Source organism: Solanum dulcamara, chromosome 10 (genome assembly GCF_947179165.1).
Source record: "Solanum dulcamara chromosome 10, daSolDulc1.2, whole genome shotgun sequence".
NCBI classification, from domain to species: Eukaryota; Viridiplantae; Streptophyta; class Magnoliopsida; order Solanales; family Solanaceae; genus Solanum; species Solanum dulcamara.
The window spans coordinates 3,283,149-3,394,610 of record NC_077246.1 but is presented as its reverse complement, the minus strand read 5'-3'; the positions used below and the strand labels follow the sequence as shown (position 1 = coordinate 3,394,610).

The 111,462-nt window shown below is 33.5% G+C and overlaps 11 protein-coding genes, 1 long non-coding RNA gene and 1 pseudogene across 20 annotated transcripts; 8 read left to right on the top strand and 5 right to left on the bottom strand.

Annotated features, from left to right (window-relative positions):
• The first annotated feature begins 7,834 nt into the window (after positions 1–7,834).
• On the top strand, positions 7,835–9,012 carry LOC129871178 (sesquiterpene synthase 16-like). The gene is made up of 2 exons (XM_055946059.1): positions 7,835–8,559; positions 8,634–9,012. Exons 1-2 carry the CDS (start codon positions 8,311–8,313, stop codon positions 8,928–8,930), a joined length of 546 nt encoding a protein of 181 aa, XP_055802034.1. The 5' UTR covers positions 7,835–8,310; the 3' UTR covers positions 8,931–9,012.
• Positions 9,013–9,131: 119 nt separating this feature from the next.
• On the bottom strand, positions 9,132–11,679 carry LOC129871708 (pentatricopeptide repeat-containing protein At1g08070, chloroplastic). The gene has a single exon (XM_055946674.1). The coding sequence runs from the start codon at positions 11,528–11,530 to the stop codon at positions 9,335–9,337; it is 2,196 nt and encodes a 731-aa protein (XP_055802649.1). The 5' UTR covers positions 11,531–11,679; the 3' UTR covers positions 9,132–9,334.
• Positions 11,680–13,313: 1,634 nt separating this feature from the next.
• On the bottom strand, positions 13,314–16,348 carry LOC129871727 (uncharacterized). 2 transcript variants are annotated; one of them, XR_008762301.1, is made up of 4 exons: positions 16,262–16,348; positions 15,899–16,100; positions 15,104–15,188; positions 13,314–14,059 (listed from the first exon to the last, which is right to left on the bottom strand). It is a non-coding gene; the product is annotated as an uncharacterized LOC129871727 (long non-coding RNA). The 2 variants fall into 2 exon arrangements; XR_008762300.1 differs by having other exon boundaries at positions 15,899–16,103; positions 16,262–16,346.
• A 33-nt stretch (positions 16,349–16,381) lies between these two features.
• Positions 16,382–17,811, top strand: LOC129871726 (uncharacterized). Of its 3 annotated transcripts, none has more exons than XM_055946699.1 (4): positions 16,382–16,532; positions 16,890–17,227; positions 17,416–17,486; positions 17,591–17,811. In XM_055946699.1, exons 2-4 carry the CDS (start codon positions 16,893–16,895, stop codon positions 17,620–17,622), a joined length of 438 nt encoding a protein of 145 aa, XP_055802674.1. In that variant the 5' UTR covers positions 16,382–16,532; positions 16,890–16,892; the 3' UTR covers positions 17,623–17,811. The 3 variants fall into 3 exon arrangements, with proteins under 3 accessions (XP_055802674.1, XP_055802673.1, XP_055802675.1); XM_055946698.1 differs by having other exon boundaries at positions 16,878–17,227; XM_055946700.1 differs by having other exon boundaries at positions 16,878–17,227; positions 17,416–17,511.
• Positions 17,812–22,445: 4,634 nt separating this feature from the next.
• Positions 22,446–23,729, top strand: LOC129870910 (uncharacterized). 3 transcript variants are annotated; one of them, XM_055945786.1, is made up of 4 exons: positions 22,446–22,532; positions 22,812–23,164; positions 23,329–23,399; positions 23,502–23,729. In XM_055945786.1, exons 2-4 carry the CDS (start codon positions 22,830–22,832, stop codon positions 23,531–23,533), a joined length of 438 nt encoding a protein of 145 aa, XP_055801761.1. In that variant the 5' UTR covers positions 22,446–22,532; positions 22,812–22,829; the 3' UTR covers positions 23,534–23,729. The 3 variants fall into 3 exon arrangements, with proteins under 3 accessions (XP_055801761.1, XP_055801763.1, XP_055801762.1); XM_055945788.1 differs by having other exon boundaries at positions 23,329–23,424; XM_055945787.1 differs by having other exon boundaries at positions 22,447–22,690.
• Positions 23,730–32,186: 8,457 nt separating this feature from the next.
• LOC129871220 (uncharacterized) lies at positions 32,187–33,580 on the top strand. 3 transcript variants are annotated; one of them, XM_055946109.1, is made up of 4 exons: positions 32,187–32,263; positions 32,493–32,843; positions 33,250–33,320; positions 33,426–33,580. In XM_055946109.1, the coding sequence occupies exons 2-4, from the start codon at positions 32,509–32,511 to the stop codon at positions 33,455–33,457; spliced, it is 438 nt and encodes a 145-aa protein (XP_055802084.1). In that variant the 5' UTR covers positions 32,187–32,263; positions 32,493–32,508; the 3' UTR covers positions 33,458–33,580. The 3 variants fall into 3 exon arrangements, with proteins under 3 accessions (XP_055802084.1, XP_055802085.1, XP_055802086.1); XM_055946110.1 differs by having other exon boundaries at positions 33,250–33,345; XM_055946111.1 differs by lacking the exons at positions 33,250–33,320; positions 33,426–33,580 and adding an exon at positions 33,015–33,229.
• Positions 33,581–38,184: 4,604 nt separating this feature from the next.
• LOC129871497 (zinc finger CCCH domain-containing protein 32-like) lies at positions 38,185–42,795 on the top strand. The gene is made up of 3 exons (XM_055946423.1): positions 38,185–38,401; positions 39,585–39,695; positions 41,058–42,795. The coding sequence occupies exons 1-3, from the start codon at positions 38,330–38,332 to the stop codon at positions 42,555–42,557; spliced, it is 1,683 nt and encodes a 560-aa protein (XP_055802398.1). The 5' UTR covers positions 38,185–38,329; the 3' UTR covers positions 42,558–42,795.
• Positions 42,796–54,070: 11,275 nt separating this feature from the next.
• LOC129870530 (uncharacterized) lies at positions 54,071–57,167 on the bottom strand. The gene is made up of 2 exons (XM_055945342.1): positions 56,572–57,167; positions 54,071–54,396 (listed from the first exon to the last, which is right to left on the bottom strand). Exons 1-2 carry the CDS (start codon positions 57,094–57,096, stop codon positions 54,238–54,240), a joined length of 684 nt encoding a protein of 227 aa, XP_055801317.1. The 5' UTR covers positions 57,097–57,167; the 3' UTR covers positions 54,071–54,237.
• Positions 57,168–63,484: 6,317 nt separating this feature from the next.
• Positions 63,485–65,320, bottom strand: LOC129870879 (glyoxylase I 4-like). The gene is made up of 3 exons (XM_055945761.1): positions 65,081–65,320; positions 64,878–64,983; positions 63,485–63,735 (listed from the first exon to the last, which is right to left on the bottom strand). The coding sequence occupies exons 1-3, from the start codon at positions 65,221–65,223 to the stop codon at positions 63,487–63,489; spliced, it is 498 nt and encodes a 165-aa protein (XP_055801736.1). The 5' UTR covers positions 65,224–65,320; the 3' UTR covers positions 63,485–63,486.
• Positions 65,321–74,514: 9,194 nt separating this feature from the next.
• Positions 74,515–80,652, top strand: LOC129870711 (mediator of RNA polymerase II transcription subunit 17). The gene is made up of 8 exons (XM_055945557.1): positions 74,515–74,663; positions 74,759–74,978; positions 77,519–77,632; positions 77,823–77,908; positions 78,040–78,424; positions 78,534–78,995; positions 79,079–79,390; positions 80,180–80,652. Exons 1-8 carry the CDS (start codon positions 74,575–74,577, stop codon positions 80,501–80,503), a joined length of 1,992 nt encoding a protein of 663 aa, XP_055801532.1. The 5' UTR covers positions 74,515–74,574; the 3' UTR covers positions 80,504–80,652.
• Positions 80,653–82,634: 1,982 nt separating this feature from the next.
• On the top strand, positions 82,635–87,062 carry LOC129871423 (uncharacterized). The gene is made up of 4 exons (XM_055946332.1): positions 82,635–83,708; positions 85,562–85,726; positions 85,851–85,902; positions 86,681–87,062. Exons 1-4 carry the CDS (start codon positions 83,449–83,451, stop codon positions 86,768–86,770), a joined length of 567 nt encoding a protein of 188 aa, XP_055802307.1. The 5' UTR covers positions 82,635–83,448; the 3' UTR covers positions 86,771–87,062.
• A 795-nt stretch (positions 87,063–87,857) lies between these two features.
• LOC129871404 (uncharacterized) lies at positions 87,858–95,427 on the top strand. 2 transcript variants are annotated; one of them, XM_055946313.1, is made up of 10 exons: positions 87,858–87,935; positions 88,540–88,652; positions 88,745–88,873; positions 89,653–89,768; positions 90,190–90,271; positions 92,776–92,835; positions 92,920–93,027; positions 93,312–93,357; positions 94,064–94,324; positions 95,090–95,427. In XM_055946313.1, the coding sequence occupies exons 2-9, from the start codon at positions 88,551–88,553 to the stop codon at positions 94,270–94,272; spliced, it is 852 nt and encodes a 283-aa protein (XP_055802288.1). In that variant the 5' UTR covers positions 87,858–87,935; positions 88,540–88,550; the 3' UTR covers positions 94,273–94,324; positions 95,090–95,427. The 2 variants fall into 2 exon arrangements, with proteins under 2 accessions (XP_055802288.1, XP_055802289.1); XM_055946314.1 differs by lacking the exon at positions 87,858–87,935 and adding an exon at positions 88,050–88,068.
• Positions 95,428–97,513: 2,086 nt separating this feature from the next.
• LOC129871514 (terpene synthase 17-like) lies at positions 97,514–101,150 on the bottom strand (annotated as a pseudogene).
• Between the last annotated feature and the right edge of the window lie 10,312 nt (positions 101,151–111,462).

Sequence of the window (111,462 nt, the reverse complement as noted above, 5' to 3'; positions counted from 1 at the left end):
ATTAAAGTAACAAATAAAAATCCACTAGAGTCTATTGTATATCGTTTCCCAAAATCTGAAAGTTATCAAATCAAGGACATCTAATACCAAAATATCAAGTCTAAGAGTATCAAATATCAGAATAGATAAATAACATAATTTGTGTCCGAAACTACAAAACATTGTGCCATGACTAAAGGAATCCAACACGATTTAGGAGGTTAGCTTACCCTTGAATATGATATACTAGAGACTGCCTAGAGCTGAAAACGAGTCGAAGTCGATGGTACACTCGTTGCACTCCACAAAATAAAATAAAGAAAAAAATACAAGTAGGGATCAGTACATGACAACATGTACTGAGTAAGTGTCATCGACAGACCCGATATAGAAATCAATATGCATAAAGTAATAGTAGAAAATCAACTATAATACTTAACAGGTGGCAAAAACAAGATCAAGATCAAATGACAACACAATAAAACAATTACGTAATCAGTCAACAATATCAAAAGTATATATGAGGACTCAGGCCTCCATACCACGTTCTTTTGGAAAATGAGTTATTTGAGATTGGGTAGCATTAAATCATTTAATTTATTTTTCTTTAATATTAATGTGCCGGAACGTGACACCCGATCCAATAAATATCGTGTCAGCTCGTGACACCCAATCCAAATATATCGTGTCGGCTTGTAGCACCCGATCCAATTGTATCATATCAGCTCGTGACATCCGATCCAAATATAATTAATTCATCATTCTTTATTATCACTTTCCACTTCATTAATAATATTTTATTAAACCTTCTTTATTCAAGACATCACTTTTGATAGGGTAAGTTCAAGATTATGGATTTCACGGTCTTGGGATTGCAGACCAATCACAACAACATATCAATCATGTAAACCACAACAATTAAATGCATAGTAAATTTCACACATTACTCAATGACTATCAATCATTATAAGAGTCTATCTATGATATAGTATAAACCATAACCTACCTCAACTGAAGAATCAAAGTCAAGCAAGCTAATTCATCAATGCTTTTCCTTTCTTAAAGCCTCACGTTTTCAATCTATCAAATATACAATATTCTTAAGCAAACGAATCTATAACATTAACATTATATATATATATATATATATATTTAATCTAGATCCAACAACTCAGTATTATTACTTCGAGAATAATACTGTATATAAACCACCAAGAAGCCAACCAAATCAACACACTAATCTGTCAATGATTTAACATGATTGTCACAATCACCTTATTGCTCCCACTACATATTACAACTTAACCTACCACTAGATGGCCCCAAGTTGGCAGAAACCCTTTCCAATATTCAAAAGTCACCCACCAAACCACTAATAATTACCAATGTTACTAATATATACTACCTTATTATCAACCAAGTAATATCAACCAAGTAAAATGGTTGTCCACTTAAAATGGTGGATAGTCCATTTACTTTTTAAGTGGGTAAAATGCCCATTAATATTTTCCTCCACTTGTAAATATGGCTATAAATATAGCCTTAAACTTCAATGTAAAAATACACAAACACATAACAAAAGAATTACTATTACTCTCTCTATATTACTACTCTCTCTATTAATACTTTCTATATACATATTCTCTTGTTCTTCTTCCTTTATAAAATTGTCAAGTTAGTTAATTTATAACACGTTATCAGCACGAAGCTTTAATTTTTCAGAAAATTAACTTCTATATCAGGTATATCTACTAAAGAAATTTAATTTTTAAGTTATCTTTGTTACTTTCAAATTAATTTTCATCATGTCAAACTTGTCAAAATTGGAATTTGTGGCACTTGATATTTCTGGTAAAAATTATTTGTCATGGGTACTTGATGCTGAAATTCACCTTACCGCTAAGGGTCTTGGTGATGCTATAATTGAAGGAAATACAGCATCAAGTCAGGATAAAGCAAAGGCTATGATTTTCCTTCGTCATCATCTAGATGAAAGCCTAAAAATGGAATACTTGACAGTGAAAGATCCACTTGAATTGTGGAAAGACTTAAAAGGGAGGTATGACCACCTCAGGGCAACGGTATTGCCAAGGGCTCGTTATGAGTGGATGCACTTACGGTTTCAAGATTTTAAAACCGTAATTGAGTATAATTCTGCTGTATTTAGAATAACTTCCCAATTAAAATTATGTGGGGAAAATATAAATGATGAGGACATGTTAGAAAAGACACTAACTACTTTTCATGTCTCTAATGTAATATTACAGCAGCAATACCGTGAAAAGGGTTTTAAAAAATACTCTGAATTGATATCATGCCTTCTGGTGGCTGAACAACATAGTGCCCTTTTAATGAAAAATCATGAAGCCCGTCCCACTGGAACTGCTCCGTTACCGGAGGCAAATATGGTAAAAGCACATGGCCAGTCTGAAAGAAGACATAATAAATATCAAGGTCATAATAATGTGCGTGGGCGTGGCAATGGCAGAGGACGATATAATAATCGTCGTGGTGGTGGTCAACATAAAAGGGAGAACAATATCAGTTCTCAAAATGGCCCTTCAAAAAGTAACTGTCATCGTTGTGGCATGAAAGGCCACTGGAAAAATGAATGTCGGACGCCTGAGCATTTTGTAAGACTTTATCAAAATTCTTTTAAAAGAAAGGCAAATAGAGGTGGTGCCTCTTCTTCTAATGCTCGGATAGAGTCACACTTGGCGTTCGAAAATAATGTTGAGGCAAGGCCTTTGAATAATGATAATATTGAAGCAAATATGGCCTTAAGGGATGATGATTTTAATGACCTCAATGATATTACTCATTTGGAGGTTGAAGATTTTTTTAAGGATCTTAATTGATGTTTAATTTCATGTTTTTCAATATGTTATCATGTACTTTGAATTATTGTGTTTTTACGTTTATGTATTTGAAGAAAAAAATAATAATAATCAAGGTTACATTTTTATGATAATTGTATATTATTTATTACATTGTGCTATTTTACAATATTGTAATTAATTACTATTAGTGTGCTATTATTTAATCTTAATATCATATTGTTACTAAAAATAATATTCGCCTTATTTAATGTCATTATAATAACTATTTATTCTTGTTAATGTTTTAGACATTAATAATATATAATGATTGTATTATTTTTGTCAATAAACAAATTATCTATACATGATGAATAATATTATATTAATGTTTTATAATATTTTATATTTGTTTTTAATACTTGTGTATAATATTTATTTAAGGTTAATAAGTATACAATTCCATAAACTAAATTATTGTAACATTCATCATAATTGAATCATATAATTTTTTTTTAATTATAAATTACCATAATTTAACTTTTAAAAAAAAAGGACTTATGTTTTTCTAGCAAAATTGTTACTTATTTTATTTCTTACAATGCATTTTTATTTTATGAAGATAAATAAATTTATCAGTCTTCAATTGGATTCAAGATGAATAATGAAGATATGTGCATTTTGGATAGTGCCACAACTCATACGATATTAAAAGAAAAGAAATATTTTTGTCATTTGATTATGAAAAAGGACTATGTCAATACAATATCTGGTAGTACAAAATTAATTGAAGGCTAAAGCAACCTTATTACTACCTGGAGGAACGATATTGGTAATTGATAATGCATTATATTGTAGTAAGTCTCAAAGAAACTTATTAAGTTTCAAGGTTATTCGCCAAAATGGCTATCATATTGAGACTGCAAATGAAGGAAAGGTTGAATACCTTTATATTACTACAATAAATATGGAGAAGAAAATTGTGCACGAAAAATTACTTGCACTTTCTTCTGGGTTGTACCATACAAATATTGGTACTGTTGAATCACATGCCATTGTAAACAAAAGGTTTACTGATTCTGATGATTTTATCATTTGGCATGACCGGTTGGGCCATCCCGGTTATAATATGATGCGCAGAATTATTGAGAATTCACATGGGCACACTTTGAAGAATCAGAAAATTCTTCAATCTAAGGAATTCTATTGTGTTGCTTGTTCCCAAGGAAAACTGATTATCAAATCATCAGCAACTAAGGTTGGGATTGAATCCCCTGCGTTTCTGGAACGTATACAGGGTGATATATGTGGGCCAATTCATCCTTCATGTGGACCATTTAAATATTATATGGTCTTGATAGATGCATCTACAAGATGGTCACATGTGTGCTTATTATCAACTCGCAACATGGCTTTTGCGAGATTGTTAGCTCAAATTATAAGGTTAAGAGCACAATTTCCAGATTATGCAATAAAGACAATTCGTCTTGATAATGCTGGTGAGTTCACATCTCAATCATTTAATGATTATTGTATGTCGATTGGAATAAAAGTTGAGCATCCGGTCGCTCATGTACATACACAAAATGGTCTAGCGGAATCATTGATTAAACGCCTCCAATGGATAGCTAGACCATTGCTAATGAGGACAAAACTTCCTATTTCAGTGTGGGGGCATGCTATTTTGCATGCAGCAGCACTTGTGCGCGTAAGGCCAACAAATTATCATGAATTTTCCCCATTACAGTTGGCGTTTGGAAGGGAGCCAAATATATCCCATCTTAGAATATTTGGGTGTGCGGTATATGTCCCAATTGCTCCACCACATCGCACAAAGATGGGTCCCCAAAGAAGGTTGGGAATATATGTTGGGTATGAATCTCCTTCTATTATAAAATATCTGGAACCTATGACTGAAGATTTATTTACGGCAAGATTTGCTGATTGTCATTTTGATGAATCAGTATACCCAACATTAGGGGGAGAACATAAGCAGATGAAAAATGAGATAGATTGGAATTCATTGTCACTATCTCATTTAGATCCTCGAACAAATCAATGTGAGCAAGAAGTTCAAAAGATGATTTATTTGCAGAATATTGCAAATCAACTGCCGAATGCATTTACTAACCTTCCACGGGTTACTAAATCGCATATCCCAGCTGCTAATGCTCAAGTTCGAGTTGATGTCCCGGTAGGACAACTTATTCAGGCAAATGAATCTAGACCACGCTTAAAACGTGGAAGACCATTTGGTTCCAAAGATAAAAATCCTCGAAAAAGGAAAGGAATGAATGATCAAGATGATCATAATTTGGAGGCGAGTGCTCAAGAAGAGCCCAGAGACACAACAAATGGTGATACCACCGAGGAAGTCCAAGTACTTGAAAATAATGAGAATGAAGAAATCTCAATAAGTTATGTCTCGACAGGAAAACGGTGGAACCGAAATAATATTGTGGTCGATAATATTTTTGCTTATAATGTTGCCATTGAAATAATGCAACAAGATAAGGATCTTGAACCAAAATCTGTCGATGAATGCAGACAGAGAAATGATTGGCCAAGATGGAAGGATGCAATTCAAGCAGAGTTAACTTCACTTGAAAAACGTGAAGTTTTCGGATCAATAATTTGAACACCTGAAGGTGTCAAGCCAGTAGGGCACAAATGGGTTTTTGTGCGTAAACGAAATGAAAAGGGTGAAGTCGTAAGATATAAAGCACGACTTGTAGCCCAAGGTTTTTCGCAAAGACCTGGCATTGACTATATGGAAACATATTCCCCTGTGGTGGATGCAATTACTTTCAGGTATCTAATGAATTTGGCAGTTCATGAAAAGCTTGAAATGCAGTTAATGGACGTGGTCACTGCCTATTTATATGGCTCATTGGACCACGACATTTTTATGAAAATTCCCGAAGGGTTCAAAGTGCCTGAAGCATACAAGGATTCTCGAGAAAATTGCTCAATAAAACTTCAAAAATCCTTGTACGGGTTGAAACAATCAGGGCGAATGTGGTACAATCGTCTTAGCGAATATTTGCTAAAAGAAGGATATAAAAATGATCCAATTTGCCCTTGTGTCTTTATGAGAAGGTCTGGATCTGAATTTGTCATAATAGCAGTATATGTTGATGATTTAAATATTATTGGAACTCCAGAAGAACTTTCAAAGGCAGTAAAATGCCTGAAAAAGGAGTTTGAAATGAAAGATCTTGGAAAGACAAAATTTTGTCTTGGTCTACAAATTGAACATTTTACAAATGGGATATTTGTCCATCAGTCAACATATACTGAAAATATTTTAAAGAGATTTTATATGGATAAAGCACACCCATTGAGTACTCCAATGGTTGTGAGATCTCTTGATATTAATACAGATCCATTTCGGCCTTATGAAAATGATGAAGAACTTATTGGTGCTGAAATACCATACCTTAGTGCAATTGGTGCATTAATGTATCTTGCCAATAATTCTAGACCAGATATAGCTTTCTCAGTAAACTTGTTAGCAAGATTTAGTTCTTCACCAACACGCAGACACTGGAATGGAATTAAGCATATATTCAGATACCTTCGAGGTACCATTGATATGGGATTGTTTTACTCAAATGATTCCACGTCACAATTGATTGGTTATGCAGATGCGGGATATTTATCTGATCCCCATAAAGGTCGATCGCAAACAGGCTATTTATTTACATGTGGTGGTACAGCTATATCATGGCGTTCAACAAAGCAAACTATGGTTGCCACTTCCTCAAATCATGCAGAGATAATAGCCATTCATGAAGCAAGTCGAGAATGTGTTTGGTTAAGATCAATAACTGAACACATTCAAGAAACATGTGGTCTTTCTTTGACAAAAGACGCTCCAACAATATTGTATGAAGACAATGCTGCATGTATAGCTCAACTGAAGGGAGGATACATCAAAGGAGACAGAACAAAACATATTTCACCAAAATTCTTTTTCACTCATGATCTTCAAAAGAAGGGTGAAATAGATGTCCAACAAATTCGTTCAAGTGACAATTTGGCGGATATGTTCACCAAAGCATTGCCAACATCAACCTTTGAGAAAATGAGATACAAAATTGGAATGCGTCGTCTTCAAGATATTAAGTGATATTTTCATCAGGGGGAGCAAAATACGCGCTGTACTCTTTTTCCCTTAGTCAAGGTTTTGTCCCACTGGGTTTTCCTGATAAGGTTTTTAATGAGGCAGCACTCAAGGCGTATTATCAGATATGTGTACTCTTTTTCCTTCATTAGGCTTTTTCCCACTGGGTTTTTCCTAATAAGGTTTTAACGAGACACATTTCTCGTGGACATCCAAGGGGGAGTATTATCAACCAAGTAATATCAACCAAGTAAAATGGTTGTCCACTTAAAATGGTGGATAGTCCATTTACTTTTTAAGTGGGTAAAATGCCCATTAATATTTTCCTCCACTTGTAAATATGGCTATAAATATAGCCTTAAACTTCAATGTAAAAATACACAAACACATAACAAAAGAATTACTATTACTCTCTCTATATTACTACTCTCTCTATTAATACTTTCTATATACATATTCTCTTGTTCTTCTTCCTTTATAAAATTGTCAAGTTAGTTAATTTATAACATACCTTTCATAACAACAAATATGCAGAACAAACAAAAGGAGTTTAGTCGTTATCTGGAGAGACTCAATCAAGGTTTAATAAGTCTAAAGTAAGAATACAGTTTAGACAGAGACCAATCATATACAATCCAATCCAATCATGTACAATCCAATCCAATCCAATCATTTACAATTCGATCCAATCCAATCATATACAATCAGATCCAATCCAATCCAATCACATACCATCCAATCCAATCCAATCCAATCGTATACAATCCAATCACATACCATCCAATCCAATCCAATCCAATCATGTACAACTCAATTCAATCCAATCATTTACAATTCGATTCAATCCAATCATATACAATCCGATCCAATCCAATCATATACAATCTAATCCAATCCAATCCAATCACATACCATCCAATCCAGTCATATACAATCAACTCAACAATAAAGTCAAAGGACTCAACTCAATAGATATGCAAATTAGAATTTAGCAACTTATAGATATAGTAGCAAACAATCCTATGAAGATTTGATATATTCACTACTAAAAATAATGCAAAAATTGACGGATAGAGTGATAGAGTCGGTCCAAAAAAATTGAGGAAAAATCAATTCAGTCCGTCGGTTTTTTTTAATTAAAAAAATTAATAGAAAACAGATCGACTTTATGAAAATCGATCAATGTCTGGCGTTTTTTTATTCGCAATTAAAGAGCAAAAATTATAAAAAAAAATAATTGTTTTTTATATTTTCTTTAAAGAAAACCGATGTAGTCCCTCTATTTTTTTGTTATCCAAAATCATAGAAAAAAACACGAATTTTAATAAATTTGAAAACCCACCCTTTCCATTGGTTTGTAACGTTTTACTAATTTATTTAATTTTTCAGATGAAAAAGGTGTTGAGGGCTTACTTTCAAGAGGCAAAATGGTATAATGAGAAGCAAGTACCAAGAATGGAGCAATATATGAAGAATGGAATTTCATCAGGTGCTTACCTATTGCTAGCAACTACTTCTTGGTTAGGAATGGGAAAGATAGCAACTAAAGATGCATTTGATTGGATAGTAACTCAACCTCCAATACTTGTTGCTTCTTCTATCATTACAATATTGCTCAATGATCTTTCATCACATGAGGTATATATACATATAATTTTTAAACACATTTTAGTTTATTTGATTGATTTTGTTTGTTTTGTTCATATTATTAGGAAGAACAAAAAAGAGGAGATGCAACTTCAAGTATCGAATGTTACATGAAGGAATATGGTGTTAAGAAGGAAGAAGCACACATACAAATAAGAAATATAATAGAAAATTATTGGAAGGATTTAGATGAAGAATACTTCAAAGTGGATGTGGCTATTATACCAAAGGTTTTGCTCATGTGTATAATTAATCTTACAAGAGTTGCTGAGTTCTTGTATAAAGATGAAGATGCTTATACTTTTTCCAAAAATAACTTGAAAGGTGTCATCTCTGCAATGGTAATTGATCCTATTATATAGTCCGGGGCTGGTTTTTCCATTCTATAAAAATATGGGATAAGTTAATTAAGGGTTGTTTAGTTACCCTGTATTACCAATAAATAAATAAATAAATATTTCAATGTTAAAGTTTGTATCAATAGACTATTATTTTCATTTCATCTACAAACTCAAAGTTGAGTGACGACTTTCTGAGATAAAAGTATGTTAGTTGAGTGAGAATATGAGAAATTAACTTGCTTTTCTCAAACAGTGCATTAGTTTCATGACCATTTCAAGACTACAATATCTTTACAGAAGAAGTATGTGCAAAATTTAATGTCTATCTTAATGATCAACATATTGGATAACCATAAATACTGATAGTACCATGGGAGCATTCTGGCTATAAACTGAGCCATCCACTCTGTTTGATCTTTATCAGCTCACCAATAGTCCAAGCACGAGCAAGAACCGTTTTTGAAATGGTGAAATCGATTCCTGTCTCTTGCGATGATCTCCCTATTAAATATCTTGGATATCACCTTCGTGGCTTCGTGACAATTGCCACACACCCTAAGATTCTTAACAATCCTGAGAGTTGTCCCTGGATTTGTACTGATCAATCCAAAGGCTATTGCTAACTTCTCGCTATGTTGATTTAGTTTTTCTTCTTTCCACTCCTCATCCATTTCATAATGTACCTCTGATGTATCTGGAACATGGCCAGCCATTTCCAATAGCCTATCGACTTCATCCAACATTTTATAAATCTCAGTGCTTTGCGGATGTGTTCTATCACTAACAAGAAAATCATGGACTACTCTATCAATCTCAATGGAGGTACAACCAGGAACTTTCTTCATTCCTTGATCATTTAAAAAAGTTCTTATCAATGCTACTTTGTCCCAATTTCCAGAACCAGCATAGATGTTGGATAAGAGTACATAAGCACCAGGATTTTCGGGTTCTAGTTCAAATAAGTTCTTGGCAGCATATTCACCCAATTCAAGATTCTTGTGGATTCTACAAGACCCTAGCAAGGAACCCCATATTGCACCATCGGGTTTTATCTCCATGCTTTCGATCATGGCCATTGCTTCATCGAATTTTCCTGCTCGTCCTAGAAGGTCAATCATACATCCATAATGCTGCAACTTTGGTGTGTACTTGTAGCTTTGGGTCATGGTATTGAAGTATTCTCGACCAAGATCCACTAAACCAGCATGATTACACGCTGATAAAACACTAACGAATGTTATATCATCCGGCTTCATTCCTTCCTCTGTCATTTTTTGGAAAAGCTCCAGAGCTTCATATGCATCCCCATGCATTGCTAGCCCTGAGATCATCACATTATAAGAAGCTAAAGTTTTCGTTTTCATTCCATGAAAGATTTGTTTTGCCGCTGCTATGGATCCACATTTTGCATACATATTTATCAGGCTAGTCCATAGAGAATTGTTTTGCAAGTGTTGATAATGCTTGTCAACATAGACATGTATCCACTTGCCAAGATCTAGAGCACCTAAATATGCACAAGCCGGAAGGATGCTCAGCAAAGTAACATCATTAGGATCGATATTTACTTGCTGCATCCGATGAAAAACAGCCAATGCATCTTTATAATTGCCCATATGTGTATAGCCCCCAATCATAACATTCCACGATACGAGATCTTTCTCCTGTAAACCCTCGAACAAGTTCCTTGCTGTATCAAGATCACCACATTTTGCGTACATATCAATAAGTGCATTAACAAGACGAATATTCAAACCAAGCCCATGATCTTCAATCCATGATCTCACCCAACTCCCCAATTTGAGTTCACCTACACGAGCACAAACAGAGAGAACACTCAACAACGTGCTCACCGAAGGTGTCACATTCACATTTCTCATCTCCTCAAACAACACCAACGCCTCCTCAAACCGACCCACCTGAGCATATCCCGAAATCATGGCATTCCACGAAACAACATCTCTCACAGGCATTTCATCAAACAGTTCACGAGCATCACTGAGACGTCCCTTCAACGAGTACCCATTAATCAACGCCGTGAAGGACACAGCATCTCTCTCAGAACTTTTATCAAACACCAATCGAGCATCATCCATTTCACCATTTTGAGCATACATATTGAGAAGTGAAGCATGTACGTAAACATCAGTCATTAACCCAAGCTTAAAAACATGCCCATGAATCATTTTCCCCATCTGGGTATCCATTATTTTCGCACAAGATTTAAGAACAAACGGAAACGTATAAGAATTCGGTCGATTACCAGAAAAAAGCATTTTTTCGTAGAAATCAATGGCTAAATTAGGTGATGAACTCAATGAGTATCCTCTAATTATCATGTTATACATAACGTGATTAGGGTCATCAGTAGTGTTAAAGATTGATAAAGCATATGAAAAGTCACCATATGGATTAGTGGCACAAAATTCAAGTAATTTGCTTAGTGCAAATTGGGTATTGTGTAAACCAAATTTGATGAAATGGGAATGTACTTTCTTGAGGTCTTCCATGTTTTTGCATTTGGATAAAAGGGAAAAAGATGGGTGTGTTTGGAGGAGTTTGTAAGGGGGATTTGAGCTGGGAGGAAAGTGGAGGATAGTGATTGGGGAAGAGAGTGTCATTTGGGAATATGAGGATAAAGGTCAAATCTTGAAATTTGGCCCCCCAAAAAACTTACTCGTTATGATGCGATTTGTAAGGTATGGGACTTGAGTCCCACCTCGGGTTAAATGGAGGTTGATCTTGGGGTCAACCACATCAATAGCTAGCTTTTGAGATATGGTTCTCCCTGGGTTGTTTGTATGAATGGTACTCCCTTTGTGCTCGTCGTCACGCCTTGGATGGTGCACATCCTACTACAAGGTATGGGATTTGAGTTTCACATTTGTTAAATTGGGAGCAGATGTGGGGCCGTGCCTTGGATGACGCAGATCCTACTGCAATGTATGAGACTTGAGTCTCACATCGATGTGGGGCTTATATAGCCTTTGGGCTCTCCCATCTCAGTAACTAGCTTTTGGGGCCTGGATTGTATCATTACCCGCACCCTGTGCAAATACATGTCTATGTTTTCATTAGTTTGGTGTAAATACAGGGTGCGGATAATCCTCAGCGTGACAGCTTAGGCGGGAAGTTTGGCTTCCATTTCAGATGTTATACGTCCTTTGGTAATAAGATCTAACTGTGGGGGGATGAGGATCTATATCTTACATGTTAAAAAGTCAACAATCTTTTTTCCCGAGTGAAATCCTAGAATAAAAGATGCAAAGGTATCTTAATGCTCTATCAGTGAGAACAATCGAATTGAGGGTGTAACAGACGATTCGGAAGAAAAAGCATCTACAGTATAGACGAGATAAGTTCTCAAACGTTGAAGACTAGAGGGTTGGTAGAGGTCTAACAACTTGTGTTTAATCCATTGTCCCAAAAAATGGATGTTTTTTCTCAAGTATACAACCTATGCATGAACATTATGGGAGTTTGTTCAGTATGCTCAGAAAGAATATAGATGTAGGTGTCTTTAAGAATATATTCTGGTTTTGTCAAGCGGCAGCCTTTTGCAATTGGCTCAAAAGTAGTTCTGCTACACGATGTTTGTTCTGTTACAAAGTAATTGACTAAACATTTGTTATATTGTTCCAGATTCTGTATGGGAAGTGGAGGTATAACTAACATTAGAACTATATATCCAACAGCGTGAGGTAACCTTTTCTCTTGTGAGACAATTTGGTTTGGCTTTTGCTACAAGAATTATTTGGACAAAAATAAAAGTATTTGTCACAGAGGTGTTGCAATTTTTTAAGTTGAATTATGAAAAGAGTGATTTTTTTTTAAAAAAATACTTCTGAACTTTTTTGTTCGTTTTACACCCTAACTATCAGTTTTGAGACGTAGATGGTGATAGTTCAGATAAGGAAAGGGAACAACTGATAATTGGGGTGTGAAACTCGCGAAAAAATGATAGTCCAGGTGTGTTTTGGACCATTATTCTTATGAAAACCAAGAAAATTAATGGATTATTAATTCCTTTGTTTATGTATTCTAGAGATCCTTGTTTATCATTCATCAAATGAAGTTTTCAAGTCCTAATTTGTAGAGCGAAAAAAACCCTAAAAGCCTTTTCAAAAGGATTACTCTTACATGCTAAGAACTTTGATCAGAGGCGGATTCAGAATTTTAATGTGACAGGTTTAGCCTTTAAGGTTCTTAGCACCTAACTCATTATACTTTCGATATTATAGGTTGTAGTGATTTTTCTCATATATACTTGTGCTCCTTGTCGAAAATATTAGGTTCAGATGAGTCCTTTGTCCAAAGGCTGCATCCGCCTCTTAAGATGATAGAAGGACATTCAAAGAAATATATTAGTTGGATTCTGATATAAATGAGGTAATAATTAGCAGTTGAAAATGTTCAAAAGAATAACTATCTGGGAGTTGCTTGCCACTTATAACCAAGATTGTGGAGCATCTGTGAGAAGTCAAAAGACAAAAGCCCGTGGCACCAGAGGCAGATGAAGTATTTAGTCAAGGCATAGTACATAAACATACATCCAAACTTGGCCTCATTTGGCAAGTAATCACTCAAACTTCGAGTATGCACATGTAGACATCTTAACTCATCCCCACTGTATCAGTTGATCACTCCAGTTAACAAAATGATCATCTACACACCTCCAAAATGTATGTGTCAGTCAGCAACGGGTGTCCACGAGACACAATGGGGATGAGTTGGAGTGTTCAGTTGTTAGTTGAAATCAAGTTGAGGTGTCTAGATGTGCACTCTCAAAGTTTGAGTGCTTACTTGCCAATTGAGGTCACGTTTGAGTGTCTGTTTATGTAGTGTGTCTTTAGTCAATATAGCAACTTAACTGACAAGTATCACCATCATTTCAACAGATTTTAAGTTGAACTCGTAATTTCAAAAGTGTAATGGGTTCAACAGCAAGCATCTAAAAGTTAAAACCGTCCAAGTTAGAATCCTGTATTCGCCTCTGACGACTTGACTCTCTAATTTTCCTGCAGTTGTGGCTACTTGATGCTGCATTGCTTGAGAGTTGATCAGTGAGTTACTTTTTTGAAATAGTGCTCTGGTCCAGCGACTCGACCAAAAATATCCAAGTGAACTCATTCCTATATGGTTATTTGATGCTGAAGACCAATAAGAAAACAAGTTATAGTGGGCAATACAAAGGGCTTAGCCAAAATGATATTTCTTTCTGTGATTCTTTTTTTACCACTACTAATCGATCTTTAGGACCTTTATTCTGATGAGATTTAAGAGAGTGTCAACTCATTTTTTTCAAATAGAGATCATGTTAAAGTAGTGGAGAACCTCAGCTAAAACCATGCTATGTATTCTTTTGGCTATAATGAAAACATCCAGAGAGGGACAGGGCATCTATAATCATTCTTCTTGGTTTTATCGCCACTATCATCAATATCATTATTACTCGATGAGTTGTTTCCTTTTTCAAATTAACTAATTGAGTAAAGATAAGAAGAATATATCTTAATTAATCACTATTAGCTTAAACTTACCTTCTGACAGCACAATAGGAATTTGCAAAATTCAAAAGCAACGGCTATATTTATCATTGCCGTTAGGATGTAGATTCTGGTAAGTATTATTGAGGAGTATTGGCCCCCTTTACAGAATGGTCACATATAAAGAATAAAGTATGAAGCTTTGTCTGAGGTTTTCTTATCCAGAATATTCATGCTGTCTGGTTAAAAATAGTGATTAGGATTCCTCCTTATCAAATCCTATTTCAACACACAAGCTTCTGTGCTTAGTTGGAATCAGCTGTGGTTTCCATGTCAGCTTTTGTGGACTCGATAATTTGTCAAAAGATTTCAACTCATTGTCAATCTTGATTACTCTTGATTTGCTCCAATTTGAAAACCATAGTTTGTGTTTGCATAAAAGGCCTGTTTTGTTTTTGTTACTCCTTCCATTTCAATTTGTTTGTCTGATTTTGACTTGACTTGTAGTTTAAGAAAGTTAAACTAAAGATATTCATAGTGTACCAAAATGTCACGTAGAAAGTTAGAAATAAAGAGCTGTCAAAAAGGGAGATGGACTTTCTTTTTTAAACGGACTAAAAAGGAAAGTAAGACAAACTAATTGAAACAGAGGGAGTATTCTTTTATGTTGCACACATCAAGAACAGCAAATTGTCTATTTTTACTCACTTCTTTCCACTTATAACTAAGTGGGAGCTTACTGCCTCGGGCTGCCCTTTTTCTTCCTTCTGCTTGGTTTTATATCTGTAAAGTTCTGAAGGAAAGATATTAGCATTCTACCGTTAAGGCATCGGAGCCAAGTCAAAAGTTATAGAATAACCTTACACTATATTGATTATGGTCAAAGATGGTTAACCTTTTCACTTCTCATCTGCAACTACAGGGCATCAAATTCATATAATTCGAGTCTCGTACAATGCATCACTTTCAGAATCTTCAGAGAATATTGATGATTTCTTTACTAATGAAAAATGAAGATAAACTCCATGTGATGATCATTTAAATTACATTGTCTTAGGTACCTTTCATGAAAGAGGTATTTCTCTTCAAGTTGATATATTCAATACTGTCAGGAATAATGTAACTCTGGTGTTTTGTTCCGACTTCAAATATCACCTGTTTGCTCTGATAAATTGTATCATAGGAATAATGTAACTCTCATGTTTTGTTCCGAATTCATGTATCATTTGTATACGTCGATAAAAATGCTTTTTATATTCCTAGCAATCTACTAACCAAGATATTGTGCTTTTCATATAGAGATAAAGGGCGAAATGTGTGATTAAAAGCTCTAAAAACTGGTTATGTCAAAATAGACACTTAAACGCGGACCTGACTAAAAAGGAGATGAAAAGAAGTTCACTTTTGAATTATTAAGAAGAATATAACACAAAAGAAGAATAGAACTCAAATTATGCATTATGAGGGAATTGATTCCCTGGTAGTAATTGTTACAGTGTTTACCCTTTGGAACCTGGACCATTTTCCACCTGAACGACATAAGCCTTCGTGTCAGGCAGTTGCTTGCATCCGTGATGTGGATTACACATGTTAATCTATTGTGTAAGCGTGGTAAATCCATATCATCTCGAGGGCCATTCGATCTTAGCAAGAGCAAATGGTGAAATAACCCCACCTTTCACATAACATCTTCCCCTCATAACACCTACTAGAAATGGATACAGAACAAAGAATAATATTTTGAGAAACACTTTTTAGTAGAATAATGGTCCAAGAACGGGCAAGGAGGAGAATTATTTTGTTTTTTCAAGAAAATACTGCTTCACATGCATGAATTTGACAGTTGAGAACTTTTGTGAACCATACCTCTAAACTCGAGAAGGAAGGAAAGTAGGAGGTTTATCCAATTCCTTTTTGGAAAATTTGCGATATCTTGTGGATCCCATTTAAGGAAACCGTCTTGTGCTCACAACAGATCAAAAAGAAAACCCTTGGGGCCCCAATAGTGAGTTCTTCCAACTATATAAACCTCCTCAAACCATTCATCAAACTTACCAACTCCAGCAAGCCATTTCTTGAGCTTCAAGCTTACGTGTTGTCGAGAAGCTCAGTTCTTCAAATCCTTCGATTCTTTTAGGTGAGGCATTCATTATGTTTTTCTTATGTAGTTCATTTTGTTATCTCATATTGAAAGTAAATGCAAAAAAAAACTGCAATTTTGAATGCAAGTTCTTTAAAAAATTGGGCCTTCTATACAATATTAACGTGCCACGGAATTTCTTCCTAGAATGAAATAACTGTTCCAAGTGTAAGCAATGCAGTTCTTGGCTTCCTTCTTATATACAGTATTTTCAAATGCCTCAAAGGTTGATAAAAAATAAGATGTCTCCATTATATTGTTTTTTCATGCCTCTTAAGATGGCGTATTTTACTTCCCATATGCAAATTTGTTCTCATAATCTTTTCATGTTTACTAATTCAGATTTCAAGACAGAAAATGAGCAGGGATGGAGACTGGATGTGTGCTGCATGCCAACACCTAAATTTCAAGAAACGGGATGCATGCCAACGATGTAGCTGCCCAAAATATGCAACACCGTCTGATGTTGCCATGTATGGACTAAACAAAACTGAAGTCTTGGCTGGTGACTGGTATTGCAGCGGTTTGAACTGTGGTTCTCACAACTACGCAAGCAGAACAAGCTGCTATCGATGTGGTGCCTCAAAAAGTGATTATTATGGTATTGGGGCCGGAATGATGGCACCGGCAGGTTATGGATATGATTCAAGTGCTCTTCCTGGTTGGAAGAGTGGTGATTGGATTTGCAGCAGGTTAGTTCATTTTTACTTCAATAACAACAATTACGGCTCAATTCCAATCAAATAGGGACGGCTATATGAATCCTCACTGTTTATGTCCCGGTCCAATATTAGATGAACAAACTAAAGATAATTTTTTACTACTGGCATATGCAAGTGACTTGCTCTATAACTGACACAACTTCCTTCTTGATCGACAGATTAGGATGTGGTATGCACAACTACGCCAGTAGAGCAGAATGTTATAAGTGCAAGACACCTAGGGAATTCGGTGAGCCATCTTCCTTCTGATTCTGGTACTGCATCATCGACATTTTTCTTTCCAACGCCATTTATCATTTACTAACATCCTGTTCATTTATCTGTTTTTTTCAGGAGGTGACATGAGAGAAAGTGAATTATATTGAGGGACGCTGTGACATTAAGTTCCTATTGAAGATTCAACCTTCAAACAACCCTTCTTCGTCTTTTCTCCCTTGCTTTTAGTTTTTCTTTTCTTCTTTCTTTAGATTAGTTTCTTGAAGAAGGGTTTAATTTCTAACTGCATTGTAACTGTGCAAGTGTTCTAATGAAGAAGTTCCTTCAGATTTTCCGTTCTTTCCGTCTTTCGTTTTAAGGATTACAGCAAGAAAAAATAGGAGCAATAACATAAGGATCAGATATTAGATTCATAGAATCTTTGGGTGGTTTCATTCTAAAGGAACAAAATTAGTTCCTTTAAGCATCAACTCTCAATTATTACACAGATAAGAACCTGATGCTTTAATTTTATAATTGAGCCAATTTCACCTTTTCTCTTTCCTTTGCTCCCTCAAGTTTCCAATTCGTTTCAATTCGATGCTAATATGAAGCATTTTCAAGATAGTCATTCTATCTTTGTTGAGATAAGTACATATAATTTCAATGCAACTAATTATTCAAAATCCCATTTGAGGGTTCTTATGTTCAATGCAACTTAAGAGACAAGAATGAGCCAAGAATTTCTAAATCACACTAATAAGGCTACATCAAAGTTCGAATGGAAGGGCCTGTGTACATTCTTTAAGGGTAAGAGAAATAGTAGGAGTTGTTGAAGATATAATTAAGTTATTAAACTCTAACAACTTAAGCTTTTAGATAAGATGGTCACACATTTCGACATGGTATCAAAACAAATAATGGTAGTGAGTTCAAGTCTCACCACCACCCATTATCAAGAAAAAATTGCACGTGATTAGCCCATGCAAAAGAATCAAACCCGTACGTGAGAAGGTGTGTTGAAGACATAATAAAGTAAATAAAAGTGTGTTTCTCTAGTAGTTTAAGGTTTTTGAAGAAATGGTCACACACTTCAATAGCAGTAATCATATCCATATATTTGAAGCTCAATAAGAAATTGTATTATGATGCAAGGCTCATTCAGACAAGAAAAAACTTCAATGATTGCTCATATTTGAGTTGTTGAGTAGACTTAATAGGAATATTTGAGTTACACTTTCAATTTCTAAAAAAATATCTTAGGAATTGGAGGGTAGGGGTGAAAGGAGCAGTGGCGCATTCAACCACGAACAAGGATGAATGTGTGTGTGTGCGCGCGTGCATAAAATAAGTACATCTAGAGTTACATATACATCTTAATACTCCCTATCTTAGTTTAGGACCTACAACGTCTAAATTTTAGATCCACAACTCAAACTGAGAGCTGAAGTGCATTGCATGGCAGGGGTAGAAAGACCTATCTTTGTCCCTCCACCTTACAACAATTCTACACATTCTTCATCCACCAACGTCTAGATTTTATATTCCTTCTTTTATCGAGACAAGTGTCTTAGTTCTTGTGAAGAAGTTTCAACTCCTTGAAATATTCTCTTGTGGTCCAGACAGCCAGAACCAATTCATATTAGTCATGTCTTTTATTTTCTCTTCTATAAAACTAGTGGCCTTTCATTTCAAATATCTCTCTCAATAAAAGGTCATTTTCTTGCTTAAAAATCGATATTTTGGGATTTTATTCCCTAAGTTTTCTCTATTTTTTTCCAATCGAGAAAGAAAGTTCAAATTATTGAAGAATATTTAGGAAAAGAGGGATGTTAGCATCATATCCATTTGTCAAACCATACCTCTATACCAAACTTGTCCTTTAAATACATGAATTTAACAGTTGACAACTTTTAAAAACTTGTGCTATCTTGTGGATCCCATTTAAGGAAACTGTCTAAAGCTGACAACAGATCAACAAGGAAACTTTTCAGCTTCAACAGTGAGATCTTCCAACTATATAAACCTCCCTAAACCATTCATAAAAATTATCAGTACAAACAAACCATTTCTTGAGCTTCAAGTTTTATGTCTAGCCGAGAAACTCAGTTCCTCATTTTTTATTTTTTTTTTAAGGTGAGGCGTCGATAAAGTCCTTTCCTTGTGTAGTTAATTTCATTATCTTATATTGGAACTAAATTTCCTATTTTTCCAACTTCTAGACAAAAAAAACTGCTGTCTTTAATTCAAGTTTCAATACAAGATTAATGTGCCGCGAAATTTCTTTCAAGAATGAAATAGCTGTTCATATAATGCAAAGTATGTTTGATTCACCTTCTTAACTATAACAATTTAAAGAATCATTTAACGGTTGTTTCCATGTCCCTTACAATGGTCTATTTTACTTCTCATATGAAAATTTGTTCACATAATCTTTTCATGTCACTTTCAGATTTCCAGACAGAAAATGAGCAGGGAAGGAGATTGGATGTGTGCTGCATGCCAACACCTATATTTCAAGTAACGGGATGCATGCCAACGATGTAGTTGCCCTAAATTTGCAGCACCGGCTGATTTCTCGCATGACATGTTTAAGACCACAAGTTTAAAGAACATTAATTTTGGTATATTCTACGTATCTTTAGTTTAAGACCACAAGTTTAAAGAACATTAATTTTGGTATATTCTACGTATCTTTAGTTTAAGACCACAAGATTAAAAATCTTCCTTACTTTCTTAAACTTCGTGCCAAGTCAAAACCAAACAAATAAATGCTTTAATAAATGCAAAGGCTTATGTGTCACTTATGAACAGAAGGATCAGATATTAGATTCACAGAACTAAATTAGTTCCTTTAAGCATCAACTCTCAATTATTACACAGATAAGAACCTGATACTTTACTTTTATAAGTGAGCCAATGAAGTAACTTAATTCCACCTTTTCTCTTTTTTTTTTTTCTTCAAGTCTCAAACTCATTTCTATTTCCAATTAAGCTGCAACATTTCCAAGCTAGACATTCCATCACTGTTGAGCTAAGTTTATATACAAAAGTTCAACGCAACTTAAGAGACAAGAATGAGCCAAGAACTTCTAAGGATTGGCTCTTGGCCGATAATCGATCTAGCAATAAGCAAAGTGCAAACAAAAGGTCCTTTATACATACGTAATTATAGGGCACCGTTTGACTAGCTACAAAGTTTAGAAGAAAAGACGACTTTTGAAATTTGTGGTCTAAAACAAACGTTAGATACTTGTGTGACTATAAATCATTTCATAGGGTAAAAGGGGAATTTTAAAGTTAAGTTATTTATGATTATAGAAAGGTGACGTTCTTTTTGGAACATTACTAAAAAGGAAAGTGTGTCACATAAATTGGGACAGAAGTGAGTACTTAAAATTCTGCTTTGTGCTACAACTTAAGCTTTTAAATAAGTGAATCACACATTTCAACATTATATCATTAGCAGACAAAGATCGTGATTTCAAGTCTCACCGCTACCCATTATCAAGAAGAATTTCCATGTGTTTAGTCCATGAAAAGGAATCAAGCTATGTGTGAGGGGTGTGTTGAAGACATCAACAAAAACAACAACAACAAAACCAGTGTAATTCCACGAGTGGAATCTAGGGAGGGTAGGATGTATGTAGACATTATCCCTACCATTGTGTAGGAAGGTTGTTTTTGTGTGTTGAAGACATAAAAAAGTTATTAAAAGTTTGCTCTTTCTAACGGTTTAAGTGTTCATATAAGATGGTCACACACTTCAACAAGAGTAATCTTATATTTGGAGCTCAATAAGAATTCATAATTTAATGATCCAAATATGCATTTTAAAGTTTCTCACTCCAACTTGTCTTTATAAGTATCATGTCTATGAGGATGTATATAATCATGGGAGGTTTTGGACCTGGTCATGGAAAAAATGATGTCCTATCCTTCATTTAAGACAACCTCACAAAGCCCCTTAGGAGAAGGCGATGTGGATCTATGTAACTACGTTTTGCTCAAATTATATAGAAAAGAATGAATATATATGTGTGTGTGTACATATACTAAACGATACTCTTTCTGAATCCATGTCGATTTTGGGGAGAAAGGCGAGCACTTGATTTCCATCCCTGGGTTGTAGAAGCAACCCCAACCAGAGGTGAACAAACCATACATTAATCATTTTCAAGACGAATCATAGATATACAAGTGAAAAGGCATTAACATGTCAACAAATATAACACTTTAAACCAACAGTTCCAAAAATGCAATGGATTCAGCGATAAGGACCTTAAAGATTAAATTACTTGCTACTACATGACCAGGAGGTCACGGGTTCAAGCTTTGAAAACAGCCTCTGGCAGAAATACAAGGTAAGGCTGCATACAATAGACCCTTGTGGTCGGGCCCTTCCCCGGACCCTGCGCATAGCAGAAGCTTAGTGCACCGGGCTGCCCTTTTATCAAGTTTAAATCATGAATCTGCCTGTGGCTCGATCATATCTCCATGCAGGAATAATCCATCATTTCGGAAAGGTTCACATTCCATGCACAATTAATTAGACAGGTGTTTCAGTTCATGTGAAGTAATTTCAATTCCATAGCATATCTCCTGTGGTCCAGACAGCCAGAACCAATTCATATTAATCATTTCTTCCTTTCAAATATCTTTGTCAATAGAAAGTCAATTTTCGTTTAGTCTGTCTAATTAGGATTCTATTCCCTAAATTTTCTCTATTTGTTTCCAATCGCAAAAAAAAGTTCAAATTATTGAAGAATATTTAGGAAAAGTTAGATGTTAGCATCAAATGCATGATTTTAACAGTTGACAACTTTTGAAAGCCATATAACTGTACACTTAAGAAGGAAGGTTTATCCAATTATTTTTTATGCTATCTTGTGGATCCCATTTAAGGAAACTGTCTAAAGATCAAATAGGAAACTTTGAGCCCCAATTGTTAGATCTTCCAACTATATAAACCTCTCAAACCATTCATCAAAATCTACCATCTTCAGCAAATCATTTCTTAAGCTTCACATTTATGTATAGTCGAGTAGCTCAACTCATTCAAATCCTTCATTTGTTTTAGGTGAAGTTCATTTCTTTATCCTAGATTGGAACTAAATATTTCCAGCTTCTGTACACAAAAAAAGAAAAGAAAAAGTTGATGCCTTCAATCAAAGTTTTTCAAAATAATTAGGCCTTCGATACAAGATTCATATGCCAATAAATTTTGTATAGAGTGAAGTGAGTACTGTTCATGTTAAGAAATGCAGTTCTAATGATTGTTGCACGTGCCTCTTACGATCTTCTATATTGCTTCCCGTATGAAGAAAACTTCTCATAACCTTTTCATTTTCACTTTCAGATTTCAAGACAGGAAATCATGAGCAGGGAAGGAGATTGGATGTGTTCTGCATGCCAGCACCTAAATTTCAAGAAACCTGATGCATGCCAACGATGTAGCTGCCCTAAATATGCAACACCGGCTGATGTTGCCATGTATGGACTAAACAAAACTGAAGTATTGGCTGGTGACTGGTATTGCAGCGGTATGAACTGTGGTTCTCACAACTACGCAAGCAGAACAAGCTGCTATCGATGTGGTGCCTCAAAAAGTGATTATTATGGTATTGGGGACGGAATGATGGCACCGGCAGGTTATGGATATGATTCAAGTGCTCTTCCTGGTTGGAAGAGTGGTGATTGGATTTGCAGCGGGTTAGTTATATTTAACTTCATTGATAAAACTTATGCCTCAATCCCCAACAAGTAGTGGACGGCTATATGAATCCTTACTATTCATGTCCTTCCATTTAAGTTCATCCCGGTCCAATATTATAAAAAAGTTTACCACAAGTGACTTGTTCCTTCTTGATCTACAGAATAGGATGTGGTATGCACAACTATGCCAGTAGAGCTGAATGTTATAAATGCAAGACACCTAGAGATTTTGGTGAGCCATCTGCCATGTGATTCTGGTACTGCATAGTCGACGTTTTACTTTCCAACATCGTTTTTCATTTACTAACATCTTATTCATTTCTCTGTTTTTCAGGAGGTGACTTGAGAGAAAGTGAGTTATATTGAGGGCCGCGGCAATATGAAGTTTTTCTTTTTTTAATCTTCCTGTAGATTAGTTTTCAAAGAAGGGTTCTAACTGCATTGTAACTGTGCAAGTGTTCTAATGAATGAAATCCCTTCAGATTTTGTATTCTGTCTTTCAACAACTGCTTTTTGTCGGGTGCTCCAACGAATAATATTATGTAAACTTAGCACCCCTATATAGGCCTATGGACTTAATTTACAACAAGAAAAAAGGAAGTTGAACTTACATAAGGATCAGATATTAGATTCATAGAATATTTGAGTGGTTTCATTCTAAAGGAATCAAGTTAGTTCCTTTAAGCATCAACTCTCTATTATTACACAAATAAGAACCAGATGCTTTACTTTCATTAGTGAGCCAATTTCACCTTTTTTCTCTTTTCTTTCTTTCCTTCAAGTCTCAAACTCATTTTCATTTCCATACTAATCTGCAACATTTTCAAGTTAGTCATCTCAGTATTGTTGAGCTAAGCCCATATAATTTTAATGCAACTACAACAACATACGCAGTGTAGTCTCACGAAGTGGGGTCTAGAAAGGGTAGAGTGTATCCAGACCTTACCCCTAACTTAGAGGCAGAGACGTTTCCAATAGACCCTCGGCTCAAGGAAAAGTAATGCAAAGCAGTTCAGAAAAAGAAGTAACTGAAGTACAAGAAACAACATATAATAACAATAATTTCCATGCAATTAATTAGTGGAAACCCCATTTGAGGGTTCGTAAACTCGTTGCAACTTAAGAGACAAGAATGAGCCAAGAACTTGTAGATCACACTAATAAGGCAACTAGAAGTGGAGAGCAGCCGTGGTCAAAGCTTGGATTTTGATCAATAAGCTAGTAGTAAGCTTGGTTACATCGAAGATCAAATAAATGGGCCATGGCTCATGTACATTCTTTTAGGGAGAGATAACTATTACAACAATATTTGTATCCTTATATTTAGAGCTCAATATAAAATTGTATTTTAATGCAAGACTCATTCAAATAAGGAAAAACTCGAGAGATTGCTTCTATTAGAGTTATTGAGTTATTCAATAAGAATATGGAATTGATTCTTGTTACATTATTTCTGAAACATTATCTATCTTAGGGAAATTGGGGGAGGGGCGTAAAAGGAGCATTGGCGAACTCAACCACAAACAAGGGATGAGGGGTTGGAGGTGACCTGAGCAATGACAAATTCAACCACAGATTAGCATTTTCAATAGAACCTGGTGCTATGGTGTCGAGTTTATACATATGTGTGCGTTTGTGGGCACATAAAACAAGTATGTCTAGAGTTAGATATACATTTTAGAACTCACTATCCACAATTAGGACCTACAATATCTAAATTTCAGATCCACCACCACCACACTATGACAGAGAAGCTTGCATTATGATGGCAATTTTACATATACATTTTAAAGTTTCTCATTTCAACTGGTCACAAATTAAAGGCCATTAGGAGAAGGCAACATGAATCTATTACTACAGTCACACACATGATTTCCACATCCCTTGGTGGTAGAAGCAACCCCAACCAAAGGCGAACGTACCATACATTTAACCAATTCAACTGTAACCATCATTTTCAAGATGCACCATAAATATACATGTGAAAAATCATGAAGAACGTCAACAAACATTATATTTCAGGCCAATAATTACAAAAATGCAATGTGCTTAGCGATAAGTACCTTAAAGATAAAACTTATCAAGTTTAAATCTTGAATCCGCCTGTAGCTCCAACAAAGTCTACTGCTAGATTTCCATGTAGGAATAATGGAAAGGTTCACATTCCACGCAAAATTAATTATATTCCCTTTTTAATGGTAGACAAGTGTCTTAGTTCATTTGAAGTAGTTTCAATTCCATGGCATATCTCCTGGTGTCCAAACAGCCAGAACCTATTCTTAATTAATCTCTCTGTCAATAAAAAGTCAATTTTTTGTTTAAAAATCAATGTTTAAGTCTGTTTTAGGATTCAATTCCCTAAGTTTTCTCTATTTTTTTCCGATACAGAAAGAAAGTTCAAATTATTGAAGAATATTTAGGAAAAAAGAGATGTTAGCATCATATGTTGTCACTCCCCGGGAGGGTATCCTAGACGTGGCCGGCACTCAGAAACCATTACTGGCTCCCAAGCGAACCACTTGGCCTGATCACACATCCGTTCGTTCATTCAATCAGCGGAAGACTTAAAATAAAGAGATAATTAGGTGGACAATTCCAATCAACAATCTATCTCAAGGAAGAAAGGCCATGGGCCAACAAATCGAACTCCAATCTATGTCGTTAAATAGTTTGACAAGAACAATTCAAGAAAATAAAATACTCAATCGACCGATCACTATCTAGTCTATGAAGCTTAATCACTACTATCTAATTGGTGCCAATGATAGATTCATGGCTACCTTAAATCAGAATGAAAAGACTAAACTCAATGCAAGAATAAGTGGTATCCTCCGAATGTAGGAGAGGACTCACCAATAAGCTGAGTGTGAACAAATCTTCAACGGTGCGCCTATTGATGATCTCTTAAACCTGTCTCTCCATTATGAAACGATGCAGGTCCAAATGAACGTCAGTACGTAGAATATACGAGTATGTAATATGGCAATATGAAATATGCGTCAAGATAGAATAATATCGGTTCAAATATCTCATGTCAGAAAGATAAGAGAGACTCAATCAAGGTGTCATAAGTCTAAAGTAAGAATATAGTTTAGACAGAGACCAATCATATACAATCCAATCCAATTATGTACAATCCAATTCAATCAAATCATTTACAATTTGATCCAATCCAATCATATACAATCCGATCCAATCCAGTCATAGATAATTTGATCCAATCCAGTCATATACAATTCGACTGTCATGCTCCGAGAGGGTACCCTAGACGTGACCGGCACTTGGAAACCATTTCTGACTCCCAAGCGAACCACATAGCCTAATCACACATCCGTTCATTCATTCAATCAACAGAAGACTTATAATAAAGAGAATATTTGGTGGGCAAATCCTAAATCAACAATCTAACTTAAGAAAGAAAGGCCATGGGCCAACAAATCAAACTTCAATCTTTGTCATTAAAATAGTTTGACAAGAATAATTTCGAGGAAGTAAAATATTCAATCGACCCATTACTATCTAGTCTATGAAGCCTCTATCACTACTATCTAATTGGTGCCAATGACATGTTCATGGCTACCTCAAATCAAAATGAAAAGGGCTAACTCGATGCAAGAATGATATAAGCGGTGTCCTCCGGATGTAGGGGAGGACTCACCAATACGATGAGTGTGAATAGATCCTCAATGGTGCTCCTATTGACGATCTCTTAAACCTGTCTCTGCATCATGAAATGATGCAGGTCCAAATAGACGTCAGTACGTGGAATGTACGGGTATGTAATATGGCAGAATGAAACGTACCTCAAGGAAAAATAACGCCGGTTCAAATATCTCAAATTAGAAAGATAAGAGAGACTCAATCAAAGTATCATAAGTCTAAAGTAAGAATACATTTTAGACAAAGACCAATCATAAACCATCCAATCCAGTCTGATCATGTACGATACAATTCAATTAAATCATTCAATCCAATCCAATCATATATCATTCTATTCAACCCAATCACATATCACCTAATCCAATCCATCACACATCATCTAACCCGATCCAATCGTACACAATCCAATTACATATCATCAAATCCAATCCGATCATATACAATCAACTCAACAATCAACTCAAAGAACTCAACTCAATAAATATGCAAATTAAATCATGCAATGTATTCAACTCAATTATCTACAATCACAATCAAACCAATCATATCAAGCACAATCCATTCAATTGGGAGTTTCTCTAACCGACAACTATCACCATATGAGCGAGTGATAGTACAACAATCCGACGTTATTACCACATCCGTCCATACTTTGCCAGGGTATGAACGATCAACCAATCATGGATCCAATTCAACCAAGTCCTATCATGTCAGGACAATAAAATGGGAAACATCCAACTTTAATGGTTCGATCCCATGGGAAGCATCCGACTTTAACGGTTCAATCCCCTCCTACATTTGGCGACATAGTTTATTGATTCGAGTATGGACTATACTCTTACCCAATTCGGTGCTCGATACTCCTCCCAAGACTCAATATGCTCATATCTATAAAGTGAGTAAAATACTCAAAATACTCATTTTCAAAACTAATTAAAGGACTTCTCAAACTCAACTCATGCTTAAACTCTTTTTTTTAAATCATAGATGGAAATAATCATTCTTTAAAACTCAAAATAGCGTATAAATAGTTTATGTAAAAATGCTCACAATCATTTATTTAAAACTCCTTCTCAAGAGATCATTTATTTTCAAAATGTTCATAAGACTCCAATCAACTCAAATTATGAAAATCACATGTCACATAATCACGTTAGACTCCAATCTACTTCATCATACAACATCCTCATCAACATAGCCTCTTCATTCACATCATCGTCAAATATCATCATTCACATCATCATCAAACATCATCATCACATCATCATCAAACATCTACTCCAAAATCCTTATTTAATTCTACATTTCATTTATAGAAACAAAAGTGACATTCTAGCTCTACCAATGTTTTAATTTTTTTATGCCATTCACATTCATAACTATTCCAATTCATTCATCTCATTCCAATCGACACATACCCAAACCATCCATCTCAAACTCAAGACAAATTATGACCAAAAAGAAATCTCATCTTGGGTTCATGTGAATGAATACATGAATTCATACTCTTAACAAAACTCAACTCAAGAACACTATCAATGCATATGAATTTATATACAAAACTTCATTTGTGGTCAATGATATGAAATATAACTATTCAAGAATTTAAGTCATGAAAATCGCCAATCAATTTCTAGTACATAAAAATACTCTAGAGTTTAGGAAAAATTCAAAGAAAATCTTTATAAAAGGTTTGAATCTTTCACAACTTCTACCTAACACATCTATGGGCATATGAAAGAACTCAATCCATATTTTAGGTTAGCCTTACATACCTTGCTTGAAGATCATCTCACCGGAGACCAAGACTTGACTTGAAGATCTTGAATCCTTGAGCTTTTGAGAGTATCTCTTGTTGGAGATGGATTTGAAGGAGAAGAGAAGGGGTTTCTAGGGTTTTTAGAGAGAGAGATGGACTGAAATAATGGTCCAAAACGTCCCAAGGCAGATGTATATATAATTTGGGAAAATACCCAAATTGCCCTTTCTCCAAAAATCTGGAAAACAGGCTAAAACGCTCTTGGCATGATAGTGGCGCATCGCGCCACTGCGGCGCCAAGTCGAATTTAGGCTTAAAACCTGCACATCTGATAGTGGCGCATCGCGCCAAGGACCAAACTACTGAGGCTGTTTTATGGCGCGATAGTGGCGCGTCGCGCCCTTACAGCGCCAAGCCTATATTTTCTAAGTTCTGGAAAATAGGCTTAAAAACCCTGCACATCTCCTAGTGGCACACCGCGCCAGGGACCAAACTACTGAGGCTTATTCCTGGCGCGATAGTGGCGCATCGCGCCACTGCAACGCCAAGCCCAGGCTTCCTGCAGTCACAACCTAGGCCTGAAATTCTGGCAGTACCAGTCCGTCTTAGGATGGTCATAACATTTGACTCCGAACTCCAAAATTTTCAATCTTGGTGGCGTTGGAAAGAAGACTCAAAGACCTTTAATTTGATAGGTCATGGTCCACCCAATTCATCATATTTTAGGAGACATGATCGTTAGAAGTCGACCCCTTATACGAACTCATCCGAAAACTTAATCGATTGGGATTCTTTGGACTCGAATTGGTGTTAGAGATCTCTTATGACCCCTAAACACATCTAACACACTTCAATTACTTAGAAATTAATCCTAACTTATGTGTAAGATTATAAGTCCTCCGGTCCGAGTCTACACACATATGAAGAAATGTTTGAGTCTTTGCGAAAACTTTTTTGAGGTGTTACATCGACCCAATCCAATCCAATCATATACAATCCAATTCAATCCAATCACATACAATCCAATCATATACAATCAAATCAACAATAAAGTCAAAGGACTCAACTCAATAGATATGCAAATTAGAATTTAGCAATGTTTTATAATTTGACTCAATCATCTATAATCTCAATCAAACCAATCATATCATGCACAATCCACTCAATTTGGGAGTTTTTCTAATCGACAACTATCACTTATGAGCCAGTGATGTGCAACAATCCGACGTTGTTTCCACGTCCGTTCAATACTTTGCCAGGGTATGAACGAATCAACCAATCATGGATCCATCAATCAATCAAGTCCTATCATTTCACGACAATGAAATAGGGAAACATCCAACTTTAATGGTCCAATCCCTTCCTACGTTGGCTACATAGTTCATGTGATTCGAGTATGGATTATACTCTTACCCAATTCGGTGATCAATACTCCTCCAAGACTCAATGTGCTCATATCTATCAGGTGAGTAAAATACTCATTTAGTCTCTTTTGGACTTAGTTCAAATCAACTCAGTTAGTCTCATTTGACTCTTTTCAAAACTCAATTAATCTGGTCTCATTGGACTTTTTTTCAAAACTCAATTTATCTCAATCATCACTTCTTTTAAGACATCCAAAATCATGCTTTCAAACCCAATCAATGCAGTAAATATTAAATGCATTCAAAATATAATTTTAACTCCTCAACTCAATCTCAAAATAGATGTTTTAATGTAAAAAAAAGTTCAACGCGTTTATACAACAAAACTCATGCTCAAAATAATAATTAAGAGACTTCGCAAACTTAACTCATGCTTAAACTCTTTCTAAATCAAAGGTGAAAATAATCATTCTTTAAACTCAAAATAATGCATAAATAATTTATTCAAAAACGTTCACAAATCATTTTTAGAACTCCTTCTCAAACAATCATTTATACTCAAAATCTTCATAAGACTCCAATCAAATCGAATTATGCAAATTATATCATAAAGTCACATTAGACTCCAATCCACTCCATCTCAAAACATCACACCAACATTACCTCTTCATCAATTATTTTACTTAAAATAAATAAATATCATTTACATCATCATCAAACATCTTGCTCCAAAATCCTCATTTAACTCTATGTTCAATTTCATCAATTTCATTAAAATATGCATCATCGCACTTTGAAAGCAATATTTTTATTTATACATGAAAATCATCAATCTCAACCTCAAGACAAATTGTGACAAAATGAAATCTCATCTTAGGTTCATTTGAATGAATACATGAATCCATACACTCAACAAAACTCAACTCAAGAACATTATTAATACATATGAAGTTATAGATAACTCAAGAACAATATAAGTGGTATGGATTTATGATAACAATTAATCCTATCCAATCATTTCTCCATTCATTTAGCCAATCTTTTGCGGCTAAATCATGACTCATCAATACTCCAAATCAACAATTAAGGATACTCAAAATATTTAAGTTTATAACAAAAATATGTATAACAACTCATACCAATCAACTCTTAGACCCAACCATAGTATAAGAATATTGTAATATAGGAATCAATTCGGGTTCATGGGGATGAAGACATGAAGCACTTATCAATTTCTCAACTCATCAACATCAACATAACAAAATCAAGTTAGTAGATGTAAAAACTCATCAGGGCATAGATCTATCAAGAAAACTCAATTCCTATGAACATTCAACTCAAAGAAGATGTAGGGCACATGGGTGAATTCAATCCATGTTATGAGCAGTCTTACATACCTGGAATGAAAATTATCTCACCAAAAATCAAAGACCCAGCTTGAAGATCTTGAATCCTAACTCTTCTTCTCCCTCCACATCTCTTCTCTCAAAAGCTCTAGGGATGAATGAGAAGAAAACACCCCTAGGATACTGATAAGGGGCGGATTTTATCCCTAAAACGTAGTGGGGAAAGGTGGAGAAAAGACCAAAAATCCCCTCCCCAAAATATGAAAACTTACAGAAGTGAAGCAAAAACTGATCGCGGACTTGGCGTGTACCTCTCTGGTTAACTAGACATAACGTTTTACTCCAAACTCTACAAAATGCAATTTTAGTGGCGTTGGAAAGAAGACTCAAAGAAATTTAATTTGATAGGTCATGGACCACCCAATTCGTTATATTCTAGGAGATATGGTCGTTTGAAGTTGACCATTATACGAACTCATTCGAAAACTTAGCCAATAGAAATTCTTTGGACTTGGCTTGGTATTAGAGATCCTTTATGACCCTAAACCACATCTAATACTCTTAAAATACTTAGGAATTGATTCTAACTCATATATACAATTAGAAGTCATTTCGTTCGAGTCTATATGCATGTAAAGAATGATTCGAGTCTTGGCGAAAAAAAAATTGGGGTGTTACATACGCATTTGTCAAACCATATCTCTATACTCAAGAAGGAAGGTTTATCTAATTATTTTCTTGAAAATTTATGCTATCATGTGATTGTGGACCCCGTATAAGGAAACTGTCTAAATTCAACACAGATAAAAAAGGAAACTTTTGGGCCCCAATAATGAGATCTTGCAACTATATAAACCTCCCCAAACCATTCATCAAAATTACCAACTTCAGCAAACCATTTATTGAGCTTCAAGTTTTACGTCTAGTCGAGAAGCTCAGTTCTTCAAATCCTCTAACCTTTTTTAAGGTGAGGCATTCATAATGTTTTTTTCCTTGTGTAGTTCATTTTATTTCATTCCAGCTTCTACATAAATAAAAAAGCTTCTTTCATGAAAAATTTTCAAAAAATATTAGGCCTTAAATACAAGATTCATGTGACAAAGAAATATATGCAACTATATTTTTTTAATAACAAGATTGATTTGTTTTTGTAAGCAAATTTATACTCAAAATCTTTTCATGTTTACTAAATTTAGGTTTCAAGGACAGAAAATGAACAGGGAAGGAGATTGGATGTGTGCTGCATGCCAGCACCTAAATTTCAAGAAACGGGATGCATGCCAACGATGCAGCTGTCCTAAATATGCAACATCGGCTGACGTTGCTATGTATGGACTAAACAAAACAGATGTTCTTGCTGGAGACTGGTATTGCAGTGCTATGAACTGTGGTTCTCACAACTATGCAAGCAGAACAAGCTGCTATCGATGTGGTTCCGTAAAAAGTGATTATTATGGTATTGGGGCAGGAATGATGGCACCAGATGGTTATGGATACGATTCAAGTGTTCTTCCTGGTTGGAAGAGTGGTGATTGGATTTGCAGCAGGTTAGTTCGCAATTTCATATTTACTTTGATTTCCATGCAAAGTACTACGCCTAAAACCCCAGAAAGATTGGTCGGCTATATGAATCCTCATTGTCCATATCGCTCCATTTAAGCTCATTTTAATACAATATTATAGGTTAGTCATGTGACCTAAGCTCACGATACATGTAGGATCTGGGAAATGGCCAGACCAAGTACCTTGCATTTCCGCAAGAGATTGTTTCCGTGGCTTGAACTTATAACGTCCTGGTGACATGACATCAATTTTTACTGTTGCGCTAAGGCTCCCCTTCCCATCTCAGTCCAATATTATATAAAATGAAAATAAAAAGTACCAGAAGTCCCTTTAAATTTATTAGTTCCTACCGGCATATTTAACTTACACAAATTCCTTCTTGATCTACAGAATAGGATGTGGTATGCATAACTATGCCAGTAGAGATGAATGCTATAAGTGCAAGACACCTAGGAATTTGAGTGAGCCATCTGCCATATGATTCTGGTACTACATAGTCGACGTTTTTCTTTCCAACATCATTTTTCATTTACTAACATCTTGTTCGTTTCTCTGTTTCTTTTCAGGAGGTGACCTGAGAGAAAGTAAGTTATATTAAAGGACGCGGCAACATTAAGTTTTTCTTGAAGTTTTACCTTTAGATTAATTTCTCAAAGAAGGGTTAATTCCTAGCTAACATTGTAATTGTGGTACTGTGCAAGTGTTCTAATGAATGAAATGCCTTCAGATTTTGCTTTCTTTCTGTCTTTCAACAACTGCTTTTGACAATCAAGCAATGCTGTTTAGGCCTACAGAGAAATGCAAAAGTTAATGTATCACTTAGGACCACTATTTCGGTCTATGTACTTAATTTAAAAAAACAACATCATAGCCAATGTAGTCCAATAAAGCGGGATTTGGAGAGGGTAGAGTGTATACAGACCTTACATTCCGCTTAAGAAAAAACAGTCCAAAAAGAGAATAAACGAGAGTGAAAGCATAACAAAGCATTTTGAATAGTTACTACATCAAAATAATACGATAATCGAAGTAGAAGAAATAACAGATAGTAACAAAATTTAATTAGGGAAATAACACTTAAGGATCAGATATTAGATTCATAGAATCTTTATGAGTAGTTTTATTCTAAGGGAACAAAATTAGTTCCTTTGAGAATCAAGTCTCAATTATTACACAGATAAGAACCAGATACTTTGCTTTTATGAGCACATATGAAGTGAGTCAATTCTGCCTTTTCTCTTTCATTTTCTTTCAAGTCTCAGGGTGTGTTCGGTATGAAGCTTTCCCATGTTCGGTTGGTTAAATATATTGGAGAACATTTTCTCTAAGAAAACAAACTCCTTAAAAATGAGGAAAACAAGCTTTACTAGTGACATTCCACGTTGATTATGTCTTCCCAGGAAACTTACGGGTTTATACAGTGTGGAAGAAAATCTGCAACAACCACGACTCGTGTCATTAGTCATCGGAATCCTCACAAAGCAATGAACTCCCTTTGTCCACAACCTAGATAACTTTAGGAAATGCAGAGTGTTTTCTCTATTGTAAACAGTAGATGTCAACTAATCAAATATTTTTGGGTATTTATACACTAAGAGTTACAGTTAAGGAGGACGACAAGACAATAGGCTAGATATTTAAAGTGAACTAATGCTAATCAAGACATTATCTTTAATCCTAAGTACTCGAAAATTTCATCAAAATACTCTCCGATTTGCAAATATTATCATTAATCATTAACATATTATTTCCAAGAAACAATTCCCGATCGAATACAAACCAAACATTCAGAAAGATATTTACCATGTAAAATGACTTATGTCATACCAGACAGGGAAAAGGACTAAAAACATTCTCGCAAGATGAGAGCAAGCATTAGATGAAGCCGACTTTGTCCATCTCGCATATCAACTTCCTCTATCGATAGCGTAAAGCCGCCAAACATACTCTTAGTCATAAAAATATCATTTGGAACTCAATATGAAATTGTATACTCATGCATATAAGAGGACAAACCATTTGATGAGTTCGGCTGAACCCATTAATTTTTAGACAAACCATAGATATACACACTAAAATGTCAACAAGTACTAAATTTTAACCAAATAATTCCAAAAAAAATGCATTGATTTTAGTGATAAGAATCTTGAAAATTGAACTCGTCAAATTTAAATTACAGGTTCATTTACGGCCCCAACATAGTCTTCCTTTTTTGAAAAAATAAATAAATTTCACCCCGATACTACCATTGAGGTCCGCAGCTAATCCATACTAGCACATGCCACGTAAGGGCCATTAGGTGGAAGCGCTCCTTAATTATTAGGATTTTGTCCATACTCGAAGCGCAAATTTTTAAGACTTCTATAGTAAATAATGAAGAATTTCTATTCATATCATCACAACCTTCGATTGTACAGTCTAGTAATACATTTCCATGTAGGAATAATTAAATTATTTGGATAGGGCTCTTTATAGTAGACAAGTGTCTTAGTTCATGTGAAGTATATATATAGTTCAAATTCCATGGAATCTCTCTTGGGGTCAAGACAACAAGAACCAATTCTTATTAATCATATCCATTTATTTTTTATTTGTTTTGAATAAAATTAGTGGGCCCTTCTTTCAAATATCTGTCAATAAAAAGGTTTTTTTTTTCAAAAAAAAAAAAAAGTTCACTGTTTTTATTATTCCTATATCTAAAAAGTTGTAGAATAGAATGAGATTATCAAATAATATTCATGATACTACAAAAGTACCCTCATTAGTCATAAGAATGAAAGAATATTTGGATTAAAATGGAATTAATTGTTCCATTTTAATTGAGTAAACAATTCTTGGGGAACATCAAAGGCCTATGCCCTTCCACCCGTATATAGATAAAGTGAATTTTTTTGATTTTTTTAATAACTAGTTATGAAAATTTCGTGCTATACGAGCTCAAAATTTATTTAAAAAATTATTTTTTTAAGCAGTGTTAATTAATATTTTTAAATTATCTCATTAAGTGTAAAATAAATATTGGATAAATAGTATTAATATTGATAAATTTTAGATGATATTGATCAAATGATTCTAAATTTTGCTCTAAAATAAATTATATATGTATTTATGTGATAGTAAATCATCTCATTCTAAATCATCTCTTTTTTTTTCTCGCAAATATAATGTAAAATGACCTATTGAGATGTCCATAATTAAAATATTTTTTTTCCATCGATCGTTAATATTTTACTTGAAGTAGTTACAAAATATTAGCGGCATTCAAAGTAATAAAGTTATAACTAAAGGATATGAATTTAAAATTAAAATAGGTCCCATATTTTTTAAAAAATTGTACACTAACTAAATTAAAGAAAAACAAAAAAAAAATTAAAATGTTGTTGCTGAAGCAGGCACGTCGACGGATACGTGCATGCTTCAACCTCAACTCTCTCTCTCTTATATAATAAAAAATATGTTGCTTGAACTTTTTGAAAATACAGGTATACCTATGTTAAAGGATTCAATATGCACCCCTTGATATTTTTGGAATTCGATAAATATAGTTTTAATCTTTTTGGAAAGTCTTCACTGTTTTGCAAGTTTCTCAAAATAAATTCTTAAATTTAAGAATGTCATCTTTCGCAAATTTCTAAGATGGGGGGCAAAATTTAAATATCGATACAAAATTGTCATATTTGCAAATTTTCCGCCAATTTAATTTTTAATCAATATCTAAAACGATTTTTGAATGTTTTCAATCTAACCATTGGGTACGATAAGCACGCAAAATGGTCCATGTTTACGTATGGGGCAATCTTAACATCTTTTAATTAAAGAAAAATGAATAATGGCTACATATTTCTGATATCAGCTTACATCAGTAGAGATTTCTCGATTATGAAATATATTGAACCCTAGATTGAAAAAAAAAATCATAAAATGAAATGTTGCATTTTTAAGTTTGAAATTGTTAGTAATAATTTTGTACATTTTGTATACCTTTTTCACAAAGAAGAATTTGAAGAAGATCACCACCAAAAAGTTATCCCTTCATTAAGAAATAAATTTTTATTTTATGAGTTAAATATTTTTAATTTTATGTATTTAAGAAGAGAGAAGGATAAGAAGAAACCTATTTTTTTCTATTTTGTGCGTTCTCATTCTTTTGTTCAATAAAAAAAATGTGAACTTCTTTTCAAAGAAGGTAACCACCTCAACAGAAAACAATTAATTGAAACTTTTCAAATTTTTCTTTGTTTAATTGGTCGAACATTGAATCAGGTCACTACGAATTCAGATTAATTGAATCGATTGATTTATAGATGATTAATTTTTTTAAAAGTAAAAAGAACGGAAATATGACTGAAAAGCACAAACCATAACTCAAAAATCATAAAATTTATTATGTCGCACATAATTTGCAATTATAGTATAATTAATTAATTGATGGATTGATTGTCGAATAATTTCTTGTTTGTCCATAGTGTTAGAAGTTGAAATTTGAAACTCGAAAAAAATAAAAGAATTTTTGAAGTTATAATTTTGAAACTTAAAATTTTACTTGGATATACATTTTACTTGAAAAAAGATTTAAAATTCTATCGGTAGAAATTTAAAAAAAAATAATTGAAAATGGTTAGGGAAATTACAAGTTAAGGATCGAACCCCTCACCAACAAAGGTGAAAGTTCATATAACCAACCAACTGACCTACTAATATTTCCTGAAATGAAGTTCAAAAACTTTAAAACTAGTAACTTGAAATATTTTTTAAAGTTAGATTTTCATAACATGATCCAAAATCTATAGTCAAAATATATTTAAAAATAAATTTTCAAAATTTGATTCAAAATATATAGTCAAAAATACATTCAAGGATAAAATTTTAAAATGTGATCCAAAATTTTTAGTCAAAAATACATTTAAGGATAAAATTTTAAAATGTGATCCAAAATTTTTAATCAACAATACATTTAAAGTTTAATTTTAAAACGCAATCAAAAATTTATAGTCAAAAATACATTTAAAGATAGATTTTCAAATTTTAATCTAAAATCCATGGTCAAACCTAACTAAGTTTATTTACTTACAAGTACCTTTAATATAAAAGCTATACTCTTAACCCTAATATTTAAGTCGGGACAAATTTGAACTAATCAAATCAGTAGTTTCTCAAAGATAGGTTAAGCAAAAAAAGAATTTAGGGGGAAGTAATGTAACATGTCCAAATCTACAAGGACCTATGACGCAAAAAATCCAAAACTTACAAAAAAAACCAGAAAGCGTTAGCTTCTATAAAACTTTGAACACCATAATCACCCTCATACCCTACCCCCACCCCCACACCACCCCCACCCCTACCCCACCCCCACCATATACAGGTGTTGTATGTATATGTGTATGTATAGATATATATTCATTGTTGAGGGTTTGGTATTTGATCGAGTTATTGAACCTCAATGCTTTGAGAATTTTGAACATTTTGATCAATGGAGGAAGAATTTCGGAAGCGGTTTACTGATTGTGTATATTTTTTAGCATCTCCCCTTACTTGCAAGAAGGTATATCTCTCCTTCTTCTTTTTTCATTTGTATTTTCGTCGAATTTCTGATTTTTTGGTGAAAAAAATGGTGGATGAATGCATTTTTCGTATGAATTTCTATATGGGTATTTGTTAAACTCGTTGATTATCTACATTGTTAATCTGGGTTTCAATTATTATTTTTTGCTGTATGTAACTGTTCATGAATTGGTGGAAAAAATGGTGGATGAATGCATTTTTCATATTAATTTCTATTTGGGTGTTTGTTTAACTTGTTGATTATCTGCAATTCTAATCTGGGTTTCAATTTATATGGTGTGTTTTTGTTCTCATTTTGAAACATTCTAAAAACAAGTTTAAGTAGGATATGTTAGTAGTTCAGTGTAGTATTAGCTTGTTAGTGAGGGTTAGATTCCTCACCTTGTAATCCCTTGCCCCATTTTTCCCGTTGCCTATACACAATTTATTCTGAAAAAAATATGTACTTTTTGTGGAATTTCTACTTTATTTTTTCTATTTTATGTAATTTTCTTGCTATTTATGTTAGTCCTGATATAATTTATATGTTAAATTAATATCTTAAACTTTGTGTTTAGTAAACAAGTTGTATGAAATTGAATTAGTGTTTGTGTGTGTGCGCGCCTTGTTAGATGTGTTTTTTTCAGGATTAGGGTGCATTGGTTTGTTGGATTTTATGTGGAATGGTTAAATGGTGAGATTATGCAAGGGGAACTCAATGGATTGAGGATTTGGGTGTTATGTTAAGTTTTTTAGTGAATTGAGTCAATGATCCTGGTGTGGTTTGCTGAATTCGTGAATTCAGTTAGTCGTCTTCATTTAGTTTGCTGTATTGGCACTTTTTCTTTGTTTAAGTTATTATTGTCTTTGGTTGTTTCTGTATTTATAGTTTTAGTTTTCCAGGTCAAGTCTAATAAATTATGCCTTAGAGATGATGGAATCACAACAATCGGAGTAGTAGGTCTCAATACAATGAACATTTATCATTGTTGTTTAACTTATGCCACCAGTATCTGTAATCTTAGATGTTTTTGTTAGCTGTGCATTCGTGATTCATCATTTCAAGTATTGTACCTGACTCTGGGTTTTCCTGACATGGATAGTTTTGTTTGTGTGCGTCTTGTCTCATTATTTGTAGTATTGTATCTAAGAATCTGGTTTTGTGATATGGATTTCTGTTCCAGGGTATGGAATGTGAATATCGACATAGTGAGATAGCAAGGCTCAATCCCAGGGATTGCTGGTACTGGCTGGCTGGAAGTTGTCTTAATCCAACATGTGCTTTTCGACATCCGGTAAGTACAAACCTGTCATAGTTTGAAATTGAAAGTTGTGCTGATTTTGACATATTATTATTACTGCGAAAATGCAACAAAATGAGATATGCTTTTGCTTTGGCTTGAATTATGTCTCTCAACTTAAAAGTTTGAGTTCAGACATGTTTAAACTGTTTCATATATCGAAATTTAAGAATATTAGTGTTAGTCTATAGGGTAGGGTGACTACAACTTGTCTGCAGTCTGCCTAAGCTCTAGAATAGTAGAACCACTACGACCTAAGAAGTAGGAAAGTGCTTCTTCAATGGGTAGATAATGCATTAGTCTTTATCTCCTGTTTCGATCATCCTATCGAAGAAGCACTTTTCCTACCATCATGAGTCAAGAAATATAGATCTCCACTAAAAATTACTGACTCCTCAAGGTCTTTTTCAGCCAAGAAAACGAGATACCTTCTTGTTAAAGCACTTTTCTTAATGACCTGAAGTCCAAAAATATAGATCTCCCCTAAAATTTACTGGCCACTCGAGACTTGTTTGTGTCAGCCAAATCCATAGCAACCATTTCTCGGGGAAATTTTAAGTTTTAACAACCCTAGAGCACAATTTCCAAATTCTTTTCCTGAAAAGTGTACAGTGCAACACCCTTTAGGAGCTCGAAATGTGCAAATTACTGATTTGACTAACAATCGGTGCAATTATTTGAAGGTGTATGTGTTCAACATCTCTTGTTTTATTTACTAATAAGGGCTCATGTTAATTCTTCTGGTGGAACTGAAAAGAGGCTTTTGGGGGGGTATAAATGAGTTAAGTACCTTGAGACTAGTTAATGAGGAGGGATAGCTTAGTTGAAACGACCACCCACCTCCAACCATGAGGTTGGGAATTCAAGTCACCAAGGGAGCTAAGTGGATGAAGTTCAGTGTTGGGCAGGGTGGTTTGGGAGGTGGATTTACGATACTCCAAGAAAAAAATGAAAAGTACTTGGAAACTGATTGTTAGATCTTCCACGGTCTGAAGGTTTTTGTGACTTAATGTTATGGATTACTTGAGGATCTAGTAAAGAAGAAATTAGATGCTTTTAAGCAAATATTTGGCCTTGGAATAACTGGTAAAGTTGTTGCCATGTGACTAGGATGTCACAGGTTCAAGCCTTGGAAACAGCCTCTGGCAGAAATGCAAGGTAAGGCTGCGTACAATAGACCCTTGTGGCCAGGCCCTTCCCCGGACCCCGCGCATAGCAGGAGCTTTAGTGCACCGGGCTGCCCTTTAATTTGTCTGACCTTTCATTTCCTAGTTTCTGAATTGACTTAAATTGCTTCTTGAACTTGTTATTTTAAAGTCTTTGGACGTGCTAATTTTTCTGTGTCCGTTTTTTCAGCCATTAGAGAGCCATGCTGAGACATCATCTGAATTGGCTCCTCCACCCAACAAATCTGCAGTGCCTGTTAATAAGACAAATACGCCCTGTTACTTCTATTTCAATGGCTATTGCAATAAAGGTGAAAGATGCTCGTATCTGCATGGACCTGATGATGGTACAATTGCATGGAAATCCTCAAAAGTAGCTTCTGAAGTCCCTGATGAACCAATAGCTGAGAAGAAGACTACTGCAGGAAGTGAACCTGGTCCTTCAGCAGGCGAAAAACATCCCGATTCTTCTGAAATGGGGCCCAAGGCAGCAGCAGATGAATATATCAAGTCAAAAGTGGATCTCCATTTGATGACTAATAATGTTAGTGAGCAGAGTGCTTCTCATGAGACTTCAGGATCTCCTTCTGAAGAAGCTACTGCAGTCGGGTTAGATTCTTTAGTCCCTGCTGAAGGCTTTACCCAGGGAGGATCCTATTTGTCCCCCAACCAGAGCTCAGACGAAGAAGTGGAGGAGAACGTGGAGAGAGAGGAGTGGCTGGAATCATCTCCAGGTTTTGATGTTCTTGTTGATGATAGAGTAGAAGGTTTGAGTCATGATTATGAACGTAATTATCTGATGCATCATGATATGGAAGACAGGGAGCTTGATGAACGGTTTGCTGGATATGATTTTGAGAAAAACCTCGAGTATGATCCTGCATATCCAGATACCGGAATTGTGTCCGACAAAGAACAAGACGCTTCTTATTATAACTTTGAGAATCATGAAATGAATGAACATGTCGGAGTCATCCCTATCCCTGCTCTTGGAAGACAAAGTGTATCACGTAAAAGAGAGTTGCCTAGAGAACTGGCTTTTCGTGGCAGAGGCAATGTTGACCTCCGGGACCTTCTGAAGAAGCGACGAGCCAATGAAAGTGATTCTCCAGATCACTTGTCTAGAAGGCTTGACCTGTCTAGGTCGAATGTCCATGAGCAAGTCAGAGACAGGCATTATCCACAGCATTCCCAGTGGATGCCTCAAAGACGGGCTTCAAAAGTGGAAAGCAACGTTTCTTTCTCCCCCGGCTTTTTGGACCGCACTCGTCTGGAGGGTGCCAATCGGCTGAAAAGGTTGAGACAGTCTCAAGGAAGCAGTTACAGACAGCAGCATTTCAAGGACAGGAGACGGGACCAGTCACGGCCTTTTGCAAATGAATCCCCTAGGAGGAGGATGGCTTCTAGGAAGAGATTGACTGAAGAATTTCCAAAGATGTTTGCAAATGAACCCCCTAAGAGGAGGATGGCTTCTAGGAAGAGATTGACTGAAGAAGTTCCAAAGATGTTTAGTGCACCCAAGACTCTAGCTCAGATTAGAGAAGAAAAGAGGAGAGGAAAAGAAGATGGAAATTCTCTTGAGGGAACAGGTCCATCTGGAGGAAGTAAAAGAGTAGATTTTTCAGGTCCAAAACCCCTCAGTGAAATTCTCAAAGACAAAAGAAGGCTGAGCTCAGTAGTGAGCAATTAGTAGAATTTAAAGGTTTTGATAAAAACTTAGTTTTGGAAAAGCTTTACTGTAGCTTGGTGCAAAGTTTTGTACAATTTTCTGGATTAGCATTTGAAACTTTACAACTTTTTTGAAATAGCTAAATCATGGATTAGTAGTAGAAGAAGAAATTGTGGAATTGAATATTACAGGTATATTGGAAAATAGCCTTTTTCCTATGAAAAGGCATATTGCATATTCTGATTAATCTCTTTCAGTAGATAGACACTGCTGCTTGAGCCGAGTATCTATCTTAAACAACCTCTCCACCTCCTTAGGTAAGGGTGCAAGATTTGCGTATACACTATGTACCCTTTGAAGATTCCACTTGTGGAATTATACTGGGTATATTGATTACTATGGGGTGGTTAAGAATCTTTTGGTAAGATTACATGTGTTTCTATATTTACTTGCATTATTAGTTTGGTTGAATTAGTCAAACTCATTATTAGTTAAATTCAGAAAAATATACTTCAACAAATAATATGTTAAAGAAGATATATGAGATTTGTAGGTTATACATTATATTATTTTGAAGAATTGGCATAGTTACGTAATATTAGAGACTTCCCAAAATAATAAAATCAATCACTTCGAAATGATCTGAAAGATTCAAAATAAATAATCATTGTATTTGCTAGCGACATTTTATTGCTTAATAATTTTTTTCATGAATGCTAATTTTGTATTCAAAGATGGCTGCTACTTTTACACTCTAATTTTGACTGTCCTCAAATTAACTTTTATTTCCTCAAAATTGGTTTACTATCTTCATATCCAACATATTGTCCTTTTTGAGGTAGGGGTTTTCATTTTGTGTTCAATATTTGTATTGGACATGATTAAATATGAATTTCTGTATTATAGGGCTTATTTTTGATAGTAGCACTTTCAATTAAAATTTTATCATTTCTAGAAGCTTAAACTCAAGATATCTGATTAAAAATTAAGGGATCCAACTGCAATCAGTATCTAACATATTAATCACAAGTTGAAATTAGATTATCTAATTTATAATGATGAATTACTAAATCCAAACTTTGACTCTGCAAGTGTATGTTAACAATAAGGTATTAGTGAAAATGATGTATGTATTATTTTTGGTTAATAATTCTTTGCTTGGTACATTTATTTGGTAGTTGATTAGAGTTATGCAGATATTAGTAATATAGGAATATAGTTATGAGAAAATTTATTTATTATTTTATGCAGGTTTTAGTTATTCATGTAATAATTAGTCTACCTTTTATCCTGTATAAAATAATATATGGTTTCCTCATAACGTACACATGTATTAGTTGTGCGGGTTTCTAAATTGCAAAACAAATATCGTATTAAATTTACTCTTTATATATGAATAATTTACCTCCTAACTAAATACCAAACATAGCTCACCTCCAAACTATCATTTGGTAGTTGATTAGGAGGTGATTTATGCATGAATAAAATTTTACGCTCTCAAATTACCCTTAATTACAAATAATTGTTCATAAAAATAAAAGTTTAGATTTTCAAATGAACTATTAAGAATTCTCGATCATAATATACTAATAATCTAAAAATTATATCCAATTTTAGTGTATATTAGTTAAACATTAAAACTTTTCCTCATGACCAAATTTATAACCTTACTAACAATTTCACTTTCTATATTTCTCCCTGAAATATTTTTACAATATCGATATATATATAACTTATATCGAACAATTTTTTCGAGCATACGCAATAATTTTGGTGTATAACTTATATCGAATAATTTTTCGAGGATACGCCAATAATTTTGGTGTAAAAACTAAATTAAGAAAGAATTAATGGAGTTGTGTCAAATATTCAATCAGTTTCATTAATTTCAAAGGGCAAACAAGTAATTTCAAACATTACTACAAAATCAAATGTGAAATTCATTTATTTTATGATCACGTCGTTGTCCAACTTAATCTTTAATATCTTATTTCTTGTTAGTGTACATCAATGATTGAACCAAATTCAATAAAAAAAAATCACATAAAAAATAACTATAGATAATTGTTCACAAAACATGAACTTATAACATGAAAATAAAATTTATTACCTGCTTAATATCAGAGCATACAAGCTAAATCCTAAAATTTATAAAGTTTAGTTATATATACTTGATTAGTATAAGAAATTTTAATTATATCATCAGTTCATCCTTAGTTGTTATGTACAATATGAAATTAATCTTATTTTTAATGCCATTCGAGCCTCATTTGCCAGAATAATATATTATATATACAAGGTTAAAACTTTAAAGTTAATATTACAAAAGTCTAATCTTGACTTCTTCATGTACTTGTATTTTTTATTATGAGTTTCTTTAGTGAAATTTTGGCTCCCATATTAAACTATGATCACCAGTATAATTTTGTTTTAATAGTAATATTGTATATAACTTAAACTCAATCTAATAATAGACCAAAGATAGTGTAATTTATGATGGTATATATTGTCAAATCTTCAAAACCATACCACAAATTTCAAAGGGCAAAATTATAATTTCAAAAACACTATACAAAAAAATAAGATATGATTAATTTTGTTTATATATATATATGATCACATCATTGTCCAACTAATCTTTTCATATATTATTTCTTGTTTGTATATATCAAGATTTGAACAAGTATATTTTGACTCAAAATTTCATCAAGAACCCCATAAAAAAATTTAGACTAAAGTTTCTATATGGCTGATCAACCTCCATCTCTTGGAGAAATGTTACCAAGATCAGAAATTTCATTTAGAAGGCAAGGTTCATCAGGTTTAATATGGGATGATAAATTATTATCTGGAGAACTCAAGAAAATTGATCATCAAGAAGGTGAACAAGGCAAGAAAAAAGAAAAAAAATCATCAGAGCCAAGACCTATTAAGTCTCGTGCTACAGATAACTACATGCAACCGTCCATAGATCCTCCATCTCCTAAGGTATCTGGTTGTGGTATTTGTGGTATTTTTGGGAAGCCTGTTGATAAATCTCAAAAAACTAGAAAAAATAATGTCAAACGTAAGTCTTAGTATATATTTTGGTGAAATTTATTAATTACATCTATGTTTGTTTTGTTATATATCTATATATGTACTGTGTTTCTTTTTAAGACATATATGAATGAATCATGTTTGTTTTTTTTGGTTTGTAAGATGAGACTTTTGTTACCGTTAATTTATATCATATCTTTCATTCTTTTTTATGATTATTATGCTCGAGTCAGATTGTACGATAAATGAAATGCAGTTTCTTTACATAGCAAGAATCTGAACAATAACTATCAATTTCCACAACTTCTTAATGATCCTAAAGTTTTTGTAATTGTAATCAGACTCAAATGTTCACCAAATAAGATAGGGGAGAAGGGGAGAGGGAAGAAACAAATATTATTAAGCAAAAAGAAATGTTTATTTAGTCAAAATGTCTCTATAACAGTCTCATTTGTTATGAGATCTTTTAGTGACTAACTGTTATACATGTATATTTGATATTTAAATCTTATTTAGTTGTAATAGACAAAAAAATGCAAAAAATCTAATTTTTCCTTTGGTAATAATATAAACAATGAAATGAAAAATGCATGTTTTCAGAAATTGTTTTGTATCTCTTAGCCATTATATTTTTTTGGTTGATCATTAGATCATCTCTCTCTCGACCATCAAGATGGAAAACAAATATTGGTACTCGTATTTACATCAAATCATATAATTAACTTATTATGGTTATATGATTAATAGATGAGAACGTATATCATTAACCATGGTTAAGTTTAAAAAAAAGGTATAAAGACTTGTCATGTATTTATTAATTTAATTAATTGCCTTCATTTCATATACCTTTTTTCAAATTTTGCTTCATAATACAAACCTTTTTTTGTAATTTGTGATATTACATTTACTTTCTTTATTTTAATTTTCTGCAATAATTTTTTAACCTATATATTGCTATATTTCTTTTCTTGTGTGAAGATGTTTTTATTTTATTTTATGCATATAACAAAGATAGCCATTCTTGAATATTAAAGACAACTTGAAGGTTCAAGAAAGTTGTGCTTTTCTTGGTTTTTTGACTTTTTGCTAACAAGTTGATGATAATTGAAAAATTCCAAGTTTGATCACCTAAAATAAAACAATTACAAGTATTATTTATTGTGGACCTTTGGTCTTATTTTGTGGAAACAAATATCAATCCGTATCAATTTGTTTCTCATATTTTAACTTGACACAAAATTTAAGAAAGTGAAAAAAAAATGAATTTTATGATCATAAGCTAAAAATATATCAAATGTATCAAAATGTCATTTAATCTTGTGATCTTAAATATACCATATGGAAGTTGGAATTAAAGAATTGTCAAACAAAAAAAATTAAAAAATAGACTAAAAAGGTAAAACAAAAAAATGAAAATGAAAAAAAATACTTAGCAATATAATTGACATTGAAATTATGTTATATTTTAAAAAGGCATAGGGGAAACCGAAGGATGAAGTGGTTATTGAATATAATAATTTTTTTATAGATATAAAAAAAACAGGTCATTTTCATGATAGATATATAAACCACCCAATTCCTAATTAAAATCCATTAATTTGTTGCCTTGTTGGCTGGTATAGTCCACATATTATAATATTACAACCTGTATGGGTCTTCTTTTAGGTAGAATTGTCCTACTTTAAGTAAAAATCATCTTGAAGTGGGGGAGGTTTAGGTTTGAACAACCCCACTAGTAGTATATTAATAACCAAAAATTAATTAAGGATTTAATTTATACAGATAACATAAATAATTTTACTTTAATCGAGAGTTTATCAAAAAATATATTAATTCTTACCTTTATAAGGTAAGGGTAATTAGCCTTCTATATCACTATTCTCTCCGAACTTTATTTGTGAATCGAAATTACACTAAATATATTATTGTTATTGTTGTTATTGGTATAAATAACATAAAGGATTTGCACATTATCGGTGTAATTTAATTGTTATAGAGGTCTAATTTAATTGTTTATTATGGAGATTATGCGTGCAGAAGATGTCTATGAGTTCAATCGAACCCAATAATTTTGAGTTAGATCAGATTTGTGTGTGTGATAAAATATCTACTAAATGTATATGATATTAAATTTCAGACCTAGTAACTCAAAATATTTAGTACATTTATGGCATCCCAAACTCATTAAGTTTAAATCTTAGATCTATCTCTACTTATAAATATCTTTTATGAGTAGTAACTAGATTGTGTGAATATTTTTACATAGTTGCATGGGGATAGACATATAAATCTATCTCGATCCAAATTCATGGCACGTATTATCCATGCATTTTATCCCAATAGGCCTCACAGATTTGTTCTTGGGCTACGACATCATCAAATTCAAAAGCATGCGTACCTGAAGAGGGTCGATACCCTCAACTATCTTAGGAACTTGGTTCCTTAGTTTGATGTTTTAAATGTAAACAAAAGGAACACAAAGATCTTCTTGTGGAAAACCTCCTCTCTCAAAGGAGTAACAACCACACTTTCTATTATTTTTCAAACTCAACTTTTTATGATTACAAACTAATAATCAAATGAACTAACTCTAGCACCTAACCTCAAAACAATTCCCTAGAACTATTTTTCTAACTCTCAACTCTTACAAGAAGTCAAACTCGCTCCTTACAATAAAGAACTCTTAAACAAACAAAACAAACAAAACACAACGACCTAACTTCTGTTTGCTCAAAGAACAGCCTCGTTGGATGCTTAATGCCTTTAACACAATTTGATCTTTATGCGTGCAAAAAGGTGAAGAACTCTGTATAACCTCTCTGCCGTATATAGAAGCAAGGATTTCGAGTCCTCCTTGAACACAAATTCTGAAGGATCTCGAATCCTACTTGGACACAATTTTTGAAGGAAAAAAATAAACTTTCCTTTTCCTAGTTTGGTTGCAAATACAATTTTTTGGACTTGTATAGTTTACTAAAAATAGACTCTTTCCAAGAATAGATATTGCATCATCAAAACATAGTTGACACGTGTATTATACTCTCCAGTACCATATGAACTTGTGTTATACCTTGTAAAGCTCTTCATTTTCCTTTGATATTTTGATGTAGGATTAGTCTAAGGTGTCATGTACGCCATTTCTTCAACAACTTGTCAACCAAGAGACTTGCTAGTCCCTCTGCGACCTGCCCTCGTTGGTTGATCGACCCTTTGTTAGAGGCGTCACATATACCCCTCCCTCTCCACTTAGAGGCTCAGTGTCTTCGCTAAGATTATGCCCCACCGGCCACCACACTACTAAAAACAGTTCAAAAAATGATGGAAATATTAGCGACGGATTGCGTCGCTCAAAAAAGCAACGGACTTTGAGACCCTGTCCGTCGCTTTATTTTGTATATATATTTTTTAAAATTTTTTTAATAAAAAGCGACGGATAGGGTCTATTTATCCGTCGCTTTTTTGGCGGATTTTTGCGCCATATATAAATATATTTAAAAAGTAATTATAAAATAAAACTAATGACGGAGTCTGTCGCTTTTAATTGAAAATAATTAAATATTATTTAAAACTGGCGTCTCCGTCCATCGCTATTTATTACATTTTATTTATTAATTATTTTTTAAATAGGCGATGGACAGTGTCGCCCTGTCCGTCGCTTTTTTGGTCAAAATGGTGGTCAACTACTTAAAAAAGCGACGGACGACACTGTCCGTCGCTCTTTCTGAAATATTTCAAACCAGTTGCCCGACTTTTTCTTGTTTTCTTTGCTCTCTCTCTATCTAAACCCTCTCCCTTCTCTCTAAAATTTTGACCCCCACCCTCTTCGCCGCGTCGCCGTTGTTTGCCGCCTCCACGCCCTCCCCGTCGCCGTCGTTGTCGTCGCCTCTCCCCACCGTCAGCTTCTCCGTATTGTTAATAATAAGGTTAGTTAGTTTAGGGTTTTAATTTTGAAAAAAAAATTAATTTGTTCATTTAATTTGTTTAATGTATCTTTCAAGAAGATACGTTCTAATAGTTGCACCATATATGATTGCGTTCTTGTCAAACTGAATCTTTATTTTCTATTTACTTGAATCTTTATGGTATGACTCTTGGTGAGTTGATATTTTTTCCATTCTCTAAATTGGATTTGTTGTTTTTTCGTTTAAGTAATTACTCTTGTTGTTCGAGTTACTCATTTTTCTCTTTCACTGCTGGTCATTTTCATAATTTGGTCATGTTTCTTAAAATCATTAACCTCTGAAATATTTCCAAGAAAATAGGGATCAAATTAGAATCATTATTAACATTAGCTTTAGGATTACTCATCAGTATCTCACTTGTTGGAAGGTTACTAAAACTGCACAAGATTTTTCTATTGCAACTCATGAGTTATTCAGGCAAGCTAATGAAACGTTTGATCTAGCAATGCCACCTATTCAATTTCCAGAGATTCATAGCAACCCAATGTCTTCGTCAAATGTAAGATGCAATATAATGTATGAATTTAAGTTCACTCTTCATAATTTGGCCATGTTTCTTAATTAATTTCACTAATTCATGACAAACACTTGGTCCAAATTTAGAACTCTTTCACAATCTGGTCATCATACTTCTAGCCAAGAATACGCAAACTTTAAAACTTAATTAGATTAATTTAGGTCTTTGCTTTGATTTGGATTGTTTTTGAATTAAATTGTGAATATAATATAGAACTTGAACTTAGAACTTGAATTGTGAGCTTGAACTTAGAACTTAGAACTTGAAATTTTGTTGACTTTAGAAATCTTGTTGAATTGTAGTCCTTATGAACTAATTAAGCTAATTAATTAGAGTTAGACAATATTCAAAGTCATGAACTTAAACTCTAGTAATTTTGAAGTTGAACTTTGAAATTTTTAGGTTTGTATATGTTTGAACTCTTTAAACTTTAGAAGTAACTAGAACTTAGAAGTTCATGTGATTATTAACTTGAACTTTAGATACTTGAATTTTAGGAACTCGGAACTTTATAAATTATTTTGGTTTGGATAAATTTTGAACTTTTAGACTTTAAAACTAATTAATTAGAACTTTATGTTGTCATGAAATTGAACTTTAATTAGATACTTGAATACTCGTATTTTAGAACTTTAATTTGTATATACTTGAAACTTGTAATTTTGTTCTTATTTAACTTAGAACATCATACTTGAATTAATTAGAACTTGAATTATTTATAATTTGAACTTAACTATAAGTTGAATTTAATTATTATATGAATTAATTAATTATAACTTGAACTAATCATAACTTGAACTTAAGTATTATATGAATTAATTAATTATAACTTGAATTAATCATAACTTGAACTTAATTATTATATGAATTAATTAATTATAACTTGAATTAATTAGAATTTGAACTTAATTATAAGTTGAATTAATTATAACTTGAACTTAATTATTATATGGATTAATTTAATTATAACTTGAATTAATCATAACTTGAACTTAATTATTATAACTTGAATTAATTAGAATTTGAACTTAATTATATGTTGAATTAATTATAACTTGAACTTAATTATTGTATGAATTAATTAATTATAACTTGAATTAATTAGAGTTTGCAGACTCGATGAATTGTAGTCATTATGAATTAATTAATTAATTAATTAAGCTTGAATATATGTAATTTTGTAGATGGATCATCGTTTGTGGATATATAACATGCATTATGAAGTTGGTGGTGGTTTGAAACCAGAATTTATTGACGGTGTAAGAAGTTTTATCGATCATACCATGACACTTGATGTTTTTAAGCGAAATGGATTGGTTAGGTGTCCTTGTCGTGAATGTAGGTGCTTGAAATTTTTTAATCCAAATTGTCTAGCTGGCTAAAGAAAGCTAGGGATGATCGGGCACCTTCGAGTTGGATGTTTCCTCATATATTTGAAGAATTATACCGGTATTGGGATACCAAAAAATTTAAGATTTTGTCCGATCAAGAAAAAAAAGCAAGAGTCAGCCTAAATGATGGCTCGTTGCACACCGGAGGTGCAAAAAGTGTTGGTATGATTCAGATGGAGATGGTAAGGTTTTTAAATTTTAAGTTTACATTCATTTTCTAAAATACATTATTTGACAAAATAGTATTTCATTAATTGTATTTTTATTTATAGAAAAAAAAATTGGGACGCACTCCCTATCGTCATGAAGTCTTTAAAAAGACTCATGTGAAGAAAAAAAACTAATGAGTCGGATCTGGATGAGTGAGTGGAGGAAAAGGTCGAACGAGCCTATGTAAGTTATTTAACATATAATGTATAATATATTTTGATTCTAAGTTTTATTTTTAATATATATATATATATATATATATTGATTATAACTTTTATTTTCTAATATGCAGTAAGATTATGAGCGGCACGTACATGAGGTGGGAGATTCGGTTCAGCTAACGCCTGAACAGTCCACTCAAATTTGGATAAAAAATGTGGTTGGAGGCAGCCACAAGGGCCGAATATATGAAATGGGCTCTAGGAATAATGTACGACGACTCCAATCAGGTTTAGAAGGTATTGGATCGTCGCGTCAAGCCGAGGCCATTGACGGGGTTCAGATAGCTGCAATGTCTCAGCAAATTGCAGAACTTACATGCGCATTGGCAGAATCAGAGAAAAGAAGGCTCGCGGATCAAAAAAGTATGAATGAATAAGTTGAGCAAATTAAAGAACAAGTGCTCAACCTCGTCCGTCAGCCTCCGCCCCGTTATTCAAGAGGGTCCACTTCGGATGATTCCGACGATATTGATGAATATATAGCAAATAGTCCTTAGGGTTCCCTATGTTAGTTTATAAACATTTTTGAAATTTTTTGTTAACTTTGAAACACTTTAAATCGTTCTAAATTATGATTTTATTCATTTTAAGTGTTTAAGTATTTTTGTTATTATGTATTATGCATATTTTATTTGTTGTTATTTGTGTTAGAATGAGCTGAATTGAATAAAAGTGAATTGAATTTTGATTGCAGGTGGGCAGCAAAAACTGCAGGTTTCTGCTGTAAAAAATGTTGCAGAAAAGCGACGGATAGAGTCCTTCAGTCCGTCGCTTTTCTGGTTTTTATTTTTATATTTTTCTAGAAAAGCAACGGACTAAAGGACTCTGTCCATCGCTTTTCTTCAAAATTTTAATAAGACCAGTAAAAAAATAGTGACGAACGGAGACTAATAGTCCGTCGCTTTTTATTAAATAATTACTTTTTTTAAAAAAATAAAAAGACGTAGTCTGTAGTTTATATATATATATATATTTTTTTTTAATTTAAAAAATTAGGGGCGACGCAGTCCGTCGCTTTTTACGGCCCTGTCCGTCGCTCTTTCAAAAGCGTCGAGCAAAAAAACTACGAAAGTGACTGCGTCGCTTTTCCGTCGAGTTTGACCAAAAAAGCGACGCAATCCGTCGCTTTTTTGCGTCGTTTTTTGACAGTTTTTTAATAGTGCCACCATATCGAGAGAGTGTCCCTCTCTAATTCTATATTTGTTACTATCCAAATTCATGACATCTATTATTCTTTTTGCCCAACAGAACTCACAAATTTGTCTCTTAGGCTATGCCAGCATCAAGCCTAAAAAGTATAAAACATAGTTTTCCTAAGGCTTAGTATATAGATTACTCCTCAAACTTGTATGAAATTCCTTTTACACACCCTATTTTCAAGAGCTACAAGCCAAAAAGATAATATGGAATAATTACTTGAATGTTGGCATCATTAAATAGATAGTGATAGAAAGTGTAAACAAGAAAAACAATACCAATTTGGAAAATGAAATGATGGTTAAAATCTAGCCACTAGTGGTTTGTATTTTAGCAAAAGAGTTCTTTTCCCATTTAAGTGTCAATGCTAATAGACCCCTAACATACAAAGCTTAACTACTATATGGACCTTTATGTCAATTTCACATAATTCAGTTCATTATTGAACCATTATTATTAGCATAAATACAAAATGTATTTTCTATAAAACCAAAAAGGAACCCTTTTTAAAGTAGAAAAGAATGCGAAAAAAATTAAATCATTTTGCATGAAAACCAAGAAAATATTAAGAGGCTGTTGATCAAAAATACTTATTCGTACTTAGTATTTATATTAAATCAGATAAGTTAATTATAAGTGTCATAGATTTGATTATTATACAAATTATATTACAAAAAAATGAAAAGCAATTTTAAGCTGAACAAGTAGAGTTATAACTTCTTCTTTTTAGCGAAAGTATAAATGTTGTCATTGTTGTGTATAGATCTTTTTTCAATTGTTTTACTTACATAAATTACTCCTGCGTAAAATAAAATTCTACAAAAGATAATGAGTTACGCAAATTGGGCTATCGATGTTAGATACTAGACAAATTATAACATAGAATTACGTAAACACACACAGCAATGAATTGATTGTAAAGAATGAATTTACGAGAAACTTCTCTTAAATCGTCACAATCATATAGCTTAAAAAAGAAAGGAGAAGAAGAGGTATATTTTAGGATAATTGCATATTTTTTTCTTAAAAAAAAAATTAAGACATATACACACTTCATCTCAATGAATTTCCATTTACAAATCTAAAAATAATTAAGGAAATTTCTAAAAAAAAGTGATAAAAATCACAAAAGTAAAAGTATTACTACCAAAATAAATAAATAAATTAGGACTCAATGGTCCTTTGGACTTTTGTCTTGAAGACTAATATATAAATTTTTTCCATTGAGAAATAGAGGAATCCACCTGTGGAGTGAGTAACATATGACCCAAAACTTGAGCCCACTATGCAATGCCAGGCAGGCCCATATATTTTATCAAATTCCTGTTGAAATTTGTCAAACAAAAATCTCATTAGAATATATATATATATATATATATATATATATATATATATATATATATATAAACATAAAAAAATAGTTACAAACATACGAACTGTCACTTTTCCGTGAGTTTCATACGTTAACTATCAGTTGTTCCTTTTTCTTACATCAACTATCACCATTTATGTATTAAAACATACATAGTTGAGTAGATGGTAATAATTCTGGTAGGAAAAGGAAACAATTAATAGTTGAGTTAATCAGCTTTGAGGTTTGTTTTAATGCATAGACAGTGATAGTTTAAGTAGGAAACAGGAACAACTAATAGTTAGGGTATGAAACTCACAAAAATTGATTGTTCATGTGTTTTTAATTAACTTTATCGGTGTATTTTATTTTGATGCAATAAATAACCTATCTTATTTTTCAAGTTACCAGTATGGATAGTTATCTGTATTTAATTTTGAGTGATATTATAGTGTTATAATAAATCTTTTATGTTGTCGAAGGGGTAATAACATTTGTAGTCCCTACGTTATCGATCTAAATTCTGATTGGAGTCATTATGATATCTGGCTAGATAAATTTAATTTTTAATTAACTGAAATATATGCTTTCAATTCTTTTGTTTGTGAATATTTGTAAATTTACCATATTATTAACAGCTCCATTACTTAACAATTACAATAATAATATATTCACTGTAATTTCAAAAGTAAAATTTGAAAAAAAATAGTGTGTACGTAGATCTTACTCCTACCTTGAGTTCCAAACTTAATTATACATATATTTTGTTAAGCATGTATTGTTACTCCATAATTGACAACTAGCTTATGATCAAATATATAATATTTAATTCTTACAAATATCAACTATTTGGCTTTTGTTATTCACATGGGATGACTAAGAAGTGAATAATAATTGACAATTAGCTACATGATTAGAGATACATTATGCTATTATTAACATGTAATTTTACAATATTTTTTTTAATATGGTCTAGCTAGCATTCAATCAGTTGTCTCAGATCTGATTGACAGGTTTGCAAAGATGTGTTAATTTGTCTAACACTTACATGTGCCATAAAAATGAGTAGATGAGTAAATGTTATTTTATTAAAAAAAAATCCTTTATTTTTTTTCCCTCAAAATGAGTAATAACTATTGAAAGATATTTTAGGAAATTGTATAGATAATTTCTTATAGAAAAAGAAACCTATTTTAGACGATATATATTTGGATAAAATAATAATATGCAAAAAGGATTTATAAAGTATATGAATAAATAGAGAGAGACAGAATGAGAAACTTCTTTTAGCTATATACGATACGTGGGTGGAGTTGTTTCTACGTACATTTGATTTAATATAATTTATGTTTAGGGGTCGAAAATATATATTGATAGTATAAAAAACTTACATTATCTACGTATTCTAAGACGTTATAGCACTTTGTTTTCTACATGTTATAGGTTACCGAATTAGAATTACGATAAAAATTGTATAATATTTGCAAGTTATCTTAACTTAATGGAGGAAAAATTATAAATTATCTGTGCACTCAAGTTAAACTTTTTCTCAAATTGCATAATTTTTCAAATAAGAATTTGTGTAAAAATTCACAAGGAAAATCCACCTAGGACAAATAGACATTTCCTTCGCCTCAAATTATCTGTCATAGTTTTTTAAAATAGTTATCTCAAATTATTTGTCATTTTACAAGTTCAAAACCAAAATTAATTACAAATTATCTGTCATAGTTTTTTAAAATAGTTATCTCAAATTATTTGTCATTTTACAAGTTCAAAACCAAAATTAATTACTATATTTTTCCATTTTATCTTGAGTAGTAATTGTTTTTGAACATGATAAACACATCAATATAGTAAATATTTAGTGAAGAGATTATATTTTAAGATATAAATAAGGGTAAAATAGGTAAAAGACATAATACATAATATGCACAAATAGACACTTATGTTCTATGTGGCATAATACACGTAGAACACCACGTATGACACAAAATTGCTATGTAGAATGTCATGTAAGACGAAAGATAAATACGACAGTTAATAGATAAATACGACAGATAATGCCATGTAATATTAAATCTATTCTTAAGGGGTATGTATAAAAAATAAATACGACTGATAATTTGAGACGGAGGAGGGAGTACCTTTTTCATGCTATAGGCCATATGTTTGGAACTGAATTTCTCCAAGCTATCATAAGTAGTTCTTGCACATTTAAAAGCATGAACTTGCATAAATCCAGGCATGTCTGTGACCAATACTTTAACTTGAAGAATTGCAGCCATTGATGCCACATTTAATTCAACATGTGTCACTGATTTTCTTGTTCCAATAATGCAAGAAGCTGATTTTCTTGATTCAAGAATTGGATTTCTTGATGATGCAATTTCCTTATTAACAACAACAACTTGTCCTTCGATTGATGAAACTGATTTTCTTGTTGTTTCTCCTTTTGTTGTTCTTGTTGTTGTCATGACAACATTATTTTCGCGATACGTTTTCGATTTTCTAAGGGGCCATCCTTTTGATATCCCTTTCTTTAACATGGTTGATAAGTCTGGTTCTGGCTTCGGCTTCGGCTTTGACTTTGACTTTGGATTTCCTGTGTCTAAGTTGTATACATACATGGATCCTTTGTTTTGCTTCTCTCCCATTGTTCTTGTTGCCATTTTTTTTTAGGTGGGTTGAGTTTGTTGATTGGTATTTTGGTGGAATGAGAGAAGAAACCATGTATATAAATCTTGAAGGGGGGGGGGGTGTTGGTTAGGGTCAAAGGAAAATACATTTATTGAAGACCGTTTAAAACAGTTTGGTGTACAAAGTATCACACGTTGAAAAAGTTCAGGAAAGAATTGTATCATGTAGACGATCTACCCTAATACAATTTATTAATAACTATTTTCATTGCTCAAACTCAACTTATAAATTACGTGAAGATAATTTTACCATTGCTTCAAGACTCTCCTTCAAAAATCGTCTCCTTTAGTTGATTAGAGCATAGTAGTTGATAAGCATCAAAGATCGACCAAAAAAAATAGTACTCTGTTAAAATCACTTAAATGTCCTTAATATTAGTATTTACGAAAGATATAAATAGTGAAAGATAAATAGAAAACGAATTGCCAAATTGGAATGATTGAAGGAATTAAGAATTCTGCCTTGGAAAGGGTGTTGAGAGGATTACAAAAATAAATAGAGAAATGAGAAAAAAAATTATTTGTCATATTAAAAATGCTTATTAATTATATATTTAAAAGCTTTTAAGTTTGGAATGCTAAATTTATAATTGATTCTAACTTATAAGATTTTTTGAATTTATCAAATACGTAAATAAATCAGAAAATGTTTATAAGCTCGCCCCTATTCTTTTTGGAGTCATCAAATTCAAAATGAATATAAATCTTATTAAAGATTAAATATAAACTTTTTCAATATATACACAAATAATTATATTGAAATAAATTAAATTATTCATAAAATTCGTTCTAGATATGCCACTAATTATAATCTTAAAAGTTAGCTCATAAAAAGATAAATATTATGGTCAAATATAGTTTGATTGGATAGTAGGTAAAGGGTTAATCAAAAGTAGCAAAGCATGTGTTATTGCCTATAATTTTGGATAATAAAATGGTGGTATTGTTTAAACATGATTTGATGTATTTTTGACTCTATTATAATTAGTCTTTAGGGGCATATTTGTTTTTTTTCCCTAACCACATACAGACCCCCTACCTTCCCCCGCCACTCTTAATTACTATTCATGGATCCCATTTTTTTTTATGTCTGATATATCTATTGGAATAAATTAAATTTGAATATTGTGTATTATAAGGATTATTTATGAGGGTGACGTTGTTAATATATTTTTTTATTATTTTTACAGCTTAAATTTAAAATTTTTGATAAAAAAAATAAAATCTCAATAATCTATCATAATTCAGATACCTCATTTCCTTCATCAAGCCTTTACTTGTTGAAAAAAAAGCATTGGTACTTCATTTTTGTTTTCTCTATTTGTTTATGTGTAAATTGATTATGGAAGATTGCATCTATTTCTTTATATTTTATTCTTTGTCCACTAATAGTCATGGTGGAATGAATAAAAATATTTTTTATTTTTAGTTAAAGATTTCAAGTTTAAAATCTTGAATATACAAGAAAAAAAATATCGGGGATTTACAAGAATGATAGATATAAAAATTGTGGGTGATTTTGAACTTTTGACCCTATTTGTTTTATTTACCGAGGACATGACCTTAGATAGGAGGGTGTGGAGGAAACATATCAGGGTAGAAGGCTAGTACATAGTGACATTATTCCCCCTTATCCGTAGGCGTATTAACGCATTATGATTTCTTGTACTCTGATTTAGGTTATTTATGTTATGTATGCTATGTTATCTTATGTTATTTATGGTATTTATGCTATTATTTGACGATATCTACTGTTTTTTGGTGCTTTGATTATACTATTGTTTGGAACTCTTCCGTTATCTACTTTTCTACTTTTCTACTTTTAATATTCTTGTCTGACCTTTTTTCCTATGCTTCTATTGAGCCGAGGGTCTTTCGGAAACAGCCGTACTACATTGGTAGGAGTCAGGTCTGCGTACACTTTATCCTTCCCAGACCCCACGACGTGGGATTTCACTAGGTTGTTATTGTTGTTGTTGTTGACCCTATTTGCTTTATGAGCATAACTTCAAGGTCAAGAAATTTTGCGTATTGACTTTGATGTATTGTTCATAGAGCAAGTGAAAATCAAAAATTCATGATGATTTATTTCCAAAGTCATTAGATGTAATTCTTAATAGAAATTAGCGTTCTCTTTTTAATAACTTTACGTAGTATGAATTTGAATTAATTGAAAATCTTACGTAGCTAGGTATCGAAACACCAAATTAAAAACATTTTTTTTTCTTTTCAAATTAACAAATAGGTATGTAGCTCTCTATAGTTAATTAACAGAATGGAGATAAGGACAGCATTCTATGGCAGGAATGGCACAATAGGTGAAAAAAATTCAAGCTCCATATTGAGTTATTAGCAAACAAAGAGGAAAACTATAAATAGAGAACATGTGATGTTTTTAATCTCTTTTTTTTCTTTTCTCCTTCTAGATATTTGAAGATTTGGATTTTTCTGTTAAAGTTTAATTTTTATATACCAACCATGTACAAAAAAATTACATTTTTATGTAGAATATCATAAAAACTAAGATTAGTAATATGAAAAACAAGACAAATTATTCGTTATAATAGGCTAAAATGTCCTTACAGCGTAAAAATTCTTATACTGTCAATTTATATAAATTAAATCATTTCGGGGTGAGTTTAATATATTTGCTACATGAACAGCATAAAAAGATTTTACACTATCATATAGTCATTTAAAAGATCTTTGTCAACATTTTCTTCAGGTGATTAATCATTTGATATTCTTTATTCGCTGGCATGATTAATTTAAATTTGCCCACGTAAAAATTTATTGAACAAACCGCACTTTTTATCAAGATTTGAATCTAAAAATCTTTAATTAAAATAGAAGGAATTCAATTCATCTCACCACGATATTTGGTTAAAATAGGTTGAAGAGGATAATAAAAGCTATCAACTTCAACACATATATTATCAACTTCTTTGCTCCTCCTCAACCTCAAGCACTCAAGAAAAACAAAGGAAAGCTAATAAAAAACAATAAATAGTCATCAAGATGTGGAACTAACTTGACTCCCACAATTTAATTATCATCTCTATTATTTTCTATATATCTCTTTCAAAGACATTTATTGAAGAATGGAAAGTGAGATTCTTGATCATCAAGTGTTTAGAAGACAAGAGAATTTAAGAGAAATGAATTTTACCTGATTTATACCCTTTGATGTAACTCCTTTGAGAAAGACATTAATGTTGCTAGTCATCACATGTTAGATTAGACAAAATTCATACTGTTTGAAATTTATCCACTCTTGTTTTATCTTTGTAAAAAAAAAATTGACTCAAGTGAAGGACCACTTTAAAACTAAAGTTTCAATATATATTACTTTTAGTTATCTTTTTTTCATATTAGTTATCTTTTTTTCATATTCAATTCACTTATAAGGTAATTATAAGTATATCTCTATGATAAGAATGAATTAATAGCTTGTTAAATATAGTAATTAATATACTATCACAAGTTAAACTACATTGAGAGGTGATTGTTACAAGGCCTAATGTGAACACCCCACCTAAATGATTCTGACTCGTACCAAATAACCTACACAAAGCTAAGCGAGCTAAAAGCTAAAGTATTTTTTTTTGGGTAAAAAAACTATTAGTTGAATTATTAATCTATTAAGACTAACTGAAAAAAGTAATGTTGTTCTAGGAATATGGGTATAAAGTGAATTCAGTTCACTCTATATGAAGCGGAGTGCACTTCTTTTATCATGTATAGAAAATTCTACCAATGATGAAGTCAACAATGAATTTGTCGGATCATAAAGTTTACACTCTATGACTTAGGAAGGACATTTCCGAGAGACTTAAGCGTCAACACTAGACATTTTATTCAATATTAGAAGCACAAATTTTTTTCACCGTTGAGTAATGAGAAATTTGTGTTATAAATCATAATTTTCTCATTCATTTTTCATCGAACCAACTCACTGAGAAAACACATTGTGGAAAATAGATTCTTACTGCGATACTGAAAAATTTCCTTTTTTGTGTGTAAAAATACTACTAGTTTTTTTCTCAATCAAAATATCTAGGAGAATAACCATTGAACATTTTAAAATGAGAAATTTTAATGGGGAAATAATGTGTTTTGGGTAGTGATTGGGCCATTTATTGCAAAGGTATTGGGAAGAGTTTACATTGGCACATATGACATAATTGCCTCACTGTCCATTTTTGGGCCCTTTGAACCAAGCATATTGGCCTGTTATAGGGATATATTACCAATTGTGCTTATCCACAGACCAAATGGGGTTAATGTTTGGCAAATTCTTTCAAAATTATTAATGGAGGATATGAAAAGAGTAGGGACGAGTATACTTGGTATGAAAATGATTGTCACAACTGTCTTTGGTATGAAAAATGATTGTCACAATTGTATATTCTGTTATCTTTTCTATTTTTCGTTTTAATTTTTTTTTAAAATGATAATATTAGAGTGATTGTAAAAGCGATTTATCCGTCAACTTTTTTACCATCAACCTCAAATAACACTTTCTATTTTAAAGTTTGCGAGAGAAGAGGCGAAGCCATAATTTGATGTTTATGATTTAGGGGTTCTAATTTATTAAGACTATTGCATTCTAAATTAGTAATAATTTGCATATAGTTAATGAAGTTTTTTAGACAAATATAGAATTAAGAGGCAAAGCTACAGAGTTCGATCAAATCCGTAATCAATACACTGGTTTCGCTCCTGTGTCAGAATACGATTTACCTCTAGATTTAAAATTATTACCTTATATACTCAATATTTGTCATAATTCACCAAAAACATTATATAGAGAACATGTGTAGTCTTAATAAGTAAGGGGAAGGGTTAATGATTTACTCAGTATGAGATATTAATTCGTTATTTTTTTTAGAACCCTAGATGTTGTCCGAACAAAGCATCCTTCTCACACCTCGATTATTCTATTGCGTTATCGGTGCCAACTTTTTTCCAACTAACACAAATACTAGATAATTCTACCATTAATATTTATGCAGATAATAAAAAATCATCATCTAACACTTTTTGCGTGTCCCTAATATGAATTCAATAACTTTTTTCATTATATATTTATGAATATTTAATTATAAAATTATAATAATAACTTGAAATTGCTATATATAAGAATGAGATCATAAATTTCATATCTTGTATCCGCCGTTGATTAGACTACATTAGTCTTTCATAGTTTTTATACACTTGAATGGCCGTATATAGCCACACCTTTTTGATGTTATCTTCTGTCTTCCTTTAAATCCAATTTGTTGCTTGTTTCTTGTGGCCCTTTGGTGAGCATTCTTAAATGCATAATACACATAGATTGAGACATGAAGTGGCAACCAATGGTTGGAAATTGATATTACACAAATTATGATTTTTATTGTCACAATGCATGCCTATTGATGTGATGTGAATGCATTATTTGAAGTAGACATTTAATTGCATATTCCTGTGTGGACAATTGCTATTGCCACATTCTGCTAATATAATAATTCCTTCGTCCAACTATAGTCGTCTACTATTAACTTGACATACACTTTAAAAAATATAAATTAATAATTTATTGATTTGCCATACAAATAAAGTTAAACAGAAAGAGTAGTTCATCCATTTCATTTTACTCTGGCTCATATATCTTCCTTCAGAAAATATTTATCAAGGACTTTATTTCACTAAATTAATTTTATTAATTATATTTTAAAATTTTAAATTTGACTATTTGTATTTTATATCGTTATTTTATGATAAAAATAATATTAAAAGAAAATAATAAATTATTTATTTATTTATAAAATGGACCAAAATTACATACATCCTCTTTATCAAAAAACACACCTGCACTCACTGAATATGATACACAAAAGTACAAAAAAGGTTCAATATATTGAACACCAAGGGCGTGTTCGATACAAAGGAAAACATTTTCAGAAAAATGCATAATCCTGCAAAATGTTAAATAAGGAAAAAGGTTAAACTTTTTTTTTGTACCGATCGAAATCGAATAACTCTCTTTATCCTTTAAAATTTATCTAATATCCTTAACGGAGCTCCCAACATGAGGATAATTTTAAATCATAATAAAAAAAAATGAAGGTAATTTGAACTTTTTTTCTTGAAATGTTTGTAGTAATAGCGTCCGCTAATCACTTTTCAGCCTTGTTATACTCCAAGATAATAATATCTTTCAATTACTAGGTTGAAAACTGAAAAGCGGCTATTTGTGACTTTTATTAAAAATATTTGGACACGTGAGTTCGCTCATTTCACGTTAGAGCTTCGTTAACGTCTAGAGCAAATTAGGAAATGAGGGGTAAATTTGAAGCTTTTTTCTCGGACTTCTTTTTATTAGACCATTTGTTGAATTTTGTTCTGCTGCATGGTGCAGTGGAGAGTTGAGCATGGCCGGAGAACTGTATCACCACCGGAAAGTGGAATCACCGGCAAGTTATCGCAGTTACAGATCTCGATCATCGTGCCATCGGGATCATGGAAGAATATTTGATCAACATAGATGCCACCTTCTTCAACTCTGCACTTAATATACTCTGTTTCCATCTCTTTAAGCCTTTTTTCTACTGTTGCCATGCTCTCACACTACAACAAACAAACACTAGGTGTCAATTTAGTTCAAATTATCGACTCGTTGCACTAAGTTTTCACTATACAGAAAGTATTGAAAAAAGCCAAATTCCATAGTTGGTCTATGACTATATATATGATCGTACTCTTCATCAGACATGTCGTTCATAACGAAAAACTTAATGCACATTATCCTTTTGGTAATGATACATACATAATAGTTAGTGATTTATTTACCATAGTTCAATTTACATAAAAATATGGCTCTCATATAAAGATTTCGTAACAAATTAGGAAACATGACATCCATATGTCCCAACAAGGTAATTAACACTTCCTTAATTTTAATTTGTGTATTTTACTTTTTTTAATCAATTTAAAACGATGTATATAGTAATAAAAAATATATAGATCAACACCATTTACTTAAAATTCTACGTACATCATTGGTATGGTGTATATGGTAACAATAAATCGATTATGTTTGCGAAAAATGCAGCTTTTATATGTTATTTTATTGAGTTAAATGAGTATATATGAAAGTTGTAAATCTTATATATTACTCCTTCGTTTCATTATAATTATCGTTTTAGCTCATTTCATATCCATTAAGAAAATAATAAATATAAGAGATAGTTTACTAAGTTACCAATAATGATAACAAAAATCATTTTCAGAAATAATCCCTTGTGATTTGGAGAGGATGAGATGTACGTACGTATACTTTACCCCTACCTTTGTTTGGTTAGAGAGGTTGTTTTCGATAGATCATCAACTCGAAAAAGAAGTTTTTTGAACTAGGGTTGAGTTTACTAACTGTTTTTTGAAGTAGGGTTGAGTTTACTGACTTTAATCTTGAATTTCTAAAGTAATAAGGAGTCGTTTGAAGTGAGGTATAAGAAATAAAAATTGCAGGGATAAAATGCAGGACCATTTTATCCTGTGTTTGGTTGGAGGTATTAGACAGTCCTTGGATTATTAAGATTAATTCTTGAATCGCGGATCTATTAGAAAGAATTTCTCTATCTCACACGACCGAATAAAATTTATGTACACTCAACCCTATTCTATTCTGACCTCCCTCGTGAAACCACGCTGAATATGTTTTTATTGTTGTTGGATATCAAAAGTGAATTAAGTGGTGGAAAGTTGTGTACCTGGAAGGAAATGTGATTATCCTTGGGATTAATGATGCTAATCTTGGGCATATTCTCTGGATCCTCAGATTGCAAAAGATGTATGCCAATTCCATAATTAAACAACCTGAAAAATGTCATTAATAGTTAATCAATATTTTTATTTAGTGTATTAAGTTGTTAATCAATATTCATTTTAGCTTAGTTAATTAATTAGTACTCACCAAGCTCCATCAAAATTAAAAGAACAAGGCCTCCTAATTGGAAAAAATCCAAGAATGTTTTGGTAAAAATCAAGAGATTTATCAACTGATCTGCAAACTATTGATATGTGATTTAATGACTTTAAATGCAATGGATTTTCCATAATATCCTTCCACAAAATATGAAATTAAAGATAAGAACAAATGAAGAAAAAATAAACTTTAAAGCAAGAAAGAAATTAAAAGAACCAAAGAATTAATTACAAAGTAGAGTAGTAATGAAGTGGCTTTATATAGAAACAAATAATCTTTAAATAATATTAAAAATAAAATAAATTTGGGGACAACTGGTTGTAAAACAAGTAGATACTACGTGGTGACAATTACTGTTAGTTAATATTTTTTTAAAAAAAAACAAGCAAAACCTTTTTTTTATTTCCCACTATATTCGATATTTATTATGGAGCTCGATAAATTTGAATTTGTATTGAGAAATCCTACCTTATGGGATAAAATGCTTCCCAATTCATCAAATTTGTGTGTATAAGGCCACCTAAAAGAGGAAACGTGGCAAGCCCAAAAAATTTTAATTTTTAAGCTCAAATTTAAAACCTCTAATTAATAATTGAATCAATTATATATATATATATATATGTATATATATATATATATATTCCTCCAATTATAAACCCATGTTTGTCACTCTTCTTCCCTGTAGTATCAAACTATACATGTCATGATCTCTAGATAGTAGGTGTAATTGTATGATTAAATTAATTATATTATAAGCACCCAATAGTCGACCAACTAATTAATTCATAACCTAATCATAGATATAAAGTAGTCCTCATTTTTTTCTTTTGGAGTTCACATTGGATCACCGATTAAATTCGGATGATGCACTGTCAGGCTCATTCAAGGGTTACACTCCAAACAAAAAAAATTTCATACACAGAGCTCGAACCAGAATCCTCTGATTAAGAATAAAGTAGTTTCACTAGTACATCACAACCCATAACGTCCTCATTTCATGTGTTTGTTATAATTTTATTATTTTTATATCTAGTGAACCTTCTCGTATATCGTTAATTGTATGCTTAATCAGCTTGAATAATTAGGACCATTCATTTATTAAACAATAATACTGTACCCCACTCATATTTGTATTTGAAATTATAAAAAATCTTAAATTATTTTACACGTCGTCACGGAAAATAATTACTTAAAGATCAGTTACAAATAAAATAGAACATAATTTTTTTAAAAAAAATCTTTTACATGTGAAAATAAAGTATCTCTTATAAAAATAATATAAAATTAAAAATAAATTTATAAACGACTACAAAATCAAAACTTCCCGTTGTCACATATGTAATCAGATCCCCATCATTATCCCATGTGAATCTCTAGATTAATTTTATTAAATCAATGTACTTGGACATAAATTTAAATAAAATTAAGCAAAATAACGTCAAAAATTGGGGGTGGTTTGGACAAATAGGGTCTTTTAGTATCATTGTTTAAATTTTGATTTCATTTAGAAAAGTTTTATAAAAATTGCATAAAATTCATACAAAAAGTTTAGAATCGTCATAAAATTCATCAGATTATTTTATCTCAAATTTTGACAATTGTCAAATAAAAATCACCAAACCTAATAATTTTGGTGAGTCGCCATAAATTTGTTGTGTAACATGATTTCAGCATACACTTTTTTGTTCTTATCTTTATTTTTTTAAAGAAAAATAACATCTTTTACTTTTAGAAGACCATTAAATTACACTTCACACTTTGATATATGAGGGTTTACAATTCAACATTGGTGTGAGTTTGAGTATAAATTGGTTTCTTTCAATTGGATGGTAACTTTATAAAGAAACACGAGAGAAAAAGAAGTCTTTGAAGAAAATTCGTAACACCTTATGGCCAACTAAAACTAAAAGTACAGATTTGTTATAAAATAAACTAACTTAGCAAAATAAGAAGGAGAAAAAAATAATAAGAGATAGTTGAGAGAATTCTTCCATATATCATTTTTCACAATACTGATGCTATTTATAATAGTGTAAAGAGGAAGACGTAGAAGGGGGGACAAAGGGGTGTGGAAAGAAAAAGAGAAAAAGAAAAAGTGGGAAGAAAAATAGGAGGAAAAGCAAACTACAATTTGTATTAGTGGGTCCACTATAAAGTGGAACATCCACTTGTTCTTTCTTAACACTTTCCTTTTTATGTCCACGTGTAATGTGTCTCATTAAAAACTTTACAAGAAACAATATACATAGTTATTCTGAACCTCCATAAATGTTATGTCTCGTTAAAATCTTACTAGAAAAAATTTAATGGAAAAAAGCCTAATGAAGGAAAAAGAGTACACACATCTGACAATACGCCTTGATTGGTGCCTCATCAAAAACCTTACCAGGAAAATCTAGTGGGACAATACTTTGGTTAAGGAAAAAAGAGTGCAACGCATATTTTTACTCTCCCTGATGAAAACTTCATTTGATATTTTGGAGACGACGCATTCCAATCTTATATCTTAGCTTCTCAAAAGTTGATGTTGGTAATGCCTTTGTGAATAAATCTGCAAGATTATCACTAGAGCGAACTTGTTGTACATCAATGTCACCATTCTTCTGGAGATCATGTGTGAAGAATAATTTTGATAAAATATGTTTCTTTCTATCTCTTTTTATGAAACCACCTTTCAATTGAGCTATGCACGCGACATTGTTTTCGAATATAACTGTGGGTACTTTGACATCATTTTCTAGGCATATTTCTTTAATGAACTGTATCATCGATCTCAACCATACATATTCTCTACTTGCTTTATGAATTGCTATTATTTCTGCATGATTTGAAAAAGTAGCAATAATAAACTGCTTTGTAGATTACCATGATATAACAGTTCCTCCGTGTGTAAATAGATAGCCTATCTGAGATCGAGCTTTATGTGGGTCTGATAAATAACATGCATCTACATAACCAATAAGGTCTGCACAACCTTTATAAGTATAAAACAAACTCATATCAATAGTACCCATTAGGTATCGCAAAATATGTTTTATACCATTTCAATGCCTTCGTGTTGGGGATGAACTATATCTTGCCAGCAAATTAACAGAAAATATTATATCAGGTGTGGTTGCGTTAGCAAGATACATAAGTGCACCAATAGCACTAAGATATAACACTTCAAGACCAAGAAGTTCTTTATTCTCTTCTAGGGGGCAAAATGAATCTTTATCCACTTCAAGTGAACAAACAACCATTGGAGTACTTAATGGATGTGCTTTGTCCATATAAAATTGTTTTAAGATTTTTTCAGTGTAGGCAGTTTGGTGGACAAAGACCCTGTCTGCTAAATATTCAATTTGCAGACCTAGATAAAGTTTTATCTTTCCAATGTCTTTCATCTCAAATTCTTTCTTTAAATATTCAATCGCCTTTTGGACCTCTTCAGAGGTTCCAATGAGATTTATGTCATTAACATAATCGGCGAGTATAACAAACTCTGATTTCATTTTTTTAATAAAAACACATGGACAAATGACATCATTTATATAACCTTCATTTATTAAGTTCTCACTAAGGCGATTATACCACATACACCCTGATTGTTTCAGACCATATAATGATCTTTGCAGTTTCATTGAATACATCTCTCGAGATTTAGTACATGTTTAAGGCAATTTTAATCCTTTTGGGATTTTCATGTACATTTCATTATCAAGTGAACCATAAAGGTAAGCTGTAACTACATCCATTAGATGTATTTCAAGATTTTTATGTACAGCTAAACTGGTGAGATACCGAAAAGTTATTTTATCCATAACAGGTGAATATGTTTCTTCATAGTTGACCTCCGGTCTTTGAGAGAATCCTTGTGCAACAAGGCATGCCTTTTATCTTACAATTTCATTTCTCTCATTTCGTTTTCGCACAAAAACTCATTTATAGCCAATTGGTTTTACACATTTAGGGGTTTAGACTACAGGTCTAAAAACCTCACGTTTAGCAAGTGAGTCTAATTTTGATTGAATTGTCTTTTGTCATTTTGGTCAATTATATCTACGTCGACATTCTTAGACGGAATTAAGCTCAAGGTTTTCACTATCTTGTATGAGGTTAATTGCAACATTATATGCAAAAATATTATCCACTGTAATTTTCGATCGATCTAAATTTATCTCATCACAGGTAGAACTTATTGAAAGTTCTTCATTCACTTGAGTCTCAGGTTCACTGATTTCTTCAGGAATATCAGGATTACTCAAATCTTGACCTTCTTTGGGGGTTCTTTTGTAGTATCATTTTTTTTATTCCTTACGAATCTTTTTCTAGGATTTTTATCCTTTGAACTCAATGGTATACCACGTTTAAGGCGTGTTTGAGATTAAAAAGTTATGATACTAATAGATGGTCCTTTTGGGACATCAATCCGGATAGGCACATTCATTGTAGGGATATGTGACTTAGTTATCCGTTTCAAAATCAGTAAATGCATCTGGCATTTGATTTGCTATGTTCTGTAAGTGAATGATCTTCTGGACCGATCTCCTGCTCACATGTGCGGGTACGTGGATCAAAATGAGATAGTGATAAAACCTTCCACATAATTTTTCTTGCGGGATCATTTTTCTCTCTCCCTAATGGCGGAAAAATTATTTCATCAAACTGAAAATCTGCAAATCGAGCAGTAAATAAGTCTCCTATCAATGGTTCAAGATAGCGAATTATGGAGGGTGAATCAAACCCAACATATATGCCCAATCTTCGTTGAGGGCCTATCTTTATACGTTGTGGTGGTACTACAGGCATGTATACCGCACAATCAAAAATTCGTAGATGGGCTATATTTGGCTCATAATCAAATATTAGTTCTGACGGAGAATATTTATTATAATGTGTCAGTCTGAGACATACAAGTGTTGCTGCATGTAAGTAAGCATGACTCCAAACAGTAATTGACAATTTTGTTTTCATTAGTAGAGGTCTGACTATCAATTGTAGGACATAAATAAATGACTCTGCAAAGCCATTTTGAGTATGAACATGAGTAATAAGATGTTCAATTTTTATCTCAATTGATAAGCAATAATCATCAAAAGCTTGGGATGTAAATTCTCCAGCATTATCAAGGCAAATAGTGTTAATTGCATAATCTGGAAATTGCGCCCTTAATTTTATTATTTGTGCTAACATCTTCGCAAACGCCAGGTTGTGAGATGATAAGAGGCACACATGAAACCATCTAGATGATACGTCTATTAAAACTATAAAATATTTAAACAATCCACCAGGTGGATGAATAGGTCCACATATATCTCCATGTATACGCTCTAAAAAGTCAGGAGATTCGATCCCAACCTTTAGGGTCGATGGTCTGACAATTAATTTGCCTTGATAACAAGCAACGCATGAAAATTCATCATTCGTAAGAATTTTCTGGTTCTTTAACGGATGTCCAGTTGAATTTTTAAAAATTCATCCCATCATTATTGATCTAAGATGACCTATTCGATTATGCCATAACACAAATGTATTTAGATCAGTAAACTTTTGGTTTACGATCATATGTGCTTTAATTACACTAATTTTTGCATAATATAGCCAGACGACAAAGTTGGTAGTTTTTCCAAAATATATTTCTGGCCTGAGGCACTCTTGGTTATATCAAGATATTCAGTATTCATTTCATTTAGTGTCTCAACATGATATCAATTTCTGCGGATATCTTTAAAACTTAGCAAGTTTCTTGGGGATTTAGAAAAGAATAGTGCATCGTCTATAACAATCTTTATCCCCTTAGGCATAAATATAGTAGCTCTTTTGGAGCCTTCAATCATTTTTAAATTATCAGAAATTGTAGTAACATTTGCTTTTGTTCTAAGAAAGTTGAAAAAATATTTCTCGTCTTTAAAAATGGCATGAGTTGTTCCACTATAATTTACACAAATATCCTCGTGATTGATCATTGATCCAAATAAAATTTGAGGTATAACCATATTTTTCTTCAAAAAGAAATAAAGTAAATATTATAATTAAAACATGACTTATTACATAAATTTTATTTATTTACATGGATTAGAAAAATACAAACATATTATTTAGTACATACAAAAAAATTATTTAAATATTATCAGGGTTATCGATATTCATATTTCCTTGAGGAAAATTGAAGAAATCAGTTACATTCAGATGCATAGGCTCAATATTATCTTCAGAGATAAAGTTTGTTTCTGGATTATTTTCTGTCCTCTTCAAAAATGTTTGATATAGCTGAACCAAACGTTTTGATGATCGGCAAGTTCGCGACCAGTGCCTCATACCTCCACATTTATGACATATACTTTTTGATTTTTTTTTTGATAAAGCTTCTAGTTTTTCACTCTTCTTTTTGTACTGCTGATTATTTTTCGATGTCAGCCGAGCATCGTGATTATAATTTCTTTTTTGACCATGACCACGATCACGACCATGACTGTGGCCATGACCTCTTTCTCGTTGGTTATAATTTGCCTGATTCGCTTCAGAGAGTGGAAAAGAACCAACAGACCGACTATCATGATTTTTCATTAGCAGTTCGTTGTGGTGTTCAATAATCAGAAGGTGAGAAAGTAATTCAGAATATTTTTTAAACATCTTTTCGCGATATTGCTTTAGGAGCATATTTACAGGTGGAAATGTGGAGTATGTTTTTTCAAGTTTATCTTGCTTAGTGATTTCTTCTCCGCATAAATTTAACTGAGCTATAATTCTAAACAAGAAAAAATTATATTTAGTTATATATTTAAAATCCATTACTCTCATATTTAGCCAATCACGTGCTTGTGGAAGAATGACCAACTTCATGTGGTCATATCTTTTTTTTAGATTGTTCCACAATTTAAGGGGATCCTTTAATGTAAGGTATTGTAATTTTAATCCCTCGTCAAGATGGTGACGGAGAAATATCATGGCTTTGGCACGGTCTTGACTAGATGTTGTATTGTCATCTTTGATAGTGTCTGCTAGACTCATCGATTATAGATGTATTTCAGCATTTAGTGTCCATGATGAGTAGCCTTTTCCAGATATGTCAAGAGCAACAAATTCAAGTTTAGAAATATTAGACATTTTAAGAAAATAAAATTCTTATCCCTTTTGTTACCTTCTTAAAAATATAGCTCAAAGCGATGGAGGCTCATGCTGATAACGTGTTATAAAATAAACTAACTTAGCAAAATAAGAAGGAGAAAGAAATAGTAAGAGATAGTTGAGAGAATTCTTCCATATATCATTTTTCACAATACTAATTCTATTTATAGCAGTGTAAAAAGGAAGACCTAGAGGGGAGACAAAAGGGTGTAGAAAGAAAAAGAGGGAAAAAAAAGTGGGAACAAAAGTAGGAAAAAAAAGCAAAATACAATTTGTATTGGTGGGTCCCAATATAAATTGAAACATCACTTGCTCTTTCTTAACAAGATTGAATTTATATAAATAGGCGAATTGTATTAAATTTGAATGTGGATCAAGTCAATAAAATAGATCATAGTTCAATTCACCTTAAAGTTTACTTCGATCCATATGAATTACGTTAGATTAAAAACAAGTCATACTCGAAAAAATTGATATATAAAATCAAAATTTATCGAACATATATATATATATATATATATATATATATATATATATTCAAATTGTCATATACCAACAAAAAAGGAAATCAACATGACACGTAGTCATGACAAGCTGGAGTTTTTATTAAATAAGTGACGTGGCAATAACCTGTCTAATTGCCATATCAACTACTATGATAAACACATCATCAACAGCTTTGACTAGTATTTTGTTATTTTAATTTGTCTTTAATACCACACTATTTTTTTTATTTTTTGGTAGGCTAGGACACTTAAAATGAAAGAGTTAATAGAATTAATGTCTTTTGATTCACTGAGGAGGTGCACCAAGTTCAATCGGGGCGAATTCAGAATTTAAATATTATAAATGTTGAGTTAAGAGATAAAGTCTAAATTTTATATTTAATTAAATTTATATGAATAGTTAAGATCAATCAAACATATCATTGATTTAAATTTAATTGATTCAAATTATAAGATTTTTAACCCATAAATTATTGTATTTGGTAGATTATGAATTTAGATATGATAAATATCAATTAAAATTTCATATGTATATCTTATATCTATGATCCATTAAAAACAGAGTTGAGATAAATTTATTGCTGAAGAGTTGTATCCGCTATTATAATGTTTAATCAAATCATTGAGTTTTACTAATTTATAAATTCGTGACTGAATCGATCTGTCACTATATTCCTTAGCCACCAAAAAAAAATTAATATTAAGATGATTATTACTACATATCTACAGTTTAATTTGAATTATTACACATGCTAACCTTAATATGAAAGTTATGCATGAATATAAGATTCATAACTTTTCTCTAGACCTAATTGTTATCGAAGTTACAAGACAATTTGCTAACTACACAACAAAAAGTAGCTACCTTACACATGTTAATTAGAATGATATAGATTGTGGAGAAGCAAATTCGAATTTGAGTTTTAGTATAAGAGAATTCATAGTCTTAAGTATTTTACAAGATTTTCACTTGTCTAAAAAGTCTCATATATTGCTACACCTTATAAGAAAAATATCATAATTGAATCTTCCTTACTATTATTTAATCAATTTATTGCATTTCAATTTTCTATCTCTTTGTTGAAGAAAATCTCAGTGGAGAAGATTTTTCAAATTAGATCGTATAGGATGCTAAGAATATATTTGAACTATTTAGTTTATTGATGCAATAATACGTGGTGTTAAGTTTCAGAGAAAAAAAATCTTAAATAAATTGACGTTCAAAACTAATTAAAGATCTATATAGGAATCTTTATTAATGGTTTGCATCTATTTAAATTCTTTTCAATTGATGGATCGTAATTAAATTATTTTTACTATTATATAATAGGTGGAGTTTAATTTATTTTTTTTAACACAAAAAAATAATTTTATGATTTTACTATTATTAAAATATAATTTTTTTGACGATTATGAATGAAATTTTACCTTATAATTGAACGTTTCTCAATATTTAATTACACAATTTGCTCTTCAAATAAGTTGATCGTCGATTTTGCCTTTAACAATCAAATTTATCCATAGCGGGGCATAAGTTCTTTAAGGGCACGCATTACATAATTGTGAGATATTATGATGCTAAAATATAAGCTTATATCCCGCAAAAAAAGTTATTTATCTTAAGAGACAAAAATTAAAAACGAGCACAAAATAGGCTCATAAGTACAAATGACCCGTTTTCCAACCCATCCCACAAAACATCAATATGGGCCATAGTGTAGTTCGTAAATGATAAAGCCCATATCCTAATAGGCCCAATGAAATTAGCAAACTTAAAGCCCAATTATTTTTGACGGGTATCTTCCTCGATTTAGGGCACAATTTAGGATTTCTCCGACACTTCTTCCCGGAAAATCTCCCTGAAAAATGAACGGCGATCTGGAAATCTCCGTGGACAAGCTTCCGATCAAGCGTTTAGAATTTATTGAAGAACAAGGCGCCGAACGCTTCCCTTCGTAATCTCTCTCTGTCTCTCTGAAAATGTAGAATTTCATTCATAATCTGTTTGTGAGCTGGATGTTTACATTTAGATTTTGCTTAATTGTTGCAGTGACATAGGATACGATGAGAAAACGGTGAATTTGATAAGGAGAATAGATTTTGCATGGGCAGTGGAGAGAGAGGAGCCAAGTAAGAAGCAGAAGAAAAACAGTAGTGCTACTTCTTCGAAGGAGACAAGTAGCAGTCAGCCATGGCAATGGCAGAGTTTGGTGGAGAATTTGCGATTGGCTCATCAAGAGCTTCAAGTCATTATCGATCTCATTCACACTGTAAGTTAACTGTAGAATATTTGCTCACCATATAGAATTTTGTGACATTATAATCTTAATGATTGGGACATTTTTATTATGTTATCAATATTCGTCAAGGCATGGATTGGGCGCTGAGCGAGAAAGGTCTCTTCTTTCCTTTATTTTCCTAAACTTCGTCAAGCCTATCCGCTCATTTGTTCCAAACCCGAGTTTATAGTTTCAAGATCGCACTTTTAGTACGCGTGTGGTGAGATGTTCCAAGCTCGGTATCTACTGATTTTTCCATTCCTATGATTCAAAGGATTCACCAACTATAGGGCAGGTAGTGCAGACATCAAGTAAGGGCTCATAGGCTACTAAAAAAGGATTCTATGCACAGACGTGAAAGCTCTATCAATAGAAAGATTCTAGCTTCGTTTTATTTTATTTACAGTGGAATGATTCCCTTGTCTGAGAACCGCCATCCGCCATTCACGTACTATTCCTATCTAATTCAAAACATACAATTACAGAGATGTATATTAGGTAGAAAACTGTAAACTACATGCATAAATGACGTGAATGTAGTTGAAAAGTGGGTAGAGAAAGAAGTTTCAAGACATCCTATCCACAATAGAGTAGTTATTTTATTCAAAACAGAAGCTACCTCTAAGTTGTTCCAATAGGGAATTCCATGTGTGCGTGATAAAGCAAAGCCTTCAGGAAAGGTGTAAAGTTGGATATACCACATTTCTAGTACTCAGTAGCAAGGATGTTTTGGCTTTTTGAATTGAATCATTATGGCTATTTCTGAATTCAATCGAAAACCCACAAAGGGAATCGAACATCTAATATCAAATGGGCTGGTTGAAAACTCACCAACTCCAGTTGCTCAATGTCTCAAAAGCTCTCCTAGCTTGGACAAGGTAAAATATCATTTATTCCCTTTTTATTCCTCTTTGCCTCTCTAGTAGGGATGAAGGGCTGTCTTGGTGTGTGTAGGTCGAGGCTTGTTAGTGCCTGTCATAGGACTAGTCATATCCCTATAGTTCTTGCCATATGATGTGTATTGTGTTTCGATTATCACACTTTTTTGCTTCTTTTATTGTTTCTTTCTCATAGACTTTACACTACCTTTCTCATTATCGACTATGTTTTTTTTCAATATTTCTTCTCCTTTTACTTGGGTTTGATGCACTTGAGCCGAAGGTCTTTCAGAAACATCCTTTCTACCTCCTCGAGATAGTGGTAAGGTCTGCGTACACTTTACCCTCCCCAGACCCCACTTAATAGGATTTCACTGGGTATGTTGTTGTTGTTGTATGGCAGTGGCACAATGCTTGAGCTGTTTTCTCCCTGTTGTGTATGACTACTATTATTTCAGGAAGAAGTATTCGGAAGCCATATATTCTAGTCCTTAATATCTATATCCTCATGTAGATTCTTGGAAAAGTTGTGAGCTGAATTTCCAGTGAGAGTGAGTCATTGGCGATATTTGGTAGAGTTTGGATGCAGAATGAACTCTGCGTAGTCTGGCAATGCCTCATTCTATAAGGATTGATATGTGGATTTAGTTCCAGGGATCCAATTGAGATATGCAATGCAGAAACACACCAGTTGATGCAGCCACTTGTCTTGAAGGGAAAATTTGCTAGTGTGGGAGCTTTTCTCTAGGATATTGCAACTTCTCTATAAAACAAGCTAGTTGTGGGAGTCAATGATGTATTCAATTATTTTGTTCTCTTCCATTTATTTCCTTGTTTTGCTTTGTGTGATAGTCATAAAGTTGTGCATCACCTTGGTGGTTCATTCTGCTGATATGACGTACTTATTAAAAGATGTCACTTCCTCAATTTTCTTTTAGTCTCATTGTCAATTAACCTACTTAGGTACTGGTTCTATATAGTGCAGGTGCCTCAGAGTATACGTCTTTAAATGGTTTCCATTTCTTAATGATCCTGCAAGGTTATGTTTATTTATATATTTGGTAATAGTCAACTTTGTATATTGAGTGTGTTGCTACATTAGCAAATGTTTCATTTGGGTTCTCTTGTGATCCTTTCACACATGGATGGTATTTAATTGCATTATTATGTTATGATGAAGCACTGGCCATGTCACAGGTTTTTATTCTCTAAATTAAATTGTATGCCAATTGGATGAAACGCCTTAACATTTATATAAGAAAAAGAAGCAGAACAAGCCATGCCTAACTTTTGATTTATCCATCTTTAGTGAATTCGACTCGCTGGTTACTCCGCCCCCTTGATTTTATTAGTCTTTATGTGATCCAGTTTCATAGATAATGTTTCTAGAAGAAACATTGATATGATGGCATATCAATTTACTCTTCATTGTCAGAATGATAGAGACAACATTAGAAAAAATTTGACTTAAGCTTTTGGCATCAGCTATTTAAGTGGCATGAGATTTGTCAGTCCATTTGGTCCTTCAATTCCTTCCTTCCCCTTCTCCCTGGCATTTTAGACAACACCTTTTCTTAGGCATAATAAGCTGAATAAATTAGTGCAAACTGTGGATTATATATTGCATTATTGACTCTGATGTTCTGCATACAGGTGGAGGCAAACGATGCAGTGACAGTGGCTGGCATGACCAGGCCAAAGCAATTACCTAATGAGCATCTATCAGACCTTGCTGTGTCTATGGCAACCAAGCTGCAATGCTTCCGTGTATTTTTTTAATCCCTTCTGCAAGGTGTTTTGGTTGATGTATAGTTCTAAATTGAGTTTAACAAATAATCCACTGGATTATTTTTAAATCTAATGGTTTGTTGACAGAGTTTGTGATTACTTTTTTTTTGAATTATGCATTTCATTATCAAAGCTGTAAGTGTTTCATAATTTGGTTTTTCTTTTGCAGCATTTGGGGAAATATTTTAAGCAATCTGCCAAAGCCTTAGAACAACAAGTGGCTAGAGAAGCAAGATTTTATGGTGCTCTTATCAGGTTTGTTCTTTGTGGCTACTAAACAGTATTAGTACTTCGTGGAACACACAAATATGTTCAGTCATTTAGACTACTGTGTCTTTGTGCCTTTCCTCAAAATTTTGTCTATGTATTTCCTGATGAGCTGATAGATTGCAGCAAAATTGGAAGGTTAAATGGCATCGGATGGTTGCTGCTGCTTCTGGAAATGAAGGGTTTTACATTGATTTATTTGACACTTCATTATATGATCCAGCGGTTGCATTTCGCCCATCTTCTGCATCTGTGGTGCGTATTGAGCACGACCCAGCTGGAATGCTGGCTGTGAATTTGCCTCCAAATTCCTGCCGCACTCTTCAATTTGAATTTCTCGGTGCAAGTACACCTAGTGGTGTCATAAAGCATAGCAGAACAAAACCAAAGGGTCCTTTTGAGGATTCTTCTGGAGAAACTAAGAGAGAAAAAAGTGATGATGAGCATGTGAGAGAAACTCACTCAACCCTCCGTGAAGTTCATAGAGCAATCTTTGATGAGCAGGTATATTTCTAGGTTCACTCCTTTCTCTTTCTAGTCTCTTTAAGTTTTTCTTATTCTTTTTCTGTGACCTACTCCTTTTTTCTGATTATTTTCTTGGTCCTCGTTGCAGGTGTTTGATTTGGTTAATCGTGAAGCATTTAATCCAGCTTTGGGTGCTGATGTGACAGGAATACAAGAAAACTTGTTACGTTTAAGCATAGGTCAAAGAGCTTCTCTGTCTATTTCACTTGTACCATCTACTGACGATGATCAGACAGCTAATGCTGTGGGTGATGAGCATTCTGAAACTGCTATTGTGTCTTTTGAATCAGTTGATGCTTCAAAACTAGATGAAGGAAAACTTGACTTCAAGAAGTTGGGGTTTCCTAATCGAATTAGTTTTGAAATTTATTTGCAACAACTTTTTCATGAACATGTCTTTATAAAAGCCAGAAATAGATTATCATCTTTGGGTAAACCTCAAGTATCTTCTCAGCCCACGAAAGATGGTCCTAACCTTTTGGGACATTTTTGCGTTTCTCTAGCTCATAGGATCTTCTCAAACAAAGTCCTTGCAGAGCTTGAAAGTCTGGTATGACCTTATCTGTTTGGGTTTGTAAACTGCTAGGCGATGTGACCATTATGTATCTGAAGAATTTCTTGTTTTGTCTGTAGGTTAGCAGGATACCATATGTCCAATTGATATCGCATCCCACTTGGCATTCTCGAGCATCATCATGGACACTCTCCATGGATGTGCCCGAGTCAATTCTCCATGCAGGAAGCCTGTCTCACTCATCTGACTATGTAAAGAATGTGAAATCCCACTTTCGTACAAAACTCATGGTGCGTGATGATTGCATCAGTCTGGAAGGGGAAGGTGCTCCTAATCTTGTTGGCCTCTTCAAAGGAAAGCCTGATAGTACTTGCCCTATGACCAGATATGACTGTGACTTGTCAGATCTTCCAATGGTACTATTACAGCAGGTCTGTCTCCTCCTCCTCTTACTTTTGCGTTTTAATATCAGAACGTGTTACATACTATGAAGAATAGTTCATCTTTTGGCCGGATAAACTTCTGTTCGTCCTAGAATTGGCCCTCCTTTAAAAGAAAGCTTATGATCCTAGACATTATTTATTTTTCCTATGACTCAGTTGAACCATCCAAGTTCTTTGAATCTTTTTTTTGTTGTATTTCTTGGGATGATTTATGTGACACAAGGATCACATAGAGCGTGATAGTGAGAAAGGTTTTCAAAGTGTTTGTGTTCCTGCCTAGGATAATTTGCTATCTTGCGGTCAGGTGCCAAACTTATGGTGGATAGCTATGGTCATGAAGGTGAGGGAGAATGTTGCTTTGTTACCATAGAATGATAGGAACACCACAAATATAACCCCCACCGCCAAACCACGGACTTTGGTCTAGTGGTAAGAGCGCAGCTCAAGATTTGTCGGTTAGGCATCTGTCACGAGTTCGGACCTTGTTGCAGGCAAAAGCCTGGCATTTACTTGGGGATGCATAGATAGGCAAACCTGTTATCTTCTAGGTTTCAAATTGTTTTCCAGTTGGCCCCAGGGGACGGGGAGACAAGGGACAATAATGGCCCACCCTGAGCACTGTTTTCTCAGTGGAAAAAGCAAAAGCGCCACATTTGTACCCTTCCTTTCTATTAACAAATCAGTATGCAATCTACATTAGAAAGCAATGCCACTTCCATCTTGCAGCGATACGGTCATCAATATGTCCTTATTTCAAACTATTAATTTCTTCTACAGGTTGCCAGCCAAGTGATACGGTGGCTTCATGAAGAGGCCCTTATGGTTGGTATCAAAGCAAACCGGGATTTCTTATCCTTGTCATTTGAGCTAGACCAAGGGGAAACACTCAGTCTGGTGGCACACGTAGACCCTGAAGATATTCAAGGATGCATATCCTGGTGGTTGGTGATGGGCGATGGATTCTCTGAAGAAAACAAACTTCAAATGGACGTTAACAATGGTGAATCCGAAACAAGGAAATTGTTAGGTTATTTGTCTTTGGAAGTACTATACTTGACCTTAATGGATATGGTTAGCGCAAGTAGTACTGCAGGCCATTGAATTGTATCTAACTTTTTGTACTTGTATTCGTAGTATTTTTTTTTTGTTTCGTCGAAGAATATTCATCTGTACAAATTATGTAGCTGAGAATATGATACATCCAATAACTCATAGCTAAATCATTATGGATTCAATTTTGTTAAGTAAAATGTTTGTTGGATTGATTCCATCATTTGGAGATCTGCGTACATCTTACCTCTTCAGATCCCACTTGTGTGATTTTATCGGTTATGTTGTTGTCATCCTACTTTCACTAGTGTGATTTTATCGGTTATGTTGTTGTCGTCCTACTTTGGGTAAAATAAGTTGTTTTACTCTTCCTGCAATTCTTTGAAACCTACTTCATGTAGTTTCTATCATCAAAACATATAGAAAGAAACCTTTTATTTGTGGCTGTGAAGAGTTGAGTGTGCATTTTAAATTATTAATTAGGTCTCTTTTGTCTGTCTTTATCCAAATTCATCATTCATCAAGATTTAATATAAGAGATAAACCAAACACTTTCATAACAATAAATAGGATATAATTTCTGACAAGACTTGTAAACCATTAATAAGAGAAGCTTCATCAACGTGAACTCCACTAAAAAAACCCATCTAAAACAAATATTTAACTTATACCCATTTGTAGTTACTATCATTATTTTTATCCATATAAGTAAGTGTACAAAGAAATTTATCTATTTAAGCTTTGTTCAACAATAATATTTTAAATTAGATAATATTCGTGGGGATGTGGTTTTTGTTGGCTCAAGTAGACATTTAAAAAAGTGAAGTTAATTAAAGGAGTGGAGTTGTGGGCAAGCAAAGCATGCTCACTTTGGGCATTACTTGCCACGGCACAAAAGGCAATATGGTCCTACTATTTTAATATTTTCACTCTTGTCTCCAACCAAATATATTATTATTATACCTTCTTTTTTGGCTCCGTATACGATATTTATATTGAGGTCTCGATTAATCTAGATTCGTAACACGTCATACCTGTTAAAGAGGAAAACACTTCTTATCAAAAAAAAAATTCATATTGAGGACTTGAACAAGTCCTCGAGACTCCGATCAAAAATGGAGGGATCAAATCCATTTCACCATAATTATGGATGGTATATTATTATATCTAGATACATCTGTCATGTAGTGTCACAAATTTTGTTTAATTTATTTATATCATAAACATAAAGTTAGTTTCCGTCAGTAGTAGCCACTAGCCACATAGTATATTGAATTTTAAGCTAATCCCAATATGTTCATTTATTTTATTTTTTCAATGTAATTATCTTTCTTAAGATGCACAATTAAGTATAATGCTTACAATTTTTCAGCTATATGTTACATAATTGAGAAATTTTGCTAGTTTTAACTGTATTTTTTTTTTTTTAACGATTTTAAGGATGAAAGCTGAACTATTTTTAATTCCCCTGAAAGCATTTTTCCTTTTTGAGTTTATTTTTAAAAAAACTTTTTTTTTCTTTTTTCTTTTTAAGAGATCACAACTCAAACCATAATATATTACTTAGTTCAAACTTAGTAATCAAAGGTTACTACAATTCAATTGAACCTTTCTTGCTTTCTGATTAATTATGTTAAAAGAATCTTATCTCCCTTAGCCCTTTACATTTACTGTTAATTTGATAATGATGGTTTTGTACCATAAAAGAACAGAGACTTTTTAATAATAATAATAATAATAATAATAATAATAATAATAATCAAATCTCGACAGGTTACTAATGTATTGCCCTAATCCCCGACCTCCCAATTCTCGGGGTCATATCTTCGACACTAACCTATTGTCATAATCTTCAATCTCTATATTCTCTAATTTAGGTGATCATATCCTCGATAAGCTGTAGATGTGTCACATTCCGTCAAATCTCTCAAATATTTTTTTGACCTACATCTACCTCTCCTAAGACCTACCACAACCGACCTTTCATACATCTTTACATTCTATTGATCTATATATCTGAACCTTCTCAATGTCATTTTCCTCGGACAATTATTCCAAAATAAAACAATTTTTGATATTTCATGCATAAAACTAAATAATGGAAGAATATAAATTAAGTTTTATTAAGGAGGTAACAAAAGTATAGTCCATATTTAACCAAATTTTTAAAAAAGTATACTCCACATATAACGAAGGTTAAGGTTTTCATACCCAAAGGTACAATTCAAGAAACGAATCTGGCATTACCCAACTGTCAATTTGTTCACTACTCATCAGTTTATATGCACAGATCTCTCTCTAAAAAACATAAAAAGCCTCTAAAAATCATTTTTTGCCTTTTTTCTTGTCATTATTAGCAACACTTATAGTGTTTAACCGTTGTTGTTGTGCTTATCTGCATTGAGTTCTTCATTGATTACTGGTTTTACGTTTTGGGTATTCAAGAATTCTACTTTTTTTTCTTCTGGGTCGAAGATTTCGAGGCCACTGATGGGGTTTCTTGATTTATTGTAATAGTTTTGGGTATTCATCAATTGGGTTGTCAAAAAGTTGTGATCTTTGATTTGGGGTTGTGAGAATTTTGAGTTTTTTGATATGGGTTTTAGAGAATTTTGAGTTTTTTGATATGGGTTTGTGAGAATTTTGAGTTTATTGATATGGGTTTTAGAGATTGGACCATTTAGTTGTCTTTGTGTGAATGTTTGATTCAACTGGGCATGTAGGGTTTTCAGGTGAATGAGCTGCAATTTGGTAACTGAAGAGACACAGTTACTTTTTGTTGTTATATAGTTTGCATTGTTTGATTCTTTTACAAGTAAATTGGGGTTTGGATATTTGTTAGGAGTTTGTAGAGAATTTGGAATCTTTGGTTGGTTGTAGCTGACATGTTTGGTTGGTTTCAGCTAAATTGGCTTATGGGATAACTTCAAGGAGTTAGAAAGAAGTTGTATACAGAAATTTTGTTGATTTTTTTGCTGTAGAACAATTTTGTTAATATGTCTGGTGGAACACCTGTTGGTGGTGGTGGATATGTGAGGCAGAGGCTTAGTCAAGGATATGGTTCGAGTGGTGATGATCTCGAGGATGATGCTTGTTCTAGATTTGTATCACAATCACATTCAATTCCCAGGAAAAGAACATGGACTGAAATTTTAGAGAATTTTCTTTGGATTGCTTCTGCATTATTCATTGTATACTATGGTGATCGGCATCATAATTTGATTTTCCTTTTGTGGCATGATGATCGAATTAGGAGGTGAGCCTACTAGTTCAATTTCTACTTTTGACTTATTACTTTAAGGCAACATACTTGATATTCGATATATTGCATGATTGTTTTCCCACCTAAAGTGAAGAAAGGGAAAAAAAGAGAGGGATGAATAAAGAAACGTGGAACGATAGGTTATCAATAACTATATACAAGGATAGGTGAAAAAAGTGTAGATTAGTCGTTTACTAATATACTACTGCCTGAATAGTTGGTAGATTGCTCTTGTTTGATGTTTTTAGCTCACATCAGAATTCAGATGATTGGATAGATGTTGCTAATGTTTTGGCTACTGTGTTTGATAGGTAGTTACTGTCATATAGTTTCCTTGAATTCAACTGATTGGTTTTAAACTAGCATATGCAAACCATGTCAAATTTGCTTCGAGTTATTAGTTGAAAGATATCCAGAAAAACTTTTGCTTTGGCTGAATCGATATGCTTGTTTATAATGCTTTTATCCTATAGCATAGCGAAAATGATAAGCAGACTCTAGTGCTTCAAGTAACTTATTTTTCTGTTTAGCCGCATTCGAATTATTAGATGTCCGGAATGTCTAGGAGTACATAGTTGTTAGTCATCTTTTCATTTGTTCTGCATCTTCTTTGTCTTGCTATGGGTCCTTCAGGTTGGCTTCATTTGACACTCCCATTGAGTTGGCAATGCACGTTTTGTTAAGTACTCCGTCCGTTTTAATTTATTTGTCTGGTTTTGACTTGCCACGAAATTTTAGAAAGTAAATAATACTTTTGAATTTTGTGGTCTTTAAACTAAAGACATGTAGAATTCACCAAAATGCCCTTTAATCTTGTGGTCTAAAACATGCCATGTTGTAAGTTAAAATTAAAGAGTTGCCAACAAAGAAAAGAGACATTCTTTTTGAAACATATTAAATAGGAACGTGAGATAAACATTGAACCAGAGGGAGTACTAAAATTCTTCTTTAGTTGAATCATGAATTCTAGAAAGTAATCTCTGAAACCTCTTCAGAGATGAGAACCACTGCATCAGGAGTGTAGGGTATCCAATCAATTGTAGGTTATTTGAAATATTCCATGGTAATCAATGAATAAGCTCTCTTCTCTTCACTTTGGGGTGCGGCCCTTCCCCGAACCTTGTGTCCCCCCTCCTTCCCAGATGCTTTGTGCACAAGCTGCCCTGCCCTCTTCACTTTTAATTTTACTCTGGATCAAAGAAATAAGATAACATATGCATAGGGCATGGATGAATGCAAGGGAAAATGTTGCACATTTGTAGTTTGGATCTTTTGGATTCACTCATATATAGAGCTCAACAAGTGCTTAATTAGTTTCTTCAACCACTGATGCTATTGGACCGTGTAAGCTTCACTTCCACATCTCCTTTGATAGCCTATGTTAAAATCATGACAAGTTAAGAAATGAAAGATTGAATGTTTGGCATCATGAACATAGTTCATAATCTATTGGGTAAAGATGTCGTTTTGATATAAATCTTTAATCTGGTGAAGAGCAACTATTCGAGGGTCCTTTTGTAGAACAACATATACAAAAATATCCAACTATCTTAGCAAATACAAAGTATCTAAATTTTTTAATTTTTCTGTACTTATGTGGCATTCCCTGCGACTGTTTTCCACCATTTCCACACAGTTCGTTCATGTGATCGTTTTGTAACTTAGCAAACTGCAGCTGTTAACCTGTTAGTAACATGAATGTGATGTCCAGAAACTACTAGCTGCTTGATTTTTTTCATTTATATTGCTTTGAGCAAATGTATTATTCACCATTTTGGCCATGATGTGGGAGCTTTCTGTTGTTTGATATCAAGTACCTTCATTGATTCTTCACATTTCTGCTGCAGAATACCACTATACTTTGGGATGTTTGGTGTTGGTTTGAATGTTTTATTTTTCATACATACAAGTATGTTGGCTTTGGGCGTCCGGAAGTCCTATGAGAAGTGGGAGATTTCCAGTACAGCTGCCCTTCCCTTCATCACTATGCTTGGGATCCTATCTTTCCTCTTGTAAGATACATTATGATCGCATGAATTACACGTTCATTCAAATAATAACATACAGATATAGTTTCAATTCAAACGTCTAGATCAAATGGGGCTGTTTTGTTAAAGTACAAGTCGTTTGTTTCAGGTTCTGTTATGCTCTGTGGCCTATATGGAGCTTGTTGACCCTTCCACTTGTGGTATGTCCTGAATTTAGCTAAATCTGATTTATTTCCTTCCACTATTACTGTCCCTTTATGTTTCTGATTTACCTGTAGAACAGTTTCCAATTGTTTGATGGATAAACAGTTGACCAGCTTGAAATAACTTGTGTTTTCTAATGACTTGTGTAAAAGAATCAAATGACTATGGTGCCCCAAGGGCTTGTTTGGTGGTAAGAACACAGTGCGTGATGTGTGGGTTAAGCACACATCCATGGTTTGAACCCTGCTTCAGACAGAAGTCTGGTACTCCCTCTGTCGTAATTGAAGTGTGTTAGTTTAACTGGGCGTGGAGTTTAAGAAATACACGATGATTTTTGAATCATGTGGTCTTAAATTAAAGATGTATGTAGTCCTTTAAATTTTGTAGTCTTAAACTTGCCACATAGGATGTTGGAATTGAAAAAACTTACTATATATAGAAAGACAACACTCTTTTTAGGACAGACCAAAAAAGAAATGGAACGACCAAAAAGGGAAGTAAGACACTTAAATTGGGATGGAGGGAGTATTTGAGTTGAGAAGGGTAGAGGGGTGGACCAATTATCTACCATGTTTTGAACCGTATGACACTGGCCGTCGGGAATTTCTCTGTCATTAATAAAAAAAATCAAATGACAATGGCCTACAAAAGGCAGAAAAGAATCATCTATAATTAGCACATCATTTTAGAGTTTACCACTTTTTCACCATTTATCATCTTAATAGTTTCTTAAATCTGATTGAACTGCATTGCCTTGTCTTCTATGTTTTGCAGTTTACTCTATTCATGGCTTGCATGGTTATACTGCCATATTTGGTTCTCGGTAGATTCAAGCCGCAAACTGATTTGCTTCGTACAGATTAGATACGTCATGTTAACAAGGATAGTTTTACATCTCACTGACTTAGCTGAAGGCGTATACAAGTTATGAACGATTCAGATCCATTCAGTTGTTCAAAGTTCGTTTTTGAATGATTAGTTTTGAGTGAAGTAAATAATTGTAAGTTTTGATAGTGTTTCGAAAGTGCATTGGATTGTATAAGATTTTGGAACATACATGCTGAACAAGAGTGAAATTGTTCCCCTCATGAACTATGCAACATTGTAATGACTTTCCACTTCTTTTTTTCATGATGATTGGGAAATTTTTGAGGGTCAGTGGTGTGCAGTTCAATAGAATGTCTTCTCCGTTTAACTGTCAGATTTTTATTTATCGCAGGATTTGAGTATGTGACGTGCTCTAATCCACATAGAACGTGTTGTACTGTATCATCATAATATTTTCTCTGTTCAACTATCAGACTTTTATTTGTTGCGGGGTTTGAGTATGTGACGCACTCTAATCCACGTAGAATGTGTTGTACTGCTGTCTTCTCTATTTAACTATCAGACTTTTATTTATCGTAGAGTTTGAGTATGTGTCTCATCCGTTTAACTATCAGACTTTTATTTTTCGTAGGGTTTGTGTATGTGATCCATATAGAACGTGTTGTACTGCATTAACCTAACATATTTTTCTATTTAACTACCGGACTTTTGCTTATCATACAATTTGAGTATGTGATGTGCTCTAATCCACATAACATACGTTGTATTGTATTAACATAATCTTCTCCATTTAACTATCAAATTTTATTTGTAACTATCATGCTTTTATTTGTGCTAAGGGTTTTAAATATCTTCTCCATTTAATTACTAATTTTTTTATTTATCATAGAGTTTGAATATGTGAAAAGTCTTAGTTGAGCTCGTTTGTTATGCAGGATGGAATAAATAAGAATATTTTTTGAGTTAAAGATACTTTATTAAAAAAAAAATTATTTTATTTTTGATATGAGATAGTAATTTCATCATTTTAAAGTAAATAGCGGAGTAAACTAACTACTAAATTAGTTAATACCTCAAATCAAACATGGAATAAAGCTAATTCCAAATTTTGTTTCAAGATTATTCTTCTTCTCCGAGACTTATTTTACAAAGAGAAACTAGAGCGATCGCCATTGATGAAGTTCATCAGGTGCTAAGAAAGGTAAAAAGTTCAACTTTTTCTTCAAAATTATTCAAATATTAGAATATACAACAAGTGGGTAGGAGACTGTTTTCAATAAATTAGAAAATGGAAAACTAAAATTGCTAATAGCGCTAATGCTTGAATGAAGAAAGTAAGCTGCTGCTTGGATTATTTGAATTGATTGATGCTACTGGGAATATCGATTTCTTTGATTTTTGTGGTTTTTCCTTTCAAAATCTGTAAATGGTCTTTTTTTTTCCTGGGTTTGGATAATCGTTGTTGATTTCTCTAGAAATTGAATGACCCTCAAGAGTAAGTTCTTTCTTCTTTCTCCCATTTTGTTGAATTGAGGTGTTTATAGTGTTACCCATTTGTTTTCTTGGTGTGAATTTTAGTGTTTTATGAACTTTCATCAATAATGGCTTTGAGAGAAACGGATTAACCTTTTTGTGTATGGGTAAAGAATTTAGATAGGGTATATTCATATATCAGAAAATGAAAAAAAAGAAGCTCCTGACCTTTTCTTGGTATGATATATTTTCCCTTGATGGTGATTCTTAGGTTTTTGCTTTAGTGCTTCTCGATGATTTTGACACCAAGATGATTCTGGTTCTTAATGCAGGCAGGAAGATAATGTTCAGATCATTCCTTCTAAGGGTCGTGTCTAAACAGCTTAGCTATCATCCAAATGTCACTAAACAGCTTTGTCGTCATCCTTTCCAGTTCCATTCAGAGGTAAACATTTCAAATCCTGAGACAATCCAATTCTGGGATAGTAGTGATATGCATTCTAGTTTCTTTTAGTGGTAACTTTTGCTTCTTGATAGAGAGGAATGCACAGCAGAAATAAGAAGGCAATGGAGTTCATAGCTAGAGGATGGAATGCTCTGCAGGAGGTTGATAGAGTAATTGATTATTGTGAGCTTAATGACAAACGTCTCATTCCTCCCCTAAGGGTACGATTAGCAGAAAATTCATTATACAGTTATTCTTTTATTTATGGTACTCTTTGAGGAAATTAATGTGTCTGTGTGTGTGTGTTTAACCACTGTCAGTGCCTGCTACTATCTCCGTTTGTCTTGGGTTGCTTCTAACGCCAGAGACATTGTTGTCAAATTTTCATATTTATGTCCTTAGAATAGAGTGTTATCCTTGCTGTATGTCTATTTAGAAGATAGCAACATGCTCAAAGTTGCTGATGGATCATTAGGTTTTCTCCAGTTTCTTGAATATGTCATGGAGGTTAGTTGATGCTAGTGGTTGTAAAGACTAAAGAGAGCTGGTTAATAGCTGCATTTGAGATGACCCCTCTGATCCTTCTTTTGTCAAGCACCCAACTTATGCTTTTTGCTGTCTTCTGTGTTTGATGACGAAGGACATCAATTAGTTTTTTTGTTTTAAGGAAGAATTGAGGGTATTCCACAGAAATTGAAGAAGCATCCACTATTGGCCTGGTAGCTAAACTACAATAGCATTTCTGTAAGAAAATTCATTGCATATTTTGTTTGCTTCTTTCCATCTCACATGGTTACATCTCTCTTATACCAATCAACATTTACTAAGAAGTACCTTTCGTTTGTTAAATCTTAAATCAACTTCATTTGAATGTCTGTATGTTAATTTTCTTTTATAATAATACTTAGACATGTATTTCTTGGTAGAGTTTATCCATTAATATTCTTTTTTGTTGACTTTGACTTATCAAATATTTTTTCCATTGGTTCTTATGTGTTAGACAGCAAAGGAGAATTTTGAGTTGGCCCTAGAAGCAGACAACTCAAATACGCATGCACGATATTGGCTTTCAAAACTTCATCTCAAGTACCATGTCCCTGGGGCATGCAAAGCTGTGTAAGTTTTTGTCTGTTTGGTCTGAAGATTGGACATCTGCATAGACATTTATCATTGTTCATATGCTATTATTGCATTCTTCTAAGCAAGAGTAAATAGATCTTCATGCTCCACTTAATAAGTTTCAAGCTTTTCCATTTTATATTCTTGAACTTATCATGTGTATGATTGAGGTTTTTAAAAGTTTCTAGTTATTAAATAATTGATTTTTCAGTTTGCTTGATCACTACTTACATGATATGTACCTATCTAACTTCTTGATTGCCTTATGAGATGAGGGAGTTAATTAATTGACTTGAGTAATACCTTCGGTACTTTCTCATGGAGTAATTAAAGTGAAATTGAGCAATACTTTCAGAACTTCTTCATGAATTACACTGTTAAAACTTGCAGCTAATTTCTTCCTATATTTTAATGACAGAGGAGCTGCTTTGTTGGTGGAAGCTGCAGAGATGGGTGATCCAGAAGCTCAATTTGAATTAGGTTGCCGTTTAAGAGTCGAGGTATGATTTTCTTTATCCGAACATATCAATTTTGTCAAGAAGAATATCTAATCCTATACCACCTATGAGTTTGTATGGTGTTAAGACTCTTTCTTGCTTCAGTGACAGACCATCTTAACACCTACGCAAACTTGTTTGAGTTTTAGAACTCAAAAGTTGACTAACATCACCTTGATATGTGATACATCATACAAGGCTAGCATGTAGGATCTTCCTTTTCTTGGTATGACTTGTGAACTCTTCTAATGACATGAACTACAAAAGTGAACATTTTTTATCAAATGGGTGTTTCTGTGAATTTCTTCTTATCCACACGTTGGCCCTCGTTCATTACTGCAATTTAAAACAAGGCCTATGAGTATATCCACTAATTGTGGTCAGATTTGGAGCTAGTCTGCATGTCTCTGTCACTACTCCCATGGTTGCGAGGAGAGAACTTGTACAGAATGCAAATTAATTTGATGACCAGCTATAGCATGCTAGATCCATTCAGAGGTTGCTGAAAGTTTTTGATCAAAATTCTAAGTCATGCATGAGTTTTGATGGGCTTAGATTGTACAACCACCACATACCCATTGTAATACCACGAGTAGGGCAATGGGCTTAAATTGTGATTCCAAGAATTGAGACTAAAGCTAACTTTGAAGTTAAGGTACATAGAAGTTCTGCTGAATTGATTTGATTTGTAGAGGCACTGCTAAGCTCAGAGAAAACAAGAAAACAGTACTAGTTCATGTGAAGAGGTTGTTGGTTTGGTTAAAGGAAAAATCATAGGCCAAACAGAGTTGGTAACCACCCTTGAAGAATCCCCTTTTCTCTCTGTTGGTTTCATTTTCATACTCGGTGGACCTACATTTTTGTGTAAAAACACTCTGATTTATAAGAGATAATTTAACCAGAGACTCTGTAAGTGCTTAACTGCCCCTTTTCTATGCTTTTGCTACTGCTTTGCCTGAAAATGCAATCACACAGGAGCAATCTAGTCGCAGATAGAGAGACAGAAAGTGTCACACAATTCACACACACATACATACATAAAATATACAGACCTCATACATATGCTTAAAAGACTGTTGATTAGAGCTAAAGATAAAAGAATTGGCATACGGGAAATGGTCAACCACCCTGAAAAATCCCTTTTTTTTCTCCGATTACCTCATTTTGAGCTAAAATTTGATGGAGAACTGCATCTGATAAATGGGGTGCTGAACAAAAACCGACGAGCTCAATTGGGTATCACAGTCCCGATAACGACCATCCATTCAAGACCATCAAATGGTTGCCATACACTTCATGGCTCAAATTTTGTTGTTCTAAAGACATGCAAAATGAAAGCGAGACATCTCCATGGCTGCGAGACTGGGTTGCAAATGGATGCCTTACCGGGTTGCCCCACCAACATATGGGTTGGATTTTCTCAACTCCATGAAGTAGACTTTTTATTTTTGATGGGTAAAGTTTTTATTAATATGGTACCAAGATGCTACAGGACCAAGGAGAAGACAAAGCTACAACATGGTTCTCTTCTCTATTGTTTTCAGCATAGCTTCTTCACTACTATATTTGCTTTACACACTTGTCTTTCGATATTATTTACTTCAGCCGAGGGTTTATCGGAAACAACCTCTCTACCTTCAGAAGGTAGGGGTAAGGCTGCATACACGCCACCCTCACTAGATCCAACTTGTGGGATTACACTGGATATGGTGTTGGGCACTGAGGTATTGTAAAGTGAAGTACATGAACATGGAAAATGTAGAAATTAGTGAATGAGGGAAAAGTACAAGAATTCTTGAGGAACCGACTGCAAGTGTGCCTCGGAAAGGATATCTTCCTTCAAAATCATTCACAAAAACTCAGCAATTTTGCGTAGTCTTACTGTTTTAAATTTGGAAAGACAATGTCATTACCAACAGACCCTTGTGGTCGGGCCCTTCCCCGGACCCTGCGCATAGCGGGAGCTTAAGTGCATCGGGCTGCCCTTTAATGTCATTACCATTGGACAAAAGGGATCTAATAGCCATTTGTCACATTTGTGCCATTCCTTCAATGTTGAATAATATTCTTGATGTTAACCACCACACTCCTTTTGACTGCTTTGTACTGACACAGCTTCTTCTAGCATTTCAATAACTGTTGCTAGTAAATGCTGACACCTTCTATATGTGTTTTTATAATGTTTATTGATTTCACTTTGTTTGAGCAATATAATCACATATCTGAAGCCTTTTCACTTGCTCTATTCCAGTAGTGGGTTTGTATCAAACAAGTCTGTGTTATGTATTCTGTCAGCTCTGTCATTTACAAGCTTTCCTTCTTTGATAGGTTAATATGTTAAGGTGTTTCGAGCATATCTATTTTTTCTCCATCATGTTCATCAGGAGATTGTTAGTTTAGGAGTGCAGAATCGATTACCTTATTGAGTTCCTCCTGTTCTATTGTTCTGCCTTAAAGACATTCTTTAAAAGTTTTGACTGTTTTTATATATTGGATGATCTTCACAGAATGAGTATGTGCAATCAGATCAGCAAGCATTTTACTACTTGGAGAAGGCTGTTGACCAGGTGTGTATTTTATTAGTGATGTTGAAGTTTTTCTTTCTTGCATGAGTGCCCTAAATTTCTTGCGAAAATTCTTCTTATTTTCAGTTGCATCCAGGTGCACTTTACCTCTTAGGTGCTGTGTATCTTACTGGGGATTGCGTGAAAAAGGATGTTGGCTCTGCTTTGTGGTGTTTCCATAGAGCATCTCAGAAGGTACAGAGCATTTTTACTGCTTGTTGAATGCAACTAATCAGTACATATGGATCTAACTATGTAATGAAAAATTACACGCTGTAGCGCAAGACGTTTTTCATATAAAACTTAATGGAAAATTGGATTTTTCAACTTACTGGATTGTACATTTTAGGAAGCATATCACGTTAACAAACTCTGATTGGTGTGATTTGGCTCCACCTTGTAGAAAATTGTTTTACTAGCAAATAAGTCAAGAATCTATCTACAATTATCCCCAACAAATTTTCTTTGCTTGAATGTAGGGTCATGCTGGAGCAGCTATAGCTTATGGATCCCTTTTACTCACAGGTAGATTGTCCCGTCTTGTTATCTTTTTTTGAGAAAAGTAGCTGTTTGCATATATCATCAGCACAGAGGCAGTGCTGGAACATATTTACATTAAAAAAAGAACAAAAGCATGTCCTTGCTCTTCTTACAAGGATTCTATAACATCTAATAGTGAGACTATCCCCTCTTGTTACAAACTTAGCTGGGTGTGACTTCCATCTTATTCTTGTCTATCTGAAAAATCTACTTGCACAAAATAGGGGTAAGGTCTGCATACACACTACCCTTCCTAGATCTCACCTGTGGGATTACATTGTGTATGTTGTTGTTAACTTAATGAGGTTCCTGCTTAATTTTAAGTAATGCAACACACTTTATTGGAATATGTTATGAGCTTTTTTCCAAGGCGTTAGAATGACATACCATTTCGCAAAGAAATAGATCATGATGTCATAGTTGGAGTGGTATGCTAATGGGGAAATATGACTTGCTCAGAGTGGAAGGAAAAATAACAAAAATAAAAATAAAAAGGGTTGGGGATGCTGATCAATAATCACCACAAAACATTTGTCAAGCCTGTGGGGAGAAGGTATCATGAACTTATCACTATTGCATAGAAATTCTTTCGAGTATAGAAAGAGAAGATGATATACTGCCGGTTTGGGTATATATTGGACTTTCTGTTCTCAGCAAAATATGATTCTTAATTTCATGTGGCATCATTCAGGTGTGGAACTTCCAGAATCAATAACGAAATTTTATGTGAAGAGGGGGTCATCAAGCAGAATATCAAGGAGGAATGGAGTTGATCCTGAGCTTAATCCGATTGAGCTGGCCAGAGAACAATTTGAAATTGCTGCAAATGCAGGATCCGACCTTGGATTTAGATGGTTGCAAAGACTTGAGGAGGAAGTGAAACGTCTGCAGTCTTCCTAGTTCACGAATATCTGAGACTATATAGAGTCGATTGAATAACATACCTACAAGGGTACGTTCAGATCACTAAACTGTTGAACATTATTATATTTATAAATCATGTTTTTGCACACCATTTCTCTTCTTGAGGAGTGTTATATCTGATTAAATATGTGTTATGTATATATATATATTTATTTATTTATATACAGATATATGTGTGTGGGCACGCATGCATATTTTTTAATGTATTTTAACTGTTTGATGCTCTTCTGAGACAATTATCAATGCTTCTTCTCCGGAGCTGAAGTTGGCTCCCTTTTAGTATGGTTTCAGATATGCTACTGAGGGTTGTGCCCCCATTTTTGATCACTTAGATCTTCATCTTTGTTTGGGGGGTAGAGGGAACTGAAACTTGAGATTTTGCTCAAATTTAAGTTCTTGTTAATGTGGTACATATTCTTAAGTCCACCGTTCTGAGTTTCACAAAAGATACCTATTGTTTCAGTAGTTGACATATTCCAAGGATTAATCTTTGTTTACGCATGTAGTCAAGCCCCCTCATTTATGCTTTGCACAGAGACAGATTTCTGTTTAGTACACAACACCAGCAACATACCCAGTGTAATTCCTACACACAAGTGGGAAGATCCAGGGAGGGTATGATATATACAAAGGTAGGGGAGGTCTTGGGAGGGTATGAGAGGCCATTTCTAATATATCCTCGGCTCGAAAGGAAGAAAAGACTGTTCAGTAATTGAACTCTAAATTATATATTAGTGGATAAATTTTGTGACTGTATATCTGATGTAAGACATCTTTTATTCTTTCATTTTAGATTGAGATTGTGCTGGAAAAAAAAGAGGTGACAAATGCGATGATGAGTCAATGGCCCTGCAGCTGAGATATCTTGGGAATGATGAGGATCAGAGTTAAGAGAAAGCTGATTTTTCATTGTTTGTTTGTTGTATTAGTAAAAAAAAGTTGAGTTTTTGGTGGCAGCTTTTTGGTTAATGAAGAGGGGAGATCTGTTAGAATTTGTTAGGAGTACAAGTCTTATCTGGTAGGAATGTTTTGTTTGTTTATCATCTTTGGCCTTTTTTTCTGAATGTATATATGGCTTTGATCATGGCATGCTGAAAAGTGAATAAGAGAAGATTGTTTGTTTCTCTTAAATTTTATTGGGGCTTCTATTTCTGTTTTTCTTGTACTTATTCTCTAAACTCCCTTGATGGATTGAAACACTGCAACAGTGGTTGGTAAGTAAAGCTTTAACAAAATATATTGTAGTCTTGAAATGGTCATGAAGCTAAATGCTATGTTTAAGAAAAAACCAACTTCATTATATTCACAACAATAGATGTTGATGATTTCTTGCCTTTGTGAAGGTTTAGGCTTGTTAGTGCCTGTCGTAATATTAGTCATACCATTGTCATTCGTGCCAAATGTAGTTATTGTTTCTTTCTTGTAGACTTAACTGTTATACTTTCTTCATTGTTCTCTTCTTTCTTTACTAAGGTTTGATGCACTTGAGCCGAGGGTCTTTCGGAAACAACCTCTCTACCTCTATGAGGTAGTGGTAAGGTTTGCATACACTCTACTTCCCCCAAACCCCACTTAGTTGGACTTCACTGGGTATGTTGTTGTATTCTCCGTGGTGATACTTAAACAGGGATTACAGTAATGTTGATATTAGATACTCTGTTAGTGCTAAAATACTTAGTAAATTCAATTGTGAGCCTTAATTAGTCCTGTTTGAAGGAGTTTTGCCGTGCTGTTTTGAGAACAGTCTTGTCAGCTACAACAAAATATGCCATCCCAGCAGCTGTGGAAACAATGAGAGCTTTAGCAGTTGGATTCAAATAAAATCTGTTTCCTATTATGCGTTTTTTCAGTGAATTGGTTCGATGAAAAATGAGTGGAAAAAAATCATGTTATATAATAAAAATTTCCTATTAATTAACGATGGAAAAAACATTTATTTCTAGCAGTGACAAAACTGTAAATGATGCTTTGCAAGCATTGATGTGTTTGTGAGTGAAGAGTGAATATTTATAGGCATTTCAATATTCAGGTATTGTAAAAAGTATTGTATTATTTTATGTACACTCTAAAATGAGTGGAAGTGCGTCTGATGATGGTGACCATTGATAATGATAGTAGTAGTGAATAGGTAACTGATGGTAGTTAATATGCTCGCCAATGATGTAGTTACAAATATAAAGCTGAAACATTTCATTGACTCCATCAACATTATCAAAAACAGAGTGCAAATGCAAACTAAACATTGTTTCAGAGAAGGAAATCAAGTTGCAGACTATTTAGCAAAGTTGGCTTCTACTTCTCACCAGATGCTCATCACTCAATTCTATACCATTCTCCCTAGACAAGTTAAAGGTCTCTTTCTATTGGACAAATGACAAATGCCTAGTATTAGGAGTAAATATGATAGAGCAAATCTCCTCATAAGCTAGTTATTTTCTTCTTCGTAGATTTCCAGTAGGAACTGTACTAGATTTTGTAAGCCTTTTGTTTTTTTGTGAGTGATTGCATCACTCAAGGCTCAATGTTGTATTGGGTTCATGTCTAGCACCCCTCTGCTCCTTTTTTTTTTTTTTGCTAATATAACACAACTTTATCTGAGTAATTGATTTTAAAAAAAGGTAATTGATGGTACTGAAATTTTAACTAAAGAAGTGATTTGTTTTTTGAATTAAAGTTATAAAAGTCAACAGTCTAATTCTATTATTCTAACTTCTTTTTATTCCAATCTAAAGATTTGCCATTTTTATATTTCTATTTGATAGTGATATAATAAAATTGTCATTCAATTTGTTGCACCTTCACAGATGTGTCAAATTAATAATGAACAAGTAAATATAAATAAAAAGGGCAGCCCGGTGCACTAAAGTGCCCGCTATGCGCGGAGTCCAGGGAAGAGCCTGACCACAAGGGTCTATTGTACGCAGCCTTGCCTTGCATTTCTGCCAGAGGCTGTTTCTAAGGCTTGAACCCGTGAGCTCCTGGTCACATGACAGCAACTTTACCAGTTACTCCAAGGCTCCCCTTCAACAATTAAATATAAATAAATAGAAATATTTGATGAACTTCAATTAAGGGTTGTTTAGTTACTTGTATTACTTAGTATAATAAATAAATAAATATTTCTATCTAAGTAAATATAAATAAATAGAAATATTTATTTATTTATTATACTAAGTAATACAAGTAACTAAACAACCCTTAATTGAAGTTCATCAATCTATATAATAGGATCAACTAGTATCTCAGAGATGACATTTTTCAAGTTATTTTTGGAAAAAGTATAAGCATCTTGTAAGATTAATTATACGCATGAGCATAAGTGCAGAACCCTTGGTATAATAGCCACATCCATTTTGAAGTATTCTTTCATTCAAATCCTTCCAATAATTTACTATTATGTTTCTTATTTTTATGTGTGCTGCTTCTTTTGTAACACCATATTCATTCATATAACACTCCACACCAGAAGCTGCATCTCCTCTTTTTTGTTCTTCCTAAATATGAATTAAACAAACAAAATTAGAGACAAATGAATACATTCTTAATTTCTTATTAAACACGAATTTCTGACAATGAGTCAAAATTAAAATGTATACATAGATGATGTGGTAAATTTGACGAATTAAATGAAGACATGCAATATTTGGGTTCAAAAAAGTAAAATATTTATCTGATTTTAACTTGATAAGAAATTTAATAACATAAAGAAGAATTTTGAATTTTATTATCTTAAGTTAAGATATGTCGAAAGAAATACTCAAACTTTGCAAGTTTGAAGTTGGACCCTTTTTCAACACCTGACTGAAAGAGTGTATATCATTTCTTAAGGAGTGTGAAAACCAAAAAAAATTAGATTATCTTCTTTTTTTTTGCAACATTTTTTGTTAAATATATTTATAACTTTTTCTTTTTCTATTTATTTTTTTCTTTTTCTTCTCCTTCCTCAGCTTTCAGTATAGTTTTTTTTTTTTCAATTAAGTTTTAGAGCTTTTGTTGCATATTTTTTTTTTAAAATAAAGTTTCCTTTCTTTATTCTTCTCATTTTTTTAAGACTCTTCTCTTTGAATTGGTCTAATAAATGCTCTCACTCTTTTCTCTACTTCAATAGATAAATAAACCAGCCAGTTCCCTTCAAATACCCCATAGTATCATATTCTTTTTGAATTGGTCTAATAGAATGATTTTTCCTTTTTGTGTAACAAGTTAACATACTGATAATATAAAATATTAGTGTAAATAAATTAATATATATACCTCATGTGATTTTAGATCATTGAGTAATCTTCCAATGATACAAGAAGCAACAAGTATTGGAGGTTCAGTTGCTAGCCAATCAAATGCATCTTTAGTTGCTATCTTTCCCATTGCTAACCAGGAAGTAGTTGTTAGCAATAGGTAAGCACTTGATGAAATTCCATTCTTCATATATTGCTCCATTCTTGGTACTTTCTTCTCATTATACCATTTTACCTCTTGAAAGTAAGCCCTCACCACCTTTTTCATCTGAAAAATTAAATAAAATTTTAGAAAATTAAAATGAAATTGTCGTCAATTGATGTTGATAATCAATTTAAGTATATGTTATTAAATGACTTGTTTTCATTTGCCAACTCTTTCTCAATTTCATCATAAACATCTAAAAGATCACAGTAAATAATCTTCATATATGATGGTAACTGTTCTGAAGCATCAACATTCCACCCGTGAACAATTATAAAAATGTTGTAAGCTATTAATATATATACATACATATAACAAATAGAATTACTACCTTTCAATTGCCTCAGTGAGTAGAGTAAGTTCATCTAGTGTCCCATAAATATCATATGTATCATCAATAATAGAAGTGAGGAATGAAATGTTTGTCAATATTTTCCTTGCAACGCTATACTGAGGCTCAAAATAGGTGCCTAAACTCCAGAAGTAAGCCTCTGCCAATCTGTCTCTTACATAAGGTAATGCCTTCACTAAATCCATTTTTTTTCACCACCTACAATATTAACAATAATATACTCAGTGTGGTTTGGCGGGAAGGGTAGAGTGTACGCAGACCTTACCTCTACCTCAAATGTGAGAAAGAGAGGTTGAATGACTAATTACCTTGTGATATCAGATAGCTCCTTTTTATGCAATCTTTGCAAGATGTTGAAGTCTAATTTGGCAAAGTTTAGTAACACTTGATTGTAATTTTGATCTTGTTGGTACAATGATATGTATTTCCTTGTTTCTACTCTCACCATACCATCTTTAATTGGAAACTTGAGTGCATTAGAGATTTGTTTTGCAAGCTGGGAGTTGCTCAATTTAGGCAAAACTAGTTTCAATTGAGTGGTGGTGAAATTCAGTGCTTCATCCAGAATTTGTTCTCCATGTACTCTGAATTGTACTGCCTCATATAAGCTCAGCATTTCATGCACCTCCTTAACCAATTCTTTCTTGAAATGTCCTTGGTCGTCCGTGAACTTCTTAAAACCATCTGTTTCAAATTATATATACATATATATTATGAGCAACGAAAAAAGGCAAAGGATCGATCAATGAGCAAGCAAGGTTCGGTGGTCGATGTAGGAGTCAGGTAGTTGGGTCCTGGGTCAGGAGTTGGGAGTTGTATCCTGGGTTGGGGTTAGGAGTCAGGTTACGACTCAAGGTCGAGGTCGAGAGTTGGGTCTTGGCTCGGGGTTGAGAGTCGAGTCTTGAGACCTGACTCCCTACTCCCGACCCCGACATGGAACCTGACTCCCTATCTCAACTCGAAACCAAAGATCCGACCTCGAACCAAAACCCGACTCTCGATCCCGAAACCAATCTAGGACCCGAATCGAGACTCGAATCCTGAACTCATCCCGAGAGTTGGGTCCCGAGTCAAGGTCCAATCTCAAGTCAAGATTGGGGCGCATTTCCTAGGTCGAGGTTGGATTCTGGATCTTACGTCGGGGTCGTGTGGTAAGGTTGAAAAAGAGTTTTGAAAATTGTTTCCTTATGTTATGTAAGAAAGTTATTTTTCTTAAATTTGAAGAAAATAAGTCCATTTGAAAAACATTTTCCAAAATGATACATACTATATAGTATATCCCTACACATACAAGCTTAACTTAAATTATATAGTACATCAATACACATACATGCATAATATAGTATATAGTATATTATGTCCAATATTCATATTTATTATGTGCGAAAGACTAAATTCAAAGAGGGAAATTGTGGGGGGATGAATACAAGGATATATAGTTGTAACTTTTTAATTATCATTTTAAAAGGTTATATCAATGTAATTTCCCTTTAAATTAATAATTAAGTGGTTTATTAAACATTTGGATGGACTAGATAGATCATATTTTCATGGATTAATTTTGTCATCAGTTTATTAATTGGAATTGATACTTACCACATGAGACACAATAACCTTGTTGCCTAAGTAATTGAAAGCATAGAGCAATATCATAAAGGTCATGACCAATCCATTCTTCATAATGAGTGTACATGTAAGTCAATGCTTCCTCAATTTCACTTTCAAAATGATAAGCTACACCAAGACGTTGGATTGTGTTGATGAGATCAAGTTTTTGCAAAGAATTTGAAGGAGCCATCACTAGCATATTTCTCACTTCTTCTTTTAGTTCTTCAAGTTTCTTTTCTTCATCCTCATTGGCTCCCTATTTGAGAATTAATATGTTACTCATGATCATATGAATTTGTTTTGTATATTGACGGTATAAAAATATTTATTTATTTACCGGGAGATCAGCATAGGCAAGAAAATGGTCTCTCCAAACAGTAGGATGATGACTGCCAAATCGACGTGCAATTTTAACCTCATGATCCGCTGCAACGGTTTGTGTGCACAACTCCATATTTTATCTGCACGATATAATTTAAATTCGTATAATATTGTGTCATTTATACATCATGAGTTGTGCTTTTACGCAAAAACCGAGGCAAAAGTTTCATTAACTTACTATTTACGGTGAGTAGTTTAGGATTATCTCCCCTACTACTAATTAATTAGGATTATTATCCCCTAAATATTGTTCTCTATATATGTAATTTTGAACATATTGACTATCCATAGTACTAATTACTACTAGTAACTTTTTAAGAAGAAAAATTAGTACTACTCCACTTATTAAGTTACTTCTAGATCTACAAAATTAAACTGTTTACATGAAATGATCTCAATAATAATTTTTTTTTAAAAATACCTGAAATGATCTCAAAATTAAAGTTTTCTTCAACTTACCAATACACTGAAGCATGACGAATTCATTCCTATTTATAAGTGGCCAGATGGATTTACCAAACGAAAAGGTACTTTCAATTTCATGTTTGTATTCCGGGCGGTTGAGCACTACATCCTTATGCACCCATTTCACATGTTAAACGTGGCTTCGACTTAAGTTGGGTTAAAAACACGAAATATATTTGCACCATTCTTATATGTGGGGATGTATACTTTGATTGAAATTACCTACCTACCAATAAAAACCCACAAAGAAAAAATAACAAAAGCCTTGTTGGTATCATTAGGTGTCAAGCAAGAAATTAAAATTGTTCCTGTGTCTCTGCAGTTGTTGTACATATATACTACTCCATCAATTAATATTTAAAGGCTCATATGTAATCACAAGAAGATATTTTAGGATCAATAAAAGTTGTGATGGAGTGATAAGTATTTCTTCATTTTTAATTAAGAGGTTTCGGATTCGAGTTTCTTTGGATACGGAATTGCCTTTATTAGGGAGTGTTTTAGCCCTTAATATGAGACTTTTCGATGCGAATCTAGATTTAGTCTGACTCTAATATAAATATCAAACATCAGATGAAAAAAGAAGAAAGAGATATTTTAGGACTATTCTACTCAAAGTTGTGTCATGTTAGGCCCTACTCACACCATTAAATGGGTGCTATGGCCTATATTGATGGAATGAAAATTTTGTAAGGGTAGGTTTAGAAAGCTACCTGGTAATTAAAATTAGTGTAGTTATTAGTAATATACAACCTACTAATTAAATTTTAAAAATAAAAGTGAACTATTTAAAATTTAAAAATTATATTAGACAAATAAGGACCTTTATAAATGATATTAAATTAAATATTTAAGATTTACTTTGTCAGGACTTTATCTTAACTCATCAACAAAAATCTCAGATTTACTGTTCCAACTACCTTAAGTATAGGGGCTAGTCAGATGGATTTGAGCAACGCACGAATTAGAAGGAAACTTTTATAGAGTTTAACTCTATCGTACGAACTCAGAATATGAAAGAAGTAAAATAATTTCTAATGTCCTATAACCTCCTGATTATAAGTGCGGTGCACAACACACCCATAAGCAAGACTCTACTAGACATGGCTTTATATACTCCCTTGGACTCTTGAAATCTTGCTTTGATACCAAGTTTGTCACGCCCCGAGAGGGTACCATTGACGTGGCCGGCACTCAAAAGCCATTGCTGACTCACAAGTGAACCACTTGGCCTGATTACACTGTCATTCATTCAATCAATCAGCGGAAGACTTAAAATAAAGAGATAATTAGGTGGCAATTCCATTCAAAAATCTAACTCAAGGAAGAAAGGCCATGGACCAACAAATCGAACTCCAATCTATATCTTTAAAATAGTCTGACAAGAACAATTCAAGAAAATAAAATACTCAATCAACCCATCACTATCTAGTCTATGAAGCCTTTATCACTATTATCTAATTGGTGCAATGACAGATTCATTGCTACCTCAAATCAAAATGAAAGGACTAAACTCAATGCAAGAAGAACATAAGTGATATCCTCCGAATGTAGGAGAGAACTCACCAATAAGCTGAGTATGAACAAATCCTCAACAGTGCGCCTGTTGATGGTCTCTTAAACCCGTCGTTGCATCATGAAACGATCCAGGTCAAAATAGACATCAGTACGTCGAATGAATGAGTATGTAATATGGCAGAATGAAACACGCATAAGGTAGAATAACATCAGCTCAAGAAACTCAGTCACATGTAAGGAACCCAATCAGGATATCATAAGTCTAAAGCAAGAGTAAAGTTTAGACAGAGACCAATCATAAACAATCCAATCCAATCGTTAGAGTACTATCAAGACCAATCTGGATCAACTCTGAAAATACTCATGTAGACTCAGATAACTCAACCCGATAGATATGCAAATTAGAATTTAGCAATGCCTTTTAAATCGACTCAATCATCTACAATCTCAAACAAACCAATCACATCATTCACAATCCACTCGATTTGGGAATTTTTCTAACCGATAATCATCACCTATAAGCCAGTGATGCACTACGAAGCGGTGTCGTTGCCACATCCATCCAATACTTTGCTCGGGTAAGGTATGAATCTCTATTATTGGATCCATAATCTATCAAAGTCCATCATTTTGGGACTTACCTTGATGAAGAACCTTGAAAAAGAATCCTAACTTGATGCTTTCTTGAAAATTCTTGAGCGTTAATGTTTATTAGTGAATTAGAAGGTTTTTAATGAGGAAAAACTGATTCCTACACGTTTAGGGATATTAAAATAACTTTCCAAAGGGTTTAGGACTAAAATACCCCCTTAGAAACTAAAAATTGACCAAAATCACCGTTCTGCCATCATTTGGGTGACGGGCCATCACCCAAACCGTCATAACTGGCCCCAAAATTGACCATTCTATCTAAGTGTGATGGCCAAGGCTAACGGGCCGTTAATGTCTGACGGTCGTCACTTTTTCCGTCGGCCGCTGACAGCTTTTAGCGTCTTTAGTAAAATGGTCATAAATGTTTTCTCCAAACTCGGATTGATGCAAATTGGTGGCATTGGAAAGAAATCTCAAATACCTTTAATTTGACAGGTCATAAGCCACCTAAATCATTATATTCTAGGAGATATTATCATTTGAAGTTGATAAAAGTAAAATCTTATATCGAAACTCAATTAGCAAGGAAGCTTTCAACTCAACTTTGGGCTTGAGGATTATTATGAACCTAATTCACTTCAAACACACTTCAAGCACTAAAGAATCATTCATAACCATTTCTTTACAGTTAAACATAATTGGATTCGGGCCTATACGCATAAAAAGAGTGGTTCGGATCTTAGCAAAAAAATTTGGGGTGTTAAATTCCTACTAGCATGTATTGTGGCCCAATTTATATCCTCCTCCTACCCTGTACTTGATCTTGGGATGGATAACCAATATGTTTCAAGCTCAGATTTACACAATAAACACACTGAATTTGTGAGCATTCCCCACTTCTCTAGCCTATCTTTGATATATAATCTCCTTTGTATAGCTAAGTATATTATAAAATTTCACTTAGGATTGCCCTGGTTTTTGCATATCAAACGTCTCCATGACACTTTAATTTATTATCCTCCTAGCTTCTTGTATATATCTTTTATTTTGAAAGTTTATGCTTCCATAATCTCTGTCAATTATAGTTTAGCTTCAGATATCCTGTGCCCTGCTTGTATTACTTTTCTCACAATCCTGAAAGTTTGTTTAGCTAACACTTCTGATGGAGCTTTTCCCTTTAAGTAGTAAATATGGACCCAAATAATTCATAGGTTGTCTTTTTTCTGAGCTAGGTTCCACAAGTGCTTGAGTATAGCTGCTTTGTTCCACACATATACATCTATGATATTAAAGCGTCTTACCACCTTTGATGTGCATAATGTCTCCCAATCTATGAGTGTTTTTCCTTTACTCTGGGATCATCAGTTCTCACGAACCTTTTACATATTGTTTTAACCTATTGTAATACTTTTTTTGGAAGGATAAAAATCTGAGCCCAAAAACCTTGTATAGAACTTAAGATACTTAGCACCAATTGAAGTCTGCCTGCATATGAGAAATTTTTTACAGTCCAAGTATTAATCCTTCTCAACATCTTATCTATCAATGGTTGACACTGACTCATGGATAGTTTCTTAGAGCTAAGGGAAACTCCAAGATATCTAAATGGTAGATATCTTTTTGTGAATTATGTGTGCTGCAGTATCAGTTGTTGAATTGTTTCTCGTACTCCTAAAAAATAAACACAGCTCTTGGATTGGTTTGATATGAGACCTGACACTTGTGAGAATTTGTGGAAGTACTCGTATAGCAAATTAGTTGATGGTATATCACCTCTACAGAACAAGAGTAAATCATCTGCAAAACTTAGTTGAATGATCTTCTGCTTTTTGCATCTTGGGTGGAACTTGAACTCGCTTTTGCCTCCCAAATAATAAATAGCCTGATAAGATAGTCCATAGCTAGGAAAAAAAGGATATGTAGATAAAAGATCTCCTTGTCTCACCCTTCTTCTTGCCTAAAATGGTTGGTTAGGAACTCCATTTATCAAGATAGAGTATGATACTGTCCTAACACTTCATAATCCATATTACAAACCGTGCAGGCATCTGTATTCCAATCAGTACCTCCTCAAGAAAATGCCACTCCACTGAGTTATAAGTGTAACACCCTTAAAAAATTTTCCCCTAAGATTCGGGCCTTCCTTGTACACGTGTGGGGCTCATCGTATTTAGTTCGAGGTATGTGCTTAAGTTAAGATGAGTCCCTGAGAAACTAAAGAGCATTGGAGGTGATGTGGGGTCATAGAGGACCCCTAGGACCGAGCTAAGTCCAAAAGATCCGTCGTGGCTAAGTTTAGGATGAGTTCATATAAGGGTCGACTTTTAACGACCCTATCTTTTGAAGGACGTCAATCTGGGTGGACCACGACCTATCAAATTAAAGTTCGTCGAGTCTTCTTTCCAACGCCACCAAGAACGTAAATTTTGGAGTTCGGAGTCAAAAGATATGACGATCCTAACATGAACTAGCACGATAGGAATTTCATTTTTGGCCTGGGTTGCAACTGCTAGGGAAATGGCCTTGGCGCTGTAAGGGCGCGACGCGCCACTATCGCGCCAGAAACATACCTCAGTAGTTTGGTCCTTGGCGCGATGCGCCATCAGGCCAAATTTCCAGAACCCAGAAAATATGGCCTTGGCGCTGTAAGGGCGCGACGCGCCACTATCGCGCCAGAAACATGCCTCAGTAGTTTGGTCTCTGGCGCGGCGCGCCACTACGAGGTGTGCAGGTTTTAGGCGTATTCAGCCTGGCGCTGCAATGGCGCGATACGCCACTATCGCACCAGGTGCGTTTTTAGCCTATTTTCAGAACTTTTGAGGAGGGGTAATTTGGGAACTTACCCAAGTTATTTATATATTGCCATTGGTCATTTTGGGATCAAAATTTCCAGCCCTATCTCTCTCTAAAAGCCCTAGAAATTCCTCTCTCCCTCTCTCTTCTTCATCTCCTTCTTCCTCTCCATTCTCAACAAAGATCTATCCCAAGAGCTTCAAGATTTGAGTCCTCCATTGAAGACCCAACATCAAGGTTTTCTCCAAGTCTTCACTAAGGTATGTAAGACTATCCAAAACATGGGTTGAGTCCACCCATGTGCCCTATTCTTGCTTGAGCTTAAATGTTCATAAAAATGGAGTTCCTTGGTATGGGTTATGGTTGAATGAGTTTTGTTTCCTATTTATTTGATTCTATATGTGTCACGACCCGAATCCGGATGTGATGGCACTCATCTCAACCCACCGAGATAAGTCAGCCTAATAACCAACGGAAAGTAAATGCGGAAGTAATTGAGATAAATCCAAATTTAACTTAACCTAAAATAAGTAAAACAAACTCAAACTTCCCCCAAGATTAGTTGTCACGTGTACAAGCCACTAATTTATTATCGAAGTACGAAAAGAAATACAGTCACAATGTCTTTGTCTCTAGAATAGGACTAAAACATAAGAAAAGAGCAAGAGGTGTCCGCTAGATGAATGTAACAGCTACCTCGACACTCGGAATGATAGCCTCGGATGTAGTAGAAAATGCTAGAAGATCAAGCAGGTCCGGGCTCACAACCTACACAAGTGTGGAAGCAAGGGGTGAGTACCAAACAACACGGTACTCAGCAAGTGGATAACTAAAACTAAGAAAAGATCAATAAATACAAGTACTCCTGTCCTTCCAACTGAACCTCCTTAACTACAACCTGCATAAAATCAGCCCAACTCTACACTTATACAATAACAACAGTAATACAGTCCACAAATACTCATCAATAGTCTCGTCAATGAATCATACCAAGTCAAGTTCAGCCCACAGAGCAATATGGGGGTAAACACAAATTCACAAATATCAGAAAGATGCAATGCAATGCAATGAAATGATGCATGTCTGTCCTATCGGTACACATCCGCTGAATCACAGTCCGGAACCCATGGGGGACATTTCTGTCCATGTAACCTGCCACGGAGCGTGTGGCCCGTCCCCTCAATATATATATCTTGCCACGGAGCGTGTGGCCCGACCCCTTTATTTCATAATACCTGCCACGGAGCGTGTGGCCCGACCCCTTTGTTCATATTACTTGCCACGGAGCGTGTGGCCCGACCCCTTTTGTTTCATATCATTTTCAGTATCAACACAATATGTCAGAACCAGTGCAATCAATTCATGTTCATATAATTCACGATAATAACATGACAACCATAATAATTTTTCATATCTCACATCAATATAGTCATTTCACATGTCCAAAATCACAACATATTAATTCCACCAATACATGTCATTAGATCACCATTTTATACTCTCATCTCCATTTCTTTTAAGGTCAATCATACATTCAATAATTCAGTTCAATTTTTCATTACTCCCTAGTATATATGACACGGAAATACAAGCATCTATAAGCTTAAACTGAGGTTTAGAAATTCACTTGCCTTAATTAATCAAGAAATCACTCCGAGACTTGGGCCTTCCCTTTTCATTGAGCCTCCAAATCAATGTAATCTAGTCAAATAAATAATCACAATAAGATTTTGGAACTAAAAACACTCATATTACCATATATCTAGCCTAGACTCAAATTTGTAATCAAGTTCCTAATGTTGAAGTCAAATAACATCTCACTCTCATATTTTTTTTTCCAATTTCAAGTCTAGGGTTATATCTTAATCCCTCCAAATAGAATAAATCTAATGATATTCATATAATATAATACACCTAATATTCAATAGCTGCTAAAATCTTGACAGAAGCCAAAAGAAAATTTAAACCAAATAGTAAATCTTTCACAATTTTCGGTTTCTTTCCATATTGCATCATAATTTATAATGATGTGCCACTCATTACTGTATGATTGGTTCTCCTAACCAATCACTAACATATAATGCCCTCAAAAGTGCATGTTGCAGCAACCAAGAATTTCTAATAAATAATTTGATTTCTTTATTCTTTTCTAATCCAAAACCTACCCTACAAATCATTACCATTAATGGAATTTTTTTCTTTTACCCGTGGTTTGGAATACTTTGGTATTCACTGTGAATAATAAACTATTGTTAACTAATGTTTTCAACATCATGAAATAATAATTAAACTACACCCACTCAACAATCAATATGAAAGGAAATAAGATAATCTTGAAGCCATTACCTGAAGGTGTTGCCGCTTCGACGTGCAGGTAGGTTTTTTTTTTTCTTCTTCTTTTTTTTTCGCTGTGTCCCTTTTCTCTTTTTCTTCTCTTTTCTAATTAATTAATTACTAAAAGTGATATAAACCTACTAACTCTAATTTAATAAATATGGGATAAGTGGTACAGGATGTTAAATATATCATCACTTCAGTCCATTAATTACCTGAGTTATCTGATTTCACCCATCCATTAAATAACCATGGTTATCGAATAGTCCAAATTTCTAATTTAAATTTTGTAGAGAGAGTATTTTGTGGAACAGAGATGACTCATTCTTAAAATGACCAAACGGGTCATTACATTATCCACCACTAAAAATCATGTTCGTCCTCGAACATAAAGAAGGAGAAAGGAGAATAACCAACGGTACCAAAAGCCTGAGTTATAATCTTCAAAAGCCAGTTTTCATTCCTTCAAGTGAGCTCCTCATCAAGACTATTCCATCAAGATCAACTTCTACGAACTGAACTTTCGAATCAAACTTTGGCAAATCTATAAATTAGAGATAATTTAGACGTCACATATTAACCCATGAATCAAACCTTAACCGAAATCCTCTAAACCCCATCATAACCATCATGACAATCTTTCATCTCATAACCATGAGAAAATTCTAGACTAATACCAGCTATAACCAGAAGTGAACCTGAATCAATCACCACACTCATAATGCACAGACTATCACAGATCTTGTTAAGATTCCATTCTCACTACCAAAGCTTCCCGCAAGCTTAAGCTATACAAATCTGATCTTTAGGCATTAGGTACTTATTACTGGAGAATATGATTTATCTAACCCAAAGAATGAAATAATTGAATACCCTCCTAGCGAGCGATACATCCAAGCATACAAAACTTCTAATAACACTATTGAAAATGGTATATCAGTAGTTGTGATTGTAAATAACCCTTAAGAGCGGTAACACTAGACCCATTGACCCCCCACATTCTACCATACATAGCCAGAACGAGACCCCGACGAGAGTTGAACCTTAAGACTGTCGGACAACTATAAGTATTCATGGTAGCTCTTCTACAAATTCTTATAAAAAGAATTATGCATGTAAAATCACTATTATACTTCAACAATCCCTAACAACACCAAATCTATCACAACTGAAATAGCCAAGTTTGCAAAAGCATCCTACCCTATTAAAAGAATTCGCAGAATCGGTACACCGATCAACCACTAGAGATCCATCCACCGAAGTAGAAACACTTGTGGGCATAGGGAGCGAATCATACTTCAAATCATGTCCGAAACAAAATAGGTAGTTATATAAGAATGTACGAAATCAAGATCGAATAACACAAGATACTTCTCCCATAGTACTTATATCAAACATTTTCATTCATCTGACTCCATCACTTTGATTTTTTTTGCTACTCACAATCGACCAGTCTGTTCCCCATACCAAAACTTAGAGAAATTTCTGGTCACCTGAATAATTCTATATACTATGAGCACATAGCCTCTATTTACCCTCTAGTGCCTATGTAACGCATCACAATAGTTCGTATAACCCATCAACAGAGTAGTATCAATCCAATTTGATATCCTTAATAACCATGAAGAACTATATCCCATCTTGTAGTGCATCCATAAGTCACCTACCATAATTTGAGAGTCTAACCATACATAAAATACATAATCTTCGATACCTCACTATTTTTCATTCAAACCAAAACCAAACCTTCAGAAAAGTCATTGCTACATCCCTCATAAGTCTGTGTCGAACCAATCGACATTGTATAGTCATATCTGAAAACAAGAGCGAAAATTCGTATAATCTTCAATTTTGAACTAAGGATCTACACATGGTGTCTTATTTCTTATCATTTCTTAGATGTTTCCCATGAGGCAAATTCCAAATACCTTGAACTATTTAATATACCAGACTCTTATTCCTTTTGCTAACTCATTTACCAACCTTATTCTTTTGAATCAAAACTTTAAGTGAAGCCCTTTTTTAGGCCTTTTAATGATCAAAAGCAATAAACTCTACAATCCAAATCCTGCACAAGTTCTTTCAACTGCTCAATACCCCATGTGATCGATCAATTTTCATCTTGCCGATCTATACTTTGACGAAACCTACTGCTATAATGTAGACTTAAAATGAACAACTTGAATTTCGAATTTCATCCATGTAACTCAATCCCATTATCTATCAATATTAGCTCATACATTGAAGATCTTTATAAATTCACGCATCTTAGCTATCATTGATCACCTATCCATTAATCTTATTGTATCCTTCGTTAAAATTTAATTATATTAGTTACCAAACTCAAAACCACAAAAGAACTTATTACCACACTCGAGTCAAACCCCTATAGAGTTATTTCTCAAATCTTATCCAATAATTGTTAACCCATATGAATAACACATAACACTGCCATCATAAACAGAGCAAAATAAACAGAACCACGTCTCACTAAATTTAATTCTCCACTCTCTCTGAAGATACATTCGACCCTTACAATCAGAGTAAATATAATTGTTCTCGCCTTGTTTCGAAGGCTAAACTACATTTTACTAATTATTTTTATTTATGATTCTAGATTCTTTCAATTATATTCGAGCGGTGTCTTAACACATTCTACGACTTTTCATACAACCACGCCACTC

Coding starts and splice junctions, on each gene's coding strand:
- LOC129870711 (XM_055945557.1), top strand. CDS start 74,575: ATGAACGGCGATCTGGAAATCTCCGTGGACAAGCTTCCGATCAAGCGT. Junction 74,664..74,758: donor GGCGCCGAACGCTTCCCTTC/GTAATCTCTCTC, acceptor TAATTGTTGCAG/TGACATAGGATACGATGAGA. Junction 77,633..77,822: donor CCAAGCTGCAATGCTTCCGT/GTATTTTTTTAA, acceptor TTTCTTTTGCAG/CATTTGGGGAAATATTTTAA.
- LOC129870879 (XM_055945761.1), bottom strand. CDS start 65,223: ATGGAAAATCCATTGCATTTAAAGTCATTAAATCACATATCAATAGTT. Junction 64,984..65,080: donor TTTAATTTTGATGGAGCTTG/GTGAGTACTAAT, acceptor GACATTTTTCAG/GTTGTTTAATTATGGAATTG. Junction 63,736..64,877: donor ATAATCACATTTCCTTCCAG/GTACACAACTTT, acceptor TGTTTGTTGTAG/TGTGAGAGCATGGCAACAGT.
- LOC129871178 (XM_055946059.1), top strand. CDS start 8,311: ATGAAAAAGGTGTTGAGGGCTTACTTTCAAGAGGCAAAATGGTATAAT. Junction 8,560..8,633: donor ATGATCTTTCATCACATGAG/GTATATATACAT, acceptor TCATATTATTAG/GAAGAACAAAAAAGAGGAGA.
- LOC129870530 (XM_055945342.1), bottom strand. CDS start 57,096: ATGGCAACAAGAACAATGGGAGAGAAGCAAAACAAAGGATCCATGTAT. Junction 54,397..56,571: donor TGGCCTATAGCATGAAAAAG/GTACTCCCTCCT, acceptor AAATTTCAACAG/GAATTTGATAAAATATATGG.
- LOC129871708 (XM_055946674.1), bottom strand. CDS start 11,530: ATGACACTCTCTTCCCCAATCACTATCCTCCACTTTCCTCCCAGCTCA.
- LOC129871423 (XM_055946332.1), top strand. CDS start 83,449: ATGTCTGGTGGAACACCTGTTGGTGGTGGTGGATATGTGAGGCAGAGG. Junction 83,709..85,561: donor CATGATGATCGAATTAGGAG/GTGAGCCTACTA, acceptor TTTCTGCTGCAG/AATACCACTATACTTTGGGA. Junction 85,903..86,680: donor TGTTGACCCTTCCACTTGTG/GTATGTCCTGAA, acceptor TATGTTTTGCAG/TTTACTCTATTCATGGCTTG.
- LOC129871726 (XM_055946699.1), top strand. CDS start 16,893: ATGAGCAGGGATGGAGACTGGATGTGTGCTGCATGCCAACACCTAAAT. Junction 17,228..17,415: donor GGTGATTGGATTTGCAGCAG/GTTAGTTCATTT, acceptor CTTGATCGACAG/ATTAGGATGTGGTATGCACA. Junction 17,487..17,590: donor CAAGACACCTAGGGAATTCG/GTGAGCCATCTT, acceptor TGTTTTTTTCAG/GAGGTGACATGAGAGAAAGT.
- LOC129871220 (XM_055946109.1), top strand. CDS start 32,509: ATGAACAGGGAAGGAGATTGGATGTGTGCTGCATGCCAGCACCTAAAT. Junction 32,844..33,249: donor GGTGATTGGATTTGCAGCAG/GTTAGTTCGCAA, acceptor CTTGATCTACAG/AATAGGATGTGGTATGCATA. Junction 33,321..33,425: donor CAAGACACCTAGGAATTTGA/GTGAGCCATCTG, acceptor GTTTCTTTTCAG/GAGGTGACCTGAGAGAAAGT.
- LOC129871404 (XM_055946313.1), top strand. CDS start 88,551: ATGTTCAGATCATTCCTTCTAAGGGTCGTGTCTAAACAGCTTAGCTAT. Junction 90,272..92,775: donor GTTGCCGTTTAAGAGTCGAG/GTATGATTTTCT, acceptor TGATCTTCACAG/AATGAGTATGTGCAATCAGA. Junction 92,836..92,919: donor TGGAGAAGGCTGTTGACCAG/GTGTGTATTTTA, acceptor TCTTATTTTCAG/TTGCATCCAGGTGCACTTTA.
- LOC129870910 (XM_055945786.1), top strand. CDS start 22,830: ATGAGCAGGGAAGGAGATTGGATGTGTTCTGCATGCCAGCACCTAAAT. Junction 23,165..23,328: donor GGTGATTGGATTTGCAGCGG/GTTAGTTATATT, acceptor CTTGATCTACAG/AATAGGATGTGGTATGCACA. Junction 23,400..23,501: donor CAAGACACCTAGAGATTTTG/GTGAGCCATCTG, acceptor TCTGTTTTTCAG/GAGGTGACTTGAGAGAAAGT.
- LOC129871497 (XM_055946423.1), top strand. CDS start 38,330: ATGGAGGAAGAATTTCGGAAGCGGTTTACTGATTGTGTATATTTTTTA. Junction 38,402..39,584: donor CTCCCCTTACTTGCAAGAAG/GTATATCTCTCC, acceptor TTTCTGTTCCAG/GGTATGGAATGTGAATATCG. Junction 39,696..41,057: donor CATGTGCTTTTCGACATCCG/GTAAGTACAAAC, acceptor CCGTTTTTTCAG/CCATTAGAGAGCCATGCTGA.